We start from the raw sequence: 144,179 nt of genomic DNA on the forward strand, positions 1-144,179 counted from the left end.
CAATACCATGAATTGTTAACTTAATTTGAACGGTGTTAGGTTTAGGGTATATTTTGATAGTTCTTGCAAAATGCCATGTGTTGAATATTAACATCAGATAGTGGTAGTTTTGAAATCTCCCTTTAATACTATCAGGGTGCGTTTGGTTGGAGGGTAAGTGAGATTACTGAAGTAATGTTATCTTATATTTACTTTATTACCAGTTTGTGTCAAGTAGTAATAAAGATTTAAAAATCTTCCACAACCAATAGTAATTATTGTTGGTATATAGGAGGTAATTTAATTACCTTCTATCTTCTTAGGTATTTTAAGATTATCAAGGTAATCTTACTTTGTTACAATTTATCCCTATTAATAAAATTTTAGATACTATGCCTTGTTTTAAATTAATTTACAGAATCTAGCTTTTATAATTTTACCCCAATAATTAACTTTTTGGACAAAATTACCCTTGAATTCAAAATAAATTGCAAACCACCCAAGCCACTACCCCACCACCTGTCGCCATGTGCCGTGATCTGGCCAGAAACGATCAGTTTCTCATGCATTTGGCCATTTCCAGCCAGAGATCGGCCGGGAAATGGCCATATTGTCGCACAGAGCCATTTTTGATTGTCTGTGCCATTAGGTTTTCGGTGCCACGGCCGACAGTGGCTGGTTGGTGGGGTGCATTGTTGATTTTCCAAACTTTATTATGGGTTGTTTTGCTAAGTTTAAACGTTGGGGGGGGGGGGGGGGGGGTTATATAATAATCTAAATAATATATTAATTAGATGATAATTTATAATTTAAATAACATACCCACCAATCTATTATTTCTCCCAACCAAACAATATTAATATAATATAGTAACCAATTTATTCCAGTCAGCAAAAAATTTCCCTTAACATTTCTAGTAATCTTTAGGGGGCGTTTGGTTCAGGAATGTTAGATTACTAGGAATATTGAATTACTGGAAAGATAGATTACCTTGAAGATTACTGGGAATCTTTAGAAAAATATTGTTTGGTTAGTTGGTGGGTATGTTATATTAATTGTTTGGTTTGGGGAATAAATTGGGGGTATGCTATTTAAATTACAAATTTTCCCCTTTTAAATATTAATATAAATTATTTTTATTATTAATTTTGAATAATTCTTTTAACCCCGAATATTTCAGATTTAGCTAAAACACCGCTTATATAAAACTTTAATTTATGAGAAATCACCCACCTCCTGCCGCCACCGCGAAACCACCGCGGATGTGCCTGTGAGTACGTACCGTGACCAAGAGGCTCCGCTATGACCGTTTTTGCCATATTGATGGCCGAAAACGGCCATTTCCGGCCAGATCTGGCCCGATATGGCCGTTTGGCACATCAATATGGCCAAAAACGGCATAGCGAAGCCTCCCGGAGCCTCCCACAGAATTTCCAGTGGTTTAGGGACTCCGACAATTTTCCCAGCAGTGGTCCGTGGTGGTTGACCCGCTGTTGGCGGGGTGGTGGTGGGTGGCTGTGGTGATGGTGCTTGGTGGCAGTGGTGGTCTGTAAATTATTTTAAATATAAAGGCATTATGTCCAAAATTTTAATTAGACAAGGTTAAAATTGAAATAGGATATAATGTAAATTTGTTTTAAAGTAGGGGTATTATTGTCTAAAATTTTTATTAATAAAGGATAAATTGTAACAAAAAAAGATAACCATGGTAATCTCAGAAAATAAGAAAGTGAAGGTAATCAGATTACCTTTAATTACCATAGTAACCACTATTGGTATTTGAAGATTACAGGTATCTTTTATTACTTGACAACCAAACGTGGTAATCAAGTAATATAAGATGACATTCCCCAGTAATGCCATTTAACCGAACCAAACGAACCCCTTAAAGTAATCTTATTTTATAATATAACATTCCCAGTAATACAACATTACCTGAACCAAACGCACCATTGGGTGTTTGGTGCAATATTGAAACTAAATGGATAATTAATATTAAACAAATGTATTATTATTTAAAAAAAAGTGAAAATATTTTATAAAAAAATGATAATATGTTAATAAAATCTTAAAGTAAAAAGTGAATATTAATATTTGTTGTATTATTTAATTAAATGTTAAATATAAAATAATAATTTCTTATAAAAAATACTAAAAAATTTTGTTATATTTCAGACTCTATTTCAATTTCTTAAAATATAAATTAGTAGATAAATTAAATAGTTAATTGATAAATTAATCAACTGTAAAGATTTACTTTATTATTTTAAGATTTAATAATTTGATTAATAAAATTATTTCCAAATTAATTATAGGTTAATTATATTACTTCATTATTTTAAGAGTGCAACAATTACACCTTGTTCTGACTAAACCAAGGCGGGGAGTGGGTTTATTTTGCTCCATTTGACAGTTTTAGTCTGTCCATTGTTCTAGAACATGGGATAAGTGGGAAATAATACTGGGCTGATGAATATAATCACACCATGTCCAATAGTCCAATAGTCCTTTATTTTGTGAATGACTACTTTTTCAGATACAAGTGATGCTAGATAAATCCGTACAATGATTTGATCCCAGTAAACGTCATCAACAAAGATGCAACATTGTGTTGGAGTTGTCTTGTGTTTACCAGCTATCCAAATCTCTATAAACCATGGAAAATAATCAAGATATAATTCAGGGATTCCGTCTTTTTAGTTTTTATGTTGTAGGGCATTTCAACTATAAGCTTCTTATGCCTTTCCTCGATCTTTTTCACCCATTCCTCCTAAAATTATAACAAGGAAAGACAATATCTTGACATGAATTGATATGAGTCCTTGTATATTTTAAATTTTATCCATTGTTTTAAAACCGAATTGGAGAGCAACCCGTTTTACTATCCAGGTCATGGGTCAACGGGTCCAATCGGTTAGACCGCTGGTTGGACCAGGGATATTAGCACAGCCAAAACAAAATATCTTTTTTTTTTAAAAAAAATTTCAGAATACCAACTTGAATTACACCAATTCAAACTCAATAACAATCCCGATTTAACACAATCCAAAGTCCCAGGACATCATCTATTACAATTAAATGATAAAATACATAATAATTAATAACAAAACCGCCAGTGTTTTTTACATACAAATTATGAGCTGATATGTTTTAGCTAGTGTTATTCTTTAGATGGTGTAGATAATAGCTACTTACAACTAGAGATAAAAATCTTATTTAAAGTTACTTTTTACTGAAGAAGTATAGATTCATTAGGTAAAGTTTTTTGAGTTAAGTCTACATGGGGGAAAATATTTTCATGATAAATTATATGGTTCCTACCATGATCTTTAGAAACTGAGTGAAATTTCCTCTTTTTTCATTTATTGTAGCTTGTTACATTTCTATTTCTTCTACTGTTGCCAACTTAGAGAAATTGTCTGCTTCTTAGACATCCTATAGATGTCAGTAGTTGAAGGATTTTTTTTTTTTTTCCTTCATCAAAAGAATACTTGGTAATATAGGGGGCCAATTTCATTTTTGGAAAATAAAAAGTAGACCTGAGTTACAACTTACAATGTCAAATAGACATGTGATTTTGATAATTGGAACTTTTGGGAAGCCAATGTGCTAGCAGCAAGAAGAGTTCAACTCAAATAGTTATCCTTTAATTTGGATTTTCATGATGAGATGAAGATTTTCAATCAGAGTGGCCCCTTGATGTTGTGACTCTTTCAGTCATATTTTTTTTGGCAGTAGAATTTATATCATCTCATACCTTTTTCCATTTAATCTTTAAAAATAATTCTTTGAATTGTTTCTTGCACAAAAGTGATGCAGAAATATACCAGATATTCTAGCTTGTTGAGGCTGCATGGTTTTTGTTGACTGTTTATTTTATTGTTGCAGCACTGCTCTTGAGATTGAAGTTGGTGGTGGGAGGAAAGTATCAGAATTCAGCACCATACGCATGCTGTATACAATAGGGGTTCGGGTAATTGCTTCTCCCTTTACCAAAAGCAAATTGATTTTCTATTAGTATTGTTTATGCTTTTCCACTATTGTGCTATGCAGTAGAAATCCAGATTTTAGGAAATCTGTATGAAACTATGGTGCTGTGGGCACCTTTTTGGATTAATAGTTGCATTAACATATCTATTTCCGAATACTTACAAAGTATTTGAATGTAAGATTTCCATTTTGTGGACTGATTTGCTTCTTTAGCTGTTACTAATATTTCTGCGTATCTGAAGATAATATCTCTGTTTCTTTTTGCAGGGTATCTTTTGGAAATTTGAGCTGCATCGTGGGGGTCAAAAGTTAATTATTCCTGTATGCATATCCTCATCATTATCGTGTTTATGGCTCATGTATATTTTAGGCTTGCAATTTCTTCTTTTTTAACTGTGTCTGTATTGGGGTAGGATTGCCATGGGATCAGAGATTTACACAACACTCAAGGATTTGTGGATATAGAAGTCATGGGCCTTTTTTGAGTTGCTTCAATGGAAATAGTATAGATGCATATTTGTTATTTCTAAAAGTGAAAATACATCTGAAGTAACAATAGCAATTTTGGTTTTACTTAATATTTCAAGGCAGCAACTGGAAGTATGCCTGAGCACTGTAAATGACATTTATACAAAACATACACATTATATCCACATATAGTCAGGTGTTTGAGTTTTATGTAAAGGTATTATAATTTGTTTATGGCACATAAATAATCAATGGCAATTACTGGTCAACAGTGTACTGCAAACTCAATATTTAATTTGTAAGGTATGGGAATTTGGGATGTGTGATAATTAGTTATTGACAGTTGAATAGTTTAACATACGAGCAATTCTAGTTTTACAAAGACACATACAAAGGGAGCATACAAAGACAATCCCCACCCTTGATTTTCATGATTTCTCTCTCTCTCTCTCTCTCTTTTTCCGTTTTTTCTTTGTTTTTTTCTTCTAGATGATGTCACTTTGTAGCCCTCTTTGTATGGGTCTTTGTAAGGATAGCATTTTTCTTAACATTCTCTCTTTAATTCCCTCAATGTTTTTGTGAGCCATAGCTTTGTAATACCATCTGCAGGGAATATTAAATAGTTTAATTCCTGTTATATGGCTTAAGTTTTTTCCTACTGGATTTTTTCTTTTGCTGATCGACTGTTATGTGCAGGTATTGCTTTCCAGGAATTTCACTTCCTTATTTGCAGCTGGAGCATTCATAATTCCAACATCACTTTACTTTTCACTTAAGGTTATAAAATATCACACTCTTGTCTGATCCTATTTGTTGAAAAGTTTACTTATTCCATTACTCATTATTGTTACTTCCATTTCAAATAATCTGGAGCTTTTGCAAGTATGTCCTAAGGAAATTCAGACTTAACTGTAACACCAGTGGCTTTGAATCATATAGTTAGCATAAAGCAGTTACAATTTTCTTGGTGAGTTACTTGGAAAATAGATATGCTTGGGTATTGAAAATACGTGTGATAAAACGATATTGTGTTATTCTCCCTGCTTTTGGGGAAATATAAGAAGTGTCTTTGAAGTATGTTAAAATTTTCTGCTCTTCTTCCATTCTTTATATTTGGATATTTACCTTGAAGATCTGGTTTTTGTATTCAGTGTATCTTATATACTGTATGAGTTTTCAGGAGTAAATCCTCTATTATGAATCAAAATTTTGGGTTACTGTTTTTCATTATAGTGAATTTGGACCCACCTACTATGACTAACCTAACCTGAAACTCTTGGCTGAAAATTACCAAAATCTGATAGTTGGCAATTTGTTTGATGAGATTTTTCTGATACTTTTATGAGATATAATACTTCTGGTTGAACTAATGCTAGTAAAGTTCTGAGTTATTGTTTCTTGTGTATGTGATGTGAAACTTAACACAGTGTACTGTGCTGGACTTTTAAGTTGAAGGATTCTCACTTGTATATATTTTGTTGTCTGTGCTCACAGAAGTTTGTCTTCAAACCATATTATCGTAAGAGGGAAAAACAGAAGGCATTAGAGAATATGGAAAGAACTTCTGCTCAGGTATGAGTATGACTACCCATATTCCAAAAGGTAGTTATGCTTTTACATATGGTTAAGAGTCACCCTGCTTTAAGATCTGCAAGTTCAGATACATTAGCTTGGTCAACTCTTTCTTGTATGGACTATTACATAACTGCCCATTTTGGAAGATACAACATTTTTCTATGGTGGACTGGAATTTATCATGAATGAATGAAGTGTTGTGCTTTTGTTTGGACCCCTGACTTCCCCAGCTCTTGAAAGGGAGAGATTCCCCTTGGTTGCAGAGTGTAGTACACCTTTTATTTTTATTATTTATTTATCTTTCTTTTTAACAATAAACTATATTAGAAGGAAGTATCTTATGCACAGGCTTCATGCAAACACTATAAACCAGAGATGTCATAATTAACTAAGGAACTATTTAAAAATGGATATCAGGAGGTTTTTCTTACTTTATGAATATTTGGAAGTTCTTGGCCTTGTCTAAAAATCTGTGGGTCTCACTCAAAGTATAGGTTCGAGAGGCAAAGGCAGCAGCAGAAAAAGCTCAGCAATTATTACAAAATGTGGCCAACAGGAAAAGGAATAGGCAAATGGAAACAGGTGGACTGGTTATTACTAAAGCAGTTTATGGTGCTCGCAACACTTTGACAAGAGATGGATCAAGAGATTTGAACGATGAAACAGCTTCGCAAGTCATGGATGTTACATTACCTCTTAATTTCCTAGTTAATGATTCTGGGCAACTCAGGGTATGTTTCTTTGAACTGCTGTTGCTTGAGATTCTTTTCTCATACGAATCTAGTGTACATTCTGGTTTTAATAATATGGATGGCTAGAAATACTTTGGATAAATTGGTGTATGCACTTCTTTTACATAATCCAAGGGCTTATATTAATTTTGTATATTATGGGCTGTAAATTTGTCATACTTTTTAAGAGGAAACTATCTGCAGAAGCCAAGTACACACATTATTGCAGTCTTAGAATTGATTTTTGTCTTCAACTTTGAAAAGATTTAGATTGTGTTGGATGCATTAGCTACTTAAATGAATTTAGATCTCATAATTTTGACGTATTTATATTTAATTTGTTCAATCTGTTTGCTTAGCTTCATGAGGGTGTTAAGAAGTCGGGTATCATGGGTTTCTGCGATCCTTGTCCGGGAGAGCCTAAGCAATTGTATGTCGAGTACACTTACAGGGGCAATAGATATGAGGTAATTCTGGTCCCTATCTTTTGGTTGTGGAATAGAGCCATCTGGATGAGTTCTTAGTTTTTGATTTTGAAGTACTAATTTTCAATCTGAATCAGGTGGTGGTTGATGATTATGAGGAGTTGGTTATACCCCAGGAAGTACACAGAATCTGAATGTAATCAAATGATGTAATACTAGCTTTGGTTACCTCTCGCAATTTTGCATGTAACGCATGCCATTTGAGGTACTCCAACTTGTCACAACTTTTTCCCATTTAACTTATTATATCATTTTTATTTTAGGAAATGTAAATCCAATAAAACCATTGAGGAGACAAGTCACAATTTCTTGGTGTATTTTTACTGAATATGAAAATAAAAAAGGCGACTTGTGTATTCTATCTCTTCCTTCCAATGTGCTCAAACACTACTGTATTTCAGTTACAGTAAGTTGATGTCATCTTATGTTAAGTTAGTCACTATAATAATGGATTTCTCCCCTATTTTTCCCACCATGTAGATTTTAACATGTAATTTATAGTTTAAATGCTGCCTATAGGGTGCGTTTGTACTGGTTATTTTGCACTGAATTGAAGTGGTTTGAATTGGATAAAATTTAATGCTAGGGAGATTTTCAAACTTACCCCAGGCCCTCACCTTTAGCTAATATTCAAGTTCATGGTTACTATACCATAAATCATCACATTGTACCCTGAACCCTAACAGTGTTAAGTTTTGTTACCTTGAAATGGGAAATTAATATGAAAAAACCACTTTGCCCTGCTCATTGAATCTGAAAATTTTTGTGATGTTTTGACAACTCGGAACGGGTACACATCTTGGCCTAACTCTAATTTAATTTTTTAATTTATTTAAAAAAAATGGTTCTTGGAAATAGTGGAACAAATTTTTTGAACATACTATTTTTAGTTAATTGTCCAAAATACCCATGAATTGTTAAACTTAATTTGAACGGTGTTAGGTTTCAGGGGTATATATTGATAGTTTCCTGCACAAATGCCATGAGTATGAATATTAACATCAGGCATTGTTTTAAAACCTGGACCGGAGGGTAACCCGTTTTGCTGCTCAGGTCAACCGATCCAATCGGTGGGACCGGTCGGTTGGATCAATGACGTTAGCGATAATTTTATTTTTAAAAAAAATTGCATATTAATCCCTCAAATTTTAATATATTACAAAAATTCCTCTAAAAAAGTTCAAATGAATTCTTAAAATTTTTATTTATTTTCAAAAATGCCCCAAAAAATTACCAATTAATCCATAAACTTTTGATATATCTCTAAAACACCCCTATAAAATTACAAAGTAACCCTTATAATTTTGAAATACTACAAAACCCCCTAAGACTTGAACCGGACCAGAGAAGCTACTGGGTCCTGGTCCCACTAGCTGGTCCGGTCCAGTTTTTAAAACAGATCAGGTAAGTGGTAGTTTTTGAAATCTCCCTTTAATACTATCAGGGTGCGTTTGGTTGGAGGGTAAGTAAGATTACTGAAGAAATGTCATCTTATATTACTTGATTACCACGTTTAGTTGTCAAGTAATGTAAAATTTTAAATCTTTCATAACCAATAGTAATTATTGTTGGTAATAGGGGTGTAAACGAGCTAAGTCGAGCCGAGTATTACCCTAAACGAGCCTAACTCGTTTAAGTATTAGACGAGTTTGAGTCGAGTCACGAGTCAACCGAGTCGGAAAAATTCGACTCATGACTTGGCTCGTTTAACGCAAGCTCGAATTGGCTCGATTACGGCTTGTTTGACCCTTTTTTAATATAACCTGTAGATCTTGTTTTACACAAATCAGATCCAATTTTTGATCAATTTGCATCTAAATCAACATAAATCACATCCAAATCAACATAAACAACGTATTACACAACAAATTATACAATCCAAATGGCATAGAACTCAAACTTCTGGAAGTTGAATCTCCAATGGTTCCTGTGTTTGTGGGTGGCTTGGTGTGATAATTAGGAAATTGTTTTGGGGGTTTCTTGTTTTAGGATTCTTGATTTGGGGGAGAATGAATTTACGCAATTTGATTTTGGGTTAATTGGGATTATTTGGTTAAGGGTTAATTTGTGATTTTTTAAACCTTTTAGTCTTTAACATGTCAAATTACAAAAAAAACCCAAAACCTTGTATTATGCGCAGAAAAACCCTAAACGAGCCACTATTGGCTCGCGAGCCGAATCGAGCCAAGTCGAGGTAGACTCGAACTCGGCTCGGCAACTTACTCGAGTCGAATTCGAGCAGGCTCAGCTTGATTATAATCGAGCCGAGTTCGAGTANGAAATAGTGGAACAAATTTTTTGAACATACTATTTTTAGTTAATTGTCCAAAATACCCATGAATTGTTAAACTTAATTTGAACGGTGTTAGGTTTCAGGGGTATATATTGATAGTTTCCTGCACAAATGCCATGAGTATGAATATTAACATCAGGCATTGTTTTAAAACCTGGACCGGAGGGTAACCCGTTTTGCTGCTCAGGTCAACCGATCCAATCGGTGGGACCGGTCGGTTGGATCAATGACGTTAGCGATAATTTTATTTTTAAAAAAAATTGCATATTAATCCCTCAAATTTTAATATATTACAAAAATTCCTCTAAAAAAGTTCAAATGAATTCTTAAAATTTTTATTTATTTTCAAAAATGCCCCAAAAAATTACCAATTAATCCATAAACTTTTGATATATCTCTAAAACACCCCTATAAAATTACAAAGTAACCCTTATAATTTTGAAATACTACAAAACCCCCTAAGACTTGAACCGGACCAGAGAAGCTACTGGGTCCTGGTCCCACTAGCTGGTCCGGTCCAGTTTTTAAAACAGATCAGGTAAGTGGTAGTTTTTGAAATCTCCCTTTAATACTATCAGGGTGCGTTTGGTTGGAGGGTAAGTAAGATTACTGAAGAAATGTCATCTTATATTACTTGATTACCACGTTTAGTTGTCAAGTAATGTAAAATTTTAAATCTTTCATAACCAATAGTAATTATTGTTGGTAATAGGGGTGTAAACGAGCTAAGTCGAGCCGAGTATTACCCTAAACGAGCCTAACTCGTTTAAGTATTAGACGAGTTTGAGTCGAGTCACGAGTCAACCGAGTCGGAAAAATTCGACTCATGACTTGGCTCGTTTAACGCAAGCTCGAATTGGCTCGATTACGGCTTGTTTGACCCTTTTTTAATATAACCTGTAGATCTTGTTTTACACAAATCAGATCCAATTTTTGATCAATTTGCATCTAAATCAACATAAATCACATCCAAATCAACATAAACAACGTATTACACAACAAATTATACAATCCAAATGGCATAGAACTCAAACTTCTGGAAGTTGAATCTCCAATGGTTCCTGTGTTTGTGGGTGGCTTGGTGTGATAATTAGGAAATTGTTTTGGGGGTTTCTTGTTTTAGGATTCTTGATTTGGGGGAGAATGAATTTACGCAATTTGATTTTGGGTTAATTGGGATTATTTGGTTAAGGGTTAATTTGTGATTTTTTAAACCTTTTAGTCTTTAACATGTCAAATTACAAAAAAAACCCAAAACCTTGTATTATGCGCAGAAAAACCCTAAACGAGCCACTATTGGCTCGCGAGCCGAATCGAGCCAAGTCGAGGTAGACTCGAACTCGGCTCGGCAACTTACTCGAGTCGAATTCGAGCAGGCTCAGCTTGATTATAATCGAGCCGAGTTCGAGTATTTAACGAGTCGAGCCGAGCCGACTCGCGAGCGACTCGGCTCGATTGACAGCCCTAGTTGGTAATATAGGAGGTAATCTAATCACCTTTATCTTCTTAGGTATTTTAAGATTACCAAGATAATCTTATTTTTGTTACAATTATATCCCTTATTAATAAAATTTTAGGAAACTATTGCCCTTCTTTTAAAATTAATTTACATGAATCTAGCTTTTATAATCTTACCCCAAATAATTAACTTTTTGGACAAAATTACCCTTGAATTCAAAATAAATTGCAACCCACCCAAGCTACCACCCCGACCCACCTGTCGCCGTGTGCCGTGATCTGGCCGGAAACGACCAGTTCTATCATGATTTGGCAATTTCCAGCCAGAGATTTGGTCGAAAATGGCCATATTGGCGCACTGAGGCCATTTCCAATTGTCCGTGTGCCATTAGGTTGCCGATTGCCAACGGCTGACAGTGGCTGGGTTGGTGGGGGTACATTGTTGATTTTCCAAACTTTTATTATGAGATTGTTTTTGCTAAGTTTTTAAATGTAGGGGGGTTACAAATAATCTAAATAATAATATTTAATTAGATGACAATCAGTAATTTAAATAACATAGCCACCAATCTATTATTCCTCCCAACCAAACATATTAATATAACATAGCCACCAATTTATTCCAACCAACCAAATACATTTCTCTTAACATTTCTAGTAATCTTCAAAGTAATCTTTATTTCCATTAATATAACATTCCCAATAATACAACATTACCTGAATCAAACGCACCCTCGGGTGTTTGGTGCAATATTGAACTAAATGGATAATTAATTATTTAAACAAATGTATTATTATTTTTTTTAAATGTGAAAATATTTTTATAAAAAAATGATAATAATATTAATAACATTTTAAAGTAAAAAGTAAATATTAAATATTTGTTGTATTATCTATAATTAAATGTTAAATATAAAATAATAATTTCTTATAAAAAATACTAAAAAATATTTTGTTATATTTCAGAATACTATTTCAATTTCTTAAAATATAATTTAGTAGATAAATTAAATAGTTAATTGATAAATTAATCAACGGTAAATGATTTACTTTATTATTTTAAGATTTAATAATTTGATTAAATAAAATTATTTCCAAATTTAATTATAGGTTAATTATATTACTTCATTATTTTAAGAGTGCAACAATTACACCTTGTTCTGACTAAACCAAGGCGGGGAGTGGGTTTATTTTGCTCCATTTGACAGTTTTAGTCCTGTCCATTGTCTAGAACATGGGATAAGTGGGAAATAATACTGGGCTGATGAATATAATCAACCATGTCCAATAGTCCAATAGTCCTTTATTTTGTGAATGATACTTTTTCAGATAAGTGATGCTAGATAAATCCTACAATTGATTTGATCCCAGTAGACGTCATCAACAAAGATGCAACATTGTGTTGGAGTGTCTTGTGTTTAACCGCTATCCAATTCTCTATAAACCATGGAAAATAATCAAGATATAATTCAGGGATTCCGTCTTTTTTTATGTTGTAGGGCATTTCAACTATAACTCTTATAGCCTTTCCTCGATCTTTTTCACCCTTTCCTCGTAAAATTATAACAAGGAAAGACAAATACATTGACATGAATGATATGATCCTTGTATATTTTAATTTATCCATTGTTTTAAAACCGAATTGGAGAGCAACCCGTTTTACTATCCAGGTCATGGGTCAACGGTCCAATCGGTTAGACCGCTGGTTGGACCAGATATTAGCACAGCCAAAACAAAATATCTTTTTTTTTTTAAAAAAAATTTCAGAATACAACTTAATTACTACCAATTCAAATCAATAACAATCCCGATTTAACACAATCCAAAGTCCCAGACATCATCTATTACAAATTAAATGATAAAATACATAATAATTAATAACAAAACCGCAAGTGTTTTTTACATACAAATTAATGAAAAATTATCCATCAAGCAATAGATCATAAAAAAAATTGAAATATCTTACAAAAGAGAGAGGCGTCGTCTTCGTCGATTTTGAGCGAGAATTGTTGTCATCGTCGATTCCAACGAAGGAGGGAGGCGTCGTCGTGCAAGGAGGAAGGGAGGTGTGTCGTCGCCGAAATCCAACGAGTGAATGTGCCTTCGTCAGCAAGGAGAAGGGAGGTGCATCGCTGCCAAAATCCAGCGAGGGAGGTACTGCCATCGTCGAGCGACACAATCTAGTGAGGGAGGTGCTGCCGTCGTCGAGTAAGGGAGAAGGGAGGTGCATCATCACTGAAATTCAACGAGGGAGGTGTTGCCGTCGTCCAGCAAGGGAGAAGGGAAGTGCGTTATCGTCGAAATCCAGCGAGGTAGGTGCTGCCATCGTCGAGTAAGGGTCCAAGGAAGAGTGGAGTTGAGATGGAGTTGAGAGATTGAATTGAGACTAAGTGCAATTATCTGAGAAGAGAGTTGCGATTTTGGTGAGTTGAGAGATTGAAGAGAGTGGAGAAGTGGAGTCGCGTGAAAAATAAATCAGATTTAAGGTTTTTTCATTTTAAACATTGACCCGGTTTACCAAGCGATCCGATTCGATCGAGCGGGTCACACTGTTCATCCGATTTGATAACGGGTTTAAACGGTTTTTAAGTAATAGCAAGTTTTATATTAGTTCGGATCGAACACAACCGGGTCCCGATCGAACTGGTTAGACCGATCGGTCTGGTCCGGCTTTTAACACAGAGATTTTTATCTATAAAATGAGTTTATAAAAACTGCCCTCTCAAGCATGGTGCATATACTCCATGACAATACAAAATTAACGTTGGATTAGCTATATATATATATATATATAAAAGATACAGGCACATATTAAGAGAAAGTGTGTTGGATGTTGAGCTCCCCACTGGATGGATCGAATGAAGCTTCAACTACTGTAGAACAACATATACCCGTCCTTTCAACTCCCCCAATTCCAACTGCTACAGGCGAGGCCAGAAGCTTCACTCCTTGTTTCCAATATCTTTTATCTGAAAAGCATATGATGCCCGATTACAAAGGTAAATATTACAAAGAAATAAGACAAAAAATTGAACCAATTTTGTAGAGTAAAATTGTACCCGGTCCAGTAGATACCACAATTTTGTTCTCTGCATCAATCACCCAATCAATCCATAGGGCAAATCCATGGCATATCCCACTCTCCATAAATTCAACCTGCCATAGAGAACACTCTTTCAACTCCTGTATGCTGAAATATTAAGCAAATCCACAAATATACTAGAATAAACAATCAAGAGTATAGTTACAATAACTGTACACAGCCATTAGAATATAAGCAAATAGGAGATAGCCAAATTCCGAGAATGATGTACAAAACCAGTAACAATCAATGTAGGCGGCATACCTGGGCTTTTCCATGGCATGGACTTATCTGTTTTGTGAAATCAAACTCCATGACTGTAAATACTTCACTGAGTTTCTAAACACATCCAACATGGTTAAATTGGTATGAATTATTCACCATTCTAGAATTACATTTTATATTTCTTTTTCTTTCAAACAAAATTTTGTTTTTTCTACATAAATTAATTACCCCAATCTCTCCACACTGCCAGATAAAGAAAGGCAGGCAAGGACCCTCTTTTGAAGATGGTAAATCACCACATGCTCCTAAGGTGGTATTGACAACTGAATGGTCAAGGCCTTCAATCTTCCTTACACTGCGACGACTGTTCCACAGATCCTGTCCAAACAAAATGGCTTACACCAAAAGTATATATAAAGATTTACACTCGTTTGCATCTGTTGATGTGCAAGAAACTGTCTGTGTAGAAAACTAAAAGTTTTCCCTAGTGCAAACAATGTTAACTAACCGGAAGAGACATGGCACAAGCCTTCAATATTCCTTTGCATGGCATTATCAAAACATCATCGGAAAGGACAGGATCAAGCATAGTTCGCTCCTTCCTAGTCCAATTCAAAACAAGGCAAAAAATAAAAGTTTAGATAACTTCTTGATTTATACGAAGCAGCCCATATATCTGCACCATCCTTGGACTACCCTTCTGCACAACAGCCCACCATTAAACTAGAAATCAATGATCCAATGAGTAAATCATTATTGTACACTATTAATTGTCAAAAAGAAAAAAAGTTTTAATGCACACACAGAGTTTGTATTAAATGTCAAATTTGCATTTAAAAAGTGCAGACTTCGTAGTTGTTATTAGCTTCAATTAATGAAATGTCCAAATTTTTAAAAAATATGGACGTCTACTCCTAAGAATTTTTATATATTTAAATAGTCAGTTTGAGAGTAGGCTAGTGTTTGTTGTATTGAGTTCTCCTTGAACGAAAATCCATGAAAGCACTTGAACTTTGAGAGGAACTTTTACCTTCCAAACTGAATTGTACTGTTTTAAGTCGAGTGCAAGAATCTTTTCACATAAACTTTAGAGGGTAGGATTTGCAAGTGTAGTCTGAGTGGTTTCCATGTCCTCTTGTCTTTACTTGACTCGTTAACAGAAACATTGTAAAGCAACCCAATTAATATGTGAACTTTTCAATCTCTCCCCTGTCAAATTTCTTTTAAAATTAGAGTTCTAGCTCCCATGCGGGGAAGAAGAGTCAAAAGAGGCATATATAGTGACTATTCTATTACAGGGGTCAATCTATAAAGAAGACAGCAGAGTTGATTCAAGCTAAAGTCCCTGAATTGTTTATCCAACCAAAAACAAATGTCCTTGTTATTTCCCAATTCTAAAGTAATGAAAGAGTTGAAAGTTAAAGAAATGTATTTCCAAGGACTTTTTGTAAGATCTATATTTAACTTCTTTAGGATTTCTTCCATTTGATTGAAGACCATATTTGCTTTTGATAACTTCATACCAAAGGAAATTTCTTTCTTGAGGAAACCTCCAAAGCCATTTAGCTAGAAGATCCTTATTTTTCTTTTCCACATACCTAACTCCAATCCCTTCTTTCCCTCTTGACCAAGAGGAATATCCCACCAAATAATTACTACCTTCTTCATATTCTTCCCAAACAAAATCTCTCATCATCTTTTCTGTTCTCTTTGCTACACTACAACAGATTTTGAAAGAAAATAAGCCTACCTCCTCCAGATTGAATCAATCTCTCCAACCCCCTAGTCTTTTCTCAATCGTTTCCACCAATAGATCCCAAAAGCCTTGAGATCTAGGGTTTTTTCCTAATGGTAAGCCCAAATAGTTAAGAGGTCAACTTCCAACTGATACGTCAGAAATAGCCATCGAAGAGCTACTTTCCTCTTTGGAAGAATTAATCCTGACAATGAAATTTTTTCACATATTAAATTTAAGGCATAAGAGAGTGCAAACAACATTCTACCACTTCAGTTGGAAATTTTGGCCTCTTCCATGATAAAGAAAAGAGTTTCATCAACAAATTGAAGATGAGACACCATAATTTTAAAAATTTTCACTCATATGCCAGTCATTAAATTGGGACTTCAATAGCTTCATTCATCCAATTTACTTAACCTATCCACCACTAAATTAAAAAGAAATGGAGAAATAGGTTCTCCCTGCAAAGCCCTCCAAACTCCTCAAAACGGTCCCTTGGTTAATGAATAAAATAAACTACTTCAAATAACATTATAAAAGAATTAAAAGTTTTATTATAGTGAGACATTATTCTAAACTTGTTGAAGGTGATTCTAAATATACGAAACTGAGTAATACACATCATACTTTAAAGAACACCAAACTAATACCCAAGGAATAAGCTAGTCATACACCTCATGTAATTCACATAGGCAAAACAAGGGAACTAAGCTAGTTATACACTTGGCGGAACTATCCTCACATAGGCAAAGCAAATAAAATCTGGTCATGCACATGCACAGACTTGCTCCCCAGGTACTAAGCGCCCGGACACACAACTCATAGCCTATATTGTAGGAGCAGTAATCGAAGAAAGAATTTCTTCAATAGAAGTAGGAGCAAAGGAAGCAGAAAGAAAGAAGAAGAATAACAAGGGATGGCAAAATGAAGGCATTGCAGAAGAAGGGAGCAAAGCATAACGAAAAGAACAAAGGAAGTAAGGGGAAATAAGGCAACTGAAACACCTGTAAAGGTAACAAAGGAAGTCTTGAAGATACGAAAGAAGTGAGCATTAGTAGCTGGATCCAGCTGTTAACTCATGTAAAAAGTGTGAAGGGGGGATAATTATTTTCCTGCCCAAATTGGCCTATAAAAAGGGTAGACCCCTGTTGAAAATGATACATCTTTAAGTAATACATCTTCGTATAACTAGAATAAACCATACTCCATAACTAACTTGTTCAAACTTGGTACATAATTAAATCAATAAAAAATGCATATAAATCTGAGTAAACAAGAATTTCTAGTAGCTATGCTTTCGCAATTGACATAATAAGCAATTAACATTTAGAAAAAATGAGTTTCTCTAATATCTTTAGAATAAGTTTGTTTAAGAACAAATTGAAAATATGTATCATTTACTAGATATCTTTTCATAAGTGCTGAGCATTGGTCTTGGTCAGAAGATCCAAATCTTTCTCTTTTTTCACTTTATTCCTGCTAAAAAATCTCTCTTTTTTCACTTTATTCCTGCTAAAGTTTTCTGTCCAACATAGTGCTTGTATTCAGGCCATAAGTTTTCACTATGTTCGATTGATGTGATCTTTACTAATCTATAAACTAGACAAAATGCTCTACAATTCTCTCTCTAACAGTGATCTTAAAATTTCAATGATTGGAGGCTCACTTAAGCATCAAGTTGGCACCCAAATTCTGTCTAAAATTTGTCCATTTAACATCATCATCTTCTTCCTCTCAATTCCAAATACATTATTTGACTTTTTGATGGTTGGAATTTCTCACTCTAAAACCCCTTATCGTCAATTACTATAAACCCTAAATTTATAATGCTATTAGCAACACCCACACCTCTCTTTATGAATGGAAACCTAATCCCACTCGTTAACTTCCTTATACCATCCAATATACCCCTAAAACTCCTTAACGTTTCTCTTCAACTAGTGGTGCTTTCCATTTCCCTTTTCTTCGCTTGTGGGCTGGTTTAAGAATTGGACTTGTGGACATCCTTAATAGGTTCAGTAAGTGATAGATTTTTGGGGTGTTTCAGGTTTCCTACCTGGAACTTGCTCTCTAAACCAAGCTGTTAGACAGGTGAGAAAAAGAAATGCAGAGACAGCAGACTTTCCACATCTTTTCCTCTACCAGGTCCCGTTGATTCTCCCACAATCTCTTTAGTTGTAAATTCATGATCACTAATTTGAAGAGAAGACTTAGAAAAAGAAGATGCTACCTTTGAAGGTGATTTTTCTTGGAAAGATGCTTCAGTGAAATCATGGGACTTGTGTTCAACAAACCTGAACTTCTCTAAACAATGAGCAAAATCTCTCCTATAAGGGAAAAAGCAAAAAAGGGCATACACACACACACCCACACACACGTGGGTGTGTGTGTGTGTGTGCGCGCATGCACTTCCTACAATAAAGCCAAAGTGTGAACATCTTTGTACAAAGTCCAGGGGCAAGCAAAGTTAGATGTGTTAGCAAGGTCTCAACCAGAGTTGCCAATATGCAGATATTCATGTACATGTCATAGACAAACCCAGAAGACTTTAAGAAAATTTCAATAGTAAATGTGTATACCAGAAACGCAGGTTCTGCCATGGAAGCATGCCATCATTTCCATAATAGTAGGGTTCTGCAATTAGCAGGTCCACCTATAGACAGAATAACTGAAATCAAATTGTTTATACTCAATTTTTAATAGTCAAAGGAATGCATTAAAGAAAAAGGTTGAAGAAAAATAGGACAAAATTCATGAAGTACAACTAAAGGCCAGACACAAATTCTAAGAAATAAAATGCCAATATGATTCCAGGGTTAAGATAATGAAATATCAGCATTTTAAAAAACCTATTTTATCCAATCGCAACACAACCAAGAGGAGAGAATGAATGGCTCAATAAATTTATGGTCCCAAGTTGACCCATAGAGATGTTGCATGGAATTTTTATAACTTAGATGTATAAAAGAAAAAATCTAACTACACCGTCATCACTACAATTATTTTCTGACCACCTCAGAATACACACAAATAAAGTGGAGCAGTGTTTCAAATGCATGTAACAATCATAAACAACCCAAATCTAAAGAACTTAGGGCCCGATCAATTATAAATTCCTTTCCAGTTTTTTAGATTTTTCTCCTTGAAGTATAAGTGAAAAATGTTTGGTAACCTTATTCAAATTACATTATTATAAAATAAAAATAAGAAACTGTTTTTTTAACTTTAGCCTTTAAAATTAAGAAACCGATAGATCAATATAAAGGGGTTCCTCGCACTTTTTAACCTAATCTATTTCTCTGTCTTTCACTCTGATAAAAAGGCAGATATGGTCTCAAACTCTCATCAAACTTCAGCAAACAAGCACACATCTAATTAAAATCAGATTTTCATCTCAAAACCCATAGCAACATGATTTCAATGCTTAATATTTAAAGTAATTTTTCAAGCTGAGCCAAATAAGATCCAAGTCAAGGGTATTTTGTTCATAAAATCACATCCTAAATTTTTCCAGTCAAATTTTTGAAAGCCTGTGAGGTGGTATGATATTACAAAATTATTGAGTTTTAATGTTGATAAAAAAGATTGAAAAAGAATGAAAAAAGTTTGAGAAGAGGAAAAGGAGCTCACTATAAATTCAAATGGATGTATATATGTGTCAATCTCAGATTAGCTCGATTAATTACTTCTTCATCACCCACCTTATCTTTTCTACAGTGACATTTGAGAATAATCAGATGCATTCACCTAAATGGAGCACTTTAAGGAGAATAGCGAATGATATAAAGGAGTGTGGAAGTTTTATCACTTGAGAAAAAAGAATGCTTACAATAGTTGTAATCTAATAAAATAACTAATGAATATTAATTAATTAATTATATAAAATTAATAAATAAACAAAATTAATACAAAACATAATTTAAATTACTTAAAACATGTCATGTTATGCCAAATGAATATTTAGTACTTTCATTTGTAAAATATTGTTTTCAGACAAATATACCAAACACATTTTCACTTTTTATTACCATAATACTATTTTCATAGAATTATGTCATTTCAGACTCTGAAAATACATAATTTGGATTAACCTTTTTCATTATTTTCATCATTCTCACAAAACACAAAATGAATTCATAAACCAATAGCGCCTTACTTTCTTCTGATGAGTATCATCCAATGTCAAGTATGTTTTCCTCTTTTGCAGAACTTTCATACGATCCATTGAGAAACCATTTGCATCAGAGACAGCTTCCAAATATTGGGCACCCTTGTCTCGCAAGCCCGGAAACAATGATAGCACATCAGCTGTTTTAGAAAGATGTGCAACACATATTGTTAAGAAAACACTATCATCGGCAATGAAGCATAATGGCTGCACTCTTCGCTGCAACTGCAAAGAATACAGGTCACACTATAACAAGATGCCAGAAAAAAAAATGACGAAGAAAAGTAAAGAAAACTAATACTACAAAGGTACTCAAGAAATTTTGGGCATAGTCCTAACCATGTGTCTATGTGAGAAATAGGAGAATATTCTAACTGGTTCTCTTTTCCTAACCTGTGGTTCTGTTCAGTAGGCAGGCATGTTTAGAGATTGTTCAGCATGCATGCGATGTTAGGTATAGTCACTTCAGAAGCACAATCATTCACAGACATTTTGTACTACAAAAGTTAAACAATGATGAATAATTTAAAAGGCATATATAGCCCAGATTTTTGTACTCAATATTGACAGGTTTCCATGTATAAAAAAGTGAGTTTGATGATTTAGTGTGCATATATGCACACTAGGAGGGGGAAAGACAGAGAGAGAGCGAGAGAGAGAGAGAGATCTTACAGCATTTCTTATTGCTGTGAACATGGAAAGCCTCCATTCACCATCACCATAGATTGCAATTCTTTCTGGAGGTAGTATGAGATGAAAATCCTCAACATTTACGTCACACTGCCTCACCTCAGTTCCCAGGACTAGGGACTTGAGATTATATGATATACTAGTTTCAGTATGAGTAGCATGCAAAACAACCTCTTCACCATTGCATATGGACATACCTTTACCTGGAACAAACCAGACACACTGTTTCCAATGGTCACACCAGTCTCCAGTACCTAGTGGAGCATCAAACCAGCTAATTTTGTTACATGAGCAAGAAACAGTAGATTATTTTGCAAGCAGAACCAAATTGATCTTACTTTACTTTAAACATTTTTCAAGACTTACTTAGTCAAGGTACACAGACAGCTGCTGCTGTCAATGAAGAAATTAGTTTTTCATTGCCGTTTTCACATAAGAGTCATGTTAGACATGTAGAAGTTCAGGTCCAATATCCACATAAGACAGAAACAAATAGTTGGAAAACCTCGTTGCTCATTTAAGTACATTTTTCATTAAATTGATTGATTTACAATCAAGAATTTCATAAACACACAATGACAAAATATAAGTAACTAGAATTTGGTGTTTGTGCAGTGTTATTGTGTCCATTACTCACTTGAGTGAATTGGCAAACTTATCCATCTAGGTGCAGTGGAATAAAAGATTGTTCCCTCACGATCAAGCTGAAGAATCCACCTGAAAACATAAGACAAATGTTTATATCTCAATCTACAGAAGAAGACTGAAATACAAATAGCACAAATATGATTACCATTATGATTACCATGAAACTACAGCATGGACTCTACCATCATCGGTTGCCTTTATCGGTAGCTCAGTTTCCCCATGACTGTCTGGTCGTTTCCAAAAGTCAATTTCAAATATCTTGAAGGGTTCTGACAGCTGGATGAATCCTAAGTTGAGTAGGCATTAAACCACTGGTACATCCCAAGAATTCTGTGAAATAATAATTAATGTCATTACCAGTTTGATTTCTTTTGTTATTGCATCACAATGCATGGCATATTGTTGTTGTTTGACACATATAGGAGTTCCCGATCTGCTTGGAACAAGATGAATGCTGTCCGATGCTTTTGCTTCATTGTTATATAAATCATGCAGCTTCCACAAGAATGTGCTTTCAACCAGCTTATAGAGGGAAGAATATAGAAAAGACAATAATTGAGAGAAAGACATTTATTGTGAGCTTTGGAAAAATGAGAAAAACCCAAATAATAACAAAAAGAGATCAAGATCAGGACAATAAATAAAGTAACCACAAAATATTAAAAGAAAGTGAACTACCTCGCAATCTGAGGCAACACAAAAACAGTCTTCTTATTTATTTATTTTTCTGGGGGGGTAAGATAGTGGTATGGACTCATGTACTTGGCTGGATGCTACAAGGGAAGCTTCTTAGAAGAGAGACTAATACTACAAACTCTTCTTAAGGAATTAAAGGAAGGCACAGTGGATTATTTGAAATATGAGACTTTTCTCTGTATTCAACAGGAAATCCTTTTCAATACATACAAATAACTGTTTTACACGACCGGACTTCATGTTACCAGAAAATTCCCAAAATGATATATTATCATCCTTGTCTCCCACACAAAGTAGGGGTGAAATCGAGTCGAGTCAAGTCGAGTATCTGGTTACTCAAACTCGACTCAATTGCTACAGTACCCAATTCGAGTCCAAATTCGAGTCTAACCGAGCCTGTAGAATCGAGTTCGAACTTGAACTTGGTACCTGAAATTAGAATTTGAGTTCGAATTCGAGCTCGTATAATCGAGTTTTAATCGAGCTTAATCAAGTTGTACCGTGATCGAACCCGACTCAAATAAGTATTTGAGCTACTTGAACTCGAGCTCAACTCAACTACTGTCCAGCTGAGCCCGAGCTTGAGCCTTTCGCGAGTGGCTTGGCTCGATTTTCACCCCTAATCCAAAGTATGGAATTAAAACTGGTCAAAATGATACTCATATCCAAACTCAGAATAAGAAAGAGAAATTACAATTTGAAATGAATACCAACAACATGAGTAATCACAGTCCAGATCCAACTATGTAAAATCTTTCACGACAAAAATTAATAGCTTGTACCAACTTGACATTTGACATAAAAACTATTTGGCCTTCGAAATGTGAAGAATCTATGGTTTATGTAAAGTTAACAAGGCCACCAGAACTACTAAACTATTCTTCAGAAGGCACCTAACAAAATGAACATAAGACACAAAGCAAAGAACAATATCACACAAAAAACCTTTTTTTCTTTGTAAGCAAAAGGAAAGCAGGATATAAAGGCCAAACAACTTTCACAATAAAGCAATAAAATATTTTCACACTGAACATAAGAGTACTATAGAAGTTTAAGTAAAATACCTGCCCATAAGTAGTGGCCTTATATGGTACAGTTAATGGATTTTCTACCAGCAGGGTGTCATGTGCATGTTGAAGAGTAGGTATGAGCCCTTCACCCAACAACTCAGAGTCCAGTATCTCACTCACCTGCCATTTATATTGGTATGCTTCATAAACATAAATTAAAAAGGGACCAAATCAAATTAATATGTACTTGAAAAAGTGAGACGTTACAGAGAATACAATTTTTCCAAACATACACTCTCATTTGCGTCAACGACCTCATTTTCAAAAGAAAGAGTTGTGCTTAGCAGCTATGCAAAGTGCAAATGGTCAACTTTTAGGAGGCACTCCAATGCAACTTATTTTATCACTTTGTTTACTATTATTATATCACTTCCTCTACAATTCAAATTTTCCCCCCACCACACCATTCTGTAAACAGCACACTTGTTTTCCCACTAATCAAACAAGCAACATTGTACAATTTTTCAGCACATGTTCTAATATCAATATTAGCTTCTTTGTATTGTTATTAGTAAAAAAAAAAAAAAATGTCAATACTTACCATAACATCAGCATGTGAAACAATGTCAACACCGACTTTGAGTTCATCAGACCGCTTGTTAATAACATTAATATTCTTTTTCATACCGTTGAGGTGCAGAACTTTTCGCATCAGCTTTACCATCGGAAGGTAAGACTCACAAGCTGTTACCATTCCTTTTGCATCAGGCACTGCTGTAAAGTCACTAGAACCCATTGCTCGCGCAGCCATCATTGATAACAATCCAGTTCCAGCACTGCACAGTATTAATTGCAATTCATCCAAAATGAGATTAAACTTACACACGCAGGGGAATGCTACGGTACCAGGATGGAAATCACAACTTCAATTTGGAAACGCCCACCATCACATTCAAACAAATAAAGGTTTACTGGAAAATGATTTTCTTGGTAGGTCCATTGTATTATTAAGTTATTTTAGTAGCGTGCGAAAAATACCTTAATATACAATAAATCAAAAAAATTTATGTGAGATATTCATGCTTCTTGAACATAAGGAAGAAGATTAACGAAGCGGTACCCGATATCGAGCACGTGGCACGGTTTCATCACTGTCTTGTCAATGGCCAAACGATAGGCTTTGTTCCTGTAAGAGTCATTGAGCATGTCAAGATACGACGTCGTAGCAAGAAGTGGTTCTTGTGAAGGCTCTAAACTATTCTCGTCTTCATCAATGACAATCCATTCGAAGTTACCGGAAAGTGGGTCGAGTTTAAGCTGAAAGAGTCGCTGAGTTGACATGAGGCGGATGGGAGTGAGTTTGAGTATGTGAGAGGTCAAAGTCAAACGAGTTATGGCGCAGAGAGACGGAGAGGGCTTTAGGGTTTTGGAGATCAGAGAGAGCATTAAGCGTGGAGGTGATGATTTGGTAATTAGTAAGAGACTAAGAGTTAGTAGATCCTATTCCTATGAGCCCGCGTGTTTACGTAGAATGCTAGCTAGAAATAAAATGGAGAGGGTCAATGGTTGAAAAATAATACAAATTTAAATTAACATAAATACAGATTTTGTATTTATAAAATCCTTATTAATTAATATATTTATAATTATCTTTGACCATATTTTATCTTTTAAAAGTATTATATAATGACTCATTATCAATACCATTAAATACATATTTCTCTATATACGCAAGTAAGCTATCATTTAACCATTGATCACTCGTTCTATTTCGTAAACGATTCTTCACAAAATTCATTGTTGAAAATGTTCTCTACACTAGCAATGGCAATTGATAGAATCAATGTTAATTTCATTAACAAATAAACTAATTGAAACACTCTTATCTTTTTTATTTTCAACCATCATTTTTGCAAGATCTCAAATCACTTTCAATCCTATAAATTTGACATGAGAGTACATATCTAAAATGTAAACATCGAGTTAAGAATCAAGTCTCATGAGTTATAAGTCAGAAAAATCATATGGATATAGTTCGATAAGACTCATCAATTTTTGTTTATCAAACACAACAAATGATTCATTTGGACATAAACATATCAAACAAATAAGAAATTCAATGTTTACCACATTGAAATGATTATTCAACTCTTGAAGTTGCATATCTAAGATATTATAACATAATTCAATGCGATAATGATGCACGTTTGTGAAACCTTGAGCCTTGGGTTGTGAGCTCATGTCATGATTGGCACAAAAAGAACAAACTTTGCTTAATAAAGTCTCCCATCCACCGTCCCTCATCAATTGTAAAACTTGCTTACATGCTTCAACCAAATTCAGAGCATTTACAATATCTTGATCTTTTTTTTTTTTTAGTGCTTGAGAAAGTTCATTTGTAAAGTCAAGTATAATTTTCATTAAAAAAAAAAAAAATTGACTAAACACAAAGTCAAATGATTGCATCAGTTTCAATATGATTTTTGCATGAAATTTTTGCTCTGAATTTGACCAATCTTTTGCCACAATTTCAAGAACACTGATAATGGATGAAAACATCAAAGGTTATGTTCATTAAAGTACCATAATGCGAGCCCTAATGCATATCATTGGCACATTACAGATTAATCTCTTGATTGAGACTTTTTCCTCTTCAAAACTCATCACTAAAAAGAGCTTCAATAACTTTACAGGTTTGCTTATCACTAAGAATACCACAAACGCTTTGATGAAGAACTGACGATATTAACCACAATCGCCATGATGTTAAAAAAATCACTAACATCATCATGGTTCTTTGCTAAAGTCACAAGAGTCAACTAGAGTTGATAGGCAAAACAATTATTCTAGTAATGGAAGATGAAGACGATAATCTATCTAAAAAACGTGATATTATCGTGTTTGGTTTGTAGATAATCAAAGATTCTAGTAATCTTTCAATGCAAATAGTGTTTACTGTATGCCATATTGGGGGTAATCCGATTAACGAGTGAAAGGGTGTTGTTTTAAGATTACCGGGGTAATCCAAATTTTGTTCCCATTTTACCCTTAAGTAATTAACATTTTAAACACAAATGCTTTCGTATGTTTATCAAATAACAATTAGTCCAACTATGCAAAATGATTTTTGTAACCCTCTACATTTGAGAATTTGCTACAACACCACAACTACAATACAAGTTTAAAATTTAACAAAATACCCCTAGTCACCCAAGATGATTGCCATCCATTGACCACCACCGTTGGAGTTGTCGGAATGGCGCACGTTCGACTGGATATGGCTATAAACGACCAAAATAGATTTAGCCGTTTCTGAGCAGATCCAGTTGGTCGTGCGCCATTCCGATGACTACCGACGGGGCTAACAGTAGTAGCCGACGGCCGACAGTCGCTTGGGTAACTGGGGGTATTTTATTATATTTTAAACTTCTACTGAGGTTGGAGTATTTTAGCAAAATTCTAAAATTTTAAGGGGTTAATAGTAATAATCTAAATAATAAAATAATATTTTTAAAAGGAGCAATTTAGTAAAAGGGTATTCATCTCAAGTCTCAACCAAACATATTAATTATTATATTATAAAATATTCACCTTAATCTTCAAGTTAATCTATCTTATTGTAATATTATATTTTTAGTAATATAATATTCTCTGAACCAAACAGTCCCTCAAGCTGACAAGTGTCCTACACGTGCTAGTTGACAATTTTTTTTTTTGTAATAATAAATCATATACAAAGATGTTTGTGCCCCTGAATCGTTTGATTTAGAGTAATGCTACACTTACACCATTTTGTAAACATTATGACATGGCATATGCTACAACCATACAAATTATATTATAATATTAAAAATTAAAAATAATTAAAAATTTGTGTGGTTGTGACATATGCCTTCCGATGATTTAACATAATAGTAAGGTGGTCTCACATCAGGGGGATATCTGTTATTTCCAATACTACAAGGGAATTTTTATAGGCCGAACCTGAGGGGTTATTTGTAATTTTATTTTATTTTTGTTTTCCCTTCCAAATCGGCTTCAGCTTAGTTTCCTTATTATTGCTAGTACATATTTTTAAAACAAATCAGAGATGGCGTTGAATTTGATGTCTCTAATTAGGGCAAATGGCAGGAGCAATCTCACCCACACCATGCATCTTCTGTCAGATTGCCCGCAATTCCACGTCCACCACTCTCCTGCACTCGGTAAGCTTCGCTTTCTTTCTTCAATTTTATTCATTAACGAGCATATCCTAGCAGCAATCAATCGTAATTGTAGGTACCTTCATTTTACTACGTCCTGCAGGACGACAAGGTCGTTGCATTTCGAGACATCAATCCTTCTGCTTTCAGGTTTCAGTAATTCTTACTCCTTTCCAGTTTTTAATTAGATTTGTTCAATATTTGAATTGAGTTTATATTTGATCTGTTTTCAATTTTTACCTATTAATCTGTATAGCTTTCTATCTTTGTCCTTTTTGATCATTATTTATGTCTGGACTTGATGGATTTGATAATTACATCAAGCATGGTTAACATTGGTAAATTCACATTTTAACAATTGTCTGTCATTCACTACGGTTTCTTCAATATATTAATAACACCTGGCAATGAAACATACTTGAAAGTTTTACAATTACATTTCATTTCTTTTACGTCTTCACTGAAATCACATTTTGTATCTTCACGGAAACATTGTAGACATTACTTGGTTATTCCTGTGGAGCACATTCCAACTGTCAAAGATCTACAGAGGAGACATGAAGACTACTCACTGGGTAAAGAAAATTGTGTTTAATATGTGAGTTATTTTTCCCTGTAATATTCTTTATGTGGCTAACCTTCTATTTGCAATTCTTCAAGTAAGTCACATGTTAAATGTGGGTCAAACTTTGTTACGCCAGGATGCACCTCAGTCCGAACAGTACAGGTATTGCATCTCTTATATGAAAATACGGCTTATTATGCGTCTAAATTTATTTCGTGCATAATAAGATTGATTCAAAGAAGCTTTTAGTCTCTTAAATTGGTTCCAATAAATATTGGAGCACTCCACTGTCATGCTTTTCTAGATTTTAAATGTTTTTATTTGAAGTCATAGAAGATCATATAAAATTGTAGTTAATATATTGTCCTTGCTGATTCCGTTGCCTTTCACTCAAAATATTTTTGCTTGTAGTTGCATTATGTCATGAGTGCAATAATTTTCTGGCTATGAGTGTGTTATGTCATTCCAGCTTCATATTCAGTCCACTTCCCCTGTTTTGGTTATATGGGCTTCATTGTGATCTTGTCACAAAACAAAATAGAGGAGATATGCCAGAGCTTGCGTGCTTTATGAATAAGCACTCTTCTTTCTCTTTCTTACTGTTTGCATGCCAGGATCACAATGTTCACCGAATTTGAATTGGCTGTGACACCCATCATTTATTGTATTAATTTCATTTTCAGAAAATTGTAAAGGTTATTGAGAAGTATTGGTTATTAATTTTACGTTTCTTTATTTGTTTGTTTGATGCTCTATCCTTTATAGTTTGCTCCTGTTATTATTTTCTTTGAACAAAAAAAAAAAAAAAAAACTGTATGGTAGTGCTGATATTTTAATGAAGAATTTGGATGATGAGGGTGATAAAATTTTGCATATGTTTGGTTGTAATTTGGACTACATTAATGAACGACTCCTTGGGTTTTTATGCTCTTGGGGTGATTTAGTTTAAGTTAGGTTGCGAATGCTAGAAAGTTGTTCACAATAAATGAAGTGTCTGATTTAAATTTTAAACTTGTAAATTTGGGGCAACTTGATGCTGTGTTTGTTTATTTTGAAGTATTTTGGTCACACAAATTCGGTTAGGAGAAAACATCTTAGATTGTGTGATCCTTTGCCCTTCTGACAGATTCGGATTTCATCAACCTCCAATGAACAGTGTTGACCATCTTCACCTCCATTGTTTGGCTCTACCCTTCAAACCAAGGCAAGTATTTTGGTTGGAGTCTCTATTTGCTTTAGTTTCAATTTTATGATCCATCAATACTTTGGAAATTTCCATTGATGCAAAAGTACCTATTTAATTCTGGAAGAGCTTTGTACAGATGGAAACATTTAAAATACTTGTCTCTGGGGCCATTAGGTGGGTTCATTGAAGCTGAGAAGTTGCTGGAGAAGATAAAGCCCTTTTCCCCAATATCTTCTTAGGTGTGGTTGTCCTATAGTTTTATTATTATTGTATTAAACTTTATTTTAAAAAGAAATTGTAAGTTATCTTATGATTTGTTGTTGTTATGCTAACTCTTTCCGATTTGTTGTTGTTATGCTAACTCGTTCCCTAATAAACTTTAGTGAATTCTGTAATTTGCACATGTTCATCAAATTCTTTATTGTGGTGAATTATGTGTGCAGGGTGCGGTTGACACCTAAGAATCTTTGGTCATGATGTTTCAGTTTTGTTGGTATAATCAGCACTCTCCACTGGTTCTCCTGTTTCAGGTAACAATACTTGATATTGTTAGAACATGTGTAAGGTGCATGTGAGGAAAGCAAACCATTGCTAACACATGTCCACTAGAGATTGGAGTAGTTAACTTGACCCACTTTGGTGATCCATGAGGCTTTCTTTTGGATGTATAGAGCTGGCCCTATTAAGAGGTACTGGATTGGGATTTGGGAAGATTCTTTTTCACATCCATTTTTCCTTTTGGGCAAATAGGATAGATACTGTAAGAGTTTTCTGGAATTTTTAGGAAAAATAATAAGGGGAGCTTCTCCTTTCCTTATTTACTGTATTTTCCAGTTTTCTGGAAGCCCCTTGAATACAATTTTAGGAAAGATTCCATTTAATCAGTCATAAGAAATGATGAAAAAGAGCCTCATTTTGGTAGGCATTGGTTCTAGTTTTATCTTTTCCCGTGCTTTCTTGTGTTCATGCATAGGTTCTTTCTTATGATAGAATCTAGATTAGGAAGTATATGAAATTCAGTTAACTGTATAATGGTTAGGCCATTATACAGTATGAAATTCAGTCTTGGAACATTTGATGAAAAGAGTTAACTGTATAATGGTTAGGCCATGGTGTTTTGTCTATTTCAGCATCTATGATCTTTCTTTTGGATGGAACTTCACTATTTAGATGGACCGAATGCCATAATGATATGGCCATTGAGCCGTCCTGATAACTTTGACAAATAGTATCAAATTCATTGATTTAGTCAGTCACTTTACCATTCAAGTTTCTACTGATGTACTTCATTCATCATTCAAAAGTCAGAGATTAGTTAATTATATTCAATTTATTTATAAGTTCTTAAATGCTAAAAGTTATAGTTCAAATTGTATTTGTTCTCTATATTTTTCCACTCTTTTATCAGAGTTGAAACTGGAATTTACATAGTTATAAATACCAAGAAAGAAACAATGAGAAAGTAAGATTTATCTGAAATGACATTATTATGATTTCCGTATTATGAACCTACAGATGTCATCTCTACCTTCTCATTATCCTGTTTACTTTTTTAGTTCAGACCATATATATCAAATATGACCCTTACCCTCAACTGTTTTTGTAAGACCAACATAGAACTTTTGAAGTTCCAGTCTCATCACTTTTTAAGTAGTTTGATGATGGTGTGGCATGCCTTTGGAAAGATACCGGCTCAGCAAAAGTTTTATGATCATTACTAGAAAAGTATTCCAATTTATGGATAAGACTCTGTGTAGAATGTGAGAAAGAGGCCTATGCTGCTCTCAACCGTTGCATTTAATTTTTCCCTTGGAAATGGATGGATTTGTGTTGTTACCTTCCTAGTAAATTGTTTGGATGATGGGGACTGACATGATTTAAATGTATGATGCTGCCCATTGGAACCTGGAGAGGCAATTGCCTAAACTTCCAATGGAAATTTTGGATCCAAAGATTAAGTTTCTGTTAGGTAGGATTAGGGTAGATATAACACTCTGTTCAATTCTAACTATGTTGTAGTATTCAAGTCAATGTACTCTTGTAGTTTTCGTTGTTGTTGATTAATTCTGCTGAGCTCATTTCAGGTGATAGGAAAGTAGATGATCAGGCTGTATTACCTTTTAAGTAGATAGAAATGCCATTATAGGAGGTCTGTAGTCCTAACTTGAAATGAGTCTACTCACATGTTACTTGTGCTATGAGATTGAAGACAGCTTGCATAGCCTTAAAAGTGATCTTGTTTATAGTTTGGTACTGTTATGCACTTATGTCACCATTCTTGCTACTAGCTAGTAACTTTGGTCAGTTATTGAGTTGGTGAAAAAGGAGATATAGGTGATTCATCCTTGGTTTTGTAAGATGGATGGATAAGAAGATGAAGCATTGCACAGGCAAGTGATTTTAGGGGACGTGAATATACACAAGCATTTGCACGCATCGGCTTGAGGATTTATGTAGGATAATATTATTTTAGATTCAATGAACCTCGCCCCTATGTTGCCAGCTTTAGAGAGGCTGGAAGACAAAGACTTAAGGGGGAAAGAGGTGGCTCTTAATTGCGATCCTAAGATATGATGAAAGTTCTAGCGCCAAGCATAGGACGACTGTCATTTTTTAAAATGAAATGGGTTAGTAAAATGAAAAGAAATGTTTGTAGTTGTGCATAATGAATATATTCAGACAGAACTGTCGTTTTTGAACTCTTATTAGAGCATTTAAGAAGTTTGACTTAACAATTATGGTCCACGTAGTTATTATATCACCTAGGTAGTCTCAAGTTTTGAACGAATCCACTCGAAAAAAGATTTGATTTATCGAACATCTTTTGTTTGGCTGCTGGGCTGGGACAATGAACTGTCGGTTTGTTAGTTCTACCGGACAGAAGGTGACAAAAACGTCGCATTTCAGAGATAGGTGTCTTCCATTAGGTAAATAATTGCCAATTTGCCAAACCAGTGGGTATAGCAATTTGCCAATTTGGGTTTCTGTATGTGTTGCGTGATACCAATATTAAAGTTTTATGGTTCTGGTGACCAGAAAGTGGTTCTCTAGTTAATTTAAAGTAAATTCTTCTCAAAATCAAGTGGTATAAGCTTAAGTAGAATATAAAATATCTTTTTGGTATAACTATTGGGGAAGTTCGGTGATCCCTTGTAGCTGGCCCTTACAATAATATGAAAGGGACTAGAGTAGGACGTAGACAATTAGACATCATGGACTTTTCTTTATTTTATATAATATATCGTCCATGATTTACATAAAAACCATAGGTTATGGTTGATAGAAATTAGAAAGACGTGTTCGTCGAACATGATCTTTTTAATGGTAGTGCGCTCGCAAGTACAGCTATATTATACGTTTGAACTTTGAATTTTGAACGAACAATAATGTATTGTTTTTTTCTGTTTTAAAAAATGACAGATGATTACTTGTTTGTTTGGTTGAAGATAGTCAAGACTGGACCATCCAATGATGACACCCTTAGCTTGCATCAATGGAAAGAAAATTTCAATTTTGTTAGTGTTCTTTGATTACCCTTTTGTCCATTTATGGAACTTTTTCATATTCGAGCAATGGATATATGGAGGTAAAATCTTTGGTATTTTCAATCTTGAAGTGTTTTTGCATACAAAATTATAATTATTTGTTTTACCCTTTTTTTTTTTCAAAAAAAAAAAAAAAAGTTGTTGAGCTATGGGTTTGTTTAAAATAGTTGTTAAGAAAATTATTGCTTTCTAATCTTCCGGTTCTTTTATTTGTTAATGTTTTTGGGGAATGATTTTTAAACCCCATATTTTTTTTTCTTTTTAGCCCCCATTTTCTACCTTACATAGGGGTATAATAGTATTTAAAAAAAATCAACAATGATTCATTTAAATATTTAAAAAGTTTGGAAAAAATTTATAAAGGTGTTCATTATTTTGCTCTATATCTGAAATATTTTTTATATAAATTTTAAATATAAAATACTTTAAAAACCTAATATAAACAATTGTTGATTAAAATTATAGTAATTTTTTTGGTTATATGATCAGTTTTTCATTTAAACGATATAATCTGAAGTAGATTTCTCAAATATAAAACATAGAAAAAAAAAAAAAAAGAATAAAAGACGAATGAAGAACTCTCCAATAGATGATCAAATAGTAGTTGTGTTTAATTTAGCCTTTAGGTGTAGAAGGATATTCAGATCTAAAAATTAATTCATGCCTCAACAAAGAAATATTAATAATTTTGATCATTATCATGAGCTTCAATTTTCTTGTGAAATAAACAATTTTAATTTTATTTAATTTTTTGGTAATTACAATATAATGCTTGAAATTAAAGTAGAGGAAGAAGAATAATTTTTTTGTTATTATAATTATATCAATAATATTTTATTTGACACTGAGTTGAGTAAAACCGTGAGGCTATCGTTTATAAAATCACAGTCGAGAGTCATTGGTGGTTCGTAAGTAGTGTCAGCTCACGAGAGTCTAATCCTTGGGCATACTCTGCATGGACCCAGAATAGATTGATACATTAGTCTGCTATTTAGGCCAACTCAAGTGCCACGTGTTTCAATTTTGTTTGTATTGGATTAGCTGGCATTTAATGCTTCATGTATCTTTTATTGAACCAAAAAATGTCTTTCTCAAGACTGCTGTGCTCTCGTATGAGAGGAGATTTGAGCCAATACTTGAAAAGCAATTTTCAAAAATTATTCTTTAACGAGTTTTAAAATTAAAAATCATAAAATTATAGACGACAATGTGAGACATGTTTTTGAATGATTTTTTTTTTTTTTTTCATGAAATGGATATGAATCTTTTTATGACCTTAACTAAATCTAAAATCTATGTGAGTGGATCTTTCACTTTTTAGTTTCCTGGTTAAATCACACACATGCGTCTTTAGATTCGGTAATAGTGCAAAAATATTTTAGGCGAAATCTATAGATATTAAAGGATTGTGAAGGGGACAATATTAGGTGGGTGGATTCAATGGACCATCGTTGCGATCGAGTAAGGTACATGCACTAATGTTGCTTAGGGCAATGGAGTTTGACATGTTGACCTATGATTTATGTCAAGGGACCCTTCCTCAAGTTTAGGTCCCATCTTTCTTGTTGCCATAAACAAAATCTGACCACTTCTTTGTACAATTTTTTTGTTTAAGTCTCCTTATTTGTTAAATAGTTTAAAATGCTAGTTCTACTCTATGAATTGTTTTCAAAGTATTAAGTCGATGCCTTCGGTTTCTTACTCAGAAAGAAGTAAAATCAAAAATCAAAAGTTTTCTAGAAGTAACTTTACATTCAATTTAGGTATAGATACTGGTTTATATTACTGCATGAATAGGAGTTCCAGTTTGACAGCAGAAGAAATTCTCTGTTTCATGGGTTAAGTTCTTCAGTCCACACTTAGTTGCAAGGAAGGGACCCAATAGAAAATTGGATATTAATTTGTAGTCCACTTACTCGTTAGTAGTACTACCAATGTCTCTCGAATTTGACTTCCATAAGCTAACTTAGTGCTTCAGCTTGCCTTTACTTTTTGACTTTTTAAGTTTTATTTATTTATCATTTCTACTCTACTGCTTACATAATATTCTACCCCATTTAAAAAATATTAACCCACAGCCACCTTATTTGATTCATTAAAATAAAATCCTTTTTACAAGGCAGCAAGACTCCGTATGGGACTTCACTGAATGACGAACTGCCATTACCCATAAATATTGCAAGCAAAGTAGCTCTTAGCTAATCTAAAATAACAAGAAAACCATAGATTCCTTTCCCTTCAATTTGAAAATATCAATTCAGATTTTAAATTTGAGTCCCACCTTGAGCACCTTTTTGGAGAGACAAATTTAAATTAAAAGAAATTTACATAAGTGACATTCCTCAAACTATCCAGTAGCTAACCCAGCACAGTAGTATTTAACGTTTGTTTCAAGAATTAACAGCCACCTTCACAGTTGTTAACTCTTATGATTATTATTAATTCACCAACTTAATTAAGCAGATAAACATTGGTTTAATATCACTAATTAAAAGCCTTATTAATCCCACCAAGTTGTCCAACAATTCACCACCGGAAGCTTCCCCCCATCATCTTCTTATACACTCCCCACTCCTCCCTCAACAAACTTCAAACTTTTCTCTCTTTCTCACTCTGAATTCATGGCTACTTCCATTTTTATGTTTAACTTATTAGTTCTGATATCATCACTCTTCCCTGCATCATCATCCCAAGTTGTTCTTCTACCTCTAACCCACTCCCTTTCCAAAGCCCAATTCACCTCCATCCACCACCTCCTCAAATCCACCACTACCCGCTCCGCCACCCGCTTCCACAGCCACCACCATCGCCACCAACAAGTCTCTCTCCCTCTCTCGCCTGGCAGTGATTACACTCTTTCCTTCTCTCTTGGCAACTCCAACTCCTCTGTTTCTCTCTACCTCGATACCGGCTCCGACTTCGTCTGGCTCCCTTGCCACCCTTTCGAATGCATTCTCTGTGAGTCGAAACCCGAAAAGGCTCAACCTTTAACCATTTCCTCCACCGCCTCGACCCTCTCTTGTCAATCCCCTGTTTGTTCTGCAGCTCACTCTTCTCTCCCCACTTCAAGTTTATGCGCTATTGCTAAATGCCCCCTCGACTCCATTGAAACTTCTGATTGTAAATCTTTCTCTTGCCCCCCTCTTTATTATGCTTATGGAGATGGCAGCTTGATTGCCACACTCTATAAAGATTCTTTATCCATGCCAGTCTCTTCACAGAAGTCTTTGGTTCTTTCTAACTTCGCCTTCGGTTGCGCCCACACCACTCTGGCGGAACCCGTTGGTGTTGCCGGTTTTGGTCGCGGTGTACTCTCATTTCCAGCTCAGCTTTCTTCTTTATCTCCTCAACTGGGCAACAGATTTTCTTACTGTCTCGTCTCTCACTCGTTTGATTCTGACAAAACCCGTCTTCCAAGTCCGCTCATTCTTGGCCGCTATGAAGATAAAGAGAAAGTTATAAACGGGGACGAAACTGAGTTTGTGTATACTGAAATGTTGGATAATCCGAAACATCCATATTTTTATTCCGTTGGGCTGGACGGAATCTCGGTTGGGAAAAAGAATATTCCGTCTCCTGGGTTTTTAAAAAGAGTTGACAGGAAGGGAAATGGAGGGATGGTGGTGGATTCAGGGACGACTTTTACTATGTTGCCGAAGAGTCTATATGACTCAGTAGTGGCTGAATTTGATCGTCGAGTTGGAGGGAGTCATGAGAGGGCTAGCGGCATCGAGGAAAAGACGGGGCTGAGTCCGTGTTATTACTTGGAGAAGGTGGCGAATGTGCCAATGGTGAAGTTGCATTTTGTGGGTAATGGGTCGAGTGTGGTGCTGCCGAGGAGGAATTATTTTTACGAGTTTTTGGACGGTGGAGATGGGTCAGAGAAGAAGAGGAATGTGGGGTGTTTGATGTTGATGAACGGTGGTGACGAGAAGGAGTTGAGTGGTGGGCCAGGGGCTACTCTAGGGAATTATCAGCAACAGGGGTTTGAAGTGGTTTATGATTTGGAGAAGAGAAAGGTTGGGTTTGCTAGAAGGAAGTGCGCATCTTTGTGGGAAAACTTGAACAAAAACTAAGATACGCAGGGCATTTGCATTTTGGTTTTTGACTTGTGGTAAGTTCATGGTTTGGTTTCAGTGAGCACTTCATTTTTTGCTTTAAAAATAAAAACTCCACAAAAGATGTATATATAAATGTCTATAATGTCACTTTGCCTTGCATATACTGTATAATATAAGGTGGATATTTAAAGCAAAAAATGAAGTGTGGGCAATGGTTCTACTTCTATGTTTACATTCTATTGTAAAATATTGTGATTCTTTTGAATAAATTTTCTACTGATAGTAAATAGTAACCAAAGCAAAACTTAAAAGACAGATTTTAAATTTTTGTATTGGGGATTATTTCCCATTTGTCCATGATGAGGTTCTGTTGGATATAGGGCCCAGAAAGAATCCTTTATCCTTTCTGGGACCTCATACATAGTTAATTACTATTCAAATTCATGTACGTAGCTGATTCTTCGTCCAATGTAATTTTAATTTTGTATTGTTGATTGGAGACGCGATTTACTGAATCAGGTTTTAAATTTCTGTGCAAATAGAGGGTCATATGCCGTGAACCCAGAAAGTGATATTACTTAACAAATTGATCCGATCCCTTAAATATAATCTTGTTCTTTGTTTAGTGTTCAGAACCAACACTTTTTGTCACATCTACTAGGAGGCGGGTTTTAATTGTGAAGTAATGAATGACAAAATTAATGTGGATTAAAGTGATGTGATGACTGATGACCGTCAAATCACAACAAAAAAACAAAAATAATTATAGTCTTTTTCACTTTTTGTTGTCATCCAATGGGATGCATTGGGCGGAGATATATGTACACAATCCAAAGTGAGTCAGTCTCAGAGCTGGGCGGGCTGACTCACTCTTGCAATGCAAACCAGCTGTTCACCTTAGGTAGACCCTATCTACCTAATCACTGATGTGCTGGTGCTTCAACTCAGCATGCGTGTATTAAACGTTCTAGTTTTTTAAACCCTCAATTTTCTAACAAAATCCACAAAGAATGAAAAATCATCATCATATTTGACAAAATTATTCCCTCTGTTTGGTAATCTTTTTTAAAACACTATTCTACTATCTTATTTAATGTAAACAGTAAAAGTATATGTTTGTTCTAATATTCGCATAATCACATGCTCTCATTCAAAATTCAATCATATTTCTTTTTAACTTAAAGCATACCATTACCTTTCACAATAAAAATTTATAAATTAATAATAATACCCCTATCCACCCAAGCCATTGTTGGCTGCTAGTAACCACCGAAACAATGCAAGATCGATTAGATCTGACTGATTATTCACTGATCTTATCGGAAATAGTCATATCTACGGTCAAAGATTTGTCTGTCATTGACGATTAGACTTTGGCCTTTAATGACAGCCAGATAAATCTATTTGGTCGTTGAAGACGACCATATTTTGGCCATTAACGATGGCTAGAAATTGACTGCCAAATTTTGGTTATAGATCTAGTCGTTTTCGACCATATACATGATAGATCTGGCTAGAAAAGATCAGATCGGCGTATGATCAACCAAATACAGCTAGTCATGCGCCATTCCGACGATTGCCCATTATCGCCCGGTGGTGGCCGACTGTTGGCAATCGGTTGAGGGGGTATGAGTGTTTTTGTTAATTTATAAACTTTTATTGTTGGGAAGTATTAGCTAAATTAACAAATCTAAATGGTTAAAAAAATATAAGTATTTTCAGAAAATGTTTTACAAAATGTAATAAACACATTCTTATAATCCTACCTTATTTAATTTAATCTTATCCTATCTTATATAGAATAATTATTTTGAATATTATATTTCAAATAATGTATCAAACAGACCTAGTTTATTTTCTTGATTACTTTATAGTTTACTTAAATTATTGATTATACTACTTTATTTTACTTAAGAGATTTTAAAATTTATATAAAAACTTAATGTGCGTTCTTATAAACTAAATTTTCAATATATAAAGGCTTGATATTTAAATTTTTACTTAAGAAAAACGAATCAAAGTTCTAAAGTAGGTTAGGTGCTCTATAAATGACTTTTCTTACTCGTAATTTTATTACTTTTATTTTTGATAAATTAATTTTATTTAATTTAGTTCGTTTATTGGCTCTCCTCACGGATTTGCTGGCTACGTCCGTGTAGTGAGAGAAGGTATGTGATGATTTTATGAAATATGGAGAGGTATGAGGGATGATTTCTAATAATTATAAGGGTTATTTGGTTAGTTGTTTAAACTTTAGAGGGTGGTGATGGCAAGGATTTTAATACAATAAACGTGTGATGATAGAGAGAGCTTTTGTCAGCGATTTTGGAAGCACCGGTCGATAGAGGCGGAACGGAAAGTAGTTTTGCTTCACCTAAACGATGCAATGCAAAAGCCCTCTTGTTTTTAGCTACCTCTATTATTGTTTTGGTTGGGGGATTTCTAATTATTTCTTTTCTGAGTGCCATTTTAATAAAAAAATAAAAAAATCATTTTTAAAGTAAATTCTCTAATTCACCTACATAACTTCATTAAGTTTAGCTATTATATTAATGTTTTGTTTGGTGAGGTTTAATATAATTAAGAGAGGCTTCATGAAAGGAGTAATTCTTAATTAACAAATATCTATTAAACCTTTTTTATTAATTAAAAAAAACATTTATTACTCTTTTTTTTTTTATTAATTAGTTATATAACTTTTTTATTAATAAAAAAAAAGTATTCTTCAACTCTATTATTGGCTTGACTAGCCAAGTAATCAAATTGAGAAGAGTGAAGTGTGGGGGTCCACATGTACACGTGGCGAAAAAGACGAAGATGCTGTCGAGAAGTTTTAGGTTAGGAGATGACGTCAACTGGTTCGATTTTCCGAAGAGCTAATTTGGTGTCTGTGAGTGTGGATACAGCCAGCTGTCGCCATACGTGTGCTTTAAGATTCTTCTCCAAGTTTATTCTTGTGGGCCCCATTCGACACGTGTGGGTTCCACTTTATGCTTTCCGACACCATTAATATGTATATATATTATTATATATGATATTTCTCTTGGGACCTTTATCCCCAATAATTAAACGTGCTTTTAAACTATACCTAAGTTTGTTATAATGACTTTACCATGGTAAGTTAGTAATAGGATTTTAACCCTTGTTTAAAATGATATATAATTGATCATCTGCCGTTTGTGTTTGTTTTGACTATTGATTGGAATTGATTGAATGGTGGTTGATTGATTAAAAAAATTAGATTAGATGGAAGTGGTATTTGTAGATGATAACATCTACTTGAAATTATCATTGAGATATTGAGCCATTAACAATAACGAATTCCTACAAAGAGATATGAAAAACCAAACACCGATTTAGTGTCTGTCGTAGGGTTTCGATGCTGAGCTTCATTAAGATATTCTCAGATCCATTTATAAAGGGTCTCAGTGTAGGGTTTCACTAGTTTGGGCTAGACTCATTTTATCCCCAACAATACATGTATATGTAACCCTAAAATTATTAAAAGCAAGAATTATTAACATACATATTTTCAATAAAATTAAAAACATAATATTTAAAATTTTCAAAGAAGTTCTTTACTATACATTAATTTTTTTTTTCCCATTTGCTTCATGCGCTTTGCCATAACCACATCCTGAGCAATTTTAAACACCATACTTTTATCATTCCCCAGATATGTCCCAGTCTATCTTCTACCGTGCGTATTACATTCAGTTACTCGTGTCCCTTTTTGGGCCCTGTTCTTATGTGGCAACTGGAAACGAGTATAATTTCCCTCACAAACAAAAGAAAAAAGACAAATGGTTCTTTCTTTTTTCTGTTCCTGTGATGAATTGAAAACGAAACACTTGGTTCTTATATTAGAAATCCAACCAAAAGTCTGTTGTGTCCATTTTTTGTTTAGTTGGATGGATATAAGATGATATGTTCATTTAAATGAAAATTATAGTCCCAAGAATCATCTTCCTGTGAAGAAAAACAATAAAATACTGATGGTAAATACAATCACATCTTGGAGGAAGAGGAAGAAAGATTTTATAGGTTTGTGAATTGTGATCTTTGACCATATTTTATTCAAAAAATCAGATGAAGTTGATATTAACTAAACAATATTCTGGCTTTCATGTTATAGATGGCCAGTTGGAGGTATTTAGAACCACCCCAACTTCTAATTAGCAAATAGGCCCATGAAAGTTTTCTCCCATTCTTTACACAGCCCAACCACATCCCTTCCTTTTTTTTTTTAAATTTTTTCTTAAAAAATATGTTTAACAAATATTAAACACGAAAGAATAACAGAGGTCACAGTTAGGGCTTGGGCCCGCCCTTTTCCCGCCACGGGAGAAAACCTGATTCCTTAATTCCTCTTCAAACTCCTACACTAACAGCTTCCTTTTGAATCCACCATTTCTGTTGTTGCGGCTATGGAGTTTGCATACTCACTTTTCTTTTTCTTTTTTCTTTTTTCAGAGTTTCTTGTTACCCGTTGATTCAACATTTCCAAGAATCAAATCTATTCTAAAATTCGATTCTTCACCTTTGCTTCATTCTTTTCACATTATTTTCTTGTGAGTCAATTCATCGGATTGACTTGTTTAAGTCTTTAAGATTGGCCAATTTATCTCAAGATCGATACTTTTTCATTTTCTGTTTATCTGAAACTTTTTCATAAACTTTGCAGAAACTTCGTTCGGATTTATTCCGCTTTTTGTTTGACAGCTTAAGGGAGGCGGCAGAAAATTTGATGATTGTAAAGATTATGCTATTAGAGGAATATAAACATTACTGTCATATTTTTAGAATTTTCATTTGATACTTTTTTTGCTTACTGCAATTAAGGGTTGTTAAATCTTTTGTTGAGTAGAGTTGAGTTGAGTACATATGAATTACGATAGGGAGATAATTATTCATAGGGGCAGTGAAGAAGGTGAGGAACCAGCTCCAAAGAAAAATATTGGGGGGAAAACTAAATCTATACATCCACCCCTTGAGTCTCATTGGGTTCTCCCTGCTGAAAAACAAGACAAGGATCGTGTATCAACAAGGACAGGCATCAAGACACTGCTAATTTATCCGAAGAAGGTTCGAGAGTCGTTGAAGAGATTTGGGAGGAGCAAAAGCATGAAAAATCTCCTTCAAGGAACTCCTGATCCAAAAGATGAAGAAATTGTTAATTCTTTCCGCGAATTGCTCTTTCTTGAGGGCCAGTTAACAACAAAGCACAATGACTATCATACACTTTTGCGGTAAGGTCGATTATAGTTATGAGATATATGGAAAATTTTCATTTCTTAATTGAATTCTTAGTTACAAAATTTAGTTGCTTTTGGTGGCTTTATAACAAAATAGTACTTTTCTGTGGTTTCAGATTTCTACGAATGAGGGATTTTGATGTTACAAAATCAAGAGAGATGTTCTTGAATTATCTCAAGTGGCGCCAGGATTTTAGAGTTGATTCAATTTCCAAGGTGAATTCTAGGCTCGTATCATGAAGTTGGAACTATGTTAATACTGTTGAAATGAATTTACAACTATTATGAAGCTGTGTTCAGAATTCATATTTGGTCTATATATGTACCAAACGGGGTTTAAAAAAATGCTTGGAATATGATAATTAACAGTGCTTATCGATAACAACTCTTCGTTTTCTTCAAATTCTCTGAAAAGTGGCTCCGTGTGGATATTTGGGATTCCACTTTTAGCGGCGTCAAAATCACCATTTTCTTTTCTAGAATAATCTGAAGCCATATATACTGACCATCATAAATACATTTATTTTATGTGTGCCTTACTGTGTCCTGTTGAACTTCATCTGAGAAATCATGGACCTGTTTACTGTATTCTTTTGCATGATACATTTGTTTTGAACATTCTGCAGGAATTTAAGTTTGAGGAGTTTAAGGAGGTCAAGCAATGCTATCCTCATGGATTTCATGGAGTTGATAAATTTGGTAGACCAATATATATTGAACAGATTGGGATGGTAGATCTAAATGCCTTGCTTCAAGTAACCACAATTGAAAGATTTGTTAAGTATCATGTGTCTGAAAAAGAGAAAACATTGAATTTGAGATATCCTGCATGTTCAATTGCAGCCAAGAGGCATATAGCATCAACCACAAGTATATTAGATGTGAAGGAAGTGGTGAGTTTCAATTTACATCTTTTTCATCTTTCAAACTCTTTTCATGGAGAATCATGTTGTTTTTATTCTTTTCATTCAAAAATAATCAGTAGGCTTGTAGCAAAGATAATAGTGCAGTTTCACTTATAGCATTTCTTTTACACTATGCCTTGTGGAACTGAATTCATTCCCAGAGAACGAAATATATCCATAATCACACACCCTATACAACTATATGCACTGTGTCTGTTACCACAAATAATTCCTGAGAGTTGCCCCTTGGGCTCCAACTTTAGATTTATGAAAAATATGCCTTCTAGGGTCTGAAGTTGTGACTAATGACTTATCATCACATTACTCAACTCCAAGTTAAGATTGATCCATGAACTTGAAATCTGTATTTTTAAATCTAGGAGCAGAGATGTGATTCTTTAAGTGCTTTGGCTTATTTTCTAGTGGTGATTTAAGGCTTCAAGCTAAAAGTATCTGTTTACATCCTCTCTAAAGACTTGATAGTAGAAGTACTTCATTTGTCTTTAGTTTTGATTGATTTATGCTCTGTAAGACTATATTGGTTCAGAGTGTAAATTAGCTATAAATTTATTTTATATAGAACTTCTTTTTGTAGTAAATTCTAAATTTAAGTACTATCTTGACCTAGGGAATGTCTAATTTCTCAAAGCCTGCAAGACAGCTCTTTATGGAAATTCAAAGGATTGATAGCAATTATTACCCAGAGGTAAGTGAATGTCATCTCTTTCACTTTGAATAATCTATGAACAAGTAGATGGTTAAATGGTTCATTTGTGAGTCAGAACCAAGGGTGCAAGGAAAGAAGTGGCTGTTGATTAACCAATAGCTGTCGGGGCAGAGCAGGATTGATGCTTCTCATGCACAATAATTAGGACAGTGAATTTCATTATTCTTGGTCAATTTATACATCAACCTCAAAAGGTCTTTTAGCTCATTTGGATAAGGGGGCAGTGTTGCTTTTGGTAGTAAACAAACTGCCAGTTATAGATAATATTACTTATTGAAGCTTAAACTATTTCACAGATTGTCATTGTATCAGAGCATATTATGCTATACTAACTACAAACTAGTTTGACTTAGAACTATCTAGATCTTCTTTAACAGGCTAAGACAATAAATGGTAGTGTTTGAGGAAAAAAAGAGAAATATTTTGTTTTCCTGTGCTTGCAATTGAGTAGCGAAATAACCCATTGATTGATAGAAAGATTAACAGAAAAACAAAAGCCTTGATTGATATTGTATCAACTTAGGAAGTTATAAAGTACATATGATAGTGCCGTAGATAACTCCATCCTATATTAATACAAAGGGTGATCAATGAAATAAAATTTGAAGTAAACAACATTTACAATATTTATTAGAATGTTAATTAATGGAGAAATAGTGTATTTTCATTTTCCTAGGTTTCCAATCAGTTTTAAGTGTGAGTCCTTATCATTTCACTTCACATAAAATTAAATTGCGGAAGCAGAGATCTAATGTTTACTCTTCTTTGATGAAAATGGTCCGAGGACAGGCCAACTATTACCTCTGTTTATGTATAAGCATGAAGTGAAGATGATGGCATATCAGGCTATGACACCTTTATTAATTCATAAATTTGGCCATTGAACTTTTCACAGACTTTACACTGTCTCTTCATAATCAATGCTGGGTCTGGGTTCAGGATGCTATGGAAAGTAATCAAGGCCTTTCTGGATGTACGCACATTAGCAAAGATTCATGTAAGGATTCTTATCAATCTACAAATTTCATGTATGGTAGGAAGAGAAATACTACATGTACTTGTGGTTTCTCCTCAATAGTGCAGTGTTTATTTTGAGTCTTTGACCATATGGGTTTATTAAATTTCAGGTGTTGGGACACAACTACCTCAGTAACCTGCTTGAACTTATTGATCCAAGGTAACATGTTTAGTGCATTTCTATTTGTTTGCATGAATTTGAATACATTATTGCTTGTGTATTTAAATTACATGTTTCTGCTGAAAAATATTGGGGCAACTAAAAGATATTTTGCAAACCTGCAGTAATTTGCCACGTATTCTGGGTGGAAACTGCACATGTTCTGATTATGGTGGTTGCCTGTTAAGTGACAAAGGCCCCTGGAATAATCCAGAAATTACAGAAATTCTTGAGGTCAATTTCCCAGTTTATTCAAGATATTATTGACTGGTGTCAGGGATTGAGGACTTTAAATGAATAATGCCCAACATGTTATGTTCTGTATCACCTTAATTGATATGGACTTTTCACCTGTAGTGCAGGCAGTCTCCACAACAGAAGATATGGAAAATTATGGAGGAGACAATGATGAGCCTTTTGGAGATGCTTTGTCGAATCATACGGTGAGAAACGCTTTTTGGTACACATACACTGGTAGACCTTATCAACTGACTCCCAAGAGCTTTCTGGCTCAATTTTACAAATACATTATGATAAACTTGAAATTAGGGATTTTAGTTGTCCTCTTAAAGATGCCAGGGGGATTTCACAACCCAAAAATTTGATCAACGTATTCAACCTTTTTTCAATATAATACTGGATTTTCAACAAGAGTTCAGCTCAGGCCATCAACAGAACATGTAGTGTACTGGGTTTGGATCACAAGGGCATTAAGCCAACCATTTCAAAATGTCTCTCGTAAGTCTGCATGATGTCTTAAAAAGTTGGTCCTGGTGATATCTTCTGTCCAAGTATTCGGAAGATGTTTAGAGTACAATAACATGGAATCCCTTATTTGCAAGATTTGGTGCTTTTAACTGCACTACTTCGTTATGTGTTTGGGGAGAAAACTATGGTTTGTAGTATATTGAAAAAGCCTGACTCAGATGACAACTATACTTAAAAATTAGGTTGCTTTGGGTTAACTAGAGTAGTTTGCAATGCGAATGTTAGGTGTCTTCCTTCTTATATAATCAGATTTGATGTTTTTTAACTAGTTGTTGGTTGTATTTTATGTCAAATGCATAAATGTAAGCAATGTCCAATGTGCCAGTGGATTTATAATTTTGTTGAATACTGTTATGACAAACATATAAAATTGTTCAGTGTTAGAATATCCTAGTCAACCTTATCTGTGAGAAGAAAAAGTAACTTGGTGGAGTTAAAGGCTCCATGTATAAATTATAACACAATGCAGGGTACTGTGCAGAATGAAGAAGATTCAGAAAGTGGAGAAACATCAGATATTAATGAGCTTGCATTAGAGAAGATCCAGGCATTAGAAAGAGCATTCGAGGACACCAAGATGGTCAGTCAGTTGCCTAATATTAAGACTCTGATTCAAACTGTTTAAAACCTAATCTTAAACTGTTATTGACAAGTTATGCATGACAGACATTTCGGAAACTGGAAGCTGCAATTGAGGACACCAAAAGTGTGAGTCTTAAACTATCTATATTCATTTCTCACAATCTTATCAGATTGTTATTATTATTATTAATTTTCTCATCTTTTCTTTTTTTTCCTCTTTAATAGGTCTTCAAAAAAACTTTGCAGCATGTAGAAAAAGTGAAAATTTGAAATAAGCGTTCTCATCACTGTTTTTACTGAAAGCTGTATTGAGGAGGTTTACAGCAGATTCTGATGGTTTTGCTGAGGCACTTCAACTGCTTTTATATATTTGGTTTCGAGTAAACCATGCTAATTTGTTTCTACTTGTATGGCCAACTGTTCAATGTATAATTTACAAGGCATTCCATTTTAGTGGGGAAAGTCAAAGAAAACGATGGAATAACTACAGAATTGACATGAGGATTAATAAATCAAATTATCAGTAAGGCTATTTTATTTATCTTTTCTTTAATAAATTTGATGAGCATGAATTTAGGTGTTTGAATCTTTGTACATGGAAGGAAGATAGTGTTGATTATAATCTATCATCTACTTGATAATTAAGTCCAAAAATCAGAAGAGAAAATTGCATTGAAACATAGAAGAAAATTATATTAAATAACCCAATTTTGGGACTCAACAAATAAATAATCTTATTCCAAAGTTTTGGCAAAATAAAAGTATAATCTCAAAACAATATAGATAGTTTGCTAATGTATTTAATAAAATTTTCAGAAGTAGAAAAAAATAAAAAAGGTTTCTCACACGTGGCCGTTTAATTGTAGCTAATAATTTAATTTTGCGAAACATAAAAGGAGCGAGTAGAATGCATATATTTGCGCAAGTGATCCGCTTTCAATCTTCTTCGAACGTTCAGCTAATCACAATCACTTGTCTCTCTCTCTCTCTCTCTCTTGCTTAAATCCATTTTTCTCCAACACAAACAACAAGTACCTTTCCATCATTTATTGTTTTCCTTACTCCCTATATCGCATCTTCGATCTCTCCGCCCAATCTTCTTTTCAAATACAAGTTTTCTCAACTCAATAAAACACAGATTCGCCCCCTATCACATCTTTCCGGATCTTCACTTTCTAATCACGACATTATTGATTTATAATGAGCACGGGAGAGCTTCTCAGCATCGAGCCTCTTGAGCTCAAGTTTCCTTGTATGTTTTCCTTCTCGATCTGTTTCTCTTTTCCTTTTTTAGGGTTTTATTTGTTCCTTTTTGTCATTTTTTTTTTTTATCTTGTCGTCTTTAGTTGAGCTTAAGAAGCAGATCTCTTGTTCACTTCAATTGTCCAATAAAACCGATAATTATGTTGCTTTCAAGGTACGATTTATTATTTTCTCTGTTAATTTTGCACCTTATAAAAATAACATCTCTTTTGTTGCTGGGTTAAAAATGTAACAAATTAGAATTATAAATCGTGAATCTTACATTTCGCAATTTCTTAATTGTGCATATTTGATTTTGTCTTTGATGAGGTGAATTTATGTTTTGCTTCTAATTAGAATAGAATTAAGTGTAAGATCATATATTCAATTTGAAATTAGGTTGAATCTTTCAGTTTTTTTGGCCACCAAATCAATGGCTGAATTAGAATGTAGATTTAGCCTATCTAAACGCCCTATTGATTTTGTACAGGTGAAAACAACAAATCCGAAGAAGTATTGTGTGCGTCCAAATACCGGGATCGTCCTGCCTCGGTCAACATGTGATATTATTGGTGGGCATCTTTCGTTTTGTTTATATGTTTATTAGTTTTTGTAATTTCATCATTCAGTGACAAGTTGTGAATATTTGGTTTTAATTTAGTTACTATGCAAGCCCAAAAAGAGGCACCTACTGACATGCAATGCAAGGATAAGTTCCTTCTTCAGAGTGTAAAAACAAATGATGGTGCAACAGCTAAGGATATTAATGCGGAAATGGTAATTATATTGAGATGATGTTATGCTAATATAATTTGTTTGGTCATACTTTGAAACTTATCATTTATGCAAGTGGGTTTTGTAGTTCAATAAGGAGGCAGGGCATGTGGTTGAAGAGTGCAAATTGAGAGTGGTTTATGTTTCTCCGCCTCAGCCACCATCCCCTGTTCCTGAAGGATCAGAAGAAGGTTCTTCGCCAAGGGGTTCTGGATCGGACAATGGACATGTGAATGGATCTGAGTTTGTTAATGTGAGTACTTCAGTTGTCTTTTTTATATGTTTGTTTTAAAACTTTATTTGCTATTAATTATAGAAACTGACAGCATGCTTTTTTCGTGGTGAATATAGGCTACCAAAGCATTTAGTGAGCGGCTTGAAACTCATGATAGAACTGTAGAGGTAAAGTTGAAAATTCATTCCCATGTGCTTGTTCACATTTTGCTAGATAGCTTTGATAATGATACATTTGGGTTTTGTATTGCTTCTAGTATGATTTGCATATTTCCAAGAGTTGATATATGTACTTTGTTTGCCTTTATGGGGAGGAAAAAACCTTATGCTGTTCTATCAAGATGGATACATTACTAGTGAATGACTTTATGTAGTAGACTAAACCACATTCATCTACAAGAACATACAGTTTAAGTCTAGTGTTTGAGATTAAAGTGCATCTGACTGGGTTTTTCTCTGTTGTTAGAAGATCGCCTTTTCTTCTCATAATTGATGAGTCTCATAGCCATGATGGATATATCATAACTGATGTCAATTTTATTGGCTGTTCTATTAGAAAACTGATAGGCCTGCTGTGCATAAGGTGTACACACTTAAGGGACGTAATAGGCATTGAGGATAGTTGTTAAGGGGTAGGATCCACGTGTCTGCACGTGTGATGTGGGTGTGAGTATTGTGGGAGTGAGAATTGTGTGAGTGAGGGGTAGTTACGGGAAAACTTAGTATATATATTGTTGAGATTTAGCAGCAGAGGTTAAGCATATTTTTGAGAGTAAACAATGGAGGTCCCTGGCTCCTCGTAATGCTAGGATTATCCGGCTACTGTTCTTATTTCATTTTTCTTCCAATTGTCAATTACATATTGTCTGATTAATATACAGATTGAAGATTATACAGAATAGTTTGTCCAGCGTTTGTTCTTGTTTTTGGCTGTGTTGAATTGATTTGCAGGTGGTCCTATCAAAAACTTGTTAGTTTCAAATGCTAAACCCCCTTGTTTGGTGCTTGCTATCAGACTGAGTTTTAGTTCTTCATAATTTTTTTATTAAATGATGGTGAAACCCCTAACATGGTATCAGCACTGGGAATTCTTTTTGCACTCATATATGTAGCTTAATTAATAATTGAAATATCAGAGGCCATTTCTTTAATTTGTGTCTCTTATCCTTAATGTTGATTTGTATTGTTTTTATAAGAGTAAGTGTATTAGAATAAGTTTTGGTTCTTCATCTTTTCTTTTGCAATGATAAACACCATATTATGGTATCTGCACTAGGGAATTCTTCTTGCGCTCATTTGAGTAGCTTAATTACAAACTGAAAAGTCAGAGGTCATCTCTTTAGCTTGGGTGTGTTATCCTTAATGTTGATTTGTTTTTTGTTTATAATAGTAAAGTGCAGCAGCAGTTTCCTTTAATCTTTTAATGTTGAGACATTTTCTTTTCTTGTTGCGCACATTTACTTGCTTATACAGCAAGCTCTTTTAGCACCATGTAATATACATTTGTACCATGTTGTACTAAAAGAGTTTATGAAGTGGTAATTATATTACTCCTGACAGTAATTTGTAAATTTCAGGCAAGAGCTCTTATTTCAAAACTGACCGAGGAAAAAAATAATGCAATTCAACAAAATAACAAGCTTCGTCAGGAACTGGTGAGGGATTGGCATTTGATTTCATCTTTGTAGTTTAGACTTATTACTTTTACTCTTGCCTGCATTTTCTTGTTTTTGTGCATCTCCTAAGTTGTAAGTAGATTTTAAAAACCTTCAGATGGAGAAGTACGCTTTTATATGTGTTCTTTTGATGGCTTACTACGTTATCGAACATATATTTGTACATTTGAGTTTGCATCAGCAAAACCATGAAGATAGGTGAAATAATGGTGTACTATGTGATGAGTTAAGTATTACTGTTTTGTAAATTTTGAGGATGATATCCTCATGAATGAAAATCTGTCAATTTGTGAATAGAAAATTGAGTTTGGCATACCGGGAGCACATTTGAGTTTGAAGATGGCAAAGTCTGATGCCTTGTGTGCTACCCATTGTTATAGACGTGATAAATTTGAAGCACAGGTGTCATGTTTCTGGATTTTTTCTTGATTTTCTTTTGTTTTCAGTCCATATATTCTGTTGCTTCTCACTGTAGCTGAATTTTTGAAAATGCAACTCTCTTGATTTCTCTATTTCTTTAATATATTTTTTTCTTCCTGTGCTTTCTGGAAAATGTTTGCATATTCCCTAGTTTTAGTTTCTCCTTTTATATTCCTATTCGAGGCACACTTAACCTTTTGATCAATTTTTTGTTCTGGGCTATCCCTACTTGTGCATTGATGACCTTAACATCTAAGTCTGCTGGAGAGTGGCTATTTAATTTTGTCCTCTTGGGACAGTTTCTAGGAAGTGGCAAGTTTTTTGCTTCCACAAAATGCTTATCTTTTCAATCCTTTGTCTTGTATACTTTTGATTGTAATCTCATGAACTTTGAACCATGAAAATTGCTTATATGAAGAGATTAAAATGTGCAGGAACTGCTGAGGCGTGCAGGCAACAAAAACCGTGTTGGTGTGTCATTCGTGTTTGTTATCTGCGTTGGTTTGCTTGGCATAATTTTGGGGTACATCATGAAGAGATCATAATCATAATCATCTGTCCACTATAGAGTTTTGCCAATATTTACCTCTAGATTCCCGTTTGTCCCTAATCAAAAAAGACGATGAAAGGGAAGAAAAGAAAAAACTAATGAGCAGACTGGTGTTTTTGCCAGTTGTTAACTTTGTTGAATTACGGAACTTGTTTAGGCGGGGTTGCTGAAAATTTAGTGTATTGTGCGGTGAGTCATGCTTTTGTTAACATGCATTCTTTTGTAACTTAAAAAGAAGATTTATCATTTGTGGTTGAGCCCAAAGGATTCCGATAATTGAAATACCAGTGACTTAATAAATCAACAGCTTGTTTTGCTGTGCAATTATTTATCACTTCTTTGCTTTATTACTTGTCTTTAGGTAACGGATTTTGGATATTGGCTTTAGTCTGTCATCTATGGTATCATACTAATTTGCTTTGTTATTTATGTTTTCTTTTGTTAATGCTGGACAATGATTTGCGTATTTACATCAGTTACAGCTGGAAGAGTAAAATTAAAACTTTCTTGAGTGCAACATTTTATATTAAAATTTGTCATGGTCAAGGATCCCAATTTTATCTTGTAATATTACTCTGTTTCTTTATATGGGTTAATAAAAAGGGTTTCTTTCATTTCCCATGTGACATCATTTTGTTAAGAAAGAAAAGATTAAATATCTTCCTATCAATTACATTAATTGGGATTGCAAAACTGTTACATTTGATTGAGATTCCAAACTTTTATATGTTAATTCAAACTTCATAATGAATCCAGTCGAAGAACTAAGTTGATATGTAAACAGAATTCTTCAGTATTCCAGAATCTCTCTCCTCTCTCTGGAACTTTCTCCACCTTTCCTCAATCTCCTACTCCTACTATAAATAACCACTTAAACTGTTAATCCGCGCACCGAAAACAAAAGAATGGCGTCATCAATTGCTTTGAGGAGGGGTATCTGCAGCAGCACCTCAACTTCAACTCTCTTTACCCAGCTCCTCCGCCCCGCTTCTCTTTCTCGTTCTTTCAACACCAACGCTCAGCTCTCTAATCGTGATGATGGTAACCGCAACGTCGATGTTGAGCGTCGCTCTGATCGCTCTGTCTCCGCCCGCCGTGCCGCTTCTTCCTCTCCCTCTTTCTTCCCAGGTACCGCGTCCTTCAACTTCTCTTCATTTTCATCAGCCATCTAATCTCTTTCTGTTCTAATCAAAATTTTATTTTTTCTGCATTTTAGACGTGTTTGACCCCTTTTCACCAACAAGGAGTCTGAGCCAGGTGCTGAACCTGATGGACCAGTTCATGGACAACCCTTTTTTCTCCCGTGGTATAGCTTCACCATCTCGCAGAGGGTGGGATGTCAAGGAAGATAAGGACACTCTTCTCCTGCGAATGGACATGCCTGGACTTAGCAAGGAAGACGTCAAAATCTCCGTAGAAAACAATACTCTCATCATCAAGGGAGAAGCTCAGGAAGAATCAGATGATGAAGAGAGTGCAAGGAGGTTCTCTAGCAGACTTGATCTTCCTCCCACCTTGTATAAACTAGATGAAATCAAAGCTGAAATGAAGAATGGTATCTTAAAGCTGGTGGTGCCTAAAGTGAAGGAGGAAGAGAGGAAGGATGTTTATCATGTCCAGGTTGAGTGAATAAAGGGGTTGTCGAGAGTTTTGTATAATAGTTTAAAAGTAGGGTACTTGTAGTTGTAGTTATATAAATTGGCTTTTACGTTTTAGGTACTTGGATTTGATTTTAATGTTAAATGTAATAGAGAAGAAGTTTGCTTAAAATAAATATAAATAACTACAAGTGCAGAATTTCTTTATTTTGCAATTTAACACATGAAACATACACTCTTTCATTTAAGGGATGCGGAGTTTCGTCTTCGGTTTGGACACACGCAATGAGCTTTCATACAAAGAACAAGTTTGGTAGAGCATGTAAATGGAAGTGAGGCCGGCCACTATATAAGTATTGTTGTGGTTGCTCTTGGAAGTATAGCGTGTCTTGATAATTGGCAAATTGGGATTTTGTGAATTCATTTATAAAGATTTACTTCTTTCCAACATTAAGATTACCATCATTATTATGAATCAGGAAGAAACCTGTAATACACACGAGTCATGACTATACACCGCAATTTCTCTCTTTTCTTGTAATAAAAATTTCCTTGATTTAAATGGCTATAGAATCTGATTGACTGGCTAAATCCTCAAAAGGTTTTGGTGAAGCAAAATGCCCTGAAAGATTTGAAGAAGAATTTGAAAGGGAAACACGCACTCTTGGTTTGTCTCTGATGAAGAGAATGATAGTGGAGTTTGCTACCAAATCCAAAATCCCCTTTTACAGTCACTTGTTTATTGGGGACATCCACTGTATACTCTCTCAGTCCTGAAATTGGAATTGGAGAAGAAGCATAAGCATTCTATACTTGTTTTTATCATTATTTGGAACATTCTATTTCTCTGTGACGACAAGACGTTTAAAAGCATGCACTTTCACTTCACCATTCAAAATTCTTTCTCTTGGTTTTATGTTAAAAATATAATTAACAGGATTAAACTCCTCACCCTTTATCTTGGAAGTAACTTGGGAGACTCTTTGTCGACATTGGGCACATCCCATGTTTGCATTCATCACTATTACCTGAAACTGAATATATCCACCATTTCAAATCACAAAGAATTTCATTCAAGGTCTTCTAATGTTACAACTTAGCTTCACATTAATACTACTTCTGTAACTTTCTTAATTAATACAGCTCCTTATTCGTCTGCCCCTAAATATTTAGGTTCATACTATTTCAAAAAGAGGGGGAAAAACAAAAGTTTCAATTTCTGTAGACATTAAAAAGTTAAATATAATACTTCACTTGGATATAAATTCACAGAAAATACATTTTAAACTAATTTTAGAATTATGTATATTTTTTTTTTCTTTTCATAATTTCTTTCACAAGCAACTGGAAAAGAAGGCAATACTGGGTAATTCTAGCTAAAGTAGTTCTTAATATAGTCAAACCAAAAAATGATAAACAGCTATTTTACATAAACTAGATACAGTTAGTAACGATGAATATTGCCTCAAGAAATCCCTTCTGTTTCTTCTCAGTTTATGTAAGATATGTAAACTGAATTGGTCAAAAGTATAATCAAATTTAACGTGAACCATAATCCAACAACCACCGTAGAGAATTTGTATTGAGATAAGTGGTTGTACAAGGGAAAAATATGCATTCAGATGAAGAGAGTTCTAATTTTATCATAAGAAAAAAAAGTGAAAGCCTTGAAAAAAAACACGGCAGGATAGAGATTATATTAAATACAGATGAAGATTGAGCGTACCGTGGGAAGCGTCAGATTCTCAGAATATATGAGAGAACTATGGGTTAGTGCCACCATTCTACAACTGCAACACTCCTCTCTCGATTAAGCTTCAATTCTTCTACTCACATTTTCAACTAAACTTTGTCATACAAAACAATAACGTAGCAAGATTAATTCAAACTTGAAGTTTCGTCTGCGCTGAGTAAGCCAAGATTAAAGTAGGTTTAACTGCTAATTGTTGTAAATTAGACTTCCAAACAGCACCTGTTTGACCTATTTTGGCATGTTATGCCCACCAATCCTAACTAAACCCACCTGTATCTAATGGTGGCTGTCATTCATGTTCTTACAATTTTAACACTAAATAATAATAATACCAACTAAACCGGCGTGTACGTATGGACACATTTATACTTTAATAGCTGAGAAAAGGTACTTTGGTGGACTTTGTCGTTAGTTTTGTTACCAATAACTTAATAAATAAATATAGAATTAGAAACAATAGCATGCAACTACATAAGCAAATGTGTTTTATTGGATCAGGGGTCACCATCGGGAGCGCCAACGCCAGCAGCTTGGGTCTTGGTCAGCAACTTCAACCACTTTGGGGGTACAGGTTGAACCTTGACGCATGAATAGTGTTCATGTTCATCACCAAAACAGAAGATATAAAAGATTAACAATTCCCTTCTGTCCTTCCGAATTATAAGAACAATTTAAATGTGCTAATCGAATGGTTTGTTTTGTACACAAAGTTGAGAAGCCATAAGAGCTGACACATACTCAGTACAATAAGATCGGATCAACATATGCACGTACAAAGTAGTTTGGATTTGCTTTAAATTGAATTAATGGGTCACCTGATTCACTAGCTATATTATACGATTTCAGCTGTAAGAAAAAAAATCATTTACTTCTATTTCGATTAATTAATCATATCGATATTTTCACTTACTTATATTCCAATTGATCAATCATAAGGTTTTATAATTGAAGAAACAGGTCAAGAATTTGTCTCTCACAAACTAGTACTCGATTGTTGGGCAACTTGTAGAGCCTGGGGATTGACCATATCTTATTTTGACTAATTTTGGTGTTCATAATTTCTGCGACCATTTTAAAAATAACACAATTGAAATCACATGAAGCACGATTTTCCAAATAATTCAAACAAAATCACATTATGTACATTAATGGGTTTGAGATTCCACAATCCCGTGAACTAACTTCCACATTATAATCTTCTCTATTACAATATTTTCTAGCTGCATGCCATCGAGTAGACAGCAGATGTCTTCGGCTTACATTTTCCCTCATAATTCCAATACAATGCCTTCATCAAAATCGGGTTATGCAGGTGTATTAAGCATCCAAGTGACCTCGTCAGTCTCCAATCGTATGGACATCCAAACTGATTCTACACCAGTCCATACCATGAAAACCAGTAGCATACAAAACACAAAGAGCCTTAAGAGCAATCCTTTCCACATTACATCTAAGTAAATATTATTCTTCACTTACCTAAAATACACATGATACAGTTGTTAATCAACTCAACGCAAAGCAAATCTTTGAATGATCAAACATTAGTAGTTTGTCACCAAGATTCCATCAGAAAATGCAATCACTAAGCTGAACGAGCTTTTCCTTCTTGGCTGAGCTGCCAATGATATACGCTCGGTCTTCTACATCTGCATTTAAACAATTCACCCTATGCCTGTAACAAAAAAGGACATATGCAAAGTCAATGTTGGACTAGAATAAGTAGGAATGCAATGCTATTTAGACTTACCACTCAAAGTGATCCTCACAGCAAATAGAATTCCAAATAATTTGAAGTCCAGCTCCTTTCCTGCAATCAGCAAAGGATACGTTAAGCTACAATCAATTCAAATAAAAGGCACTTAAAGAACCTTAGTTTGGAAGACAACAAAATTCCATGATACTCTTGAACATTATCACATCAAGACAATTTATAACAATACAAAGATTTAGACATTACAAGTGCAAGGAATAAACAAGAAGAATACGGTTGCAGTTATATTAATATTTATCAAACCCTTCTCTCTCAAACATCCCCCTCACCAAATGGAAAACTGTAATTCCAAACAACAAATAATTAAATAAACAACAAATAATTTTAGTCAAGACGTTGCTAGCATTTAGTATATTCCATATAGATAAAAGAAGGGGGAAATCAATAGAATAAAAGACGATTATTTTGGTATTTTTGATCCATACCAGGTTGCACTGTACATATCCTTGTACTTGTCAAACGCTTTACTAAAACAGTAGTGACAAACCAGAAGATCAGTAATCTCAGTCACCTTGCATGTTGATTTACAGCATTTAACCTACATCATTTACATTCTGTCATCATTAATCAGGACAGCATCAGCATAAGGGAAAGCATCATGGAAGTCCAAAACACACAAGTAGTTGCATACGCACAAATATTCTTCCAGGAAATTAAAGTTATATCTAGGGCCATGAGAAAATATGACTTTCATAAATCTATATTACACAGTATCTCAATGAAATTCTCACCAGGCGCTTAAGCTTGTGAGAGTAATATTTTTGGTGTGAAGATTTTGTCCTGATATGCTCATTTAAATGCCCTGCACTGAAATTAGGTTATGTATGAGAAAAGCTCCAAGATCACAATCGATTAATTTAGTCATTCAAAGAAGTGAACCAACTAACCATCATCAAACAAGAGTTTCTTTAATACTACCCTGGTCCCCCATTCTAAAAATTTATGAACAATCTTCCAGCCATATGCTCGATAATAATCACTCTTCCCTTAAAATTCATATTCCTTGTTCTCCATCTTATGTAAAATGCAAAAGACACAAACAAACAGACAGACAAAAGAGGAAAACACCCTCATCTGAATACATATAATGAGAATGTCATTGACACCAATGAACTTCTAAAATTGATAAAACTGAATTTAAGCATACTGAGATTAGAAAATCAATAATTTATGACATAGGATATGGCATTTGAATCACATAATGACATTAAATGTGAATATTACATCATTGTTTGGTGAAGGACAATTATATCAATGAGTTAAACATAGACAGTAGCAGTGCAGTATGAATTACAAAATGCTAGTCCTTAGCAAAAGTTAGCATCCTTACCTGTCACAAAGGACAGTATTGCAGTCAAGGCAAGTAGCCAAATTTAAGGAGCTGCAGCATACATTGCACTTTGCTGCTGATAAGGTTTTGCTGATCTGGTGGCACCTGCAAATACAAAGATAAAATAGCAAAGGCCACTAAGTTCTTTGGCATGTCATGAACCCCAGCATATAGCTGAGATATATTAATCAAAATTTCCAGCCCATTCACGTAAGCAACAAGCTTGCTTTAAGTATATTCCAAGAAAGTAAACCAAAGAACACATCACAAGTTCACTAAGCCCAGGTGATCATAGTCAAGGGGTCAGAAAAATAAGAATCAGAGCTGTGGGCAACATTAGACAAAAATGAAATGATCATAAAATTGCTAAGAAAATTGACAATTATTTTGTGGACATTGTCCCTGATGTACCAAACATGTCTGGTCCATCAAGATCCTTTTATTTTGAGTAAATAGATCATTTCAACTGTAACATTAAAGATAATCCAAAGCCTAAAAAATTTAAGCAGATTACCTTAAATATATAGTCATCCTACATACTACCGTGGTGAGGTTAAGGTTGCAGGCAAAACTTATTTTCCTGGATCATGTTCAAGTAGATAAGCAAAATACACCTAGAAAAGAAAACAAGCTACTACAAGAGGGCAACAAACTAGACTATATTTTACAAACCTTCGATACAACTCAATCAGATCTTTGGCAATGGAATTGGATTTATTCTGCCCTGAAGCCACCTATATGCAGAAGTAACTTTAATAAAGCAAAACATAAGTAAATCATAGTACTATGAAGGGAAGACTTTTCAAAATTACAGGTGAACCATAATAATGAACCTGGTTACTTGTCATCACTAAACAATCCTCAGCAAAGTGCCCAGGCCTCTTACATTTCCAGCTGTAATGAAAATTTTGTGTCAAAAGAAGTACATAATATAGCAACAAGCAGAATGTGTTGCTGATAATAACTCTGATACAGAAAAAGAGGTAAAATTCTTTCAAAAGAGTCCAATCAAATCACAATAATCTTTTCTGCTGACAGTCTGTTATCAGCTAGCAAAGATTTTTGAAGTTGAAAATTTCATTACAAGGGGCCAATTGATCATCAGCCACTTCAAAAGCACGAGAAGAAGTTGATAAATTAATGTTAGCATTATCCTTGTGGTCTCAGGTCTTCACTTTGAATTTGTTAACAAGAAGTCAATGTCATCTTATTAAACTTTGGGGTATTGTTGAGAAGGAGGCTCGTGTGGGAGCCATTTTGGCTCTCTTCGCTGCCTTGATTGGAGGATGGAAGTACTAAGGTGGGATATAAGGAGGGAAAAGCTCAACTAGTTGTATTTGGGTAACACCCCTTTAGCATTCTTCAAGAAAACTTTTAGTTTTCAAGGAATGACTAAAAAGGAATAAAAGAATAGTAAGAGGAGAGACAAACATGGTTTATCTTTGCACCTCCTATAGAAACTTAAGTTTGAGCAATAAAAGAAGCTGATGTTTAATAAAGAAATATACCATTGATAAGTACAAAGACTAGATCTCTTTTCGGACCAGCGATTGCGGTTATAATCCCAAAAGTCCTTCTCAAACTCAGCCGCTTGTAAGGCACCTGCATTTCCTGATGATGAGACATCTGGATTTTGCTTGATTGAGGGTTCCTGAGAAACATTATAAAAGACAGTCAGATATTGGGGCAACGGCTAAAAACCAAGACAGCTTTTTTATTATTCTTTTAATTGGTTGGATAATACTGCCTAAAACTGGAATAAATTAGTATGACAACAGGTTGGGAGAGAGATGCTACTGGAAGAACCAAATTGCATGGCTTTAGTAAATGCCAAAATACCTCAGCAATTTCAAGACTTCTCAGAACAGCAGCTTTGCACTCCAGGCTGCAGATATCATCATCGGTCTATCAAAAACAGAGATAAAGCATATAAAAGGTCAATAGGGAGCTTGAAAATGGTGACAATGTGAGCAAAGATTTAAAATATAAACATAGTGTTCACTACTGACCTCATTGCATATATATTCTCCATATTTACCACATACTACACAAGCAGGTTCTCCTGGAACAGGATACCGTTGTTCACTTCTGCTCTTAGTTTTCTCCACTTCACTCATGTTAGCTATAGAAAAGAAGAAAAGATAAATCGAAACAAATCTGGGCAAGCATCTATATTCACATTACATCAAAGCAGCCTGGGCCTTCACTTGCACTAAAGAAAAGATTAAAATTTGTCCCAAAATTACAACTAAGACGTTTGGAACTCCTAAATGGATTGGAAAAGACTTGTATCAGTTGATCCACTAGACAGACCACAGAACTCAGAACTTATAATCTATGATGATTCCAATGTAGCTGAAAGTAAAATCTATGAGACAACAAATTGATGGGTCAGATATTCAAGAGCATACCATGGTCTGGAGTATCCTCCGTTTCTTCACATTCTGAAGAAACACTCTCATCACCTAGAGTTTTTAACACAATACTGGTTAAAATGAGCACAAATGTTAAATAATAATCAGTTCCAGGTACATGATAGTTCATAGTGCAAAACAATAAAAAATCCTTTGCAACTGAGAAAATGTACAACACACAATCGCAGATTAGAAGTCAAAGAAACTTAATAGAATGATAATGGACAAAAAGAAATGAAAGATTTTCGAGTCATTCTTTTACTTCAAAGTAGAACAATTACATTACTCTTTTGTTGATGCCAAAAATTGGACTAAAGGTTGAATATGAAGTAATTGGTGCGATGAGGTGAGAGTTAAAGCTAATGAAGGGTTCTAGTGTATGGGATTATGCTTTTTGAAAATATCCTCAGTGAAGGGCTAAACTAGATTCAGATGGAATCTAGTAGGCCCTAGGATTATCTTCTCGGCCACTCCTCTTGGAAGATTGGAAGTTGCAAAAGAGAGAAATGTTAGGAGGGTAGCTGGGTTGTTGCTGGAGTAGACCCTTTGACTCTCTAGCCAACCTCTTGACTGGAAAATAAAGCAAAACAAGATCCAAAATTAGGAGAAAACTTAGAGAGAGAGAGAGAGAGAGAGAGAGAGAGAGAGAGAGAGAGAGAGTCTTTTGGAGAGAATCATTCATTTCATTTTTGCCCTGTGTTAGAGGGATTATTTATAGGCAACAGGCTAAATGCCATGTTCAATTTGATAGTCATGTCTTGTCCATGAAGTTGGAATTTACTACATTTGTTCCAAAAGATATCAGAATACTTCTTCATTTACAAGTCGTATTCAATGTTCCAGCTAATTAGTCTTTATTCCTTAATTACTTGTACATATTGGGTTGACTCCTATTTTTTCGTGTAATCAGTCTATGATTGATTTTGAAATTATTTTTTCTTTCCTAGATATAGCCTTACTGATAGGAAGGCATTCCAACAACTCAACAATTGGGCTGGGCAATGAGTTACTCTCCTTGGAAAACAAGCTGGCCAAGGGAGAGTGCCCAAGTCTTTATAACCTACATGCCCACCCTTTTCCCTTCCAATGTGGGATCCTAACATTCCACCACACTTCTACAACCGACGTCCATGACGGCCTCTTTATCCCATGGGTGACTACGCGGATCCCTTTTCCCTCGGGTCTCCATGCCCTTTCTTGGGGTAGCAGCCTGGGCCCAAGGTCAGCCTGCCACGGGTCAGCCTGCCACATAGACAACGTCTTGTGGGCACAAGATCATGCTCTGATACTAATTGATAGGAACTCACTCCAACAACTCAACAATTGGGCTGAGCAATGAGTCTTTCATAGGCTTGGGTAGAACTCTTCTTGGAAAACCGGTTTGCCAAGGGAAGGTGCACAAGCCTTTTATAACCCACATGCCCACCTTTTTCTTTTCCAATGTGGGATCCTAACACTTACCAAGCGTAGTGTCACATCTCCAATCAGATTAAGTTGGATCGAAGAGCCCTTAAATGCATCTTCCTTGGCTATACACCTTATCAAATGAGGTATAGATGTTGCCATCCCTCTGGTAGAATCTTTTTCTTTTAAAGCATGGATGTAATGTTTTGAGAAGATATTCCTTAGTACAATGGGTTTGCTCCCGCAAGAAGAATAGTCTTGGGGACTACTTCCACGAATTGCTTCAAATGTTAGTATTGTTGAACAACCATAGATTGAAGAGCAATCAAGTGTGCTTGCCGAAGATGGTAAAAACTTGTCTAAAAATGTGAAAAGTTTTATCAATAAACTAATGAACGCTGAGGTGTAGATGGAGAAGGGAAAGACGGTTTGTTCAAAGAGAAAAATAACAAAACAGAGCCAAATAAAAATGGAGTTAAAAACAAAGGAAAAACAAGAAGAAGAACAGCCTGAAGAACAACAACCCATCGCCAACTTACCAGTCCAATCTAATCACTTGAGGAAGATGGTCTTGATATTGCACATCCACCTAAAAGTCAAATTAATCTTCCTAGTGCTATTCGGAACCCAGTAAAACACCCAATCCAACAATTTGTGTCATATCATCAATTACTTCCTCGTTTTTCAGCTTTTACTTGTGGTCTCTCTTTTAACGTACAAGAAACCATGAAAAATCCAAAATGGATGAAAGCCATTAATGAGGAGCTGAGGGCACTTCACAAAAACAAGACACGGGTGTTGTTAAATAAACAGATTAAAAGAGAAATTCAGAAAAATAGCGAAAATATATTAATAGAATGTAAGAAGGGTTAAACTGAAATAGAGCAAGAAGAAAGGAAACCTTGTTTATTGCTCCTTAACAAATTGGACCGAATACAAGTGTGCTTTACAAATGAAATTTGGGCTCTATATATAGACTTTGGAGCCAAACATATTACCAATGTAAAAGGGACAACTCAATTATCTTTCTTGTGGTATAAGACACTTTTAAGGTAAGTATCATTTTATTATGGAGTCATATGGTAAAACATCCACATGTAATGTCACAATAAAGGGTAGCGTTCATCAAGAGGAGCACATATTTATTATAGGATTTATGTACACTGTATACTTTTTCTCTTGACTAGATTGCATCCCACTGAGATTTACTAACACGGTTTATAACAAAACAGTTTAAGCAGGTCCAACATCACTTCACAGCTCATTGTATAGTTGTGTTCTTCTGCTTAGGTTTTTATCCCATTGGCAAAGTCAAATACAATTATCTGTAGGTGGAAATCCAAGGGAAGTATTGTGTGACGCGGATGTTCCATCACATGGCACCATAACAAAATGACACTTATTTTACAAGTGTCTTATACCAAGAGAAAGACAATTGAGTTATCCTTTTCTATTGGTAATATGTTTGGCTCCAAAAGTATATAAATAGAGCCACTATTCCTTTGCAAACACACTTGTATTCGCTACAACTTAGTTAAGCAGAAATAAAATCAAAGGCCTACTTTTCTTCTTGCTCTATTTCAGTTTCACCATTCTTCCATTATATTATGACATTTCACTCTTTCAGAATTTCCCTTTTAGTTTATTTATATTACAAAACGGGAGTTAGCGAAACTACCAGAAAGAAAGAAAATTGTGGGGGGGTGTTTACTATGAAGATCAAAGCAAATGGGACAATGGAACCCTATAAAGCAAGGTTGATAGCCAAAGCTTCACTCAAACCTTTGGAATTCACGATCAAGGAACATTTGCTCCAATTGCCAAGATCAATTCTATTCAAGTTCTATTGTCACTAGTAGCCAACTTAGATTGGCTAGTAGCCAACTTAGATTGGCCACTTCATCTATTCGACATAAAGTATGTTTTTCTTAATAGGAATCTTGAGAAAGAAGTCTACATGGATATCTCACCTAGGTTAAATTTTGACGATGACCTAATATGCAAAGTAAAGAAACCCATGTATGACCTTAAACAATCATCTTGAGCATGGTTTAGCAGGTTTGCTAAATTTATGTTGAACCTAGGCTATCATCAAAGTCAAGGTGATCATACCGTGTTTATTAAATACTCAAGTCACTAGAAAGCTGACAACTATTATATATTTACATAGATGTGTCATAAAAGCTTACTAAAGTATTTATTGAGAACTGAAGTTGCATGCTCAAAGCAAAGAATCTTCATTTCACAAAGAAAATACATCCTTGATCTTTTAAAAGAAACTGGAATGCTTAGTTGTAAACTTGCAAGTAAGCCGATAGCTCTGAAATTTTAGCTTGCACCAAAGAGTGGCAACAATATCGCTTTTAGGGACCGATATCAAAGGATAGTAGGGAGATTAATTTATTTGTCTCATACTAAACTAGATATTGCCTTTGTTGTAAGCTCGGTTAGTCAGTTCATGCATTCTCCAATTGCATCGGAAGTACAGGCGATCAATCATAAATTAAGACATCTCAAGTCCAGCCCATGCAATGGGATATTATACTCAATGAATAAACACTTGGAGGTAGAAGCTTACATCGATTTAGATTGGGCAAGGGCAATGATTGACAGAAGGTCAACCACAAGCTATTGACCTTTGTGTTCCTTTAGTCTCGTAAGTTTACCTAACAACCTTACAGTTGGTTCGACCCTTCCTTTCATCTCATAGGTCTGCCTTGTGATTTTGGTGTCTGTCTATTTAATTCGTGTTGTAGGTTTGTCTTGTAACTTTTAGAGGGCTCTGTCTCACCTAGATGATGACATGGATGCCTAAGATCAAACCAAAAACTAGTTGTGACAACGTGAGTAACGACTTGTTTTTCACATACCAAAGTGAAATTGATATAAGAAGGGAGGAAAGAAGATATATAAATAAATTTGCAAGGAAAATGAAGAGAGGAAAGGAACATAAGAAGGGAACAGAGGAACAAAAGAAAGAAAAAATAATTAAATGAAAAAAGGAACACCAGAAGGGAAGAGAAGAAAAGAAAAACTGGTTAAAAAGAGGAAAAAAGGAAAGGAAGAAAGAAAAAAATAAAAAACAAATAAAGAGAAGAAAAATTTCACCGAAAAGAGAAAGAGGGAAAAAAATTGGCCAAAAAGAGGAAGAGAGGAAGGGAACAACTAAAAAACACTACTTGCAAAAACATACACCTTATATCAAGTTAAAACAACACGACTTAGGAGTGGCTGACTACCATTATACCGAGAAATACTGGATAGAATTCATAAATTCTAAACATTGTAACTTCTAATTTTTACCATCATAAAAACCTTCACCTATGTTCCATATCAAACATATCACAATCAAGTTCATTTCCTTCCTACCATACAGAAGAAATCATACAATTTTTCAGGTTGTTATGATTAAATTTTCGGTTTCGTATTTTAAAATTTTGATTCTATATATTTATAAACAAACAAATTTCAAGTGAATTATAGATGCCACTTACTTCCATAGCCCACCAAACTGATACCCAAACTAGAAGTTCCCTGTCAAAACACAAATAAAGCCAATGTTTAAAACATATAATAGAGAATAATAATCCACATAAGCTGAAGCACAACATTGAAATTTGAAAATACCAAAACGTCAGTACTTAATTCCTCATAAGACGGATTCGAACTAACTTCCTTTCTGCTCAATCGAACCAAAAAACAAATTGACTCAAATTATAAACATTTGGTAATAATAATTAACTGAAACGATAATAGCTTAAAATATAAAAGTTCGTTAGAGCTACTAAAAGTTGCCTTCTCTTGTCAATGTAATCCTGGTGAGACATAGGCCTATCGTTGTCTTCGATTTCAAGGTTTCTATCTGACTGTGGTTTCGAGAAGCGAGGTCGTTTTGTACTGGTTTTTCTCTCCTCGGCTGGAGGTTGTTCTTCAATCGGAGGTACATTTCCGGCGACAATATTATATGCTACAAATTTATATGACTCCATAAATTATAGGGAAGAAAAAAACAAGGGACGTAAAGAATTTCCATTGAGTTGAGTTATAAGTTTAGATGAGAAATCGAATTGGTCACCTTTCAAGTTTTGAAGAACGGAAGAAAGACTGAGATCCTTTTTATAAGCGAGGGAAGGATTCTTGTAGAAATTGCTTCTCGTTGCCATTCTTTACAGTCGCTGTGCGTGATCTAGTGAATTCACAAACTAAAAGGCGAACAAAAAACCCAAAAACAAGAAGGCGGAATTTGGGAAACATTTGTGTTATTTTTATTCGTATTAAAATATATATATATATATATATATTTTTAAATATTTAATTAGTTTTTAATATATTTCTACAATCATCATTTTACTGGTATTTCTACTATTTGTTTAATTTTTATTTTTTTTTATAAATTCTGTATATTTTCGCATTGCCTCAATATTTTTTTCTATGTTTTTCTATTTTTGGTTGATTTAAATTTTATAATAATTGAATTTATTATTAGTTAAATATGAATTTTTAATTTTTAAAATATTTTTAATGCAAAATTGTATACTTGACATATTTTGGAATTTATGGTACATGATAAATAAAAGTTATTAAAAAAAAATGAGATAAGATAAAATTGTTAACAAAATGTTATGTTTTTGTTTCTAAAATTAATAAGAAATGAATGAAAATATTAATTATTCAATATTTAATTATATAAATATATATGTACAATATATTTTGAAAAAAAACTTGTAGTATCTGAATTTTCCTAGGAGCAAAATATTAAAATCTTAAATTGACATGCTTGTCCATTAAGTAAGTTATCCAAAGAAAATCTCTCTAAAATAGGAAATACAATTATAAAAATAGAGAATCTACTAGTAAAAGGAAAGTGAGTTAAATTAGGGGATGAATAAGGACTAGATACCGAATAAAAATGGGGAGAAGATCTTGCATCTCCTAGAGCTCCAAGAATCCTTCTACAACCTAAATCCTACTACGAAAAAGAAAATCATTCTCTAAACCCTAATCTATTTCACTATATAAAGGGAGCCAAACGGCATGGAATGATCATACAATAATCATTCAGAGAAGTCTCACACTTGAGCACTCTGTTTGAAGCTGATCGTCGCCAGAATTAGCCTCTAACCCTACATCCATGCCTCTATGTTCTTTTGCTAGACTAGTGTCACAAAAACGGTCGAGTCAAAGAAAAAGAGTTAATGAATCCAAGGCCCCTCCAACCTGCGATCCCGCAAGTGCCTTTGTAGTTCTTTACAGACCGATGTCACAACAAAATTCTAGTCAAAAGACGGACAACTAATCTAAGGGCAAAAACATGAAGGCACTGTGTTATGAAGGCAAGAAACATCCTCCCCAGGTGGTTGTGAAATTTGGCATCAACAAAACTAAACCTATAATTAATTAAATTTTTTTATTTTTTTCTTTTACAAGAGGCCTACCCAGGTTGCGCATGAAACAACAATGTTGGGAGTTGGTATCTATTAGAGGACAATACTACTGATGTTGTTTAAACAAGGAAATGTCACAATACCTAGTTTTAATCAGACACAATTTGAAGGATTTAGTAGGCTTATTGTTAAGGGTGTAGAAGAAGAACTATTATGTTAATCTGGAGATTCACTAACTCTAAAACTAACTATTTCACTCAATCAATCAAGAATCAAAACTGAAACAAAAACAAGAAAGACAAGAGCGTAATAATTTTTACTGTGGTTCACTTACCTAAATTGGATAAGCTACAACCACTTTGAGCTCCAGTAAACTTAGGGCTCACTGCAGTAGAGATCAAGATTTACACAATACAATCAAATTGAACTCAATTAGTTCACTCTCTCTCTGCAAATTCTCTCAAGACTCAACTGTAACCCTTTCATATGAGAAAACTAACCCAGCTCCTCAAATCATGAAGGAAACTCAACTCTCACCATGATTACAACAATTGCACTAGATTACAAGCCTATGAGATTACAATTAGAAACCCTAACAGAGAAGAAAACCTTAATCGCAAAAGATGTGTGTGTAAAGCTCTTGAATTTGACTCTAGACCCTTCTTTTAGACTTGGGTTGGTGGCGTAATTTTGGCCGTCAGATTTAGCTTGTCATCAATGGTCAGGATTAATCTTGGAGCTGTCCCAAAAAATGACAGCATTGAACTAATGGCCAACGACACCGTTTTGGGCTAATGCTCAACGACACCGTTTTGGGCTTTACTTTGACATTCTTCACATTGAAGCTCAAAACTCCCTGCTCAGTTCATATCTCCCTAGTGCAGCTACCACCCAAGAACCCTTCTCAGCTCTATAGTTTGCTGTCTACTTGATAACAGTAGGTTCAAGCAGTGCTTGAACTTTGTAATAGTGACTACCTTAGTGCCCATATCAGCTAGATTATCCTTTGTTGGTATGTTCTTCAGGTCTATAACTCATTGAGTCACCAAATCCCTTACAAAATGGAACCTTACATCCATATGCTTGGTCCTTTCATAATAGACTGGATTTGTGCTTAAATGGATTGCACTTTGGCTATCATAAAATATTGTCACTTCCCCATCTATCAACTCCACCTCAAACAGTAACCCTTTAAGCCACAGTGCCTCTTTAAACACATCTACCACTACTACGTATTCTGCCTCCGTGGAAGAAAGTGTCACAATGGGTTGGAGCTGCGACTTCCAACTTATACAATTTCCTCCCAATGTGAAGAAGAATGAAGTGGTTGATTTCATTGTATCCATGTCCCCTACAAAATCAGAATCTACAAACCCCATAAGATCAAATAAATTTCCTCTTTTTCTATATTCTAATTCAACATGTATTATGCTATTAATGTACTTTAATAACCACTTTAGTGCTGACCAGTGTTCTATTCCTGGATTAGACATGAATCGGCTAAGAAGAGAAATTGCATAGGACAGGTCAGGTCTGGTGTTGATCATAGTGTACATAACAGATTCTATAACATTAGCATAAGATATTTTTTCCATTCTAATTAACTCAGCATCAGACTTAGGACATTATGTCTTACTAAGCATAAAGTGACTAGCTAGAGGCATGGAAACCACCTTAGAACCAACCATTCCAAACTTGGATACCAGTTTTAGCAAGTAGGAGGACTGTTGAAGTTTTAGTTCACAATCCTTCCTACTTCTATCTATCACTATCCCTAGGATCTTCTTAGCACATCCTATGTCCTTCATGTCAAACTCAGAATTTAATCTAGACTTCAAATAAGTTATCATAGACTTTGATTTATTGATTAGCAGCATGTCATCCACATAAAGGAGTAGGTATATAGGCATGTCAGCATTTAAATCATAGTAAAAACAACTATCATAATCACTCCTATTGAAACCAATGCTAGTGATAAAGGTATCAAACCTTTTATACCATTGCTTAGGGGACTGCTTAAGGCCATATAGAGACTTGTGCAAAAAACACACATGATCAAGGAATTTGTTATCTATAAACCCAATAGGTTGTTTCAAAAAATTTTCTTCTTCTAAGTTACCATGCAAAAATGCAGTTTTTACATCTAACTGCTCTAATTCTAAATTCTGGTGTGCTACTACAGATAACATGATTCTAATAGTTTTATACTTAACTACAGGAGAAAAAATCTCATTGAAATCAATTCCTTCCCTTTGTGTGTAGCATTTTGCTACAAGTCTAGCCTTAAATCTAGGAGGGTCAAAGGGACTGATACATTTCTTTACCTTAAACAGCCATCTGCACTCAATTAATCTCTGATTTCTAGGACAAGGTACCAGGGACCAAGTACCATTTTCCTTCAAGGAGTGCATCTCCTCTTCCATGGTAGCTTGCCATTTTCTTTGTCTTTGGACCTCATAGCTTCCTTATAGCTATCTAGTTCTGTTCTTTGAATTTCAGCACCAGCAACCAATGCAATGTAAATTAAATCAACATACAAATACCTGGCAAGTGGTTTGATTTCTCTTCTGGTCTTGTCCCTGGTTAGTTGATATTGGGATAATGATTCATGCTAGGGCAGTTTTGGATTGTCTACTGGTTCATCTTTTGGATCATGTTCCAAGTTTGGTGTTGTAGGTACTTCTTCTTGATTTTCCAGTTTAAGTTGGGATTTGACCTGCTCCACCTCAATTTGTGTTCCCATGTGTTGGTTCTGGCTCATGGTGTCACTTGTTGAAGCACCTACATCATTATTAGAAATTCTACAAGGAAACTGATTTTCATTAAAGATTAAATCTCTTTTAATAATGATTTTAACCCATGGTGCACTTCTTTCCCATAGCCTATATCCCTTAGTTCCCTTTTGGTATCCTAGGAATACACATTTTAAGGACCAAGTTTCTAGTTTTTCTTCATTGGTGTGTGCATAAGCAACACACCTGAAAGCCCTAAGATGACCTAGATTGGGCTTCCTATTAGACCATTTTTCTTCTAGACATATAAAGTTTATTGCACTTGAAGGACTCTTATTTACTAGATATGTAGCAGTGTTTAGTGTTTCCCCCCAGAACGATTTTGACAAACCTGATGTGAACAACAAACACCTAACTTTTTCTAACAAAGTCCTGTTCATTCTCTTAGCCACTCTATTTTGCTGTGGAGTCTTCCTAACAGTTCTATGCCTCAATATCCCTTGGTCACTACAAAATTGATCAAAATCAAAGTTGTAGAATTCTAGTCCATTGTCAGTCCTAAGGGCTTTGACTCTTTTATTAGTCTGATTTTCTACCAATAGTTTCCAACTCTTAAATCTAGCTAAAGCCTCATCCTTGGTCTTAAGTAAATATACCCATACTTTTCTGCTATAGTCATCAACTATAGATAAAAAGCAATAACTTCCCCCATGTGTCTTGACCTTTCCAAACCCCCATAAGTAAGCATGGAGATATTCTAAGCAGTTGGTTGCAAGGTGAGTTCCTTTCTGGAAACTCACCCTGTGTTGTTTACCCATTATGCAAGTTTCACAAAAAATTAAGGTGCCAATAGAGTCCTTATCAAGCATACCTTGCTGGCTTAAGATATCCAACCCTTTCTGGCTCATATGGCCTATTTTGGGGTGCCATTTCCTTGTAACAGTAAGGTTAGCAGTAAACAAAGCAGAGTTAACATAATTTGAGTAGTGATTACCACATAGAATATAGAGATCATTACGTTTGACCCCTTTAAGAACCAAATTTTCATTCCTTTACACATTCAGGCAACCATTTTCAGCTTTATAGCAGCAACCAGATTCATCTAAGGATCTGTAAAACCCCCCTTCAGTCAGGTATCCTCTGAATATCCCTCAATGAGAATCCTGAGGATACATGTCTGAAGAATGAGTTGTATTTAGAAAAAAATATCTGTGTAAGAATAATAATAGTAATATCCAAAACATGCATATAAAATGTCACGCAGGATCCAAACTTATAATTTAGAAACTTTAAGAAGTTATCCGGAAATTACACAATCAAAACATATTTACAAGGTGGAAGCTTCCAAAGGTGTTTCATAGACATTTATCATTTACATTATTTATACCAAGATAAAAACATGAAGATGACAATAAATCATCTCCCCTCACGTGTAGCCCCGCTGTCTTTAGCATCCTTCGCTGCTGGTCTACCTGCAAAGCAATCAACAATGAAAGGGTGAGCGCTAATCGCTCAGTAAGGAATGATTCGTTTCATTCTAAATGTGCTATATAAACATCCATGCATACTCATATAAATAAGTATGTAAACATAGTACACGCACATTACATGTCATGATATAACACTAAATATCATCTAACATGAGAATAAATCATCTCATGATGTAAATAACATCATAACTCATGTAATGCAACTAAATGCATATGAAGCATTTAATGTGTAGCCGATCAGACTTTTCTTAGCGTCTTAAGCACTTCATATCATCTAGCCTCAAATTCATCTAGAGCTTATATCATCAAGAGGCGTGCTTACGCGTTATTTAACATCTAAAGCATATATTCATCTTTCCTCAACCGGCATACAAGGATATGCTTACGCGTTTCCCATCATGTCTATATGCATCTCTAACATCTTTCACTCTCTCTCTGCAAATTCTCTCAAGACTCAAATGTAACCCTTTCCAATGAGAAAACTAACCCAGCTCCTCAAATCATGAAGGAAACTCAACTCTCACCATGATTACAACAATTGCACCAGATTACAAGCCTATGAGATTACAATCAGAAACCCTAATAGAGAAGAAAACCTTAATCGCAAAAGATGTGTGTGTAAAGCTCTTGAATTTGACTGTAGACCCTTCTTTTATATTTGGGTTGGTGGCGTAATTTTGGCCATCAGATTTAGCTTTTCATCAATGGTCAGGATTAATCTTGGAGCTGTCCCAAAAAATGATAGCATTGAACTAATGCCCAACGACACCGTTTTCAGCTAATGCCCAACAACACCGTTTTGGGCTTTACTTTGACATTCTCCACCTTGAAGCTCAAAACTCCCTGCTCAATTCATATCTCCCTAGTGCACCTACCACCCAAGAACCCTTCTCAGCTCTATAGTTTGCTGTCTACTTGATAACAACAGGTTCAAGCAGTGCTTGAACTTTGTAACAATGACTACCTTAGTGCCCATATCAGCTAGATTATCCTCTGTTGGTATCTTCTTCAGGTCTATAACTCCTTGAGTCACCAAATCCCTTACAAAATGAAACCGTACATCCATATGCTTGGTCCTTTCATGATAGACTGGATTTCTGCTTAGATGGATTGCACTTTGGCTATCATAAAATATTGTCACTTCCCCATCTATCAACTCTACCTCAGACAGTAACCTTTTAAGCCATAGTGCCTCTTTAAACACATCTACCACTGCTACGTATTCTGCCTCCGTGGAAGAAAGTGCCACAATGGGTTGGAGCTGCGACTTCCAACTTATACAATTCCCTCCCAATATGAAGAAGAATGAAGTGGTTGATTTCCTTGTATCCATGTCCCCTACAAAATCAGAATCTACAAACCCCACAAGATCAAATAAATTTCCTCTTTTTCTATATTCTAATTCAACATGTATTATGCTATTAATGTACTTTAATAACCACTTTAGTGCTGACCAGTGTTCTATTCCTGGATTAGACATGAATCGGCTAAGAAGAGAAATTGCATAGGACAGGTCAGGTCAGGTCTGGTGTTGATCATAGTGTGCATAACAGATTCTATAACATTAGCATAATATATTTTTTCCATTCTAATTAACTCAGCATCAGACTTAGGACATTGTGTCTTACTAAGCATAAAGTGACTAGCTAGAGGCATGAAAACCACCTTAGAACCAACCATTCCAAACTTGGATACCAGTTTTAGCAAGTAGGAGGACTGTTGAAGTTTTAGTTCACAATCCTTCCTACTTCTATCTATTACTATCCCTAGGATCTTCTTAGCACATCCTAGGTCCTTCATGTCAAACTCAAAATTTAATCTAGTCTTCAAATCAGTTATCCGAGACTTTGATTTATTGATTGGCAGCATGTCATCCACATAAAGGAGTAGGTATATAGGCATGTCAGCATTTAAATCATAGTGAAAACAACTATCATAATCACTCATATTGAAACCAATGCTAGTAATAAAAGTATCAAACCTTTTATACCATTGCCTAGGGGATTGCTTAAGCCCCTATAAAGACTTGTGCAAAAAACACACATGATCAAGGAATTTGTTATCTATAAACCCAATAGGTTGTTTCATGAAATTTTTTTCTTTTAAGTTACCATGCAAAAATGCAGTTTTTACATCTAACTGCTCTAATTCTAAATTCTGGTGTGCTACTACAGATAACATGATTCTAATAGTTTTATACTTAACTACAGGAGAAAAAATCTCATTGAAATCAATTCATTCCCTTTGTGTGTAGCCTTTTGCTACAAGTCTAGCCTTAAATCTAGGGGGCCAAAGGGACTGATACCTTTCTTTACCTTAAACAGCCATCTGCACTCAATTAATCTCTGATTTTTAGGACAAGGTACCAGGGACCAAGTACCATGTTCCTTCAAGGAGTGCATCTCCTCTTCCATGGCAGCTTGCCATTTTCTTTGTCTTTGGACCTCATAGCTTCCTTATAGCTACCTGGTTCTGTTCTTTGAATTTTAGCACCAGCAACCAACGTAGTGTAAATTAAATCAGCATACGAATACCTAGCAGGTGGTTTGATTTCTCTTTTGGTCCTTTCCCTGGTTAGTTGATATTGGGATAATGATTCATGCTGGGGCAGTTCTGGATTGTCTGCTGGTTCATCTTTTGGATCATGTTCCAAGTTTGGTGTTGTAGGTACTTCTTCTTGATTTTCCAGTTTAAGTTGGGATCTGACTTGCACCACCTCAATTTGTGTTCCCATGTGTTGGTTCTGGCTCATGGTGTCACTTGTTGAAGCACCTGCATCATTATTAGAAATTCTACAAGGAAATTGATTTCCATTAAAGATTAAATCTTTGCTAATAATGATTTTAACCCATGGTGCACTTCTTTCCCATAGCCTATATCCCTTAGTTCCCTTTTGGTATCCTAGGAATACACATTTTAAGGACCAAGGTTCTAGTTTTCCTTCACTAGTGTGTGCATAAGAAACACACTCAAAAGCCCTAAGATGACCTAGATTGGGCTTCCTATTGGACCATTTTTCTTCTAGACATATAAAGTTTATTGCACTTGAAGGATTCTTATTTACTAGATATGTAGTAGTGTTTAGTGCTTCCCCCCAGAATGATTTTGGCAAACCTGATGTGAACAACAAACACCTAACTTTTTCTAACAAAGTCTTGTTCATTCTCTCAGCCACTCTATTTTGCTATGGAGTCTTCCTAACAGTTCTATGCCTCAATATCCCTTGGTCACTACCAAATTGATCAAAATCAAAGTTGCAGAATTCTAGTCCATTGTCAGTCCTAAGGGCTTTGACTCTTTTATTAGTTTGATTTTCTACCAATAGTTTCCAACTCTTAAATCTAGCTAAAGCCTCATCCTTGGTCTTAAGTAAATAGACGCATACTTTTCTACTATAGTCATCGACTATAGACAGAAAGTAATAACTTCCCCCATGTGTCTTGACCTTTCCAAGCCCCCATAAGTAAGCATGGAGATATTCTAAGCAGTTGGTTGCAAGGTGAGTTCCTTTCTGGAAACTCACCCTGTGTTGTTTACCCATTATGCAAGTTTCACAAAAATTTAAGGTGTCAATAGAGTCCTTATCAAGCATACCTTGATGGCTTAAGATATCCAACCCTTTCTGGCTCATGTGGCCCATTTTGGGGTGCCATTTCCTTGTAACAGTAAGGTGAGCAGTAAACAAAGCAGAGTTAATATAATTTGAGTAGTGATTACCACATAGAATATAGAGACCATTACGTTTGACCCCTTTAAGAACCAAATTTTCATTCCTATACACATTCAAGCAACCACTTTCAGATTTATAGCAGCAACCAGATTCATCTAAGGATCCTAGAGAGATAAGGTTTCTCTTCAGTTCAAGGATGTATCTCACTCTTGTCAATTTTACTGATTTACCATTATTTAGTCTTAAGATTATGTTACCAATTCCCTGGACCTTCAGGCATTATTGTTGCCTATGTATACAGTCTCTAGCTCACCAACTTCAAAATCATGAAACCAACCTCTATTGGGGCTCATGTGGAATGAGAACCCGGAATCTAACACCCATTCATCTATGTTTTTTGACCTAGACACAGTCAAGACTTCATATTCTTCAATGTCATTTTTAGTAGAGGCTAGGTTACTCTCTGTGTTATTCTGTTTTTTTTTTCTTAATCCACTCATAACAGTTTTTCTTCAAGTGTCCAAATTTATTATAGTAGAAGCACTTCCCTGTTTCTCCTTTAGCCTTATGAGTGTTCTTTCCCTTCTTTTTATTCCTAGGACCAATATTGTAATGTGAGTTATTGCCAGACTATCTAGACTCCCCTTTTCCCTTTACAAACAGACTGCTACTATTTTTCTTTTGAACCTTAAGTTCTAGTTCCCTAGCCTTTAATCCTGAAGCAATTAAATTTAGGCTAGTGACTGTTCTAGTATATTGGAGGGCATTCTTTATAACTTGATACTCCTCGGTAAAGGAGTTCAATAGGATCATGGCTAAGCTAGACTCACTAAGTTCTTGATCAGTACCCTTGAGAACAAGGGTCATCTCCAAGAACTCATCCAAATTTTCCTCTATAGTCCTAGCACTGTCCATTTTGTAAGAAAACAATGCACCTTTCAAATAAGCAAGATTAGGAGCAGACTGAATTGCATAAAGGGATTCGAGCTTACCCTAGAGAGTAATTGGTGTCTCAAGACCGTCTACCTTTTGTAGTACATTGTGGGCAAGATTCATGACGACGAGGTTGCAAGCTTCCTCATCAACTTCGACTTTCTTTTTTAGCTTTTCCTCAGGCCATTTGGTCTGATCCTTCTCTAGTGCAATTGCCACTTTATTGTGTGGCAAAAGCGCCTTCATTTTCTTCTTCCAATTATTAAAATCAATATTCCCATTGTACTGGGTGATCTCAACTCGAGTTGTAATCATTATGTGAAACAGGTAGTTGTTTTAGTGATCTCTGAGAGAAAACCCCAAAGGATTACGAACGATTTTTGGTTTTTTCAAGAAATTGGAGACCTAATTTTGTGGATTTTCTAACCCTAGACTACATAGAGTCTTTTAATCAAGAAACCCCCAAAATTGGATAAACCCTAATTTCGAACAAAAAACCTTAAAATCGACAAACCCTAATTTGCTAGCTTTGATACCACTATTATGTTAATCTGGAGATTCACTAACTTTAAAACAAACTATTTCACCTAATCAATCAAGAGTCAAAACTGAAACAAAAACAAGAAAGACAAGAACGCAAGAATTTTTACCATGGTTCACTTACCCAAATTGGATAAGCTACATCCACATTGAGCTCTAATAAACTTGGGGCTCACTGCACTAGAGATCAAGATTTACACAATACAATCAGATTGAACTCAATCAGTTCACTCTCTCTCTGTGCAAATTCTCTCAAGACTCAATCGTAACCCTTTCCTATGAGAAAACTAACCTAACTCCTCAAATCATGAAGGAAACTCAACCCTCACCACGATTACAACAATCGCACTAAATTAGAAACCTATGAGATTACAATCAGAAACCATAACAGAGGAGAAAACCTTAATCGCAAAAGATGTGTGTGTAAAGCTCTTGATTTGACTATAGACCCTTCTTTTATACTTGGGATGATGGCGTAATTTTGGCCATCAGATTTAGCTTGTCATCAATGGTCAGGATTAATCTTGGAGTTGTGTAAACCCCGCGTTATTATTTCGATGCCCTAAGGTATGAAATTTACCTTTCAAGTAATTTTCTTTTTTTTGAATGGAAGGGTAAAATGGTCAATTTACATGTATTTCGAGATGTGGCCATTGTAAAGTGTAAGGGGTGATGTTATTGAAGAGAAATAAGGGTAGAATGGTCATAAAGTTGATTGATATGGTTAAATGGCGTAAACGGTAACCAAGGGTATAATGGTCTTTTCATACAAATCCATATGTAATAAGTATCCGTAAAAGTGCACCAAGGGTAAGTTAGTCATTTACCTAATGGGAGAGATTTCGTAATTGTTAAGTGTTTTAAAGAAGTCAAATGGCATTAAATGAGTGCTAATCTTAGTTGTGGTAGAAATGACCAAAATGCCTTATATGAAAAATTTATGCCAAATGACCCTTATATCTAACTTTTATTGACCAATCACATTAGAGCAACAATGGAATAAATATTTACAAGGTTTAAAGAGAGAGGAGTCAGCCTTGTTACACCAAACACATCATCTCTTCTTCATCTCTCAAATCCACCATACAAGCCACTAATCCAAGCATTTATTCTCAAATTTCATAGGATTTCAAGTTGATTTTCAAAGGAGATCACCATCCACACTTAAAGAACTTCAATTTCAGAGTTTAAGGTGAGTTTCAAAAACCTAGTTGTTTCGATCTTTTAGGTAAAAGAGAAATTCATAAGTGATTATGTGTTATAAGGTAGAAAGGGTGAACCTTTGGAGCTAAGGAGGAGTGTCTTTGTGCTTTGAATACTAAGGTAAGGAAAAAAATCTCCCTTTGACTACAATTGATAACACCTAGGGTTTATGAAACTTACATTTATTATATGTAATATGATGTGTGATGCTATGTTTTGGTTATGGAATGTTTAAAGGGTGTGTTGATTGGTGTAGTGTGCATATGGAGGATGTTATGCCAATTAGAGATTGTAGTTGGACGATGTTTTGGCATTTGGTTCTGAAAAAGGGGAGGTTTTTATGGCTTTTATACTAAGAATGATATGGCAAATGATATGAATGTGCAAATGAAGGTGACATGGTTAAAGAATAAGATTCGGATTTGGCTTTTTGAGACTTATACTGTACATGCTTCACTGAATTAGTCATAACTGAAGTTATAGAAGTCCGATTGAGTTGATTCTTGAAGTGTAAATTAAGAAACAGACCTAAAACTTTTATGTTTTAGCCAAAAATAAATTCGAATTAGAAGAAGGGAAAAATTGCTTGAAAAGTGACGAACTATATGGCATCACCTTCTTAATGGAAATTCCCATTGTTTTAATGCTAATAAACCCCTAAATAATCTTACTACTGAAATTCCTGTATTGTATGAGTAGTTGAATGAATTAAGTAAAGAAGTTAGTAGGAGAATATAGTATGATTGAGCATGGGATAGTGAGTCCATATGTTGCATTCTAATGTAATGCATATAGCTTATTTAGTTGTCTTATGAAAAATTTATGAAATGTTAAAGAATGAATTCATGAGTCTCTTGAGGTATAAACAAGATCAGAGGAATGGAATTCTTATGGAAACCATGAGTCCTTTGAGGTGACAACCAAGAACAAGGTATGGTTCAAAGAATAATCGATGGATAACAAGACTAATGAAACCATCAAGTATAAAGACAAAAGAAATAAGCATGCCATGTACATGAATTTTCATAAGTCATACATGTTATCGTTATATATGTGGTTATGTTAGTACTTATGTTTATGAAAAGTCCAAAGTGTATGATATGTTTTATGAACTTGCTATGTTAAAGAAGAAGTCAGTTGTTTTGTAGGTAGGTAAGGTCCTAAGTAATAACTGTATAATGAACCTTAATAGTTTATAATGGCCATATTCCTTACTGAGCGATTAACGGTCACCCCACGAAGTTTTAAAATATTTGTGTAGGTAAGGATTAAGGCATGAAGCTGGGAGAGGATTCCGAGGGACGCTATGAGCATGAAGGGATGTTTTAATGATGACTATTGAATGGTTTTGCTAATATTTAGTGTAGTGTAGTAATTATGTTCCTATTTCATAATGTAGTAAATATGTCCATATTCTATAATGGAGTAAATATGTTGTATTAATAAAGGAAATCAAATTGCTAGTAAATTTTGTAAAAGTGTGTATGTTCTAGTAAGTATTATTATGGATTTCATAATTTACTCAAAGAAAGGAAACTATATTTATACAATGAACTTATTTTAGTTTAGAAATTAAATTAATAAATATAAATATACATATATATGCTTTTAAACTACAAGTTTATTCTTTAAATAGGATTTTAAAATAAACTTCTTTCCTAGGCATGCGTTTTCTAGGTTCTCAATGACCAAGGGATACTTAGGAAATACCCAGCTAGGGAGGGGTTTTACAAGTTGTCCCAAAAACGACAGTGTTGAACTAATGCACAACGACACCGTTTTAGGCTTCACTTTGACAAGAACTTTATAAGTTTCCAAAACTTGAAGATACAATATTGAGTAAGTCCCCCTCCATTAAAAAAATAGGTATCATAAGTGGTACTCGATATTCATAGCGATGTTACCGCACTAATAAATAATAGAAAGACAAAAAGAATAAACATGTGTTAAAGATAATAGATTAGTAAAAGTTCAAACTGAAGATGTGTTGCTTGGTTATGACAGATATACATTTATGTGTAAGGATGATTATAATCAATTTCTCTCCATGGATGGGTTATCAGCAAATCACATATATGATCTAAGAGTAACTTAAACTACACCTTAGCATGGTTCAATATTTATATCGAATGTGAATTTATTTATAATCTTATACATCTATTGTTATACCACAACTCATTGTTTGAAAACATTAGAGTTTAGGAAGCTGTACAAATCGTTATGGCTTCATCAACCTAGTGACCATGTCATTGTTGGGTGTCACAGATGGTGTGGCTAAATGGGCTAACCCATCATAGGCGATTGCGAAATAGTTGCAACCAAACCAAAAGATGACATATTTTTCATGTCATACAATCTAAAGTAAAATTCTTTTGTTGAAACTAGGGTTGTATATGAGTCGAGCCCAGCCAAACACCACGGTGCTTGAGCTTGATTGGTGAAAAATATACCAAGCTTGAGTCGAGCTCAATCACAACAAGCTTTGGAAACCCAGGCTCAAGCTTGAGCTCGGAGAAGGATGCGGAGCTCGAGCTCAACTTTTTTACAAGTAGAGTTCTTATGTTTTCGCTAAAGCCAACCTAGAAACACTCATGACTCTTCTCCTTTAATGGGCTTCATTTTCTATTTAACTCTCTTTTGTAACAATAGCTCATCGATGCCAACTTCATCTCATAACTTCAACTTTTAACTTTTAACTTCAGCTTCATGCCTTCATCTCATAACTTCCACATATTAGCAACAAACCACAGCTCGACACACTCAACATTAGTGAGAGTCAATGGAGCAATAAGGAAGCACAAGATTCTTAGAGAAAAAAGGGGGACGACTCTCACAATATTACCGAAATCAGTGGAGAGACGTTGAGGGGTATTGGAGCTCTAATGGCAATAAGTTTAAACCAAAATGATGATCCAACAAGTCCAAAAAATCAGGAAAAATCAGATCAACATGAAGATTCATCACTTTCGGCTAATATGGAAGATCCTAATGTAAAGCTGTCAAAAACAAGTAAATATGAGATATGAGTGCAGAAAATCCTATCCAAAGACCAATTCAAAACTGCAAAATTTTGGAGGATAACACCAACTGCAAATCTTATCCAAAGACCAGATTTTATGGGATTCATTTTGTTGATTTTATTTCTTTAAATACTCCTCTTGTAATGCCTAATGGTTTACATTGCCAATCATTGAATAAGAGATATCAGTTTACGCTTTCTTCTTCCTCTGTTTTATTTTTTTCTTCTTGGTATCAAAGCCATAATGAACCTTAGGCAACAAACCACAGCTATTTCTTCCGTTTATCATGGCTACACTATCCCTCAATGTTGGCAACTTCGTCACTCTAGGACTCACTCCAAATAACTACCCTTTGTGGCATGAGCAAGCATTAGCTCTTGCTGAAAGCCAAGAATTAGTGGGACATCTCACAAATGAAGATCCTGCACCAAACAAATATGTCATACCAAACCCAAGCAACTCCTCAAATGCAGACAACACAAATTGTCAACTAATAGATGCTTTCATCGCATGGCGAAAGTCTGATCTTCTTCTTCGAGGGTGGATCATTGGAACACTCTCTGAGGAAGCTCCCAGCCTCGTCGTGGGTCTTGATACAACACATGCAGTTTGGGAGGCTCTCAAAAATGCATATGCCCAAGAATCAGAAGAACATGAATTCACTTTGTGCCAACAACTTACCTACCTTCGAAAAGAAGACCACACAACAATCACAGAGCACATCCGAACCTTTAAAGGTCTCTGTGACAATTTAGCAGCAATTGGGAAGCTGATTCCAGATCAAGAAAAGGTATTTTGTCTTCTCACCAGTCTTAGTCCGAAATATGAAACATTCACAACAACCATGTTAAAACCTCCACGACCATCTTACTCTGAGTTGGTTTCTCAACTCCAAAATTATGATCAAAGGCGAAATTGGTTTTCCAACCACACTGACGTTCAGGCATCAACACTCACACATTCAGTAGCTTTTTATGGTCAACAACAGCAACGTTCTCAATCAAACAACTTAAGATAACGTGGACCAGCATAAACATTTACGTCAACTGGACGTGGATTCCAAGCACAGCAAAGCAAGTATTCAAGTCAAGCCTACAATTCCTCTCCTTCAAGTACACAACGCCGACCTCCACCACCAAGTGAACGTCGCATGACACCTTCTGAAAGGGAGAAATATCGTGATTAGCAATGTCAATATTGTGGAATGATGGGCCATATTGCGAAGATATGCTGGTGGGTACCAAGAAAAGCTACTCCTCAAAATGAAATCCCACAAGCACTAGCGGCATTGACATTAGACAATACCATAGCAGACACAGAATGGACTACCGACACCGGAGCTTCTAATCACATGACAGGTAAGTCAGGTATGTTAACTAACATTCATCATTACTCTGGTTCCGATTCAGTGTTAATAGGAGATGGATCTTCCATGCCAATTCTTGCGATTGGAGACTCTTATATAAAACAAAAAAAAAAATCAGCCTTACCTCTAAATGATGTGTTATTAGTTCCTAATCTAAAAAAGAATTTGCTTTCTGTAAGTCAGCTAACCACTTAGTTTCCTATTAATTGTGAATTTTCTAATGTGGAACTTCATGTTAAGGAACAGGAAACAGGACAAGCAATGATGACAGGGAAACGCAAGGGTGATCTCTATGTCCTATCTACTTCACTAGAACTTTATTTTTCTAATCGCTTTAAGTCTGTCACAGCAGAAGTTTGGCATCAACGCCTCGGCCACCCTCAATCTTCAGCTTTGCAAATGTTAAAAAATAAAGGGTTAATTGATGTTGTAGGGACAACAAAATCACAACATCTTTGTGATAGTTGTCAACTAGGAAAGCTTAGTTGTTTACGTTTTTCTTGTTCGGAACATTCGAGTACAAGTATTTTTGAGAAAATTCATTGTGATTTGTGGGGACCTACTCCTATTCTTTCTATTGCAAAATTTAGATATTATGCATGTTTGGTTGATGATTTTTCAAAGTATACATGGATTATTCCTTTACGGAAAAAATCTGATTTTTTCAATGCTTATCTAACCTTCGAAAAATATGTTGCTAAACAGTTCAACAAGCAAATAAAAATCTTTCATTTCGATGGAGGAGGTGAGTTCATTAATTCCAAACTATTAACCCACTTTCTTTCCACAAGCATTGTTCACCAAATATCAACTCCATATACTCCTGAGCAAACTAGTATGGTTGAAAGACGACATAGAATTATAAGAGAATTAGGTATGACTATGTTGTTTCATTGTGGTGCTCCTTTATTTTTATGGGTAGAAGCTTTTTCCATAGCGGTATATCTCATGAATCGACTACCCTCATCAACTCTCAATTTTGAAACCCCATATTTTGCATTGCATGAAAAACATCCGATTTATTCATCACTTCGCGCCTTTAGATCTAAGTGTTTTCCTTACACTTGGGACACACGGTGTCACAAGTTTGATCCTAAAACGCTTCTTTGCATCTTTGTAGGCTACAGTGAAAAACATAAGGCTTATAAATGTTTTCATCCATCAAGCAAATTTTTTTTTATCTCCCGGCATGTTGTCTTTGATGAGCAAATTTTTCCTTATAGGTCTACAAATAATTCTTGTATGACAACGGCAAAGCCATTGGCTATAAATATTTTTGACACTTGGTTACTGCATACTGATATTCCTCTTTATGCAGGGACACATTCGGCCTCCTCCACAGCTCCATGTTTAAGTCCCTTACCACAACTTCAAGACACAACAACAATCCCACAAAATTCCATGTCACCCGAACCTTCACCACAACCTCTCCTCAATGTAGTACCTCAAACCACCACAGGAAATTTTGAAAATGACCTTCCCGAAATTGATAACAGCATTGACTCATCTGAAAATCCATCACCACATGAGACACACACACTAGAAACTAGGGGTGTTCGGTTCTGGGTACCCTATACTTTTTGAAGGAACCGAAACCGGAACCAGAACCGACGGTTCCTTGAAATTTGGAACCAGAACCGGAACCAACGGTTCCAGTTCCTAGGTACCTAGAACCAGAACCTGTAACAACGGTTCCGATTCCGGTTCTGGGTACCCTGTAAAATTACATGACCCCCCAAAAGTTTTTAAAATGGCAAAAAAACCTTTAAAAACTTACAAATACCCCCCCACCAAGCACTTGTTAACAAAAATAAAATTACAAATTATAAATTCAAAATTACAAACTCCATTACTTTGTAAAGGTAGCTTCTCAAAAGTCAAACCAACTTACTTTAAATGTTATGAAATATAAATATAAATGTATTCACATTACTTTTTCTACAAAAGTTTATATTAACTCCCCTAATCTTTAATTTTATTTTATATTAGTCTCGGTTCTTGGTTCCTGATTCCGGTTCTGGTTCCTAACTATAGGAACCGGAACAGGAACCACACAATAACGGTTCCAAAAATTTGGAACCGGAACCTACCCATTGACGACTGGTTCTGGGTAGAAACCGGAACCAAACCCAGGGTACCCGCCGGTTCTGGTTCTAACTGGTTCTTTTGAACACCCCTACTAGAAACCTTAGAAACACCTGTCGTAGCCCCACAACCAGCAACCACATCAACAGGATCACCAAATCCAACACCTGCCCCTTTAGGAAACATACATCCCATGGTCACTAGAGCAAAAATAGGTGTGGTAAAACCCAACCCTAAGTATGCTTTGACCACAATCACCTCTGCCAATATACCACGTGAGCCACAAAATATCAAAACAGCCTTAGCACACCCTGGTTGGAAAGCAGCAATGAATGAAGAGCTTGCTGCTCTTCATCAAAACAAAACATGGAAACTCGTTCCTTGCACATCTAACATGAAGGTCATTGGTTCAAAATGGGTATTCAAGTCAAAACTCAAGCCTGATGGGACTTTAGATCGACTCAAAGCGCGTTTGGTTGCAAAAGGATATCATCAAGTTGATGGAGTAGACTACATTGAAACTTTTTCTCCAGTGATCAAACTAGGAACAATTCGGATGATTATAACTATCGCTCTTGTTAAGCAGTGGTCTATTCGACAACTAGATGTAAAAAAATGCTTTTTTGCATGGCCTAATTTCCGAAGATCTTTATATGTGGCAACCACTAGGAATGGCAGACCCGGAACATCCAACATATGTTTGTAAACTACAAAAAAGCACTCTATGGGTTAAAACAAGCACCACGTGCTTGGTTTGATCGATTTAGTGCTTTTCTTCTTAAATTTGGATTTTTTTTGTAGTTTAGCCGATCCTTCATTATTTGTTTTTCACTCTGAATTTGGTTCACTAATCTTACTACTTTATGTGGATGACATTGCTTACAGGATCTACTCCAGAACTTGTTGAAAAGTTCATTACATTATTAAGCAGTGAGTTCGCGATGAAAGATTTGGACCAATTCCCCACTTTCTTGGAATGGAAATCACGACAACAAATAGGGGGCTTCATCTATCTCAGTCCCACTACGCCCTTACCATACTTGAACACTCCAATATGGTAGATTGCAAGCCAATGAGTACACCTCTTGACGCTAAAACCAAAACTTCTTCCAATGAAATTCTTTTAGAAGACCCAAGTTACTATCGAGGTCTTGTTGGAGCATTACAATATCTTACACTCACTCGTCTAGATATTTCATTTAGTGTTAATTATGTATCCCAATTCATGCATACTCCCACAATGACACACTTAAAAATGGTTTGACGTATCCTACGACATGTCAAAGGAACAATTGAAATGGGTTTACATTTTTCTTCACATAGTACACTTGATCTTTTTGCTTTCTCAGATGCAGATTAGGCAGGGTGTCCTACTACAAGACGATCAACTACAGGCTACTGTACGTTCCTTGGAGGAAACCTCATCTCGTGGTGTGCAAAAAAACAACACACCATTTTGCGATCACAGAAGCAGAGAACCGCGCCATGGCTAACACAGCAACCGAACTCACTTGGATGACATTCATTCTCAAAGATCTTCGAATTGCAATAACATCTCCTCCCATACTCTACTGTGACAACCTCAGTGCTCTTTATATGACAATTAACCCTGTATTCCATGCTTGAAGCAAACACATAGAGTTGGATTATCATTTTGTGTGCGAACGAGTTGCACGTGGACTGCTTATCACTTAACACATCTCCACTGATAACCAAGTTGCTGACCTCTTCACAAAGCCAATGTCAAAAGTAGCCCTTCAATATTTTCGAAACAAACTTTGCCTCCAACCCCGGCAAAGTTTGAGGGAGGGTATTAGCAACAAACCACAGCTCGGCACACTCAACATTAGTGAGAGTCAATGGAGCAATAAGGAAGTACAAGATTCTTGGAGAAAAAAAGGGGAATACTCTCACAATATTGTCGAAATCAGTGGAGAGACGTTGAAGGGTATTGGAGCTCTAACGACAATAAGTTTAAACCAAAATGATGATCCAACAAGTCCAAAAAATCAAAAAAAATTAGATCAACATGAAGATTCATCACTTTCGGCTAATATGGAAGATCCTAATGTAAAGCTGTCAAAAACAAGTAAATCTGAGATATGAGTGCAGAAAATCCTATCCAAGGACCAATTCAAAACTGCAGAATTTTGGAGGATAACACCAACTGCAAATCCTATCTAAAGACCAGATTTTATGGGATTCATTTTGTTGATTTTATTTCTTTAAATACTCCTCTTGTAATGCCTAATGGTTCACGTTGCCAATCATTGAATAAGAAATATCATGGTTATGATTTGTGCTCAATCGGGATGAAGTAGAAGAAGAAAAGAGAAGAAGGATAAAAGAGAAAACAAAATAGAAGAAGGAGAAGAAGAAGAATCTTCAAACTTATTGTTGATTTGTGCTCAATCAGGATGAAGAAGAGTAGAAAAGAGTTAAAGAAATTATAGAGAGGATGAAAAGAGTTGGCAGCAGAAGAAGAAGAAGCTAGGTTTACTGGAAAATTTTCAATTTTATATGTAAAATGATAAATTATTATATCCCCTAGTATTTTCAAAACTTGCATATACCCCCATATTGAGCTTGGCTAAGCTTGCAAGCCACTTGAGCTCAAGCTTGGCTCGACTAAGCACTCGAGAGGCTCGAGCTTGAGTCAAGACCAATCTATTCGTGAGCAGCTCGGCTTGGCTACTCCCCAGTTGAAACTCCAACTTTTGTTTCTTAATCAGTCAAAATGATGACAACGACATTGTAATTTTTATGCAATGCATACTTGCATAGTGAGCCATCTTGTGTCTCATCCAGTTTTCTTTGTTTTTTCTTCTTTGCCTCTGCATAAGAATACATAAATGAATTACTGAAAAATAAAGATTTGTAATTTATATAAGCTAGTTCACGTATATAATAAGACTTGGTATAAAACTTAATGCTAACTAAATTATAGTTCATACTTCTTGTACTCCTAAAACTAGGTAGCGCATATTTGACTATTGCCAATTCATGACGACTCTAACCACTTAGCGTAGTCACACCGAATGAAAATAGCATAAAACATTTCTATATATTCCCTTATATCAGTTACGAGAATCGACATTTGAATGGGATTAACTAGTTCACAAAAAAAAAAAAAAAAAAAAAAAAAAAAAAAGGCTCCAATAATCCAAATTCAAAAATATAAAAAATGAGAGAAAAGTTGAAGTTATATTGGGGTTTTTGGGAAATTGGTTATATTTAGATAGAAAGGAGTAGGATTTGGGGAGTTGGTCAATTACTCAAAGTCTCCCAATTTTTAATATCCCTAAGTTTTATGTATTTTCAAACTTAATACTGTACCATTGTGTTTTCCTTTTTCTGACAGTATTATTTTTAGTATCAATTAAGTTGCCTTAATAAACAACAAAACCAAAATAAACACCGAAAAAATGGTTTTGTAAACTGATTCCCTTATTTTCATGCAAATTCTACAATAACCTAGAAGAAAAAGAAAGTATAACTATATCTAATATAGGTTGGTAACTTTTAATTGTCATATTAACTGAATTAATAATAATAACAACAAAGGAAAAATGATATTTCTACCTATTGAGGGAAATTATTTAGCCTATCCTAATTTGATGAAGCCGAGTGAGAAAGTCCATGATAAACATGCCTAAAATATAGGAACAACCATGTTATACTGTTTCGTAAAAACCCTCAATTATCTATTTCTTGAGAAATTGTGAGCTTGGTTTGGTTCAAAGAAGTTTTTTTTTTTTTTTGGTTTTTTTGTTTTGTCTACCTAACTTCCTTTTCTTCCTTTTTTCCTTCTATGAATAACATAATAATAACCCAATCAAAATACAATTATTTCCAAGAACAAAATGTTTATTATGCTTAATATGTTTATCTTGATTTATATATGTTCTAATTCTATACTTTGTTCTTGTAGTTTTTAATTTGCTAAATTGTTCGGGGCCTACGCTTTTATGAATCCAGTAATAATGAAACCAATAAATTCTTTAGATATGATATAAAATGAATCTTATCCTACTGTCGATTAGATAGTTTTGTGGGATGAATAAATGACCAATTAATCAAAATAAACAAATAGTAGACTTCTCTTTGGTGACATAAGATGAATAAAGAATGCAACCTCTCTGACAAATCTTACATTCATATTTGGTAATGAACACGTCATGAAATATCTTTTATACAATTTTTATTTGAACGCCTAAAAACTTTTAATTAATATATCTTTTCTTCTACCATTTAATTAAGACAGAGTATTAGAGGTTTATTTTGACCATTAATTTTAATGTTTTAAAAGATTAGTTGAAATGCACACAAACAAACTGATCTCAACACCCTCAATTATCAGATAAAAAAATATTAAAAAAAAAAAAAGTAAATGAGGACATCCACCACGTTGACACCATAATTATGTAATGGATGACACTACCACTAATAATAATAAATCTTAATTAAAAACTGTTTAAATTTTCATCACCAAGTCGTGTGACTGTGACAACGACATGGTAAATAATTAGCACCATGCGAAGCTGGCTGCTGGCTCATTTGAATGGTGCTTGTATTTTGCTTTCATATCCACAGGAATTTATCTTAAAAACATAATAAGCATCATATTCATACCCCGTAAAGATATAATTCATCTTTATTAATTAATCTGATAGATTAATGTATTTAATCAGTTTACAACTTTTTTACTACATCAAATTCAAAGGCAATACAAATTTACAAAACCAGTCAGAAATGGGATTCACATTTCACACTCAGAGCTCAGCCCGTTGTCAAAATTCAACTCACGTGCCACGACATTTCCCTCTAATGATAACTAATTATTAAACACGCCACTAAGAATTGAAGTCAGTCTTGGAGTACTTTGAAAATCATCGATTCAAACCTGCTTCCATTATTGTAAAAGACAAAACCTTAACCTGCTACTCATTTGTATCCTTGACGGGTCCAAGAAAAATGGTCTTGAAAAGTCGAAACAAATAACAATTTAAACATATAAAAGAAAGTCCAATAGAATACCTGATCTCAGACTTCTTTCATTGGAAAATATAGTCCTCAGCATCAAAAAAGAAAGATAATTGAAGAAGAGATTAAAGATTTCAACAAGATGGTTAGGGAAGGTTGCAGCCTCGATGGGAGCATGAATGAAGCAAAGTTCGGCGAGCCGTTGCCATTTATTGGTATCTATGTAGCAGCAGCTTCTTTGGCATGCGCAGTTGCTATGACTTTGGATGCCATCCGGGGTTTTCACTATCGAAAATTTTGGTTTCCCTGCAAATATTTCGCTCTTAATGCTACTTCCCTCGCCATAATAGCTGTAGCAATCAAATTTTCAGTGGATCTAAATACCGCTATGCCTCGCAAACAGGACCAGCTTGCCAAGCTTAGTAGCGCGGTTCTGATATGTACAACAATGGGTAATACTATGCCTTCTCTTGGCACCATGGAGAACAAAGAACTGTTCATGAACATTATGGCTTTGGGGATACTTGTTATTACCGTGGTTGTTAACATCTGCATCCAACTAGGTACTGGCGTGATCTTTATTTTCTGGAAAGAACATGCCTTTATCTTGTTTCTCATGCTTGTTATGCTTGTGATCCTTAGTTTTTCGGCTTTAACTGTGCCGGTAACTAAGAGATATTTGGAGATTAAGTACAACAAAAAGTACCAGTTAGCTCTCAAAGAAGGCTCAAATGAAGCTGATATTCCATTGTTTCAGAAACTGAAAGAAGATCTAATGAAACATTGGATGATGGCTCATACCAGCTGCCCCCAGTTTGTGATGGGGCGTTCGGTTACGTGCACCGCCTCCGGTGCGTTGTGCCTGCTGGGCGCCATGACTTTAGCACAAGCCATGCTTCGATCTTATTTGATGCCCTGGTCATTCCACTTCTGTAATGGGAAGTCTGACTATGAGTGGTCAACCACTTTTGTTCTTGTTACTCAGACCTTTACTGTTGGAGTTGGAACTATTGCCCCTGCATGTAGATGGTTCACTGCCATAAATTACAGGTGCCCGACTAGAGGGAAGATTATCCGCGCAAGGAAGGTCTTCAATGTAGAGAAGTATTGGATCGAGAAACTGATTGAGCTGAAGGACTGCCCATTAATTTTTCGAATCCAAAATCGGCAATGCAGGAAACTTGTCCATGTTGCCAAAAATCAATTTCTTAACACGTGCATTGGCATGCAAACAGGGATTGTGCTAGGAAGCAAAGCAATTCAACTAATTTCCATTTACTTTGTAGGCCACATTCTGTTAATCTGTGATCGCTGTGGAGAGTTGAAGAAGAAATTCAAACCCAAAAACAGCATTTCAAACGACTCAATATCGGAGTCACAGTCCAGCTCAAAGCCGGACCTCAGCCGTTTTGTTTTGCATCTTGAAGGTGAGAATGAACTAGTTCACCTCATAATGAAGGACAATTGTGATGCTACTGATCACTGGATGCGGATGGGCAAAAGGAAGCAGCCAAAACATCTGATTAAATTGTTGAAACAATCAACATGCTCAAAAGGATTCAAGGGAGTGCAAGACTTTGACAGTTACCTAGTTCCCCATCTAGACTTTGAGGAACCTCCAAATTCTTGGGCTCTTCCAGTAGTGACTCTAGCCAGCATTGCAGTCACACTTCCAAATATTGAAAACTATTTAGTTAAACAGTTGATCCGCGGAGTGAATGAAGGCCTCATGTATGTGAAAGCCACTGAAGAAAGCCTAGATAAAAAAGGAGATTTGATTAACATCGGGAAGGCAGCAGACATTGTGTGGCTAAAAGTTGATCTCTATCACAAGTGGCTAGATGTCGATCTCACTAAACTGTCCCTCCAAGCAAACAGCCCGAGGGATATACTCGAAGCACTTGCTGATGCTGCAAAGAACAGGTTTATGGAACACAAGAAGACATACATGACTCAATGTTTATTTAAGGAAAGCCCTTCGAAGTGGCCCAGCAAGGTATTGGCATCAAATTCCATGTATAGAATAACCCAAACACTCCTACTAAATCACCAAAGTACAACCAACCAGACAAGTGAAAAATTGTTTGAAGTACTTACTGTCATGATCTCTGATATCATGGGTGCTTGTCTCACCAACATACCACATGTAATATCAATGAAGTGTTTGAGCAGCACCATTGAAGAAAGGGAAGAAAGTGTGCGGCAAACAGTTTTCATTCTTGGTAAAAGTAGAGAGATTATAAATCTTCTAGACCAATGGAGGTTCCCAAATTTACATCCTGATCAAATGGCATACATTGATGAATGGCGTTCATTACAAAAGCTGGAGGACCATCTGCTTTCCATTCCATCTTCGCCAGAGAGTGACACAGTTTCTTCCACTTCAAGTGAGTTGTGTGTAACCATCGAGTGAGATACACAAGCATGGAGCTGAAAAACACAGGTAGCTTTCATATTACTAGTCAGTAGTCATTGCAAAGCTTGTTCGAAGGGAAGAAAGAACTCAGCTGCATGTATCATGTTCTGACTATAGTCTATGTATAATAAAGATAAGTTATTTGAAAGAGAAACTTACATCCACTAGATTTGCGAGACTGGAAACTTGTTTGTATGCATGTGTTATCTACACCTGATGAATTAATGCATTAATGGCATAAAATGATGACAACAATTGTTATAATTCTAGAGGCTGATTGTGTAACCCCAAGTGACAATAGACACGATGAATTTTCCATTATCAGGCAATGACACAATGATGATGAATCAGGAATTGCACAGGTATAGGATGTATACACTGCTACTTAAGCAAAAGTCACAGTGTCAACAGCTATGTAATAGGACGTAAATAAGTGGCACTGACCAGGGTAATTTGATATCTGGTGCTCGGATATTTCGTGATATTTAGCAGAAAAAATGACACTGACAAGAAACAACAAACACCAAATGTTCATTAAAACATCTTGGATTACATGATATTCCCATTGTTTATTTTATATCCTTGAATTCAGTAAGGTCTGTACATATTCAGGGAAGCTTCTTACCGAACTGAAACACATGCCAATCTTCCAATTTGATGATACACAGACTAGGTCTCCTCGATCAACAGTGTAAAGAGGTGTGTATTTCACACACAGGTTGACCCTGGACTAGAGAGTGATGAGTTTCATTCAAATCTTCACAGTTGTGCCTACTTATCTGCAAAGTTTAATAGCAGTAAAAAGCGAAATCACATGCATTAGCACTCAAAATAATATCTTTTATGACCTACTATCAGTTAGTGTTCACTCTACTATCAGATAGCTTTCATTCCAACCAGACTACAGAGGCCAATTCAGCACATCAAACAAAAGACGTTGCTCGATGAATTATAGTGCATTTTGAAGACAGAAAGTTCTTTCAGTGAAGCAGAATTTTAATGAAAAATGTCATCCATAGCCTGTCTTATTCTTTAATTTGCCCCTAATATAAAACTATAGAAGTTTTTAGACTTCTTGCCTCTCTACCTTAATGCAAGTGTCAAGACTTCTTGTATAAGCCCAACAGAATTAACCAATTGAACTAGCTAGTACCCACAAAAAAGGTGATAATATCTAATAAAACATCCAGAAACTTCTAATAAGTGTACATACTTAAATAGTAAAATTCCATTAGAGAAAAACACCATGAATGATCACTCAGCCTAGAATAAATTACAAAAGTGAAAAACATTAACTAGGCAATACTGAATTGCAACACCAAAAGAAACCACAAGTATATGAACTACATGATTCAAAGTCATGTCGTGTGCAAATAGATATCTCTACAATGTAGAAAGGAGAAATTTAATCCAGCTTTGTTATCTACATAGATCCAATTTAGCAACAATATATTCATCTCAAGCATAAGAATGAAAATTTAGGAGACATAAGGACAAAATTAGCTCCTTGTGTGTTGCAAACAGATGCAAGCAAAATAATAAAAAATTAAGAAAAGAAATACAAGCTAGCAGAAGATAATTATGATTGAAAAAACTAACTCTTAACCCTCTCAGTTTTTAAAGCATCTAGACTCAGAGAGCATAGTCTAATCTGCCACCACAGCCGATAATTTGTTCAATTCCTGAACTAAATAGTAGTGTACAAAACAGACAGGCAGAAACACTGCTATTAGGAAAATACAAAATTCAAATAAACTATACCAGTAACATTGAATAAAGAAAGCTGATACTGAAGTGCGAAATGCAAACAACCTCCACAACTTGAAATGAAAAAAATTATGGCCTTTAGTAGCTCTTGTTGGGCAATGAAGATGCACATTTTAAATTTTCAAGTTGCCAAATTCCAACTTTTAGCTACTTCTAAAAATTTTAAGACCTATCATCTCTTCTGCTCGAACAAACACAGCCGAGCATGAGTGTAAAAATGCACATACACAAGTTGCAGATTGTCAAGCTGCAAATGACATATTTCACGATTAGAAACCTGCAACTTGCATGTAAGTTTCTATTCTGAAAGATTTTAAACAGTATATGGGTAAGTATTCAGTTTTTATTCTGAAATTTGCTAACTTTCCTTTGTCACACTGCCCAAGGAAACCCCGTATCAAATATCAGAGTGCAGATTTTTAAATAGCATTATACTACCCAGCGAGGATTTTCTTTAAGGGTGAATTGATCACTGCTTTGACACAGTTATTAGGGAATGGAGCACAAATGTTCCTCTGCACCTGCTCCCTATTTAGTGAGTTAGGTTTATGCATGACAAGTCTAAGATTAAGGTCTCAATCAAGAAAAGGCATTGCCACCAAACCAAATGGCAAATGTCAACAGATGCTGTGTGAAGAAGGTATACCTAATGTGGCTGCTTGGGAATTCCCTTCATTAATATTGTCAATATCAAACCAAATGGCAAATATTAACGGATGCTGCATTATGAAGGTATGTATAAATTTGCTGATTGTTAACTACCCTCAATGATATAAATACAATTGGTAATACCCTAATAATAGGTTAAAGCTTAAACTGCCAAATTACTTTTTCAGCATTATGACAAAATTATATGTGTTAACTGCCTGTTGAAGAAGAAAGATAAGGAAGCCTAAGTGCTCACTCAATTAAAGCTCCAAATTCCTAACATTCCAATCAATATTATCCTTAACATTAATTTTCCAGTTCAATTTTATTCTAATCCCAACTAATCCCGAAGAGGTCAAAATGCAACACGAGTCTTTTTTTTTTGACCCAATTGATATGATGAATTCGATTCATCATACCATAGAATTATGCCTTCAGATTGATTCAGAACGAAAGAGTAACACAACAACCATTATAGATTTGCTGCTAAATAATTGAACTTCTTTAACACGAGTTCATGAGAATATGTGACTAATTAAGTTGGATAAAATCACATGGATTCAAAACAGCAAATAAACCAAACTCACATCCTCAAATTCATTCTTCAAATTTCCATTGATTATTCAACATGTCAAATATAGTCAAACCCAGTCCAATAAACCTCTTTAACCTAAAAAAAAAATTGTTTTAAAAAAAAAAAAAATTACAGAGAACCTGGGTCCTGCAATAAACATAACTCAACAGACATACTAATCGTCCTGGTCGCTCTTTTTGGGCTTGCGATACGTTTCTTCGTAATGTTTGAACATCAAAGCGCCGGTGCCGGCTAGCTTATTGATATTAGGTACGTTGTAGTTCTGAGCAACGTAGATGCCGAAGACTGTGCCCACCATGAAGTTGAAGCAGCTCCTGACTATACCCATAGTTTGCAAGTTAATCGCTGAGTGAATTTCAGCTCATAAGGAGGTTTTGGGTCAGATTTAAGTTTTCTGTTCGTGTTGCCCACGCTTTCTTTGTTTTTATTTTACTGCAACTTCACTGACGACACGACCTTGGGCTATAAGGAAACGATTCACCATTCGTCAATAAACTTTGTGGGTCCCGATTTAAGTTTTCAGTTCTTACTTTATTAAATTTATCACAAATTTATTTTTAAATTGTAAATTATGATTTCCATAGGTTTCACAAAAGAGTAAACGCATTTTCCCACCCAAGGTTTGGCGAATCGTCAGGTTCCCACGCCAGGTTTCATAAATTGCAGATTCCCACCCAAAAATTAACACCGTTACTTTTCTCTCAGAATAACCCTCATATCTCAAATTTCTCTCAAACAAACCCCAGAGGAGATCCTAGCCAAGCCAAAAATTCGGTTTGATTCTAGCACCATTAGACCTCCCCGACACCACCATCAACATCCCTTCATCCTCCTCACTAAAATCCCTAACTTTTTCACCCGATTGCACCTCAGTGAGGTGCTAGAATTTGGCTGAAAAGACGCGACAAAATGCGAAAACCTAAGGGAGAGGCGACATCGATCAATGATGTTGGGGGTTTTGGTGGGGGGAAGCTAATGATGTTATTGATGGTGTTAGGGGTGGTTTTAGGTGTCGGGACTTACCTGAATTTGGATGAAATGCCGACTGAAACTAAGAGCAATGACAGGCGATTGGAGGTTCAATCAAGCAGGGAGGTTAAGGGTTTTGGTGTAGGGGTTAAGTAGATTGTAATGGTGGTGTCTGGAGGGGTCGATTGCGTTGGAAACCGGCCGGAATGGCCTGAAATCACCGATGGGGTGAATTTGAGAAGTGAAAGGTTATTTTAAAATTTTTCGGTGCGGTGAATTTGAGAAGTGAATTGTTATTTTGAAATGACTATTTTACCCTTTTAACTGTCAGATTAAACAATTTTCTATTAATTTAAGAGTGAGAATTTACAATTTATGAAACCAAGGGTGGGAACTTGCAGATTCGCCAAACCTTGGGTGGGAAAATGTCATTTACTCTTCACAAAATTATAGTAAACGCCTGCTAGTTTCATTAATACATATCTAGAGCCTATTTTTAACCAGATGTTAGACGAATCTGTTAGTAAATATCTCAGATGGTTTAAATGTCCATTCTACCCCTAAAGAATCTATAGTTAAATTGAATTGACTTTTGTATCCTTCTTATAAAGTTAATTACCATAAAACCCTTTATCAACAAAATTTCAGTCACCTAAAAAAGAGTACCCCTCTTATTAGGTAAAATATCAATATCACTTAGGTAAAGTACTAAAAAGACCCAATCAAGCGAGATTAATATCATTATACCCTATTTGAGTGATTGGACTTGAGCAACTTGAGTTTCTACAATTTTTCTTGAAATTAGTTTTTTTGATTCAAGTGTTAGAAAGTGAATTTTTTTTTTTTTTTTTCTGTTTTCCCCTAAATATGCAATATTTCACTTATATTAAACACATATGAGCTAATATCACCCTAAATATATACAAAAGTTACAAAAAATAAAATAAAATGCATAAATCTAAAAACATTAAGGAGAAAAAAAAAAAGAAAATAGGAGAAAGAAAGAAGTGAAATGAATTGAAGAAGCGCAAAATCGTCCCGAATTTGCATCAAATGTCTTACTTAAAAGACAATTAGAGATGGGTGCCTCTTAGTTTGTTTCTTAAAATAAAGTCAATAAGTAATTATTTCTATAGATTATATGAAAAATATTAATACAACCCTATTCAAAAGGTCCACTCAAGTGAGGTTAATATCATTATACTCCACCCGGGTGATTGGACTCAAGCTACTGTACTCAAACGGCTCAAGTGACCTGACTCGATCAACTTGACTTTATTCATATTTTTCGAGTTTGTTCATTATTTTTCCAAAAAAGTGAATTTTTAAACCAATTTGAATTAACACATTTTTTTTTTTTTATATACTAAACATATTTTTGACATTTTGTATATCTTTTTAACACTAAATTCTTGCAAAAATTCAACCCAAAAGCCCTAATATTCTACATTTCAATATTAAATCAACAACTATTTTCATTTTCATGGAAGTAATGGTGTTTATGTAATTAAGTGTAACGGACAGAGGTAGGAGTGTCTATAAATCTAATGAGAGGTCTCGTATACAAAGCCATTTTGAAGTTGGTTATTTTTTAATTTGACATTTTAAAAGGGTCAATTAACTAAATTTCCCTATTAATAAGTTGAACAAGAATTGACTGCTTTACATACTCAGCAAATTCCCCAAACCCTATGCCTTTCTATCAATATTTTAGTTAAATACCAAAATGCACTTAAAATCCTAGTTAGTAAATACGGGTATGGCAAAAAAAAGGTACGGAAATTTTACGGGTATAATACGGCAAATGGTGAAAAATACGTTTATAAAAATTCGGCCATAAAATTTGGGTACGGAAAAAATACGATACGGGTATATACGAGTTTAATACGGTACATTGTCAATAATACGTTTTGAAAAATACGGCAATATCAATCTTAGTTTTAATACTTTTATGGATTACCTGGTTAAATAAGCTTATTCTTTATGTTAAATAACCTTAAATAAGGTTAAATAATAATTATTATAAAAAATAACTGATATTCAAATTGTAGGTTTTAGACTCAAACACAATATTTAGCCAATGATTCTTTACTAATTTAAAACTTGATAAGTTTGATATTAAATGCAACCAATTTTAACTTCCCATTAATCCATTAAATTATATTAAATCAAGAACTAAAATTTTGTATCACAAATCTATATAAAATATTAGTGTTACAATACCCATAATATATGACTTTAATTGTTTATCATTTATTTATTTATTTTGATTCAATAAAAGTTAAGACTACTGGATTATTAGGTTGAATATCAGTTATTCTTTATAATAATGTATTTTTAACCTTGTTTAAGGTATTTAACATAAAGAATAAGATTATTTAATATCATTAATTCAATCTAAATCCCCTTTTCCAATCTCTTCCCTTCTAAAAGAAGACAATATAATAATATTTTTATAATAATTATTATTAGGAAACCCTATAATTTTTGTTGGGTTAATTAGTATTTATTTCGATTTTATAATCCCATGTTACTATACTCACATTACTTTGCGATTCTGAATTTGGACAAAATATTATATCTTGTCCCATTCCATTCTTCTTCTAACGGCTATTTAATTTCCACTGGTTTTTATTTCTTCTTCCCCATCAAAACGACGTCGTTTCATCTCCATTTTTTTCAATCTCGCGAATAATTCACGTATAATTTGCGAATAATTCGAATTATCCGGATATCCAAAAAATTCGCGAATAATTCGGCACCCATTTAAAAAGTACGTAAATACGTGTTTTATACGCGAATTATACGACTGGCCGTATAATTCGCGTATAAAACGTGTATTTACTAACTAGGCTTAAAACTAACCTTCCAATACTCAAACAGATAATATTATACTTACAACTTTTAATACAATCTCTCTCATACAAACTGATGTGGCAACTTTGCATGTTTGCCATGTAATTTCTTTTAATTATTTAATTTAATCATTCAATCATCTTTTGCAATCATCTTGTAAAAATTTTGTATAAAAAGTTATAAGTTTAGTATTATCCTCAAACAAATACAAACCATTTTATTCCTTTCATTCTTTTTCACAGATACCACCATACCCACCATATTCTTCACAAAAACTAAAGAGTATTACACACTTAATCGAGTTAAGATCATCGATTGTATAGGATACTTTTTAGTGTTTTTTTTTTTTTTTTATCATTATTTGTGCTTGTAAATGAATTTAATTATGTGGTCATATTTGAACGTGTCTATTAGTGGAATGATGCGTTGTAATTTTATATCATAGAGTCAATTATTGGTAAAAATGAGTAAATGGGATGAACACTAAAGCCCATAGAATTTCTTATCACATCCCTTCAGAGAAAATACCCATCTGTGGTGGATCATATCATATTCTGAAGATCCACTTTGTGTGATCCGCCATGCAAATTGGGTAATTTCACGTGAAGTGGCATTTTTAATCTGTTTGAACTTTAATTTTGCATTCTATCATGCATAGGGCTTTTAATGTGTTTTCTATTAATCATAGGATTACTTAAAATGGATAATTTGGTTGAATTGGTTCCTGTAAATGATTTATCACTTTTGATGTAATTTAATAAAAGCACAAACAAGACTATAATTATAATATGTCAATGCCGAATAAATTGGACAAAATAAGTAGAAGATTCAAACACAAGATTTATAATGGTTCGACGCTCCAAGGCCTACGTCCACTCCTTCGAGAATCCACCTTGAAAAATTTTCCAATATCACACTTAATCTTCAACCAAGACTAAGATTTTTCTTCACACAAGTTGGCTTCCAAGGTGCAACCAAACCATTACACAAGTGTTACCTCAAACACGTCAACCCAATTGACTTTAAGGTGTCAATTAAACCTCTCTCTCAAATCAACAACACAAGAGTGTACATGATAGGATAGTGTTTCTGTTTTATATGAGGAAACAAAACCTCCAAGAAAAATGAGAATTCAGAGTTTAGAGAGAAGAAAACTTTTATCGATTATATTGCCCGTCAAACCCTAATTGTTTTAGGCTTTATATAGCCTTACACATTATTCTAATCCTAGAAGGACTCTAATTGCCTAATTCAAAAGGTATTCTAATTATTCTCATTAGATAATAGCATAATTATAAAAGGACTTAGCCCAATTATCCTAATTCTATCCTAATAATCCTAACATTTCCTCCCCTTTGGCTCAACCTTGTCCGTAAGGTTGCAAGATATTGCACTAGCAACTATCTTAGTTCATCCTCTCCATACGACTCCTTTATTGTCGGTAGGGGAACCTCAATGTCATCCTTTGCCACCATCAAGAGAAAGAACTTAGCCTTGTAGCGATGCCTAGGTTGAAAGTGCTCATCGCAATTATATCATAAACCCTTGTCGCGCTGTTCTTGCATTTGTGCTGGCATGAGTCTCTTAACAGGCAGGGACCTCGTTTGGTTTAGAGTTGGCAAGAGGGCCGACATGCTGAAGAAATATTAGGAGGTGATTAATTAGGATCCCAAGATATAGGGTTGACAAATTGTAGGTATATGTGTAGATCTTGCAACTTGTCCTCCTATAAGCAGGCAAAACTCATAGTGTGGTTGAGGGTGTGAGGTCGGAAGGATTGCACCTCCCTTCAGATTTTTGAATTGAGCCATGATATGAAGTAGCTCAGAAGGAATGTACTTAGAAGGCCTAAAACTCGATTAGAGAGTTCCTCAAATTTTGTTTGATAAGCGATTATGGAACTTGCCTGAGTAAGTTTGGCCAACTGCCCTTGGTAATCCACAAATTCTGAAGACCCAAAACGAACATCTAAATCTTGCAGGAAAGAATGCCATGAACGAATTTGCTCGTAGCGATACCATGAGAGAGTGGGCCCATTAATGTGGAAGGAAGAGATTGTCAACCTTTGCTCGGTAAGGGTATTATGATAATCAAAGAATTGCTCGGCTTTAAACCTCCAGCTGTGCGGATCCATGCCATCAAAGCATGGCATCTCCAATTTGAAAGGCTTAAAAGGTGGGGCAGACCTAGAAAAATGCAAACTCGAGCCGAGTAGGGGAGTGCCATCGCCACTCTCATACTTGTCCCCCATGGACTCCTTCTACTATCGTTCTTGTTCTAGCTTGGCGTCAATGACAGTTAATTTTAGTGCAGTAGCCTTTAAAAGACCCTCAAAGGAGTCAAGCTTAGCCCCTTGAAGGTCTAGCTTGGTTCCCTATTAAGAGACATGTTTATCTAGAGCCTTTAGGCGGGAAGGGTCAGCCATGGAAAGGGAACGAGAGCACCAATTGATTGGACAATGTTTCTGTTTTATATGAGGAAACAGAACCTCAAAAACGAATGAGAATTCAGAGTTTAAGAGAAGAGAGCTTTTATTGATTATTGCCTACCAAACCCTAATTGTTTTACGCTTTATATAGCCTTACACATTATTGTAATCCTAGAAGGACTCTAATTGCCTAATTCAAAAGATATTCTAATTATTTTCATTAGATAATAGCATAATTATAAAAGAACTTAGCCCAATTATCCTAATTCTATCCTAATAATCGTAACAATACCACAGTCTCAACAAATCAATACAAAGAATGATTATATAAGCGAAAAACTCTCCCACAAAGTGGATACACAAATTTAAAGTTCACTCACGATCCAATCTATAATAATTCAAGTTTACATTGTAGCAATGGTATAAATAAAATGATTAATCACAAGTTGAAAGCTCACAAATGTATTAAAAGGTTTCTTGAATGATATATGCAAGTTAGAGGATGTAGAGAACCATAAAAAATGCATCCAAGTTGGGTTTATATAGAAAAACCCAAAAATTAGTCGTTGCTAGCCATTTAGAAATAAGAAAATTCAAATTTTCTTGTCCAGACAGCTAGCGTTTGGAGAGCAAGAGCTCTAGGGTCCAGAAAGATGGTCACACAACTAGCCACGACCTTTACATTCAGTCCATAAACTTTTTGAAATATTGCAATTTAACCCAATTCTAAAGTTTAAAAGTTTGCAGTTTAACATTTTTCTAGAATTTTAAATAATGGTCTAATTTGATATTTTTGAGCTTTCAACAAGTGTTTAGCAAATTTATCATAACTCTAAGCTTACAAAGCATATCATAAAATCAAGAAATTTCCTAACTAAGGTTCTTACAAGATTGTCTTCATGCTTGTCATTTTTATTTTTTTCCAATGTAGTTAGTTCCTGTACTTAGAAAATGATTTTCCTTGCAAGATAAAAACAAGCTCAAGAAAAGAGTTAGTAGCTCAATGCATGTTATGGGACAATATTATTTTGTTATCATTGAAATAAGAGCATGAGGACTCTTTGATTCAACAACTACAATATCATGACAACGAATATAATAGAGTCATTCAACTCATTAGTTTCATATGTTTGTGGTTTGTCGATTACTAAGCTTGCTTAATGCAATTGGAGCACTCTTCAGAATCATTTTATGATAGACAAATCACAGTAGGTAACAATCCCAGTTTTACTTAACTTATTTTGATAATTTAAAAATTTTAGTGTCAATTTAATTGATTTTGGTTGTGTATTTTCAGGATAGGATAAGCAACAAACCACATGGATAATAGCAAAGGCCGGTAGTCATGCATAACCATTAATAATATATATGCTTTTGTCCATGAGGTTCGAGATCACAAGAAGAACAAATCGTTGATCTCCAACAACGAACATGTGTACATGCAAGAAATTCTAGTTGTCATAACATCGTTTGCATAGTTGGGGCAATTGCATTGTTCTTGTAACTTTCATACTACTACAAATGAGTTCATTTGTATTACACAACAGAGACACTCATTGTGGTATATAGTGAATCAATATATCTACTTGAAGATCAGACTAATTGGATTCGTGCTGAGGATATAAGAATTATCATACATCCTTTTATCTAAGTACAAAGAATATTAACTCACTCACTAAATGTAGTAAGAAGCTAATTAACTACAGTTAACATAACTAATACTTACAATTGTTACAACTGAATTGACAGTTGGAGAGTACTCATATCTTTAATACGCCCCCTTAAGTCGGTGAGTGATCAAGATTAAACACTCCTAACTTGGACACAAGATAGTGATACAATTGACTGCCAAGAGCCTTAGTAAGAATGTTTGCGCGTTGCTCACCAGTAGGAATGTACATTGCTTTAATGAGACCAGCTTGAATCCTTTCCCAAACTATGTGACAATCTATGTCAATATGCTTAGTACGCTCATGAAACATAAGATTAGATGCTATATGCAAAGCAGACTAATTATCACAAAATAAAGGAACAGGAGATGAAATTAGAAAGCCAAGATTAGAAAAAAAAAATTGAACTAGCCAGATAATTTCACATACTGTGGAAGCCATCGCCCTGTACTCAACTTTAGCAGATGATCTAGATATGGTAGCCTGCCTCTTAGATTTCCAAGATAGAAATGCATAACCCAAAAACACACAAAATCCAATAGCTAAACGTCTAGTGAGTAGGCAAGAAGCCCAATTAAAATCATAATAGGCATTGAGCTGCATAGAATTGTTAGAAGGGAAAAATAATCCCAAACTAGGAGCACTCTTGATATACTTGAAAAATTTAAGGCAGCTTGCATATGTAATACTTTAGGAGCATGCATGAATTGACTCAAAAGATTAACTGAATAACTCAAATATGGTCGAGTCATATAGAGATAAAGAAGCTTGCCTATGAGCTATTAAAAGATAATAGGGTCGAGTAAAAGAGTATCACTTATAATATTGAACTGTTTATCATATTTTGGTGAAGTATATTTCACAAGTTGATCTAGAGGGATGATAGTAGGTTGAGAACCAGATAAACCTGTAGTAGATATCAATTCAAGAGCATATTTTCTTTAGGAGATTGCAATTCCCTTAGCAAACTTATCTACTTCCAAGCCTAGAAAATATTTTAACAACCCTAAGTCTTTAAGTTTGAAATGTGAACGAAGAAATTGTTTAGTCTGTGCAATCAGATATGAATTACTCATAGTCACTACTATATCATCAACATAAACAAGCACAACCACCATCTGTGATCCATCCCTCTTAGTGAACAATGAGTTGTTAGATTTAGATTGCAAGAAACCACCTGAGAGTAGGGCTGAAGTAAGCTTGAAATTCCAGGCTTTGAGGCCTGTTTCAAACCATATAAAGACTTGTTAAGCTTGCATACTACATTTTGTCTAGTAGGCTTGTTAAAGCCTTGAGGTAAAGTCATATAAATATTTTCAGTTAGATCACCTTGCAAGAATGCATTGTTGACATCAAGATGATATAGAGGCTAGTCATGCATTGATGCCAAAGTCAGAATAGCTCTCACTATCACCATCTTAACAACAGGGGAAAATGTCTCTTCATGATCAATCCCTGCTTGTTATGTATATCCTTTGGCTACTAATCTAGCCTTATACCTCTCCAAGGAGCCATTAACATTATATTTCAGCTTATACACCCATTTACAACCTATGGGATGGTTACTAGGAGGCAAAGATACTAAGTACCAAGTCTGATTATCCTCTAAAGCTTTAATCTCTTTTGACATGGCCTCAACCTAATGAGGATTTTTAGAAGCTTCATATAAGCTGATAGGTTCAATCAAGGAGGAAATTTTGCTAAGATAGACTTGGTATTTAAGAGAAAGATGTTTGTAAGAAAGACAATTAGAAATTGGATATTGTACATGATTCGTTTGTGGTGTAGAGGCAATGGTAGGACAATGAAAATCAATAGTCCAAAGGGGAGGTTAAAAAATTCTAGTGGATTTTCTTATAGGTTAAGTAGGTGGTTCTATTGTGGATGAAGAAGTGTAGGTCATAACTAGTTTTGTATTAGGTACAAAAACTGTATCATTATGCAAAGTGGATTGTTTGGGATGAGGTGTTATCGTAGTTAGAGATTCTATATCTAAAAATGAATTTGATGGAAAAACATGTGTAATAGATGAACTCCATTTAAAGGGAAAAATATGCTCATGAAACACCTCTCTAGTAACATGAACAGTGTGTAATTTCAAATCATACAGCAAGTATTTTGTCTTTTCTAAAGAATACCCTACAAAAACACATGGTGTAGACCGTGGTGAAAATTTATCTTTAGAAGTAAGTATAGTAGAATAAGCGAAGCATCCAAAAACCTTTAGGTGTGCCAGTGAAGGAGATTTGCCAAAGAACTTCTCAAATGGTTAAATACCTTTTAACACAGCAGTTGGAAATCTATTGATTAGATACAATACTGTTTGAACACAATGACCCCATAAATGATATGGAAGTTTTTATTAGAATTTTAAAGCTTTGGCCACTTGTAAAATATGTCTATGTTTTCTTTCCATAACACTATTTTGTTGTGGAGAGTATGCACATGAACTTTGATGCTAAATGCCATGTTCTTGTAACAATTCTTGACAATTTTTACTGAAAAACTCCAAACCATTATTTGATCAAATATATTTAGGAGTGACATGATATTGGTTACAAACCATTTTCAAGAATTGTTTAAATATTTGAAAAACATCTGATCTGAATTGCAGAAAAAACAACCAAGTGATCCTAATACAATCATCCATAATTGTAAGAAAAATCCTTGCATTTCCATAAGTTGGTACCTTATAAGGCCCCCAAACATCTAAATGTAAAAGATCAAAAGCATGACAAGAAATATTTTTACTTAATGGAAAATGAACTCTTGTTTGTTTTGCTAATGGACAGATTGTGCAATAGAAAAATTGTGCAATGAAAAGAACTATCATTAGGCAATGTTTTAACCATCTGTTTCAGAACAAGATTTGGTACATGACCTAAGCATTGATGCCAAACATGAAATTTAGTACACGAAATAGGAGAAACAAGTTCTTGACTAAATTTAGAAACCTTATTCACTACTTTATTACATTCATCATTTGTGCAAACTAGTGTGTGAAGATCAAAATCATGTGAACTTGACTGTGTAAAAGACATATAGTAGTAAAGTCAATGGCACTTTTTACCAATCCCCTTCAACTTGCCACACCAAAGGTCTTAGATTAAGAAAAAATAAGGATAAAATGTAATAGAACAATTATTAGACGAAGTGAATTTGGAGACTGAAAATAAGTTGTATTTAAAATCAAGCAAATGCAACAAGTATCAAGACTAATTTTCTCATCCAACTTAACAGAATCAGTATGCCTATTTCTAGTTTTTGTATCATTGGGAAGACCTACGAGTGTATTAGGGCAATAATCCAAGTCAACGGGACAATTTAAGTTAGAGAGTTTACTGGTCATGTGATCTATTGCCCCTAAGTCTATGATCCAACTTTCAACTTCATCATGACAAGAAAAGGGTGAAGTAACAGTACCTGCTAGATTGGCCCAAGCTGACAAATTTTCTTTGCCAAGTAGTTAAAGAAGTTGTACTGCTCAACAGACAACACTGTTCCAAGTGAAGCTTTTGTAGAATCTGTAGTAGTATTAGTTGGTTGAGTAGCAAATTGTGACTGCACTTGATTAGTTGATGACTTATTTTTTGCTGCATTTGTTTTTCCTTTGTAATCTGTAGGATAACTATGACTCTTGTAACAAGTGTCCCGTTTATGGCCTAGTAAATGGCAAAACTCACTCCATATACGGTTTTTTTCCTTTGTACTTGGAATTTTGATTCTGACCCTTTTGTGCATTTTGTGCATAGAGTGTAGTAGTCACTTATGTACTAACATTAGCCCCTGATAAAATTCTTTGACTTTCATCTTGATTGACTATAGGGTAGGCTTGTTTCACGAATGGAAGAGTTGACATCAAAAGTATTTGGCTTCGCACCATGGAGTAAGAGTCATTCAATCCCATTAAGAATTGTAACAACTTCTATTGGTTAAAGTGATCAATGTATGCCCTAGCTGATGCACTGTCAGCTGGTGGTAAAATAATCATCGAATTCAATTCATCCCATAATGCTTTCAACTTATTATAATAGATCGCTACAGACATTGTACCTTGAGTAAGATTGATTATTTCTCGATGTATTCCGTAAACCCTTGTTCCATTCACTTTATGATATTGCTTCTGTAGATCTTGCCATACTTGATGTGCATTAGTGAAATAAACAATCCCATTAAAAATTTCTTTTGACACTGTATTGAAGATCTAGGCCAGAAATAATGAATTACATCTCTCCTATTGAGCACTCAGAACCAAATCAAACGACTTCTTACATGTTCCATCTACAAAGACCAATTTGTTCTTAGCTCGAAGTGAAATTGTCATAGCTTTATTCCAGATGCTATAATTCTCTGTTCCAGTAAGTTGTTTCGTTACCAGCACTGATCTAGGTGTATTATATAGAGAGGTGAATTAGAATATGTAAGACTCATCATTGATTCTCCGCTTGTATTCACCATTTTGTAGAATTGCTCTGTAACTTGTAAAATTCAAGCTAGAGAAAGAATTAAATGTTGCGAATTGAGTTTTACGAATCAAGCTTCTTCCTTCTACTGATTTTGAGAATGAAAACCTAGTGCTCTAATATCATGATAGATTTTGTGTATAACAAATTGAAAGAGAAACTCATTTTCATTATAGTGAATGTAGCTACAGATCTAGAGTTCTACTTTTCCTTTTATCTAAGTACAAAGAATATTAACTCATTCACTAACTGTAGTAAGAAGCTAACTAGCTACAATTAACATAACTAATACTTACAGTTGTTACAACTGAATTGACAGCTGGAGAGTACTCATATCTTCAATACATTTAATAATCACGAAGCAATGTGGAAAACGATTGCGAGGAAATTCCATGATACCTTCAAAAGGTTTAGAGGTTCAACAAAGGATTTGCAATTGCTCTGGAAACAGACACACTAGGTTAAACTGTAGGAGTCCAATGTCGATACAAGTACATCAAGTTCATGTGACTTAAAAGGACCACAAGTCGGTCATAGTGGTCGTTCGTCTAGTTTGACTACTTTACAGTGACGTTGGTTGTTTAGATTTAATTATAGGTTGTACTATCAGTTTTTTTTACCTCCTATAAATGTTGAACAATGGACTCCTTTTGTTTTTAGTTTACGGCTTGTATGAACGTTTTATTCTGTTAATTTGTAGTGTACTGTTGGTTTTAATCTGTATCATTTTGTTATATTTTGAACATATGTTATATGAATTTTTATATAATGGCATGATATAAAACATCCATCTTACTAATTTTATGAATGTAATAATGAATACATAATAACTATAATAACTCTCTTGAATAGAACTCAATTGCCATCTTGATGCTAAAGTGACTACTATGATCTCTGGTGAAATTAATAGGATCGTCTGAAACCTAGATAACCAATAAACCAACATGTGAGCACCCTACAATAGCTAGAACCCAACAGTTGCTTTAGGGCCTCACTAGCGAACTATCAAGTCCCTTCGGGCATATCAAACTCAGGATCCCATGTTGTCTCAACCCAATTTTGTGTAAAATGTAACATATCACTGAGATGAGTAAAGGGCTAATCACCTCTCACATAATTGTATCATTCTAATATGTGGTCAATGAGTCATACACAGTCAAATGCCATATCCTCAAATCGAATTTACCACAAATCTAATGCTCATTGAGTCATTGTGGTGATTAACAGATATATGTAAGTGTGAAGACTGAAATGGTGCCGTGTTACTTAAACCAATACGCTGTCGTTTCAAGAATGAATCTAGACCATCAGTTTTGAGAAGATCCAACGGCTGTGCTTAGTCCATCCTGGTCAATGATATATAAGCAAACTTTTCTCTTTAGTCTTGAGGCTTTTGATTCGATTGAAACAGTGTTAGGTTTTTGCTCTGCTAGGGTTCATCCTTTGTTCTGAAATCTTGATTTTGTGTAACGGGTTGAGTGATTGATTTGTCAGTCTGTTTGAGGGGTTTTGTCTATCGGTTGACTGGGATTCTGAGTGTATAGTTTCCTAGGCTGTTAGTTACCAGATAGGGTGATTTCAGGTTTGATTGAATCTTTCGATCTTGTGTCTGTAATCTGTAAACTGATTTACAAATAGTGCAGTGAGCTTTGACGTTTTCGGAGCTCAACGTGGATGTAGCCTTTCCAATCTTGGAAAGGTGAACCACGGTAAAATTTTGGTGTTCTTGATCTTGTTTAGATGTGTGTGTTATTGGTTATCATCTGTGTTTGTGAGTGTTATTCCAACAGTGGTATCAAAGCCTTTCACCTTAGAGCCTAGAGTGAGTTTGAGGTCCGAATTTGAGAAAATTAAATTCTAAGTTTCATCAAAATTGGGGGTTTTCTAAAATTTCGAGTTCTAGGGTTCTTAGGAGTCTATAGTATTTCTCCAAACCAGAAATAATCTAGAATCAACACTGATTTCTGATTATGAGCACTACTAGTTCAACCCATATGGAAATTGCGCAGTACGACAGAAAAATTGACTTCAATTCTTGCAAGAAGAAGATGAAGGCCCTACTTTCACACAATAACGTAGGGATTACACTGGAAAAGGATGCAGAAAAGTGGTCAGAGGACAAGTTAAAAAGAAAGGCAGAAATAGACAAGGAGGCGTACAACTTGATCGTGATGAACTTGGCAGACAACGTGCTAAGGAAAGTGGACGGATTGGAGGCTCCAATCACACTGTGGGGTAAACTCGAAACTCTGTATGCCTTACAAACTACACCAAATCTTGCTTTCTTGAAGGGTGCACTTTTGTCATATAGAATGGACAGTAGTAAGTCAATAGAAGATTAATATTGATGAATTCTTCAAAATGACTATAATCCTAAAGGGTACTGACCAAGAATTAGGTGAAATGAGTTTAGCAATGATCCTGCTAAACTCACTGACAGAGGACTATCAAGTTGTTAAGAACGCTTTACAGTATTCTAGAACTATCCCTAGTATAGATCTTATAGTATTAGGACTAAAGGCTAGGGAATTAGAATTGAAGGTTCAGAAAAGAAGTGGCAATAATCTGTTTGTAAAAGGAAAACTTGATCTAGGTAGTTCCTCTAATGGCATGCAAAGAAACACTTGTTCTAAGGCTAAAAAGAAAGGAAAAGGGGCTAACAAGAAATGGGAGACTAGAAAATGCTTTCACTATAATAGGCCTGGTCATTTAAAAAAGAATTGCTGTGATTGGATTAGGAAACAAAAATCAGTGAACACTGAGAGCAATGTTGCCTATATTGATAAAATATTACTGATCCAGAAGTTATAACTGTGTCTAAGACAGATCAGACTCATGACTCGGTATTAGACTCGGGATGCTCCTTCCATATGAGCCCTAAAAGAGAGTGGTTCAAGGATTTTAGGGGTGGTGAATATGAAACTGTCTATATGGGTAACAATAACACTTGCAGAGTGTTAGGATTAGGTAACATAACCCTAAGGCTGGATGATGGAAAAATTATTTTGTTATCAAATGTTAGGTACATTCCTGAACTAAAAAGGAACCTAATATCCCTAGGTACCCTAGATGAGTTAGGCTGTAGCTATAAGGTTGAAAAGGGTTGTATAAATGTGTTTAGGAATAACCATATTGTTCTAAGGGGATTGAAGAAGAATGGGCTATACCTTTTGTGTGGCAGTTATTATTCTAAGAATGGGAACAGTGCCCTGGTCTCCACAAATCTGAATGATACTGATAAGTGACATTTGAGGTTAGGTCACATGAGTAAAAAGGGTATGAGTATTATTAGACAACAGGGGTTATTTGGTAAAGATAAAATAACAACCCTAGATTTATGTGAAACTTGTGTTTTAGGAAAACAACATAGAGGTAGTTTCACCGAAGGTATACACTTATCCAAAAACTGTTTAGACTATCTCCATGCTGACCTTTGGGGGCCTGAAAGGATTAGATCTCATGGGGGGAATTCCTATTTCTTTTCAATTGTTGATGACTTCAGTAGAAAAGTTTGGGTATACCTACTGAAGTCCAAAGATGAGGCTCTGTCTAAGTTTAAAACCTGAAAAACACTGGTGGAAAATCAAATTGATAGAAGAGTGAAGGCTTTAAGGACAGACAATGGTTTGGAATTCTGCAATATAGAGTTTGACAATTACTGTAGGGATCAAGGTATATTAAGGCATAGGACAGTTAGGAAAACTCCTCAGCAAAATGGAGTTGTTGAGAGAATGAACCAAACCTTGTTAGAGAAAGTTAGGTGTCTCCTGTTCACCTCAGGTGATAATCATATTTTATACTATGATTTTGCATTGAATTTTGATAGGATTTAGGATACTTTTCATACAATTTGGGCCATAATTGCTACCTAATTCTATTAATTTGTCTTGGCAGGCCTAAACGATGATTTTTAGCATAAATGACAGTTTTGAGCGTAAATTGTCTAACTTGAGCTTGGAAACTCGGAATAACCTGAATTTAGAAGCTTTGGAAAGCTAAGGAGAATAGCTATAACTTTCATGTTTTGGGTTTTTCCTAATTCTGACTGGACAAGGGCGAAAACTTGGCTTGAAGTCGTGAACAATACGCTGGGAACTGAAGAAAAATGTCTTTGGATGTGCTTCAGTATTTTTTCCATAACTTGATCTTTAGACCTCGGATTGTGCTGATTCTTGAACGAGTAGAAATATCTTTTAAAGTGCTACAATTCATATGTTTAACACTTCTTCAGATTCAGACTCTATCATACTAAAATTTTGCCCGAAAGTCTTTACCGCGGCGAGGAAAAAGCTTCACCGTGGCGAAACCTGCATTAGATGTAAAAATAAAACGACGCGTTTTGGCTTGCTAGGGCTTGGTACTTAAGTGAAAGAGGTATAAATTAGAGCAAAAAGGAAAGAAAAATGGTCTTGGTTCGTCATTTGGGAGGCAGCTCATGGAAGGAAAAGATCATTGAAGATTTGGGCTTCAAATTAGAGAAGATTTCTCCATCTTTTGCTTGTTTTTCAATGATGAATCTTGATTCAGTTTGTTTTTGTTCTTTTATTTCGTTTTTGAGTATGAACTGAGTTGTTTAGCTAGGGTTTGATGTAACCTTGATACAATGATTCAAATTTATATGAATTGATTTACTTTGAGTTTTAATTTCATGATTGAGTGTTTATCTCTTTGCTTCATGACTTTTGGATGCTTGATCATCATTCAAATGTGTGTTGTTCACAATGAGACCGAGAAGTGATTTGTGATTGTGCCTCTTGGGATAAATACCGTAGATTAAGAAAACGCTAGAGATAGGTTTAGCGATCTATGAAATCTAGATAGAATTCCATAAAGCTTAAAAGACTTTGAACTATTAATCTTCATTTTGTTGGGTGCGGAAGCTTGATAGAGATAAGTAGGGAAATGTAGCCTGAGAAGGTATGTTTTACAACTTAGGGAATTCGATTTCCAATCAAGGAATTAGAACTTGGGTAATAGATTCTATGATTTGGGTTAGCGTATCTAGGTGAAATCAACACCCTAGCATTTTTTTTTAGTATTGTTTAATTAGTTAAGTTGTTGGGTTTTGCTTTAATTTCATTTTCATTCAGTTATTTTTTGTTAATTTGTATTTAATTTGATCAAATTCCATCAATCCAATTTATCGTTTCTTCAATTAGGACTTAAACTAGAGAAATCAGTATCTAGTAACACTATCCTCGTGGGAACGATACTCACTCATCACTTTATTACTTTATGCGATTAGTATACTTGCTACATTTGCATGTTGTAGGAAGCACGCATCATCAGGTCTCCCAAAAACTTTTTGGGGAGAAGCATTGACCACGGCTACCTACTTAATAAACAGAAGCCCTAATAGCTCCATAGGTTTCAACTACCCAGAGTCAAAATGGCCAGGAAGAGAATTAAACCTTAGTCATCTAAGAGTGTTTGGATGTGCTGCTTATGCACACACTAGTGATGGGAAATTAGAGCCCAGGTCCATAAAGTGTGTACTTTTAGGATACCAGGAGGGCACTAAAGGTTATAGATTGTGGGATAGGACTGCACCAGGGGTTAAAATCATTATTAGCAGAGATGTGACTTTTAATGAAGGGGATTTCCCTTGCAAGTTTGCTAATGTTGATGCAGGTTCTCCAAGCAATGATGTAACACAACCAGACACTACACCAATTGAGGTGGAGCCAACCATCAGGCAACCAGAGAATACCCACACTGAAGAGGATCCTGCACCAGAAGAAGGAATAACACCTGATCGACCTGACCAGAATGAGGCTGAAACAGAGGAGGCCCAAGGTCCCTTGCAGGATGATTTGTAGGATTACCAACTGGCAAGAAGAGACATAAAGCCACTAGCAAGATACTCATTTGCAGAGCTGGTTTATACAACCTTAATGGCAGGAACTGAAATAATGAGGACAGAACCAAAGTCATACTCAGAAGCAATCACTTCAAAGGACAAGCATAAATGGTGGCAAGCAATGACAGAGGAAATGAATTCTCTACAGGTAAATGGGAATTGGTCCCTAGTCCCTAAACCTAAAAACCAGAAAATTATCCAGTGTAAATGGTTGTATAAGATTAAAGAGGGTGTAGATACTAATGAACCACCTAGATACAAAGCTAGATTGGTGGCCAAGGGGTTCACCCAAAGGGAGGGCATAGACTTCAATGAAGTCTTCTCTCCCATTGTTAAAAATAAAACTATTAGAATGATGTTGTCTATAGTAGCTCACCTAGACCTAGAGTTAGAGCAACTTGATGTGAAAACGGCATTCCTTCATGGGGATTTAGAAGAATAAATTTACATGGCCCAACCAATAGGTTTTGTAGACTGTCTTAGACCTGGCCATGTATGCAGACTGCATAAGTCCTTGTATGGACTTAAACAGTCATCCAGACAATGGTATAAAAGGTTTGATACCTTTATACTTAACCTAGGATTCCCTAGGAGCAAATATGATAACTGTTTTTACTTTTCCTTGAAAGATACCATGCCTATTTACCTATTGCTTTATGTTGATGATATGCTTCTGATTAGTAAATCAAAATAAAAAATAACTAAACTAAAATCTAGACTCAGTTTTGAATTTGATATGAAAGACTTAGGAGTGGCTAAGAAAATATTGGGAATGATGATAAACAGAGACAGAACCAGGAATACCCTAAAGGTTCATCAAACACCATATCTACAGAAGTTAATTACCAAATTTGGAATGTCTGATTGTAAGCCTGTAGCAATGCCTCTTGCAAATCATTTTATTCTGTCTAAGTCTCAATGTCCAAAGAACTTTACTGAAACCATAAAAATGGAGACTGTCCCTTATTCAAATGTGATAGGGTCCGTGATGTATGCAATGATTAGCACCAGACCAGATTTAGCTTTTGCAATTTTTTTATTGAGTAGATTCATGTCAAATCCAGGAAGTGATCACTGGATTGCATTGAAATGGGTACTCAAATATATAAACTGTACTGCATGTATAGGTTTAGAGTATTGTAAAAGAACATCTACACTTGATCTTGTGGGGTTTGTGGATTCAGACTTTGCAGGTGACAGGGATAGCAGGAAGTCAACCACTGCATACTACTTCACCCTTGGAGGGAATTGCATCAGCTGGAAATCTCAACTCCAGCCTCTAGTTGCCCTCTCAACAATTGAAGCAAAGTATGTGGCACTGGTAGATGGTTTCAAGGAGGCTTTATGGATGCAAGGATTATTGATAGAATCTGAATTGATTGACAGCAAAGTGACTATCTTCTCAGACAATCAAAGTGCTATACTGTTAAGTAAAAATCCTATCTACCATGAGAGAACAAAACATGTAGACGTGAGATTTCACTTCATCAGAGACCTAATTACCAGAGGGCAGATTGAGTTGAAGAAGGTTCCCACTGAAGAGAATCCAGCAGATATGGGAACAAAAATTGTCAATCCAACTAAGTTCAAGCATTGCATGAACTTGTTATTCCTGAAATAATCAAATCATCACTAGAGCTATGAGGGAATAAGTTGAGGCACACTGCACTAAAAAAGGGGAGTCAGTAAAAGAGTTGGTTTCATGTCTTCAAGGTGGAGATTGTAAGCGTGAAGACTGAAACGATGCCGTGTTACTTAAACCAATACGCTGTCGTTTCAAGAATGAATCTGGACCATCAGTTTTGAGAAGATCCAACGGCTGTGCTTAGTCCATCCTAGTCAACGATATATAAGCAAACTTTTCTCTTTAGTCTTGAGGTTTTTGATTCGATTGAAACAGTGTTAGGTTTTTTCTCTGCTAGGGTTCATCCTTTGTTCTGAAATCTTGATTCTGTGTAACGGGTTGAGTGATTGATTTTTCATTCTGTTTGAGGGGTTTTGTCTCTCGATTGACTGGGATTCTGAGTGTATAGTTTCCTAGGCTGTTAGTTACCAGATAGGGTGATTTCAGGTTTGATTGAATCTTTCGATCTTGTGTTTGTAATCTGTAAACTGATTTACAAATAGTGCAGTAAGCTTCGACGTTTCCGGAGCTCAACGTGGACGTAGCCTTCCTAATCTTGGAAAGGTAAACCACGGTAAAATTGTGGTGTTCTTGATCTTGTTTGGATGTGTGTGTTATTGGTTATAATCTGTGTTTGTGAGTGTGTTATTACAACAATATATAACCTTTAACAAATTACACTCACATTGTTAGAATGGTAATTGTTGAAAATGTACTTAAAACATAATTTTTAACTTAATAAAATGAATGCCACTCTTGCCTTGTCCATCACAAAAATTAGTCTCTTGACGTCCTAGAAATGAAGTTAATGTAAATTGGAGGCCATTCAAAATTATCACCCACTGTTGCCTTGTCCAGCCGTACATTTTCCAGCCATGTGACAAAAGTGGTTTCAATGATCATACAGTTCTGTGGCAACATGCTCTTGTAAATGTATCGACGCCGCCGGAGCAAAGCAAGGTATCCATCTATATATGTGTTGTCAAAAGTAGTTGAATTCATTAATGGCATACATACTAATAAGACATCAATGTTAATATCAAACAAAAACACTCACATGTGACTCCAATATCTTCTCGAAGAAGGAAGAACTCTTTATTCACCATGCCAATACAGTAACCAAAATATTTATAAAGTTAGTTTCTTTTATAATGAACCAATTGAATAACTTTTCATTAACTTTAGGAGCTAAAGGTCATGTCGCCTCCATGTCGGCAGCTTGAAGTGTTTTCTTGTTGGTTATATATGTATCATAGCATTCACCTGATTGCCAGCGGCCACTTCTTGCACGAAATGATCTCTAGCGTCTACAATAGCATTTTCATGCTTAATCTTTCAAACGCTCAGCTTCAATGGGTTCTAATGTGTGGACATCCTACTACAAAAAGAGGGTACTTTAATATATACTCTTGATAGGCATTTTGTACAATTACGAAATTGTTTACACTTTTCAACGTCTTGATAGTTTTATAACAAACATAGACCGTGAGAAAGAAGTCTTTTAGAATTGCTGCATACTTGTATTGGAAGACTTGAATCACAAAAGCCCAAATCATAATCATCACGGACTAATAGTGAAACAAAACCCCAAGTCGATAGAAAATCTAGCAACCAAGGGAGAAATCGAAACCCTAACTTGAAGCCCCGAATCAAAATACCCCCTAAATGTCTTCAATGAGGCACTAGCAGTTTTAATAAGATAGATTCCTGGGTTTCGAACTTTTTTTCCTATTTTATTTTAGATTTTTTAATTTTAAATTCGTCCACTGGTATTATTAATTGAGTTTGTCCCAGTTACTATCAATTTGTTTTGATATAAGTATGTACTGAATTTATTACTCCAATGATATTTTGAATGTTGTTGCTTTCACTTCTAAGAGTAATTTGATGATTGGAATTTATGTATGTGGATGTTGTAATTATAATGTTGGTTTCTTGTTGCCATCAATTTGTTTTGATGATGTGTATTTATTGAATATATATGAAGATATTCTGAATGTTGCTTTTAGTTTTAAGTCTTATTCGAATATTACAATTTATATGTGTGGATACAATCTTTGAGGCTTATAGATTAGTAGACAAAGTACCATTTTGAAGTGCATTTGAAAACGCTCAAGAAAATTTTGCTCTCAATTATTTATAATAGTTCAACACTTAAGAGATACCGTGATTGACATAATTGGATTAATTAATTTCTAGGATAACACCTAATAGGAAATATGGAAAAATCTTGGATTTCTCTAAATAGAATGTCAAAAGAATACGAAGAAAGAGTAGAACAATTCTTAAAATTTGCTAAAATGAATTTCAAAGAAAGAGAAGTCATTCCATGTCCAAGCATTAGATGTGGAAACTTGTCTTTCCATAAAGTCTGAGAGGTTCGAGATCATTTCTTTGTGAAATGTTTTGATGATAGATATAAGGTTTGGACCTTCCATGGGAGGACTTCCATGATTGTGAATTGGATGGCCTTAATGCACCATATGAATTTGAAAACATGAACAATGACTTTGACTCTGCCAAATAAATGGTTACATGATGCATACAAAATTACAAATATTGTAATGAAGACCCTCAATCATTTAACTACTACTACTACTTGAGGATGTCCAAAAGTCATTATATATCAGATCAAAGTTTACAAGCTTACTTGTCTGATTAAGTTCCAAAACTTGAAGGGGAAATATGGGTGGTCAAATAACAGTTTCTCAGATTTGTTGAGTGCAATTTAAGAGATTTTTCTCGAAAATAATGAAATGACTGGTTCCATGTATGAGGCAAAGAAGCTTATAGTTGTTAGACATGTAAAATAAGTTGACCCGACCCATTTTTTCTAGGCCCATATTACCGAACGTATTGGGGCTTCCCAAAAACGATTGCAAAATTCAGGGCCCAGCACGAAAATTGGCACGAATGGGTTGTGTCGGGTCCAAGCCCAATAAAAGGGCTTCACACAATTGGTCTTATTTTAGGCTTGGCATGAGTGGGCTTGTATTAGGCTTGACAAAGATGGGCTTGGTTGGCGTAAGTGGGTTTATTTGGGCTTAACAATGAACTTTTTAATTTGTATACAAGGTTGGCACTTAACCCAATTATCAAGCAGTTGTATTACTCAACCATTTCAGCAGTTGTATTACTCAACCATTTCAAGAGAAATAAATTAGTAATACAACCATTTCAAGAGAAATAAACTATTACAACCCCAACCCCCCCCCCCCCCCCCTGTATCAAGATTACCGGAAATTTANATAAGTGGGTTTATTTGGGCTTAACAATGAACTTTTTAATTTGTATACAAGGTTGGCACTTAACCCAATTATCAAGCAGTTGTATTACTCAACCATGTCAAGAGAAATAAACTAGAATAATACTACACATAAATCATTCCCATACAACATTTCTCATACAATATTATGTGGCAAGATGTGATTGGGTGAAAGTTTAATTTTAACTTTAAATTAGCCAATCATATCTTGCCACATAATGTTGTATGGAAAATGTTGTATGAAAATGATGTATGTGTAGTATTACTCAATAAACTATTAAAAAAAAAAAAAAAAAACAAAAAAAACAAAAAAATAGTACAAGAAGATTATAAATTACAACATCATTTATTAACATATTTATCACTCTTTTCAAAACTAGATCCTATTGACAGCTCTTCATTATAAAAATTTCCATTCATCTTCCCAATTTTGAACTTTGTCTTCAGCATCGTCTCAATTTTTAAAGAAAAATGCTATCTTTACAAAGATCTATACAAAGAGGGCTACAAAGTGAGGTGAGAGAGAAGAAAAAAACAAAGAAATAACGGAAAGAGAGAGAGAGAGAGAGAAATCATGAAGATCAAGGGTGACAATTGTCTTTGTATGCCTCCTTTGTATTTGTCTTTGTAAGAGTAGCACTTCTCATTTTGAAATATATAACATTTTCTAGCGTTTCAAGTGTAGAGAGAGAGAGAGAGAGAAATCATGAAGATCAAGGGTGACAATTGTCTTTGTATGCCTCCTTTGTATTTGTCTTTGTAAGAGTAGCACTTCTCATTTTGAAATATATAACATTTTCTAGCGTTTCAAGTGTCAATCGACTTGGCCTTTCATTTAGAACCCTACCATTTGCACTAAAAACAGACTCCAATGCTATAATTCACATTTAAATTATCTGTATATTTGGAAAAAAACATTATTAATATGAAATAAATTAGATAAAACAATATATGAAGTTCTATAATAAACACTAGAGCAAGCAATAGTAGCATTATAAAATACCAATGTTTAGGAACTCGGACTAGTTGGTTTGACTGTCAACCGGCCACCTGTCTGGTCCGATGACTCCTAAAACCCATTAATAGCATTTAAACCGTATTGGGCTGGATTTCAGTCGACAAAATAGTGGTGAACCCCCAGTTCAACTGGACCGGTGACGAAATTGGTCAACTAAAATCAAATCCCTAAAAAGAAAAACCAAATCCCCTTCCTTCTAATTCTCGATTTCTCGTTGTCGTCTTTTGCTCACTACCATTTTTCGCTGCTTGTTGTCCTTTGATCCACTAAAAGTATGCCGTTAATTACTTCCCACACATTTTTGAAAATGGAGAAGAACATATCGAGACTAATACGGCGGACAATGTGCAGCTAGTTTTCCATGATAGGTTGATGAGGCTTTGGAAATTTTGCTATTGCTATTGGAAGACCATCCAAAGCTTTGTCTTCACGAGGAGTTGGAATCAATTTGTGAAGGAAAACCAATTGAAGACTAATGATACTGATGCTTTCTACTTATGCTAATGCATAGAGAAGGCATAGGTAATTAAGACATTCTTTATGATTGATGTAAACAAGGTGGAACGCCGTGACACCTCAATGCAAATCTCTAACCAACATGTTGACATACAAGTAGATTCATAGCTTCAATCAAGCAGTAACATTGTTGATGAGGATGAACGGGTTTGAAGGGGGATCTAGACTACTGGATCAGATCATAAAGTCAGTTAATTAGCCTAATTAACATTTCTATTAAATATGTAAACATAAAATAAACCATGTTATTTTGTTTCCAATTGGTGTTTTCAAATTTTATTTAATACTCTTGTATCATCAGTCTGTTATCAATCTATTGTGGATTTTGTCAACGTTTTATTTACTGCTTTCCATCATCAATCTATTATAAAGTTTTTTGTAGTTTTATTTACTGCTATATATCATTAGAGCATCTCCAAATGACTCTTTATATGACTCAAACTCTTTATTATAAAGAGTCTATTTATAAAAACAAGAGTCTAACATACTCTTTATCCTTTGGATATAAATTAAAGAGTGAGTTTGACTCTCTACATATAGAGAGTCAAATTTCACTCTCTATCCTAATTTTAATTAATAAATTACAAGTTTCTATGCATTTTATTTATTAATTTACTCTCCTATTAAGTCTCTTTCTTGAAAATAAAGAGTATCTTCATTAAATTTAAAGAATCCATTGGATTTAGATAAAAAATTTGTTCTTCATATTTAGAAATTAATGAAGATGCTTTTTATTTATATGAAATATGCTCTTTAAAATAAAGAGCACCATTGGAGATGCTCTTACCTTGTTATCAATAAGTTGACTAGTTTTTGAAGAACTTATTAACTTCTATCTTTCATCAATCTATTATGGAGCCTATATGAGTATTAATTATTGCTTTGTATCATCAATTTGACATCAATATATTGCCTATTTGTCTAAGTTTTATTCAGACCGCTGAATTAGTAATTTGTTAATGCACAATTAAAACTTCAACCACCACAATGCTTAAAACAATAAATTGCAATAAATACAAGCATTCAGTGTGAAATAAATTAAATGAGATAAAGGAAGAGAGAATGCTCATATTTATAGTGGTTCATAGCCGTGATCAAGAGCCTCCTACATCCACTTCTTCAAGACAACCTCCTTGAAGTTTCACTAGATTCGGATTTCGCCAATACAATAGTTTAATAGGATTTCACCTCTAAATGTGTATAAAAATGTTTTTGTGAATGATTGCCTTTAAGCTAGGCTGATGCACAAAGTAGGCTACAAGTTTCTCTCAAAAAATATAAGATATGAGTACAATGAGAGGGTAAAAATGATGTTCAAGATTGAGCTTTAGGGTTTGCAAGATTGATTCAAAGTTGATAGTACACTTTTATTCTCTAATTTCTCTTAAAAAAATCATCCTTTTTATACTTTGACTTTGTGAGAAGTCAATTAGTGTTGTTGCACCAAATCTTAGGAAATCCGTAGACTTCTGCAAAAGTTGGCAGTTGTTGCAAAACCTAGAGGAGCGGTCGTTCTCGACTTAGGAACCGGCGTTCCTGACTCTAAGTATCATATTTTTTTTTGAAATTTGGATTTGGTACTGATCATTCCTCTTCCAGTAATGAGTGTTCAGTTCATTAGAACGGATGTTCCTATATTGTGAACGGTTGTTCCTTCCTGGATCATTTGAGGTCTAAAATTATAGAGAAGTGAACAGCTTGTTGGAATGATGTCGTTCCTTCTTGGAACTACTTTATCATGCATTGGAATCGACGATCTTCCATTACGAACGGTTGTTCGTATCTGACACTTCAATTTTACCAAAATCTTGACTTGAACTGGAACGATTGTTCTTTCCCATGGAACAGGCATTCTTCTATAGGTCCTCAAGATGTGTCAAAATTCTAGAGCCATGAACAACCTGGTGGAACAATCGTTAGTCTTCAACTCTTCAAAGTGTATCTGCCTTTCAATTTTTGCTACAAACATTTATGGAAAAGCTTGATGGAACAGGTGTTCGTGCTCGATTAGCTTGAATGGGAGTTGTATCCATTTGGGGTAGAGCCATGAACATCATAAAGGAAAGATGCCGTTCATGTGGAATGGTCTAATTATCAAGTGGAACGGGCGTTCAATTGTCGTGAGTGGTTGTTCCTACTTGGAAATCTACATTTCCAGTTTATGGTTATGACTTATGTCATACTTTTGCAAATGTTTAATTCTTAAACACACTTTTGATTAGTTTTTGAGCATCAAAACACATAATGGTTGAACATAATGTTTTATGGAAATGCTTGTTTGAGTGGGTTGTGGAATTGTAACAAATAATAAAAAATAGGTCACCTTGGCATCCTTTGCAAAATTTTATTTCTTAAACACACTTTTGATTAGTTTTTGCACATCAAAACACATAATGGTTCAACATAATGTTATATGGAAATGCTTGTTTGAGTGGGTTGTGGAATTGTAACAAATAATAAAAAATAGATCACCTTGGCATCCTGGTCCTATGGGTGATTTTTTAAGCTTTCATTGAAATGAACTTTGTTTTATTTAATTTTCTTCCTATGTTAGAATTTAATTTTTGATACTGTAGACATAAAAATCTACTTGTGCAGAAGGAGGGACTGATCCCATGAGGTTGAGGCAACTAGCGATCTGTTGTACCTGCACACGTAGAGAAACAAACGTGAAGCGACAGAAAACACCGAGGTGGTGTTTGCCATAGGCACTCCGACGCTCAATTAGCAAGGCTGAAAGAGGCCGATTTAGTGAGGGCTAGGGAGTAGAGAGGTTACCAGAAGTCTAGTCGGGGACTGTGACTACGGTTGTAATGTGAAGTTCTCAAGTGGGACTTTGGGGTCTGAAGGTGTAATATAATATGCCACGTGAGAGGGCTGGCCTCTGTTTAAATAGTGATTTTTGGTCTCCCAATCCTGGTGGGATTGGGAGTTCTCGTAGTAATCTGTTTCCTCCAGGGATATATCTTTTGGCCTCATTATTTTGGTGTGAAGGGGAATCAAGTATGACTCTGACATGGACCTTGGAGGAGTTGGGATGGTAGTGGACTACTTTATCAGTGTTCGAGTAGGAATGTGATCCATAGGTGATCGTGGGCTCTGTATTCGATCATAGGTTTAGGAAGTATACTGGGATTAGGAAGCCTGTGTCCAGATGGTTTGGGCTGACTGTACTTCATATCAAATGGGCCTTATCCGGGAAGTTTTGGCCTAGGCCGCATCGGGATTGGGCTTGGGCTTTTCCTCATTGTCAGATGCGTTATCCCATTTAGGCCGAGGACATTTTTTGGCCCTAACAATTTGGTCCCCACTCTTTGAGTTAAAGTTTGCTTAAGTCAGAGAGTAAGAATCGAACGAGGCATATCCGGTCGCCCTTCTCGGATGACCGATTACTAGCACAACTGATCGGTCAGATGTAGATGACATGTGGTCAAGTCACTTGGTGTCTTTCACCAAGTTGGATTGTGCAACCGGCTCTGGGGGGTATGGTTGATCAGTGTGCGGGGCTGAGCACACTGAGTTCAAAGCAAAACTTCTAGGGTGCATGTACCCGCTCGGTGTGTCCGACCGAGTGAGGGATTGAACAAGCCACATATCACTGGTAACTTCGATCGGTATGCCAAGTCGAGTGAGTAAGCAAGACACCAACTGAAGGCACGTTCGCCCGAGGTATTTGGGGTGAATGAGTGGAAGAGATCGACTCGACCGTCTTGCTTGATTGCATGGAGGATGGTCGGGCCGAGCGGTCTGATCCGAGGCAAGGGTCGTATGAATGCTAACACTTAGGTGCCCTCTCGTCCGCTACGGAAGACCGAAGGGATGGGACCGCTCTCACTTTGCTCGTCTCAACGTAAAAAGCAGGCTAAGAGGTTCTAAGCTAGTCGTCCCGGCTGGGAAAACCTCCTAGGTGTGCGAAACATGGAAGTGAGTCGGCTGTGTTCGGGAGCCAGAGTATTGTCATATGCCAGCTCGATCGGGCAGAAGGGGTGATCCATCGTGGCTTCCGTACGGTGCTTCGGTTTTCTAGGTGGCATGGATCTCTGCCACATGTACAGTGGTGATTGGTTCTTTGTTTTGGGGTTGGAAAATGAAGAGTCGCTCTGTCCTAAGGCCAATTGTGGGTTGCCATGTGTCCCCTTCTGTCAGACCTCTTCCATAAAACCGAGGGAGAGGACTGTTCGTCTCCCATTTCACGTGTTCATCCATTTTTCTGCAATTCTCTTTGATTTTTTCCTTTTCTTTTCTACTTTCTTCGTTTCCAGTTTGTTTTAGTAACGGTGGTTCCCTTTTGTGGATTCTGGATTCGTTCATGGTAAATACTATCCTCTTGCACTGTTTTTTGCTTCGTTTTTGCTTTTTTCTTCATTTGTGCTGAGTTCTTGGGGGATGAGGTTCGATTTCCTGAGGTTTTGGGGGATTTTGTCTTTGTTTTGGAGGGGTTGGAATTTTGATTTTTAGAATAGGTATGAATATCGGGTTTCTAGTAAGTTTCTGACGATTTGCCTGATTTTTTGGTACATTTGGGTTTTTGGACGGAGTATAGAAGCACAAATCGGGTTACGCATCATCTTGATTCGGCTCGGTCGGTCTGCCTGACCGTATTAAGTGATTGGTTAGATCAGGGTTGGAAGGAAACAGTTTCAACTAGGATAGGTAGGTCACCTGGTCTACCCGACCGAATGGTAAGGGGATCATGCAGAGTAAAGTAGAATAAGGGATCGATCATCCAGACCGAGCAGGAGATTGTACAGCAGTCCCCTGGTTTGGAGTAGTCAGTCGGTGACCCAGGGCGAGTGAAGACATTAAGAAGGCATTCAGTTTTTAACCTCAGGTCGATCGCTCTGAGCAAACGGGACAGGCCAATTGCTGTTTCTGGGGACCAGGTCGACTGGTTGTGAGGGTCGATCGGTGAAGTTGCTAGTGTTGACAGTTTATTCGGTCGGTAGTGAGGGTCGACCGGTGTACTTGGTTAAGAAATTTAGCTGGTGGGCTCGAATAGGTCAGTCGGTGGTGTAGAGCGAGTGGTTATCACGTACTTAGGTTTTGGGGAGTTAGGATTGTGGAATCTAATCGGTCGGTTGGGTAGGGTAAGTAGGTTGAAATGTCAGATTCAGAGTTAAGTAGTTCGAGTGAGCCTGGGGTAGATGTTAGGAATGAGTACGAGTGTGCCCCGACCATGGTGATGATGCCTGAGGGGGGCGTTCCGGTGGGTATACCAATCGGTGTGAATGTAGCTGCCCCTTGGATGAGTGCTGTAAATCTGAGTGGTTTGGGCAGGCATAGGGGAAGTGGGGAAGACTTCGAAGGAGTTGGCAGTCCATTTTTGTCCAGTAATGGCTCTAAGGACGAGCCGAGTCAGCAGGGCAGTGGGATTTTGAATAGGGATTATCCGCCTGCACTTAAGGATAACGATGTGTGGCGGATCCAAACAATGTATCACATTTTGGATTCGATCAAGATCAGGGCGCCACGGTCGTATGAACAGGTCAACTGGGAGGCAAAAGGCTGGGTGAGTGTTTACGAGAAGTGGTTTCACGACTGGCTGAGGTTTCCCTTTCCTCGCCACATCTAGGAGGTGCTGAACCACTTCATGATTTCCCCGTCTCAGATCATGCCAAACGGTTGGAGGTTGCTGATGGCATTGGAGGATCTTTGTCTGTGAAACCAGGATATGTTTGGACTGCACGAGTTGCTTTATTCATATTTCCTGAAGGAAAATGACAAGGAGAAAGGTCGATATTTGATCAACCTTAGGCATGATCTGTCTCACCTGGTGACCGACCTTCGGTCAAGTGACAAGAACTGGAAGGATCGGTACTTCTTTGTAAGGGGTGAGGCGGTCTTCGAGGGGTGAGGCAGTCTTCGAGGAGAGAGGCCATGGTGATATTCCAAACACTTGGAGAGCCACTGGTGAGAAACCTTGTCTTTGTTTTGTATTTTGATTACTAAATCTTATTGTGTTTCTTCTTTGTAGAGCTTGAATTCAATCGAGCTGGGTAGAGCGAAGACAGCTTGGACATGCAGACTTAGAAGGTTCTTGCCATTCCCAAGACGCAGAGGGATTGGCGAGTGGTATTGGCGGAGGCCAACCTCAGGACCATCCATCCCTGGGTCAGAGTAGAAGCAATTCAGTGAGGTACTCCTTTCCTTTCGTCGAAGCAAACTTGGGATGTGCTTCTAACTCGCTACTGCAATCACACCACTTTTGGTAAGTCTAGGCTGAACCCACTAACCGTTGGAGAGTTTGTGCTTGCAGAGAGATTGATAAAGAAACTGACCATCCCCAGTGTGAGCAAGTCCATCACTAGACGTCGGGAAAAGAGGAAGGGGGAATCCTTGGCCAGAGAGGACAGAAGAGCAGACAGAAAAGCGGACAGAAGAGCAGAGGATGTGGTGGCGACACCGCCAAGCCGTCAGCCCGCAGCCAAAGCCGGGTCATCCCAAACAGTGGTCTTGGATGAAGATAATGAGATGATCGCCTTCCATATTCTGGCTTCTACGTCGACCTATTCTGATGCGGCTTCCATGAGCAAATTGGCTGACTTTTTCCTATTCCTGGCAGACGAGACCCGTTTGAACTAAATGGGGGCGGTTGTGGCCACTGACTGGGGGGTATCCCGTGCTTTTCAGGTAAGGTAGGATTTTTATTTTATTGTGTTCATCGTGGTTTTATACTGATGAAATCGTTTTGTTGTGCAGGCATTCACAAGCAATTTTCATTTGAGGAAGTCCATAGTGGCATAGGAGAAGAGGATACATGATGTGTCCAAGGCGAACACCAGTGTGCGGTAGAGGGAGGTGGCAGCCCAGAAGGCTGAGCAGGAGAGCCAGCAGTGTCTGAAGGCGGCCGAGGGTGAGTTGGAGAGGCTGAAGAGAGAGTTACCCGAGAAGACTACAGAGATTGAGTCCCTCAAGGAGCAGTGCCGCACGTTTGCTGATGATGCCATTATTAGGGCCCGGGGGTAGCTCATGCTTGAGTACAAGGCCAGGAATACTTCTCACTGGAATCCAGATGAGGACATCCACCTCATGCAGAAGATGCTGGAGGAAGGGGCTGAGCATACGGAGGAGCAGATTGATGAACATGTGCTCAATTTTGCTAGCCAGCCGGGGCCATCGATTATTGAGGATATGAGCGAACATGCTGCAGGGACGGGTGCTGGCATTGGTGATAGGGTGACTGAGTTGGAGATGGGTGAGACGACTCACACTGATGACGCTTAGCTTTATTTTTGTTCTGCTCATGTATTTTGGGGCCTGCGATGCCCTTCCCTGGCATGTGTGTCTTTCATTGTACTCTGAACTTAGCCGTTTGAGGCTTTTTCTATATGATACTTGTGATTTTGTTTTTGATGCTTTTCCTTATGGGTGAATCATTTGTTAATTGCTCATTTGTTCGTAGATGCACTAGGGGTTGAACCGTATGCTTGTGTTATGATTTTGATGCGGCCCAGTGGCTGAGTCGTGTAGACTTTTTGTTGGGTTGGGTCGATGAATTGTTGATTTGAGGTGTAAGAACCCTTCACTCAGTCTGGCCGACTGAATATGTAGCTTCATGAATCAGGCAGGGCCGATCGAAGGTGTAGACCGTGGATCGAGCAGGGTCGATCCAAAGGTGTAAATCCGTGAATTAAGTAAGGTCGTTCCGAAGGTGTAAATCCATGGATCGGGCAGGGCCGATATGAAGGTGTAAATTTGTGGATCAGGCAAGGCCGATCTGAAGGTGTAAATCCATGGATCGGGCAAGGCCGATCCGAATGTGTAAATCCGTGAATCAAGCAAGGTCGATCCGAAGGTGTAAATCCGTGGATCAAGCAGGGCCGATCTGAAGGTGTAAATTCGTGAATCAAGCAAGGTCGATCTAAAGGTGTAAATCCGTGGATCGGACAAGGCTGATCTGAAGGTGTAAATTCGTGAATCGAGTAGGGTTGATCCGATGGTGTAAATCCGTGGATCGTTCAGGGCCGATCCGAAGGAGTAAAAATCATTTGATTGAGTAGCGTCAATCCGAAGATGTGAATTTCTAACTAATACTTCATTAAATTCGGGCCATAAGGCCGACTGTCTATGGGGAGGTGGATAGGCCCACTCATCCCTTTTAAATAAAAACAAAAAGAAAACAAACATGTGAACGAATGAGTTCACCTAAAAGTAGTAGCGTTTGAGGTGGACTGCATTCCAACTATTGCTGATGTCTTTGCCTTCCAGAGTCTGGAGTCGGTAGGCGCCTTTCCCCGCTTCTTTGATGATCTTGTAGGGACCCTCCCAAGTGGGGCCGAGTTTGCTAGAATTGATCTCCCTAGTGTTTTGAAAGACCTTATGGAGGACCCAATCGTCTGTTTTGAAAGTTCTGACCCTGACGTTGCGGTTGTAGTGCTGGGCGGCCTGCTACTGGTACACAGCGTTGCGGATGCTCGCTTGCTCACATAGCTCATCGATGGTGTCCAAGTTCTAGCTGTTGGTTTCCTCGTCCGCCCATTGGAGCCTGGTGGACGGAACTGATACTTCGACCGGGATGACTACTTCATAACCGTACGTGAGGGAGAAGGGGGTTTCTCTTGTTGACGAGCGAGTTGTAGTTCGGTAGGACCAAAGGACTTCGGGTAGCTCATTTGCCCATGCACCCTTCGCTTTCTGCAATCGCTTTTTTAAGGTCTGTATGATGGTTTTATTTGATGACTCGGCCTGGCCGTCGAACTGGGGGTTGCAGAGGGTGGAGAAGCTAAGCTTGATCCCCCACATGTCACAGAAATCCCTGAAGCCTGAACTGATAAACTAGGATCCATTGTCGGTGATGATTTCCTTCGATATCCCGATCCTGCAGATGACATGTTTCCAAATAACAGTTTTTACCTCTCGGTCTCTGACTTGTGCAAAAGCTTCAGCTTCGATCCACTTAGTGAAGTAATCTGTCACAGCTAACAGGAAAACTCTTTGCCCAGGTACGGTCAGTAGCTTTCCTACTATATCCATTCCCCCACTTCATGAAGGTCCAAGAGGTGAGGATGGAGTGGAGTCGCTCGGGTGGCAGGTATGAAACATGAGCAAACCTTTGAAAATTGTCGCACTTCTTAACATAAGCAGCCGAATTAGTATGTATGGTTGGCCAATAGTATCCAGTGGTGATCACCCGGTGTGCAAGGTTGCGTCCCCCAGCATGGTTTCCATATTCGCCTTCATGGAGTTTGGCAAGAACACGTTTGGCCTCTTCTGGGCTTGTGCACTTGAGGTAGGGATCAGAGAATGATTTCTTAAGGGGTTGGCCCTCATATATGCTTAATAAGTAAATCCTCTATTCCTCTATCCCCGTAACTCTTTTCTTAATTCTTTCTTTACGTTACTCTCTTCTCATTTTCTTTCTCTTCTTATTCTTTCTATTCTCTATCTCGGTTTCTCTATGTCTCACAATTCTTTTCTACTAATTCTCTTTCTCTCTCTCTCTCTCTGTTCTTTCTCGTGCTCTCTTAATCTTTACCGATCGGACTCGGTTATGCATGGATTCAGAACCCTTGGCCATGTGAGTGTATTCTCTCTCGGGTATAGCCCTCATCCGCATGTATTCTCACGGGCTATACCAATTCTTTCTCTCATGCTCAGGCCGCTATCTCAATGTGGCGTACATGCGGGAATACTCTACCCATCACTCACGGGTTCCCCATCGCACAACCTCTTCTATTCTCTTTAGCACTTCTCATTCTTTTATTCTCTCTTTCTACTTACTCTTAAGTGCTTTATTCTTAGAGTTCTATACTCTTTCTCAAGCTATTACACAAATGCAAAATATATGCATGTGGATGGCTCATGCTCATTAAATGCACTCATGAAATGCAAATATGCAATGTTGCAAGATTTAAGGTTCCCTACTCATGCTCATGATTCTCTTAGGCATTTCATCAAACAATAAGTGCATACAAAAACTCTACTTTAATTATAGCTCTACTTCTCTCTTTAACCATCCAAAATGGGAGGAAACTCCCTTATATAATCATAATTCCTGTCAAGGAAAAACACTCCCAAAGAGTTTACTCAAAACTACTCCAACTTCAACTCAACTTCAATCTCTCATCACACATCCAAAAACACTTCTCATAATTTAAACATAGAAAACAACCATAAATAAACACACATCTCATCTCAATTTCTTAACAAGCATAATACATACATACATAAAGAAATCTCTACTCAAGTGATTTCTTAAACCTTAACTTAGATTGGATTTACTTACCTTGTGATTGAGTGACTCCACTAGAATCTCTTTTCCTTTGGTAGATAGTCCTCTCTCTTAACCCTTCAACAATAATACTATAAACAACACTTCTATAAATAAATCTCACATATAAAGCAAGAAATCTTACCTTAGGATGCACCAAAAACCACTCAAAAGCCCTCTAAAAGTCCTTAGATAATTGAGTGGGAAGTTGAGAGAAAATGAAGAATGGGAATGGCGATGGAAGTAGAGAAATGAGGGGTTTACTAAGACTAAACCCTTAATATCTCATTTTACACACATTCTTTCCCATTTTGCCCTTGTTCTTTTTTGGAAATTCCATCTTTGTCCTTTAATTCATTGCAATCACACCCCCAACTCTAATATATTCTCCGTGAAATTTTCTTACATTTCACTCCCCACTTTACCTGCTAATTAGGGGTAAAATGGTCACTTTGCCCTAAGGAAAATTCTCTAGAAACTTCACCAAACATTTCAGCCGACTCTTCGCTGCGGCGAAGACTCTTTCTTCGCCCCGACGAAAAAATATAGAACCTACACAATTACAAAACCTATGTCACCGCGGCGAAGATTATTCTTCGCCTCGGTGAAGTCTGAAACACCAAAATTTTGCCAAGTCTTTACAATTTTCAGGGCAACCACTCAACCAAACCAAACACTCATTCAACTAAGGGTTAACCAAACAATATTAACAACATGTAAACTCAACTAAGGGCAAATCAATGAACATTTAGGCAATACTACATATTTTAACTATGTACCTCAAGTGGGCGTTACAATTCTCTCCCCCACACCCCCCCCGCCCCCCCCCCCGCCCAAAAAAAAAGAATTTCGGGACGAAATTCAAATAAGGGTAACGATTCTGCATGTCATGCTCTACCTCCCATGTGGCTTCTTCTACCTTGTGGTTCCTCCAAAGGACTTTCACTAATGGAATACTCTTATTCCGGAGCTCTTTAATCTTCCGGTCTAAGATCTGAATTGGACGCTCCTCACACACAAGATTCTCTACTAAGTCAATATCCTCTATACTCAATATATGAAGGGACACTTACGTACTTTCAAAGCATCAGACATGGAAAACATCATGCACCTTGTCCATGCTAGGTGGTAGTGCCAATCTATAAGCCACTTTTCCCACTTGCTGCAACACTTCAAATGGACCAATGTATCTCGTCTAACTTCCCTTTGCTACCGAAACGCATCACTTTGCTGTAGGGAAACTTTTAGGAACACTTTATCACCCACTTTGAACTCAACATCTCTTCTCTTCAAGTCGGCATAACTTTTCTGTCTGTCTTGGGCTTGTTTCATTCTGTTTCTGATTAACTTACCTCCTTTATCATTTTCTGAGTTACTTCTGGCCCAAGAGTTTTTCTTAACTCATCCTTCTCACCTATCTCATCCCAATCTAGTGGAGTCTACACCGTCTACCGTACAAAGCCTCGTAAGGAGCCATCTTAATTGTAGACTAGTAACTATTATTATAGGCAAATTCCACCAAGGGTAACATTTCATGCCATGATACTTTGTAATCCATACAGCAAACTCTCAATAATCCTCAAGTACTTGATTGGTTCTCTCTGTCTAGCCATCTGTCTAGGATGATAGGCAGTGCTGAATGCCAAACGGGTCCCAAATTTCTTTGTAAACTAGTCCAGAAAGCAGAGAAAAATCTGGAATCTCTATCTGATATTATTGTCTGGGGCACTCCATGCAACCTGACTACTCTTTAATATAAATCTGAGCCAACTGATCCGTAGTAGTGCTCCCTTTACTAGAAGAAAATGGGCTGACTTAGTTGTAATCTGTCTACATCACCCATATAGCATTATATCCTTTCTGTACTCTAGGGAGACCTAGTAAAATCCATCGAGATACTCTCCCACTTCCACTCCGAATACTAAGCGGTCGAAGCAACCTGACAGCCTTTGGTGTTCTGCTTTTACCTGCTGACAAACCAGGCATTTAGCTACAAATTATATAATACTCTCTTCATACTTGGCCACCAATAGCATTTTCTTGAATCTTGATATATCTTGGTTGCTCAGGATATGGTGTATCATGAGCCTCTGTAAGTATTCTCTTCCTTAACTCATCACCTTGAGGAATACACAACCGATACCTGAAATGAGGACTCCATCTACTAGTGAAACTCTGTTGTCTTGCCCTTCAAATTCTGAACTAGTTTCTAACACCACTCATTGACCACTTGCTTTTCTTTGACTTCTTCCAATAAGGTAGATTGAGCCTCTAACATGGCAAGCCGTCCCAGTATGATCTCAATCTGTTCTCTACACAACTCTTTTTAAATTTTTCTGCTTAGTAAATCGGGACAAATAAGCTTTCTACTCAAGGCATCGACTACTACATTAGCTTTTCCCGATTGGTACTTATTCTCACATTCATAGTCCTTAACCAGCTCTAGCCATCTTCTCACTTCATATTCAACTCCTTCTGGGTGAAGAAGTACTTTAAACTCTTATGTCAGCGTAGATATTACTCTTGGCACCATAAAGGTAATGTGTCCCAAATCTTTAATGTAAAGATTATGACCCAACTCGAGATCATGCGTAAGATATCTTGTCTCATACTCTTTCAATTGTCGAGAAGCATAAGCATCACCCTACCAAACTGCATCAATACAGCACCCAGTCCTTGCTGTGAGGCATCCGTATAAATGTCATAATCTACACCTTCCTGTGGTCACCTAACACGGGAGCTGTCGTTATCTTTTCTTCAACTCTTGAAAACTCTCTTCACATGCTTCTGACCATACAAATGGAGTTCTCTGTTTAGTAAGAGCTTTCAATGGTTTAGCCAACTGGGCAAACCCTGCTAAAATCGCCGGTAGTAGCCTGCTAGGCCCAAGAAACTTCTGACCTCTTTTACTTTCTTTGACCTCTGCCATTCAAGGAGGGCCTTCACTTTGTTGGGTTCAACTAAAACCTTTCCTTAGACACTGTTAGCCCAGAAATATCACTTGATCAAGCCAAAATTCACACTTGGAAAACTTAGCATACAGTTTCCTTTCTCTCAATCATTGCAACACTATTCTTAAGTGTTCCTCATGCTCTCTCTCGACTTGAGTAAACTAGGATTCATCTATAAAAACCACTATGAACTGATCCAAACAATCATGAAACACATGACTCATCAAGTCCATAAAAACTTGTTGGGCATTAGTCAAGCCAAAAGGCATCATTACAAATTCATAATGCCCATATCTTGTACGTAATGCAGTCTTAGTATGTCTTGCTTAGCCACTCCTACTTGATGGTACCCTGACCTCAAATCAATTTTGGAGAACACTGCGGCTCCTTTCAACTGATCAAACAAATCATCAATATGAGGTAGTAGTACTTATTCTTCACTATCATTTATTCAACTCTTTATAGTTTATACACATCGTAGTGATCCATCTTTCTTCTTCACAAACAGATTGGAGCTCCCTAGGGCGAAGACTCGGTTGGATAAAACCTTTATGTAAGAGCTCTTGGGTTGCTTCTTCAATTCCTGAAGCTCGGTTGGGGCCATTCGATACTAGACTTTAGATATCTTGCTATTCCTGGTGCTAGTTCAATACTAAACTCAACTTCTCTTTTCGAGGCAAACCTGGTAAGTCTTCGGGAAACACATCCAGATTTCTTGAACTACTAGCACCTTTTGAATTTCTGACTGTGGAATTACACTACTCCGTACCACGTAGCAATATACCTTGAATACCTCTCTTAACATCTTTTTAGCCTTCACACTACTGATCAACATACTCAACTGATGGCTCTCCCAAAACTAAACTTCTCCATTATCGAGATTAAATCTCGCTTTCTTCTTCCGACAATCAATTTCTACTCCATACCTCCCTAGAAAGTCCATTCCCAAAATCACATCAAAGTCAGGCATATCAAATAATATTATCAACTACTATTAAATCAACTACTAACTCTCTACCAAGAATTTCTACGGATTCTCCTAGAAGCATCTCGCGAGTCAAAACACTAACCCCATCGAGTCCTCTATCTTAATGGGTTGGCTCACTCTAGTAGGTTTCAAACCTAATCTTTCTATCAGCCCACGAATATAAATAATTGAGTGGCTCTAGAATCAATCAAACATATAAAGGAACTGCATGAAATAATAACTGACCAGTTACAGCTGATGGCTGGCTTTTGCTTCACCTTGTGCCATGGTAAATACTCTAGCATTTGTACCTCTAGAGTCTGGGCTGTAGGTGGAAGAGAGCTTTACAATCCTTCATCAAATGCCCTGTTGTCGCACCTATAGCACACATTTCGTCTCTTAAACACTGTCCTGAGTGGTTCCTCCTACGTTAGGACAAGGGGGAAAGCCATCTGTCCTGGGCCTTATTCTGCAAGTCTTTCCTACTCTTCTTGGTTAGAACTTTTCCTTGGCCCACTTCCCTGTTCCTTGTAACATCTACTCTCTCTCTCTCTCTGTGAAGTAGAGGATGGTTTACTGGGTATCGTTGAGATAATCCCTCTGCAACAAATTTGTTTACAAATATTTCTGCCTTTAAAGCCGCGCTAAAGCTTCACTATAAGTATGGGGGGGCTCGGCTGCTGTCATCACATCACGGGCTATATTCGACCTCAGCCATGAACAAATTTATCTTTCCTAAACTCCAGAGTATACACTATCTTGGGTGCAAAACGAGCAAGGGAATTAAATCTTACCGAATATTCTTTCACCGTACTAATCCCTTGCTTCAAGTTGATGAACTCCTGAATCTTCCATGTACGCAATCTTCTGTTCGGTACTCACCTCAAACAATCTCTTGAATCTCCTAAGTCATCGAGGCCATGTCATGAGTCTCTTCCATTAATTCCCACCAAATCTGGGCACCACCCGAAATAGGAAACTGCACACCTGATCCTTTCTTTCGATCATAGAAACAATGTCGTCGTTCGCTCCACGAACTTGAACCATTCCTTTGCCTCTAACAGGTCCATAGTACCCCTAAACTCTGGCGGCTGATGTTGGCTTAGAAGCCCATAAATCGGCTCAATCCGATTTTGTACTGGCTGAGATACCGACCCTTCTCTTCTTGCCTTGCGGTTGGTATTCGAATAGGGGTTTCTGTTCTTTCTGGAACTGCTCTTCCCTGACTTTCTGCTAACAGTTGCTGTACAATATTATGAATTCTTGTCTCATCGAGAGCAGGAGGAGGTGCAGGTGGTTAGAAGTTTCTCCCTCACTTCTCACATTCTTGCCACTCGCTCGAGTTCTACGTCTCATCTATAAACAACTACATGCGATCAATTCAAACAACACTTAGAGTAAGGAAAGAATTAACTTACAACGGCCGGCTACCGGACGTCGCGCGGCGAGCATAGCACACTTTCAAATCCCAGAATCTTGCTCTGATACCAAAAATGTAATAACTGCTTCCTACTAATATCTCGAAAAATACACATAATAAAAATACATGTATAGTAACAAAAGTAGTTGGGCAAAATTTTTCTTATATTAAAATAATACATTCTTTACATAGTACAAAATCTCTGTACAAAACCCTAAAAAAGTAGACAGTGTAGCTATTGCTCTTCGCTGGCCGACGTCCGTCCGGCCGCATCCTCACCTATTCCTGTAAAACATAGAAAACAACGGTGAGCAAGAACAATGCTAATAAGTAAATCCTCTATTCCTCATCCCCGTACCTCTTTTCTTAATTCTTTCTTTACGTTGCTCTCTTCTCATTTTCTTTCTCTTCTTGTTCTTTCTATTCCTTATCTCGGTTTCTATGTCTCACAATTCTTTTCTACAAATTCTCTTTCTCTCTCTCTCTATGTTCTTTCTCATCCTCTTACTCTTTGCCGATCAGACTCGGTTTAGCATGGATTCGGAACCTTGGCCATGTGAGTGTATTTCTCTCTCTGGGTACTCTCGGGTATAGCCCTCATCCGCATGTATTTTCATGGGCTATACCAATTCTTTCTCTCATGCTCAGCTGCTCTCTCAATGCCGTACATGTGGGAATACTCTACCCATCACTCACGGGTTCCCCATCGTACAACCTATTCTATTCTCTTTAGCACTTCTCATTCTTTTATTCTCTCTTTCTCCTTACTCTTAAGTGCTTTATTCTTAGAATTCTATACTCTTTCTCAAGCTATTAAACAAAGGCAAAATATATGCATGTGGATGGCTCACGCTCATTAATGCACTCATGAATGCAAAATTTGATAGAGAATTCTCGAATTGGGCCTGCAATTCTTTGACCATGTTCAAGTAGTCCAAAATTTTGTTAGACCGGTCATCACGGTCACAAAATTAAACCTAAGTCCCGTAGTTAGCGGTAAGTAGGGTCGAATCCACAGAGAGCAAGACTAACGACCTAAGTTATATTTGAGTTAACGAAAGAAAATTGGCAAAATGATTGTTAAAACTAAGGAAACTATACTTGCAGGAAATTAAAAGCATTAATAAATTGCCAACTAAAACACAATATTAAAAGCGTTGCCGCTACGGTTCGGTTTGACTCAAGACCAACTCTCACAATTCCTCTCCTCACTCTTCAATTTCCTAAACCTACAAGGCTAGGCAAATCAATAAAATATCTCTCAGCAATCTAGGCATATCTATCCTTCTCCCCCGTCGTCTTAGTTACAGATCGATTGGTTAAAGACTATCATTGACTAACCGAAAAATGCTAAACCCTTAAACACCACTAGTTGGTACAACGTTAACAAGTACACCCTATCAACCTGTATCATCCAATCAACTAATACACAATAAATGCATTCCTAGTACAGAGACATTAAACGCTACTACAACTTGATTGCAATCAGTACCGAAGCATTTAAAGTCATAATCAACATTCAATAATCTCAAACCGACATTCAATTATGCGAAAAGTTATATATCAATAAACGTTCTCAATGGACATTATCAATTCAACACATCGAGCATCGAATAATATTAAAGTATCGCAAACAAACTGAAACGAAAACAAATAAATCCGAATACAAGAAACTTAACCAAATATCCAACATTCGGGCTCATCCAACTAGTCAAGAGCTGATGAGGAGATCAGTGGAGTCAATCTCGATCTCGCCTACACCGTAACGGACAACCGGAACTCAGCCGCTCATGGTGGTGATGACGGAGGCTGAAACAGTGAACGGAGCTGATCATGGCGAGAGGAGGTAACCGACATTGATATGATGCGAAGAGGGCCGAAAACTACCAACGGACAGCCCGGAATACGAACAGCCGCGGTTCGCGCGAAAACGTTAATTTTCCGGCGTCTCCGGAAAACGGTGGCGGAAATGGGATCCAAGGTACCGATGGAAAGCTCTGGTGATGGGGAGTTCATATCAGGTCCTGGGAGGTGAAAGTCACCGGAAATGAGCAGGATCTGGCCTGAAGATGAAGAGTCGCGGCGGCTAAATCGCGGATTCCGGCGGTTTTCGCGGCGGCTGAAGCAAGGAATGTTAGATCCGGCCGTGGGGAATGAAGATCTACCCTTGGGGAGCTGGAACGTTGCCAGAAAACGGCCAAAACTGGCCGGAAGACGTAACGACGCGGTGGTGGGAAGTCGAATCGTCCGGTGTTGTGTGGCGTTTCACGGGTGGCAGCTTGCGTTGGCTGATTGGATCGGTGCTTGGGAGATGGATCTCGCCGGAGAAGACGAAGGGTCACCGAGGGAGACGAACGTCACCGAAAACTGGTGAACGCCCCCCCATTTACGCGATCTGCACTTTTTGTTTTATAAGAACAATTGCAAATTTTAGTTTAGTCCCTGTACAATTGAAAAGTGACAAAATTAGCCCCTAAAAACATGACATTTTACCCCCTAAACAGCATAAGTGAGACAAAATCACCCTTAATCCATAAACCACAACCCAATATCAACTCATATACTTTCCAAAATCATTCCAAACACGTTAAATTCATAAGAAAAATATTAGGAAGCGATTTTCGTGAATAAATTCATAAATTCTTTAATTGTCTCAATATACTTCAATTTAATCACAAATGGGGTATTTTTATCACCAAAATAGAGTCACTTTCACGACTCTAATAGTCGTCATCTTTGAGTCGCGTGCTTGGTAAGTGCCTTGTAGCTGGTTGACTACGAGCTAAGAGTCGGACTTCACCTCTAGTTTCCTTGCTCTGATTTCTTTGGCCAGGGAGAGTCCAGCGATGAGGGCCTCATATTCGGCTTCTTGTTTGTGCACTTGAACCCACATTGTACTGCCTATTGGACGATGTCTCCCTCTGGTGTAGTCAGTACGAGCCCGCTCCCACTCCCATTCATGTTGCTTGAGCCATCCACTGAGAGAGTCCACTTGGAAGGTGACCCACTGTTCATGCATAATAACTCTCTTCTGCTTGGATAGGGGTGCACGGGGTGAAATCTGTGATGAAGTCTGCTAATGCTTAGGACTTGACGGCAGTATGAGGCTGGTATGATATGTTGAACTCACTAAGCTCTACTGTCCATTGCATGAGTCGGCCTGATAGCTTTGGTTTGCGCAGTATCTTCTTGAGTGGGAAGGGGTGAGTACGACTATGGAGTGGCGCTGAAAGTATGGCTTGATCTTCTTGGATGCATGGATAAGTGCGAGGGCCAGTTCTCCAGTTGACTATATTGTGTTTCTGCTCGAGGAGTGACTTGCTTACATAGTAGACTGGTAGCTACTTCGCATCCTCTTCCTGAACTAACACTACTGAGATTACCGTCTCTGAGACCGCCAGATAGGTGTAAAGCTTTTCCCCATCCACAGGCTTGGAAAGGAGCAGAGGGGAGGTTAGGTACCTTTTCAATTGTTGCAAGGCTTCCACGCAAGAGGGGGTCCACTCGAACTTGTTGGACTTCTTGAGTGCATGGAAGAAAAGGTGGCACTTGTCAAAGGATCTGGAGATGAAACGACTCAAGGCGGCTACTCGTCCTACAAGGCACTGGACATCTTTGATGCAAGCTAGGGATGGTATTCTGAGGATCGCTCTAATCTGATCGGGGTTGGCTTCTATCCCTCGCTGAGTTACCATGTAGCCCAAGAATTTACCTAACGAGACATCGAATGAGCATTTGGCTAGATTCAACTTCATGTTATACTTCCTTAGGACAGCGAACGCCTGGCTGAGGTGGTCAAGGTGCTGTTCTACTATCAGGAACTTGACGAGCATGTTGTTGATGTAAACCTCTATAGTGTCCCCGAGGTGTTCAGCAAATATCTTGTTGACTAGCCGTTGATAGGTAGCCTCGACGTTCTTCAAACCGAATGGCATTACCTTGTAGCAGTAGGTTCCTCTCTCCGTGATGAAGGATGTCTTCTCTTAGTCATCCAGGTGCATCAAGATTTGGTTGTATCCTGAGAAAATGTCCATGAAACTAAAGAGTTCGTGGCTGTGGTTGCATCAACCATTATGTCGATATGTGGGATCGGGAAGGAATCCTTAGGGCACGCTTTGTTTAAGTCCATGAAGTCAATGTAGACCCTCCACTTCCCATTCTTTTTCTTTACAACCATGACGTTTGCCAGCCATTCAGGGTAGCAGACCTCTCTGATCATACTGTTGCTCAGTAGCTTTTCAACCTCTTCATTGATGATCCAGTTGCGCTCTGACGCGAATTTCCTTCTCCTTTGCTTCACTAGCTGGTGATCTGGATCTACCCAGAGGTGGTGGACCATTACCTCTGGACTGATTCCTGTCATGTCGGCGTGGGACCAGGTGAAACAGTCTTGGTTCTGTCTGAGGAATTCTATCAGCTTCTGTCTTGTCTTAGGCTCGAGGCGAGAACCTATGTGTGTCTTTGTAAGTGAGCGACCTAGTTACTCAGCGGAAAACAAAAACATAAACTACATGGATCGTTCCTTAGAACCAAGATCCGGGTACAAAAATCACAGTTTATACATTATAAGAATTTGGAGAAAAAATCAGTTTGAAGTTTAGAAATCATACCCACGTTTGGAGGCTCCTCCAACTATATCTCTGAATGTATTTGCTACTGACCCAAGTGGAGGATCGAACCGACGTAGTCCACACGAAGACAATCGCAAGGAATTAAGGAGGGATTTGCTAGATCCTCCTTAGCCTTAAGAAACAAGAAGAAAAATCAAAGAAGAACTTTGATTCTTTGCAAAAGCAAAATCTGGCGTGGGAGAGAGTTTTAGGGGCTGGAGGTTTTTGCTTTTCAATGAAAAAGTAATGAATGAAAAAAAATCTCTAATTTTTCAATGAAACATTTTCTTTTATAGTGATCTTTCAATTGCCCTATTCCCATAAGGAATGGGCTTGGGCTCCGACCCAAACACCCCATGTTTCCAAACACTCCCAATTAGATATTTATTTTAATTCATCATTATCTCAATTAAAATCCATTAATATATATTTAATATATATATTAACATTTAACAATAATGATAATTTATTTAAATATATCTGGATAAAGAAACAACTTAATCCCACTGTGGCCACAGTTTTAGTGTCATTGCCATCTACTGAATTGCGTCGTGAGATAACTTCTCCCGTACCCGAGAGTGATGAATCCTTTGTCAATCCACCATAGTATTGATACACTCCCTGATGCAACCAATCACCACCGTATTGACAGCTCTGAATAAAATTGCGTTACGCTAGTGTCAAACTGCACCAATCAGTGCACAAGGCGCTTCGATGATCTCAAGTCTAAGGATTGCATGCACCACCATTCGTTAAAGGATTTGTTCCATAGGCACTGGGGTTACCATCCGTATGGAATCCTCTGGTGGGTTAGTCCAATGAACTTGGTGTGGTATATCCACCTACAGCAAGCAGCCATGTGTTGCACCAGTTTGTCACCAAACAACCTTGACAAGTGAGATCAGTCACTGCCTTTTGATAGGGTCGTTCAACACTATGATAGCCTTGCTGTATTATCTGTGCCCTTACTTCAGAATAATACTGGGGCTATGGACTTTTCTAGAATGGCCACCATATGTGCTTATAGGGTTCTCACTATCAATATTTGAAACACTTGATACCCTTGTCACGGTTCCACCATTTTAAGGATATATATCAATACATATTGCAATAATAAGGATTTACACGATATAGAATAAAATGTTTTTTATTGATTAATGAACATTATTACAAAGAGTCAATTCTACAATAATTGATTGACTCTAGGGTATCTACTCTAACAATCTCCCACTTGCACTATAACCAATTATTCATGTATTTAATACCAAATGATCTCAAGTGCCTTTCATGCTTCTGCTGCAACAAAGGCTTTGTCAGTGGATCTGCAAGATTATCGTCAGTATGCACTTTACTAACCTGCACGTCTTTCCTTTCAACTATCTCTCTGATAAGATGGAATCGTTTGAGTATGTGTTTGGACTTCTAATGAGACTGTGGTTCCCTGGCTTGAGCAATTGCTCCATTGTTGTCACAATAGATGTCTATAGGATCAACAATCGTAGGAACCACACCAAGTTCAATAATGAACTTCTTAATCCAGACTGCCTCCTTGGCCGTATCTGACAATGAAATATACTTAGCCTCCATTGTAGAGTCCACTACAGTGTTTTGCTTGGAGCTCTTCCAGCTCACTGCACCTCCATTGAGACAAAATACAAACCTTGATTGCGATCGATAATCATCTTTGTTTGTTTGGAAACTAGCATCACTGTATCCTCTTACAGTGAGCTCATCTTCCCCTCCATAAACCAAGAACATATCCTTAGTCCTCTTTAGGTACTTAAGAATATTCTTGACAGCCATCCAGTGACGCTCACCTGGATCCGATTGATATCTACTACAAGTGCTCAAAGCACATGAGACATCAATCCGAGTACATAGCATGACATACATGATGGATCCAATTGCTGATGCATATGGGATCCTCTTCATCCTATCTCTCTCATCTTGTGTTTTAGGACACAATTCCTTAGAGAGATAAACACCATGTGACATAGGAAGAAATCCCTTCTTGGATTCTTCCATATTGAATCTGTTCAGTACTTTGTCAATATATGCACTCTAACTTAGGCCAAGCAACCTACTCGATCTATCACGATAGATCTTTATACCAAGGATGTAGGCGGTTTGCCCTAAGTCCTTCATGGAGAAGCACTTGGATAACCAAGTCTTTACTGACTGCAAGTTTGGTATATCATTCCCGATCAGAAGTATGTCATCAACATACAACACTAGGAATGCTACTGCGCTCCCACTCACTTTCTTGTAAACACAGGGCTCATCTTCGTTTTTGATAAAACCGAATTATTTTACAGCTTCATCAAAACGAATGTTCCAGCTCCTTGAAGCTTGCTTAAGTCCATAAATGGATCTCTGCAACTTGCATACCTTATTAGCTTGACTATCAAGAACAAAACTATCAGGTTGTGTCATATACACATCCTCCTCAAAGTTTCCATTCAAGAAAGCAGCTTTGACATCCATTTGCCAAATCTCATAGTCATGATATGCAACAATTGCAAGCATAATCCAGATGGATTTAATCATGGCAACCGGCAAAAAGGTTTCTTCATAATCAATGCCATGAATTTGTTTGAAACCTTTGGCACCCAGCTGTGCCTTATAAATATACACGTTGCCATCCATGTCAGTCTTCTTCTTGAAGACCCATTTACACCCTATAGGTTTTACCCCTTCAGGTGGTTCCACCAGAGACCACGCTTGGTTCTGGTACATGGAGTCTATCTCAGATTTCATGGCTTCAAGCCATTTAACAGAATCTGGATCCGATATAGCGTCTTCGTAGGTTCTGGGTTCATCGTCTTGGTAGATAAGTACGTCATCATGTTGAGTCACGAGATAACCGTATCTCTCGGGCTCATGGTGTACTCTCCCAGATCTACGTAGCTCTTGTGCTACCTGAGGTGGTTCACTTTGATCCACAAGTTGTGGAGTAACCAACTCATGATGTTCAACCACTTCCTATGGCACATCATCCTGTCCTTCTTCTAGTATATCTTGTGGTTCTAGAACTTCATCGAGTTCTACTTTTCTGTCACTAGTACTTCTTAGAAAATATTCCTTTTCTAGGAAGACACCAGATCGAGTAATAAAAATTTTGCGCTCTTCTGGGCGGTAGAAATAGTATCTTTTGGTCTCCTTTGGATACCCCATAAATATACATTTACAGGATTTTAGGCCTAGCTTGTTCGAAGTTAATTTCTTAACATTAGCTTCACAACCCCAAATCCTTAGATAAGACAAGTTGGGCTTTCGCCCACTCCATAGTTCATATAGAGTCTTATCTACAGACTTTGACGGCACACGGTTCAAAACGTGAGTTGCAATCTCTATTGCATAACCCCAGAACGATATAGGTAAATCACTAAAACTCATCATAGACCTCACCATGTCAAGTAAGGTCTTGTTCCTCCTTTCAGACACTCCATTGTGTTGGGGTGTAGAAGGAGGGGTGAGTTGTGATACTATCCCACATTCCTTCAAGTACTCTGAAAACCCTGAGCTTAAGTATTCACCTCCTCGATCCGACTGAAGAGCTTTAATACTTTTTCCCAACATATTCTGTACTTCATTCTTGAATTCCTTGAATTTATCAAAGGCTTTAGCTTTATGTCTCATAAGATAGACATAACCATATCTACTGAAATCATCAGTAAATGTGATGAAGTATGAATATCCACCTTTGGCCTCAACTGTTAGTGGACCACATACATCACTATAGATGATGCCTAACAGCTCAGTGGCCCTTTCACCTTTTCCTATGAAAGGAGACTTGGTCATCTTGCCTAACAGGCATGACTTGCATCCCTCAAATGACTGAAAGTCAAAAGGGTCCAAAACTCCATCCCTTTGAAGATTTGCAATGCAGGTCTTATTAACATGACACAATCTACAGTGCCAGAGATATGTCTGGTTTTGATCGCTATGTTTAGCTTTCTTGGTTTCAATGTTGATAATTTCTTTATTGTTTAAATCAAGAACATATAACCCACTATATAACCTTGCAATTCCAAATAGAATACCATTCAAACTAAAGGACAACAATCCATTAGATGTCTCAAAATGATACCTTATATTATCCAAAGCGGATACTAAAATAATATTTCTAGAAATAGAAAGTACGTGATAACAGTTATGTAGTTCCAATAACAAGCCCGTAGGCAAAGATAAACAATAAGTCCCTACAGCCAATGTAACCACATGTGCTCCATTTCCAACTCGTAGGTCCACCTCTCCCTTGGCGAGCACTCTACTCTACCTTAGTCCCTGCACATCAGTACAAATGTGAGTACCACATCCTGTGTCAATGACCCAAGATGTTGAGGGAGAGAAATTAATCTCAATCATAAAAATACCTAAAGTCGTAGCCTCTGACTTCTTCTTGCTTGCGAGGAAAGCCTTGCAGTGTTTCCTTCAATGGCCACGCTTGCCACAAAAGAAGCAGACTACCTTGCCCTTCCCTATGCCACTCTTAGGCCCAAGAGCAACCTATCCTTTGGGCTTGGGCTTGGGTTTGGCCTTGGCCTTACCCTTGTCGTTACCCTTTGCTTTACTGGCAGCAACCAGTAAAACAGGCTTGGACTTTTTCAAGTCATGCTTTGTAGTCCTCAACATGTTCAGAAGTTTTGACAGGGTTTTCTCTATCGTGTTCATATTGAAATTCATTACGAACGGAGCATAAGAGTCAGGCAAGGATTGCAGAATTAAATCCATTTGTAATTCTGCATCCAAGCCACATCCCAAAGTCTCAAGCCTTTTTATGTGCTCGATCATCTTGAGCACATGAGGATCAACTTGGGCTCCCTCAGTCAGACGACTCCCAAACAGTGCTTTCAACACCTTGTACCTCTCATGTCAAGCATTTGTTTCGTAAAGCTCCTTGAAGTGTAGAATAATGGAAGAAGCATCCATATTCTCATGCTGCTTTTGCAGCATAGGTGTCACGGATGCTAAGATCAAGCATTGTACACTATCACAGCATCATCAAGGAACTTTTGATAAGTATCCTTTACTTCCTGAGTGGCATCAGAATCAGGCTCAGCCATGTATGGCTTTTCAAGGATATACAATTTCTTTTCTAACTTGAGTATAATCTGAAGATTACGATACCAATCAGAGAAATTG

The 144,179-nt window shown here is 36.2% G+C and overlaps 10 protein-coding genes across 22 annotated transcripts in view; 7 read left to right on the forward strand and 3 right to left on the reverse strand.

The window, feature by feature from the left end:
- LOC116106298 (chaperone protein dnaJ 13) overlaps positions 1-7,592 on the forward strand; it is a 23,064-nt gene extending 15,472 nt beyond the window's left edge. Inside the window, exons 7-13 of the mRNA XM_031392650.1 lie at positions 3,868-3,952; positions 4,237-4,290; positions 5,134-5,214; positions 5,932-6,009; positions 6,507-6,743; positions 7,103-7,210; positions 7,306-7,592. Of these exons, the coding sequence (XP_031248510.1) occupies positions 3,868-3,952; positions 4,237-4,290; positions 5,134-5,214; positions 5,932-6,009; positions 6,507-6,743; positions 7,103-7,210; positions 7,306-7,362 (700 nt within the window). The 3' untranslated portion in view covers positions 7,363-7,592. The remainder of the gene's footprint in view (positions 1-3,867; positions 3,953-4,236; positions 4,291-5,133; positions 5,215-5,931; positions 6,010-6,506; positions 6,744-7,102; positions 7,211-7,305) is intronic.
- Positions 7,593-13,768: 6,176 nt separating this feature from the next.
- Positions 13,769-24,737, reverse strand: LOC116106279 (protein arginine N-methyltransferase 1.6-like). 5 transcript variants are annotated; one of them, XM_031392622.1, is made up of 15 exons: positions 24,357-24,737; positions 23,838-24,072; positions 23,291-23,416; positions 21,888-22,052; positions 21,688-21,806; positions 21,520-21,599; positions 21,086-21,136; positions 20,865-20,929; positions 20,181-20,417; positions 18,604-18,677; positions 14,795-14,888; positions 14,515-14,664; positions 14,326-14,400; positions 14,039-14,135; positions 13,769-13,948 (listed from the first exon to the last, which is right to left on the reverse strand). In XM_031392622.1, exons 1-15 carry the CDS (start codon positions 24,680-24,682, stop codon positions 13,791-13,793), a joined length of 2,052 nt encoding a protein of 683 aa, XP_031248482.1. In that variant the 5' UTR covers positions 24,683-24,737; the 3' UTR covers positions 13,769-13,790. The 5 variants fall into 5 exon arrangements, 4 of the variants coding, with proteins under 4 accessions (XP_031248482.1, XP_031248481.1, XP_031248480.1 ...); XM_031392621.1 differs by having other exon boundaries at positions 21,080-21,136; XM_031392620.1 differs by having other exon boundaries at positions 20,865-21,136.
- Positions 24,738-27,305: 2,568 nt separating this feature from the next.
- On the forward strand, positions 27,306-29,642 carry LOC116106281 (bifunctional adenosine 5'-phosphosulfate phosphorylase/adenylylsulfatase HINT4). Of its 2 annotated transcripts, none has more exons than XM_031392624.1 (6): positions 27,306-27,441; positions 27,515-27,588; positions 27,937-28,013; positions 28,099-28,165; positions 29,130-29,207; positions 29,326-29,642. In XM_031392624.1, the coding sequence occupies exons 1-6, from the start codon at positions 27,361-27,363 to the stop codon at positions 29,426-29,428; spliced, it is 480 nt and encodes a 159-aa protein (XP_031248484.1). In that variant the 5' UTR covers positions 27,306-27,360; the 3' UTR covers positions 29,429-29,642. The 2 variants fall into 2 exon arrangements, with proteins under 2 accessions (XP_031248484.1, XP_031248486.1); XM_031392626.1 differs by having other exon boundaries at positions 27,542-27,588; positions 29,326-29,638.
- Positions 29,643-35,248: 5,606 nt separating this feature from the next.
- On the forward strand, positions 35,249-37,263 carry LOC116106272 (probable aspartyl protease At4g16563). The gene has a single exon (XM_031392614.1). The coding sequence runs from the start codon at positions 35,356-35,358 to the stop codon at positions 36,808-36,810; it is 1,455 nt and encodes a 484-aa protein (XP_031248474.1). The 5' UTR covers positions 35,249-35,355; the 3' UTR covers positions 36,811-37,263.
- A 4,025-nt stretch (positions 37,264-41,288) lies between these two features.
- Positions 41,289-46,603, forward strand: LOC116106293 (phosphatidylinositol/phosphatidylcholine transfer protein SFH11). 5 transcript variants are annotated; one of them, XM_031392642.1, is made up of 12 exons: positions 41,289-41,366; positions 41,480-42,044; positions 42,167-42,266; positions 42,677-42,943; positions 43,584-43,661; positions 44,578-44,679; positions 44,810-44,859; positions 44,985-45,093; positions 45,222-45,302; positions 46,109-46,207; positions 46,294-46,335; positions 46,435-46,603. In XM_031392642.1, exons 2-12 carry the CDS (start codon positions 41,680-41,682, stop codon positions 46,477-46,479), a joined length of 1,338 nt encoding a protein of 445 aa, XP_031248502.1. In that variant the 5' UTR covers positions 41,289-41,366; positions 41,480-41,679; the 3' UTR covers positions 46,480-46,603. The 5 variants fall into 5 exon arrangements, with proteins under 5 accessions (XP_031248502.1, XP_031248503.1, XP_031248504.1 ...); XM_031392643.1 differs by having other exon boundaries at positions 41,302-42,044; positions 46,281-46,335; positions 46,435-46,560; XM_031392644.1 differs by lacking the exon at positions 43,584-43,661 and having other exon boundaries at positions 41,302-42,044.
- A 686-nt stretch (positions 46,604-47,289) lies between these two features.
- Positions 47,290-51,439, forward strand: LOC116106284 (vesicle-associated protein 1-2-like). Its single transcript, XM_031392629.1, has 8 exons — positions 47,290-47,461; positions 47,556-47,626; positions 47,942-48,023; positions 48,113-48,228; positions 48,314-48,478; positions 48,577-48,627; positions 50,037-50,114; positions 50,990-51,439. The coding sequence occupies exons 1-8, from the start codon at positions 47,410-47,412 to the stop codon at positions 51,098-51,100; spliced, it is 726 nt and encodes a 241-aa protein (XP_031248489.1). The 5' UTR covers positions 47,290-47,409; the 3' UTR covers positions 51,101-51,439.
- A 258-nt stretch (positions 51,440-51,697) lies between these two features.
- LOC116106285 (small heat shock protein, chloroplastic-like) lies at positions 51,698-52,911 on the forward strand. Its single transcript, XM_031392630.1, has 2 exons — positions 51,698-52,233; positions 52,322-52,911. The coding sequence occupies exons 1-2, from the start codon at positions 52,011-52,013 to the stop codon at positions 52,732-52,734; spliced, it is 636 nt and encodes a 211-aa protein (XP_031248490.1). The 5' UTR covers positions 51,698-52,010; the 3' UTR covers positions 52,735-52,911.
- A 202-nt stretch (positions 52,912-53,113) lies between these two features.
- Positions 53,114-54,729, reverse strand: LOC116106286. The gene is made up of 3 exons (XM_031392631.1): positions 54,430-54,729; positions 53,656-53,737; positions 53,114-53,476 (listed from the first exon to the last, which is right to left on the reverse strand). Exons 1-3 carry the CDS (start codon positions 54,484-54,486, stop codon positions 53,298-53,300), a joined length of 318 nt encoding a protein of 105 aa, XP_031248491.1. The 5' UTR covers positions 54,487-54,729; the 3' UTR covers positions 53,114-53,297.
- Positions 54,730-55,549: 820 nt separating this feature from the next.
- On the reverse strand, positions 55,550-65,626 carry LOC116106288. 4 transcript variants are annotated; one of them, XR_004124298.1, is made up of 16 exons: positions 65,451-65,626; positions 65,171-65,342; positions 65,003-65,054; positions 64,870-64,909; positions 59,969-60,022; positions 59,567-59,679; positions 59,397-59,462; positions 59,066-59,208; positions 58,391-58,451; positions 58,230-58,291; positions 57,558-57,662; positions 56,959-57,034; positions 56,653-56,765; positions 56,204-56,263; positions 55,933-56,128; positions 55,550-55,828 (listed from the first exon to the last, which is right to left on the reverse strand). XR_004124298.1 is itself a non-coding variant. In XM_031392634.1 (15 exons), exons 1-15 carry the CDS (start codon positions 65,536-65,538, stop codon positions 56,023-56,025), a joined length of 1,311 nt encoding a protein of 436 aa, XP_031248494.1. In that variant the 5' UTR covers positions 65,539-65,626; the 3' UTR covers positions 55,550-56,022. The 4 variants fall into 4 exon arrangements, 3 of the variants coding, with proteins under 3 accessions (XP_031248494.1, XP_031248495.1, XP_031248496.1); XM_031392634.1 differs by having other exon boundaries at positions 55,550-56,128; XM_031392635.1 differs by lacking the exon at positions 59,969-60,022 and having other exon boundaries at positions 55,550-56,128.
- Positions 65,627-88,809: 23,183 nt separating this feature from the next.
- Positions 88,810-91,407, forward strand: LOC116106283. The gene has a single exon (XM_031392628.1). It carries the CDS (start codon positions 88,924-88,926, stop codon positions 91,192-91,194), a length of 2,271 nt encoding a protein of 756 aa, XP_031248488.1. The 5' UTR covers positions 88,810-88,923; the 3' UTR covers positions 91,195-91,407.
- The last annotated feature ends 52,772 nt before the right edge of the window (positions 91,408-144,179 follow it).

The sequence above is a fragment of the Pistacia vera genome, unplaced genomic scaffold (genome assembly GCF_008641045.1).
Source record: "Pistacia vera cultivar Batoury unplaced genomic scaffold, PisVer_v2 Contig511, whole genome shotgun sequence".
Lineage (NCBI taxonomy): Eukaryota > Viridiplantae > Streptophyta > Magnoliopsida > Sapindales > Anacardiaceae > Pistacia > Pistacia vera.

What these genes read in the sequence shown, in the direction of transcription:
- LOC116106279 (XM_031392620.1), bottom strand. Translation starts at nt 24,682, where the DNA reads ATGCTCTCTCTGATCTCCAAAACCCTAAAGCCCTCTCCGTCTCTCTGC. An exon ending in TTTCACATGCTGATGTTATG is followed by an intron (nt 23,417 to 23,837) that starts GTAAGTATTGAC and finishes TATAAATGGCAG; the next exon opens with GTGAGTGAGATACTGGACTC. An exon ending in TGTGGTATCTACTGGACCGG is followed by an intron (nt 13,949 to 14,038) that starts GTACAATTTTAC and finishes TATGCTTTTCAG; the next exon opens with ATAAAAGATATTGGAAACAA.
- LOC116106281 (XM_031392624.1), top strand. Translation starts at nt 27,361, where the DNA reads ATGGCAGGAGCAATCTCACCCACACCATGCATCTTCTGTCAGATTGCC. An exon ending in CCACCACTCTCCTGCACTCG is followed by an intron (nt 27,442 to 27,514) that starts GTAAGCTTCGCT and finishes TCGTAATTGTAG; the next exon opens with GTACCTTCATTTTACTACGT. An exon ending in CCTCAGTCCGAACAGTACAG is followed by an intron (nt 28,166 to 29,129) that starts GTATTGCATCTC and finishes CCCTTCTGACAG; the next exon opens with ATTCGGATTTCATCAACCTC.
- LOC116106272 (XM_031392614.1), top strand. Translation starts at nt 35,356, where the DNA reads ATGGCTACTTCCATTTTTATGTTTAACTTATTAGTTCTGATATCATCA.
- LOC116106293 (XM_031392642.1), top strand. Translation starts at nt 41,680, where the DNA reads ATGAATTACGATAGGGAGATAATTATTCATAGGGGCAGTGAAGAAGGT. An exon ending in GAGTTGATTCAATTTCCAAG is followed by an intron (nt 42,267 to 42,676) that starts GTGAATTCTAGG and finishes AACATTCTGCAG; the next exon opens with GAATTTAAGTTTGAGGAGTT. An exon ending in GCACATTAGCAAAGATTCAT is followed by an intron (nt 44,680 to 44,809) that starts GTAAGGATTCTT and finishes ATTAAATTTCAG; the next exon opens with GTGTTGGGACACAACTACCT.
- LOC116106284 (XM_031392629.1), top strand. Translation starts at nt 47,410, where the DNA reads ATGAGCACGGGAGAGCTTCTCAGCATCGAGCCTCTTGAGCTCAAGTTT. An exon ending in ATAATTATGTTGCTTTCAAG is followed by an intron (nt 47,627 to 47,941) that starts GTACGATTTATT and finishes GATTTTGTACAG; the next exon opens with GTGAAAACAACAAATCCGAA. An exon ending in ATGGATCTGAGTTTGTTAAT is followed by an intron (nt 48,479 to 48,576) that starts GTGAGTACTTCA and finishes TGGTGAATATAG; the next exon opens with GCTACCAAAGCATTTAGTGA.
- LOC116106285 (XM_031392630.1), top strand. Translation starts at nt 52,011, where the DNA reads ATGGCGTCATCAATTGCTTTGAGGAGGGGTATCTGCAGCAGCACCTCA. An exon ending in CTCTCCCTCTTTCTTCCCAG is followed by an intron (nt 52,234 to 52,321) that starts GTACCGCGTCCT and finishes TCTGCATTTTAG; the next exon opens with ACGTGTTTGACCCCTTTTCA.
- LOC116106286 (XM_031392631.1), bottom strand. Translation starts at nt 54,486, where the DNA reads ATGGTGGCACTAACCCATAGTTCTCTCATATATTCTGAGAATCTGACG. An exon ending in AGAATCTGACGCTTCCCACG is followed by an intron (nt 53,738 to 54,429) that starts GTACGCTCAATC and finishes GGATATATTCAG; the next exon opens with TTTCAGGTAATAGTGATGAA. An exon ending in AGTTACTTCCAAGATAAAGG is followed by an intron (nt 53,477 to 53,655) that starts GTGAGGAGTTTA and finishes TTCCAATTTCAG; the next exon opens with GACTGAGAGAGTATACAGTG.
- LOC116106288 (XM_031392634.1), bottom strand. Translation starts at nt 65,538, where the DNA reads ATGGCAACGAGAAGCAATTTCTACAAGAATCCTTCCCTCGCTTATAAA. An exon ending in GATTACATTGACAAGAGAAG is followed by an intron (nt 65,055 to 65,170) that starts GCAACTTTTAGT and finishes TCGATTGAGCAG; the next exon opens with AAAGGAAGTTAGTTCGAATC. An exon ending in AATACTGTCCTTTGTGACAG is followed by an intron (nt 57,035 to 57,557) that starts GTAAGGATGCTA and finishes ACCTAATTTCAG; the next exon opens with TGCAGGGCATTTAAATGAGC.
- LOC116106283 (XM_031392628.1), top strand. Translation starts at nt 88,924, where the DNA reads ATGGTTAGGGAAGGTTGCAGCCTCGATGGGAGCATGAATGAAGCAAAG.